The sequence below is a fragment of the Pleurodeles waltl genome, chromosome 6 (assembly GCF_031143425.1).
Source record: "Pleurodeles waltl isolate 20211129_DDA chromosome 6, aPleWal1.hap1.20221129, whole genome shotgun sequence".
NCBI classification, from domain to species: domain Eukaryota; kingdom Metazoa; phylum Chordata; class Amphibia; order Caudata; family Salamandridae; genus Pleurodeles; species Pleurodeles waltl.
Genome location: NC_090445.1, coordinates 932896033 through 933040211, shown reverse-complemented (window position 1 = coordinate 933040211; position 144179 = coordinate 932896033). Strand labels below are relative to the sequence as shown.

Sequence of the window (144179 nt, the reverse complement as noted above, 5' to 3'; positions counted from 1 at the left end):
TTACACGCGTGCACTACATATAGGTCAATACCTATATGTAGCTTCACAATGGTAACTCCGAATATGGCCATGTAACATGTCTAAGATCATGGAATTGTCCCCCCATGCCAAATCTGGTATTGGGGTGCCAATCCCATGCATCCCCGGGGCTCCAGTATGGACCCCGGGTGCTGCCAAACCAGCTCTCTGGGGTTTTCACTGCAGCTACCGCTGCTGCCAACCCACAGACAGGCTTCTGCCCTCCTGGGGTGTGGGCAGCCCAGTCCCAGGAAGGCAGAACAAAGGATTTCCTCTGAGAGAGGCTGTTACAACCTCTCCCTTTGGAAATAGGTTTTAAGGGCCTGAGAGGAGTAGCCTCTCCTGGCCTCTGGGAATGCATTGAAGAGCACAGATGGTGAAACTGGACAAAGGAAAGGGGAGTGACCACTCCCCTGTCCATCACCACCCCAGGGGTGGTGCCCAGGGCTCCTCCAGTGTGTCCCAGACCTCTGCCATCTTGAATGCAGAGGTGTGATGGCACAATGGAAGCCTTTGAGTGGCCAGTGCCAGCAGGTGACGTCAGAGACCCCACCTGATAGGTGCTTATCTGACTAGGTGGCCAATCCTCCTCTGAGGGCTATTTAGAGTCTCTCCTGTGAGCTTCTCTTCGGATAACGAATGCAAGAGCTCACCAGAGTTCCTCTGCATCTCCCTCTTTGACTTCTGCCAAGGATCGACCGCTGACTGCTCCAGGACATCTGCAAAACTGCAACAAAGTACCAAGGTAGACTACCAGCGACATTGTAGTGCCTAATCCTGGTGGCTTTCTCGACTGTTTCCTGGTGGTGCATGCTCTGGGGGCTGTCTGTCTTCACCCTGCACTGGAAGCCAAGAAGAAATCTCCTGTGGGTCAACAGAATCTTCCCCCTGCTAATGCAGGCACCAAACTTCTGCTTCACCGGTCCTCTGGGTCCCCTCTCATTGTGACGAGCATGGTCCTTGGAACAAGGAGCTGGATCCAAGTGACCCTGACAGTCCAGTGGTCCATCTGTCCAAATTTGGTGGAGGTAAGTTCTTGCCTTCCCACGCCAGACAGTAATCCTGTGTACTGCGTGAACTGCAGCTGCTAGGGCTTCTGTGTACTTTTGCAAGGAATCCTTCATGCATAGCACAGCCCAGGTCCCAGGACTCCGTCCTGCATTGCTCAACTCGCTGAGTTGACCAACGGCTTCGTGGGCCCCTCCTTTTTAGTTTTGAGATGACCGCCGTGCTCAGTTCTCTTGAACCTGTGTTCAAGTGCTTCTGAGGGTGCTGCCTTCTTCTGCAAGGGCTCTCTGTTTTGCTGAGTGCCCCCTCTATCTCCTCTACCAAGTGGCGACCTCCTGATCCTTCCTGGGCCCAGGCAGCACCCTTTTAGTTCAACCGCGACCTTTGCAGCAAGCAAGGCTTGTTTGCAGTCTTTCTGAGTGGAAACAACTCTCCATCCTCCAGAATGCCGTGAGACATCTTCTGTGCAAAGGAGAAGTTCCTGGCATCTTACTTTGTTGCAGAATCTTCAGCTTCTTCCACCTGGAGGCAGCCATTTTGCACCTTCATCTGGGGTTTAGTGGGCTCCTGCCCCCCTGGACACTTTCGTGACTCTTGGACGTGGTCCCCTTCCTTTGCAGGTCCTCAGGTCCAGGAATCCATCTTCAGTGCTTTGCAGTCAGTTGTGGTCTTTGCAGAATCTCCTATCACAACTTTAGTGTGTTTCTGGGAAGTAGGGTCACTTTACTCCTACTTTTCAGGGTCTTGGGTTGGGGTATCTTGGACACCCTTAGTGTTTCCTTACACACCCAGCGACCCTCTACACACTACACTAGTCCCTAAGTGGTTCGCATTCCACTTTCTTAGTATATGGTTTGTGTGCCTATAGGCTTACTGCATCCTATTGTAGTCTACAGTGTTTGCACTACTTTTCTAACTGTTTACTTACCTGATTTTGGTATGTGTATATATTTTGTGTATTTTCCTAAGGGAGTATATCCTCTGACATGTTTTTGGCACATTGCCACTAAAAAAAGTACCTTTATTTTCAGTAACACTGAGTATTGTGATTCTTATGATATAGGCCCTCATCACGACCCTGGTGGACAGGGGAGAAGTGGCGGTAATAACGCCAACAGGCCGGCGAGAAAAAAAAATGGAATTATGACCATGGTAGTTACCGACATGGTCATCTGCCACTTCTCCACTCCGACCACCAGGGAGGTGACGACTGCTGGGCTGGAGACTTCGTTCTCCAGCCCGGTGGCCGTCACCAGACCGCCGGCGGTATCAGGACCCTGCATACCGCCATGGATTTTGGGTGGTTTGAAACCGCCACAAAAACCATGGCGGTAGGCACTATCAGTGCCAGGGAATTCCTTCCCTGGCACTGATAGGGGTCTCCCCCACCTACAACATGCACATACACACACCCCTACATGCACACATACACTACAACAACACATACCTGCACACATACAAACAGACATGCACACAGATGGACTGCACACATTTCCCATACACACAACACACCTCCTGCATGCATACACGCACTCACACACCTCCTCTACATACTCACACACACACCCCCATGCACGAACACAACACACAACACCCCTCCACCCCCCTCCCCTAACGGACAATCAACTTACCTTGTCTGTTGATCCTCTGGGAGGGGACGGGATCCATGGGGGCTGCTCCACCGCCAGCACCCCATCACCACAACACCGCCACACCGAATCATGGGACGTGATTCAGTGGGCGGTGTTCTGATGATGGGGTGGTGGAGGTGGAGCAGCCTCCACTTCCCTGCCGACCGCCATTATGGCTGCTGTCGGCTCTCCGTCCAAAAAAGGACGGAGGGCTGCCAGCAGTCATAATGCGCTGCATGGAAAACCACCTGCACTGGCGGTCTTCAGCACGGCGGTACCTCGGCGGTCTTTAAAAGAGACCGCTGAGGTCGAAATGAGGGCCATAGTGCTATATGATATAACTGGTATAGTAGGAGCTTTGCATGTCTCCTAGTTCAGCCTAAGCTGCTCTGCTATAGCTACCTCTATCAGCCTAAACTGCTAGAACACTACTAATCTACTAATAAGGGATAACTGTACCTGGCACAAGGTGTAAGTACCATCAGGTACCCACTGTAAGTCAGGCCAGCCTCCTACAATGGCACAGGGATTTTGGACTTTTTCCGCACAGGTGTGATGACGTTAATGTGGCACAAGGAGGCACTAGTCCAATTTACTTCTGGGCCCTAATGGTCAACAATGAATAGCTGTTAACCCTGTGACATGGACATAATAGTGTAGATGGCTGGTAAGAAGTTTAGCCTTGGTTTGGTTCTTGACATTGTTGTGGAATGTCTGGTGGGCAGCATGTGTCATCTGATGATGCTGCATACATTGCAAGGTAGTACTATCTCTACCCAATGCAGTTTCTGATGTCATGTACTCCTCATGTTTTAGCTGCCAGAATGACCCAGCACAGAAGTGTGCAGGGTACCAAAAGATGTCCAGAAGATATTGGCAGGAAACGTCATAGAGGTCTTAGCTTGTCTTCCCACAAGGGGCACCTCCTAAAAAGGTCACAACGGGCAAGAGCACCTTTAGCTCCACATCAAGGGTCAGGGATGCCTCAGCTGGTCTTAACCCCTCCACGTCCACAGCACAAATGAAGACACATCCCAGCCACCAACAACTGCCATAGTCTTCTGCTTTGAGGCAGACATGAGGAGGAACATGGCAGCAATTATGGCCAGGTTGGACAAACCTGAGCAAGAGAATTCTCAGAACTACAAACTATTAAAGTTTTGCAAGAAGAAGCTCAAGAATCTCTAATCAAGTATATGCACAGCCTCCCAGTTCTTTCCCTTCCCCTGTTGTATATTGTATTTAGTTGTAGTGGGTTTTAGATGGGTAGTAATAGTTTAGGTATCATAGATTAGTTTATTTGTAGGATAGAGTTAGTATACTTCGTGGATGGGTTTTAGTTTCATTTTTTGTTTTGGGGGGGTGGGTGTGGGATTTATGTATGGCGTTCTATGTTTTTTAAATCCCAAGAAAATCAAACATATATATATATATATATATATATATATATATATATATATATATATATATATATATATATTTGTTTAGGATATAGGTTATGTTAGTATATGTGTAGTTTTAGTTCATGTTGTCCTACTCTTATTTTGTCATAGCTTTAGGGGTAATTTTGGATCCGTTAGTATAGGTTAGCTTAGTGTAGGATAGTGTTTAGTTTAGTTTTTTTTAGGTGGTGTTTTTAAGTACCAATAAATCCTGGTAGCTGTACACAATTAGGTATCCATGATGATTGAGTGTGTGGGTGTTCTCATGTGTGCACTGGCCAAGTTAGAGGAATGCCTTAGGGTATGTATTCTGTATTGATTTGCATGTATGACTATGTGTATCCCCTATGACTGAGTGGCTGTCTGATTAGCTGCAATATGACATCAGCTACTCAAAACAGTTTTCAGCGCAGTTCCTGACAATCAAATTGTGTATGTATACAAAATATTTGACAGATAACAATGCAACATCAGGTGTCATCGCTAAGGTCTGTCACAAACATTCTTGTAAAGTTTAGCATATTTAACTCCACCTAATTTGGCGTATGTATCCTGTCACACTTACAGCTGGCATCACTGTTCAATTTTGACTCTTCTGTTCCTCACATATTTTGTGTGCTAGTGCAATCATCAGTTAAACATCCAGACACTTGAGTTCTGTACCATACATACCATATGTCAACTTGCATGGATATCTGTTCCATACATGCTTTTAAGGCTCTGTAAGTTGGTTGCAGTCCACAATACTATCATTCACCTTTTTCATGTTTGAGTCCTAGTGTGTGGCTTTGTGTCTGACAGTAAGCCACACATATCATTAGTTTCTGTTCTCATTGCAATACCTTCACACAGTGCATACATTTATATGGGTTGATGGGTCACTGAAAAGGATAGCATGATAAATGTGAATATGGTGACTTATTTACTTGTTCAAGTTTTGTTTCCAATGCAGTACAATGCACTGTTCACTGACCCCATGAGAGATCCTGAGACATTTAGGTGGTCATTACAACCCTGGCGGTCGGTGTGAAAGCGGCGGTAAAACCACCAACAGGCCAGCGGGAAAAAAAATTGGAATCATGACCGTGGCGGAAACTGCTAACATAGACAGCCACTTTAACGCTCCGACCGCCAAAGCGGTACAAACAAACACCGGTGCTGGTGGCGGCGGTGTCCTATTCAGCGGTGCTGGTAACCGCCAACAGACAGGCGGAGAACAATGTACCGCCCACAGAATTACAACAGTCCAATCCGCCATCTTTTCCGGGGCGGATTCACCGCTGACAAAGACAAGGCAGAAACCAGGACGCCATGGAACCGGAACTTCAGATTCTCCCTGCCTTTGTCTTCCTGCTCCTCTACCAGGAGCACGAACGCCGGCGGCGAAGACCACGGTGAGTACTGCACCTACGACACAGGGGAGGGGGGGAGGGAAAAGAGAGTGACACTCAGACGCAACACGCAACAACCCCACTCCCACCCTCACCCACTACAACACACACACTAATACATCATGATACATTACAGTTACACCCCCCAACCCCCCTGGAAGAATGCAAGGACAAAAGGAAATGAGTCGAATGATTGTAATATATTCAAAGACATGAATCAAAAATATATACATATATAAAGATATTCACACTATAAACAAATATATACACCAAGAATACAAGTCCAAGGGATTCCACCATCATAGTCCGTGGACCACTGGGCCCAAAATGCATGGGTGAGGCCCACACAAGATACCCGAACAAGACAGATAGAACACTGCTGGAGCATCAGATAGAAATAAAACAGGCACCTCAGGGGGAAAGGAAGGGGGGGCACCTCAGCCGGATGAGTGCACGACACCAGATCCACGAGGGGGCTCCATGCCCATTGATGTATCATGGGGAGTGCAAAGCCACAGTCTCTCAAGTCTCTACAGTGGGTGGGTTGTCCACTGCTTTATCCTGGAGAGTGCAAATCCACAGTCTCTCAAGTCTCTACAGTGGGTGGTTTGCCCACTGCTGCATCCTGGGGACTGCAAAGCCACAGTCTCTCAGGTATCTACAGTGGGTGGTTTGCCCCCTGCTTTATCCTGGGGAGTGCAAAGCCACAGTCTCTCAAGTGGATAACAGTCTCCACTGGTTCTGGAGGGGGCATTGTGCCCAGAGTGCTTCATCCTGCCAAGGACAGAGGTAGTGGATGTCATTCTCCACTGGTTCTGGAGGGGGCTTTGTGCCCAGAGTGCTTCATCCTGCCAAAGACAGAGGTAGTGGATGTCATTCTCCACTGGTTCTGGAGGGGGCTTTGTGCCCAGAGTGCTTCATCCTGCTTGTGGCGGCCTCAGTAGCGTCGGAATCTTTGGCGCTCAGTGGCCTGCGGTGCTGGTGGCGGTGGTGTCCTGTTCAGCGGTGTTGGTGGCGGCGGTGTCCTGTTCAGCGGTGCTGGTGGCAGTGGTGTCCTTGGCAGCAGTGCTGGTGGTGGTGGTGTCCTGTTCAGCGGTGCTGGTGGCGCAGGTGTCCTTGGCATCGGTGCTGGTGGCGGCGGTGTCCTTGGCATCGGTGCTGGTGGCGGCGGTGTCCTTGACAGCGGTGCTGGTGGCGGCGGTGTCCTTGGCAGCGGTGCTGGTGGCGTCGGTGTTCTTGGCAACGGTGCTGGTGGCGGCGGTGTCCTTGGCAGCGGTGCTGGTGGCGGTCTTGTCCGCCGTGCAGGTTTCCCCAGACTTGCCAGTTTTAGTGTGCCCCTTCCCGACCTTAGATGGTGGCGCATCTGGATCCACACTCCCACCTGTACCCCTGGGAGCGGCTTTATTTGAAGATTTTTTTCTTCTCTCCCGCCGGGCACTGGCCAACTTTTTGTGTTTTTGAGGTGGGGGACTGTCCGTGCTCTGGCTCCTTGGCACACTGGCTGCCTTGCTGCCTGGTGCACTCCAGAAGCCATTCACTACGGGCACCACTGCTCCCGCTGATGTTTTGGCTGAGGCGCTGGGTTGGGACCTGGAGAGGCGGGCCCTGGGAGATTGAAGGGGTAGGGGAGGTGAGGGGAAGAGATCAAGGTTGGACAGGAAAAGTTTTTGGGACACACTGGGACGGGTAGATGGAGGGGGTTTGGGAGTGGAGGAAGAGGTAGTTGTTGTAGGAGGTGTACGTTTGGTGACTTTGGGTGAAGGTGCATTTGCTGGAGGCTGTCGTGAGATGGATGGCCGTTGGGTGGGTGTGTGGCTGCGTTTGTGTACCATGGGAGGTGGGCTCACAGACACACTGGGAGAGGACACAGGGGATGTGTGAATGGTAGTGGGGGTGGTGACTGCACTTGAGCGGGTGTGGTGGTGGGTGTGCCGGTGATGGAGGTAGTGGCTGATGATGTAGTGCATGCAGGTGTGAGTGGAGATGAGACTGGGAGGGAGGAGGGAGACGAGGAGGAGGGGGACACAGTGGAGGCAGTGGCTGTTGGTATGTATGCATGTGTATGATGCTTGCGTGAGTGCCTGTAGGATGTGTGGTGCTTATGTTTGCCTGAGCTTCCCTTGTGTTTTGAATTGTGTGCATGCTGGTCTGAGGGTGTGCTTGGATAGAGTGAGATACAGGGGTTTCGGTCTGGGTGGAAGAAGTTGGAGGGGGGAAGCTAGAGACAGGGACAATGGCTGCCATCAGTGCAGAGGCCAGAGTCTGAAAAGCTCGCTGATGGGCTGCCTGACCAGAATAAATGCCCTCCAGGTATGCATTGGTTTGTTTCAACTGCCTCTCTACACCCTGGATGGCATTCAAAATGGTAGACTGCCCAACAGTGTGGGACCTGAGGAGGTCAATGGCCTCCTCACTGAGGGCATCAGGGGTGACAGAGACAGGGGCTGAGGTGCCTGGGGTGAAGGAGATGCCCACCCTCCTGGGTGAGCGGCCACGGGGCAAACGCTGAGGGGCTGATGGGAGGGTGGTGCTGGTAGGGGTGTGGCGGCTGTACCTGTAGATGCGGGGGGCACAGAGTGGCCCGCCACCACAAGGGAGCTCCCATCAGAGGAGGAGTCCGTATCGCTGGTCTCAGCTCCTGTCCCCGCCGTGGAGATTCCCTCGCCCTCCGTCCCACTGGTGGTTTCTGACTCTGTTGTCTCGCCCTCCAGGGCCATGTGGGATGCAGCTCCCTCCTGCTCCGGTGCCACTGCTCCTCCGCCTGATGATGCTAATGCACACAGGCACAGGGAGACCACAAAAATGGGGGGTGACAGAAGAAAGACATGTTGAGTGCATGCAATACCGCTACTGTTGGCAGACACTACAGACACAGAAGCCCCTGCACTACGCCCTGCACTTGGAGTTCCCTAATCAATCCCAGGGACATGGTTTACAAGGCTATGCCCGATTGCTGCACACATGGATGTTACAGGAGCCTGACTAGGTGTAGTTGGCTCTGTACACAGGTGGGGTGGGGTGCCACAGGACCTGCCTTAAGAAGGGACCCTGCCAACTAAACTTGCCCTGGCCTAGGGGAACCCACAGCCCACCTCCCCCACCCAGACACCTCCACTGCACGCTGAATCAGCTGAATGAGAGTGTACTCACCCCCTTGTGGCTGCTGTGATTCCCTCAAGTGCCCATCCAACTCCAGGTACGCCACCGCCAGGATCCGGAACATCAGGGGGGTCATGGTGGGACGGGCACCCCTCCCACGTTGGGAGGCCATCCCCAGCTGGCCCTCCGCCGTCTTCTTCCTCCAGCGGCGAATGTCCTCCCATCTTTTCCGGCAGTGGCTGCTCGTTTGTGGTAGACCCCCAGGGTCCGTACTTCCATGGCGATGGCACGCCAAATATCCTTCTTCTGGTGGGCACTGACCTACACGAATAGTACAGGGGAAAAGGAGAAGATATAAGCGCCCGCACTGTCACAGTCATTGGCCTACATCCCTACCCTTGCCATGTTGCACATGCACTTACTGTTGTTTCAAGCACGCCTCATTCTCCCCCCCATTTTTCATCCACACCACTCCAAACAGCCATTGGCCATACAGCATGCTCAGAGTGTACTCACCTTTTTGCCTGGAGGACCGTAGAGTACTGTGTACTGGGGGAGGACCCCATCCACTAGTTTCTCCAGCTCCTCCGTGCTGAAGGCAGGGACCCTTTCCCCAGACACACAAGCCATTGTCTCTTCCAGACTGAGGTCACAGCAGCACTTGCAGTGTAGGTCCTCTCCTGTCGAAGATCAGGTATCAAGTGATTGAACAGAGAGAAAATGGCGATCACGTCCGCGGCAGTGCCTACCGTCACCGCCGGCGTACATCGTCATTGGCTCCTGGGACTCATAGGGTCCAATGTTAACCAATGCAGGTTTGCGCCGGGGTCTTCGTCCGCCTACCGTGACGGTGTACAACGCCAGCGCAATTACCTCATATCCCCTTGTCCCACCTTACAGGTCAGGCAGCCGCCATTTCGGGGGGCCACATGGCATTAATTTTAAATGCGTCACACATATATAGGCCTTGATTATACACTAAGACAGCCATATGTCGATTTTGAAAAAGTTTCATATAAAGTTGTGTTTACGTACCTGTTGGTTGACTCTCTGCTCGCTGTTCTCCTCCATAGAGCACGTCCGCTGGGGCAGGTGAGGAGATGGCGGCATTCTCCGGTGTACAGACCGCTGGTGGACCTGTCGACAATGGAGGAGCGACATGTGATCATCACCTACAGACTTGATCGTGCCACAATCCAGGAACTGTGTGCCCAGTTGGAGCCAGACCTGATGTCAGCTATCCGCCATCCCACAGGAATCCCCCTCTAGTGCAGGTGCTGTCAGTACTGCATTTCGTGGCAAGTGGGTCTTTTCAAACAACAGTGCCCATAGCATCAGGGATGTCCCAGCCTATGTTTTCCAACGTGTTGGCCAGAGTGTTGTCTGCCCTGCTGAAACACATGTGGAGCCACATCATTTTCCCTCAGGTGGAGGATTTGCCTACAGTGAAAGGTGACTTCTATGCCCTGTGACATATCCCCAACATCATAGGTGCCATTGATGGGACTCATGTGGCCTTGGTCCCCCCACGCAGGAGTGAACAGGTGTACAGAAACCGGAAGAGTTACCATTCGATGAATGTGCAGATGGTGTGTTTGGCCGACCAGTACATCTCCCATGTGAATGCCAAATTTCCTTGCTCAGTGCATGACGCTTACATTCTGAGGAATAGCAGCATCCCTTATGTGATGGGGCAAATTCAGAGGCACCGTGTGTGGCTATTAGGTGAGGACATAGACCCTATACAGTGTGACTAGGTGTCTGGGTCTGGGGATGTCCCTAAGAGTTAGTGTGTGTCTAACAATTGTCCCTCGATATTTGCAGGTGACTCTGGTTACCCCAACCTGTCATGGCTACTGACCCCAGTGAGGAGTCCCAGTACAAGGACAGAGGAACAATACAATGAGGCACATGGTCGAACTAGGAGGATTATAGAGAGGACCTTCGGCCTCCTGAAGGCCAGGTTCAGGTGCCTTCATATGACAGGTGGTTCCCTATTCTACTCACAAAAGAAGGTGTGCCAGATCATCGTGGCCTGCTGTATGCTTCACAACTTGGCTTTGCGATGACAGGTGCCTTTTCTGCAGGAGGATGGTCCTGATGGAGGTGCTGTGGCAGCTGTGGAGCCTGTGGACAGTGAAGACGAGGAAGCAGAAGAAGAGGACATAGACAACAGGAACACAGTGAACCAACATTACTTCCAGTGAGACACAGGTAAGAAGACAACACTGCCTGCTACATCTGTTTGATCCTTCTACCTCTCATCTGTCTGTCATTTTCGCACAGTGTATGGACCCTGAGTTGTCACTTTCCCTTTCGATTTCACAGATATGGGTCCCACTGTGTGACCTCTGCTTTGTTTCCTCATGGACTAGGGCTGTGTGAAATAGTTATGTTGACAATAGAATGGACATTGCTATTTCCCTCAGTTATTGCAAATACACATTTGGAAAAGCACAGACTGACTCCAGATTGTTTTGTGATTTAAGGGTGTTTATTTAAGAGCTAAATAGTGGAGGGGGTTGTAAAATGGTCAGGGGTGATGGTGGAGGAATGTCCATGGCAGAGTCCAGTCTATTAGTCTCACAGGTGCATTATCCAAAGGGGCATAGGAAGTGGAGCTGGGGCAGTTTAAGGATGGACAGGGTGACAAAGTGGGACAGAAGGATGACAATCAGAGTGGTCTCAATTCTTGGCGGGGGTCTTGGCATTGTTCTCTGTCTTTGTCCTGGATCTCAGGGACCGCTTGCGGGATGGTTCTCCATCTGCAGGGGGTGGGGTGCTGGTGTCGTGGTCCTGTGGCGGTGCCTCCTGTCCACTAGCGCCAGCGGAGGTGGTGGACAGTTCATTGTCCACGCTAATGTCCGGGGCCCCTTGTTGTACCACAGTGTCCCTCCTGGTGTTGACGAGTTCCTTCAGCACCCCTACAATGGTGCCCAGGGTGGAATTGATGGATTTGAGTTCCTCCCTGAACCCCAAATACTGTTCCTCCTTGAGCCGCTGGGTCTCCTGAAACTTGGCCAGTACCGTTGCCATCGTCTCCTGGGAATGGTGGTAGGCTCCCATGATGTTGGAGAGGGCCTCGTGGAGAGTGGGTTCCCTGGGCCTGTCCTCCCCCTGTTGCACAGCAGCCCTCCCAGTTCCCCTGTTTCCCTGGGCCTCTGTCCCCTGAACCGTGTGCCCACTGCCCCCAGGTCCCTGCTGTTGTTGGGTTGGTGGGTTAGCCTGGGTTCCCTGTAGTGGTGGACACACTGCTGATTGACGTGTTCTGGGGACAGAGGTATGGGCCTGCTGGGTGGGTGATGTGCTGGTGTTTCCAGAGGGAGGAGGCTCAGTGGTGGCCTGTGCCAGTGTGAGGGGAACCTACTGTCCTGAGGTCCCAGATGGGCCGGGCTGGTCATCTAGATCCAGTTGGACAGAGCTGCTGTCATCACTGTGGGCCTCTTCTGTGGGTGGAGTGAACATGTCTGGACCCTCCTGTCTGGTGACGTTGGGTAGGGGTCCTGCAGGGGTGTAAAGGCATAATTATTGCATCAGTGTGTGCCATGGTGTGCAATAGGTGGGTGACCATGTAGCCCAGTGCTTGCATTCCTGTGTAGGACCGTGTGTGATAATGGTTTAGCGGGGTGTATGAGTATGTGCAGTGGCCATGCTTTGCTGATTGGTGTCCATGCTTTGGTGTTACATGCAGGGCTTGGGTTTGGGATGTGTGGTTTGTGATATTGGGACATACGTGACGAGTTGGAGTTATGGGGATGAGGGCGAGGGTGGGGGTATGTGATAGCATGCAGGTGGGTGGGGGATGAAGTAATGAAAGATTGGACTTACCAGAGTCCATTCCTCCAGCTACTCCTGCGAGGCCCTAAGGATGCAGTATAGCTAAGACCTGCTCCTCCCATGTTGTTAGTTCTGGGGGAGGAGGTGGGGATCCGCCGCCAGTCCTCTGTACCGCGAGGTGGTGTCTTGAGACCACGGAACGCACCTTCCCCCGTAGGTCGTTCCACCTCTTCCTGATGTCATCCCTAGTTCTTGGGTGCTGTCCCAATGTGTTGACCCTGTTCCCGATTCTGCGCCATAGCTCCATCTTCCTAGCTATGGTGGTGTGCTGCACCTGTGATCCGAATAGCTGTGGCTCTACCCGGATGATTTCCTCCACCATGACCCTGAGCTCCTCCTCAGAGAACCTGGGGTGTCTTTGCGGGGCCATGGGGTGGTGTGGGTGATGTGTGGGGTGGTGTGTGTTGTGATATGTGGGGTGATATTTAGAGGTGTGTTGGGTGAGGTGCGTGGATGTTGTGTGAGTGATGGTGTAGGGTGCCTGTGGATGCTATTGTTCTTTCAGGTGGTGTCTCTCTCTGGCCTTCTGTCACAATTGTGGTTGTAAGGGTTTGTGGGTGATGTGGGTGTGTGTTTTATATTGTATTGGGTGTGTGGGAGTGGTGTGTGTATGTCTATCAGGTGTGTGTATTTGGAATTGTCCAATGTGGTTGTGTTTTGTAAATATGAGTATATTTTGAGCGCGGCGGTGTGTACCGCCAATGGAATACTGCGGTTAAAAGACTGCCGCGTGGATTCGTGGGTTGTGATAGTGTGGGCGTATTCCTGTTGGCGTGACGGTGGAGGTTTGTTATCGCCAGTTTATCACTGACCTTTGATGTGGCGGACTTGTGTGGGTGTCTGGATTTTGGCGGATTCCGAGCTGTGGGTCATTATGACCATGGCGGAATGCCGCGGCCGCAGCGGTGTGTTGGCGATCTTTTGCACAGCGGTAAGCGGCTTTTACCGCCAATGTTGTAATGACCCCCTTAATATTCATTCGGAGTCCAAGGGTGAGGGACGTGTCATGAGGCGTGTAGGAGAAGTGTGCATTAGGAGGTGTCCAAATTGACAATAGGTAGGAATTGAGACCATGACCGTCCATACAACATCAGTCAACAGTGGTAGAGTGAAGAGGGCACATTGTCAGCTTTTACAACACTGGCATGATCTTAAGCACAGTACTAAAGAGATACTGTCCATGGGGCACAGACTATAGCTACAGGGTGGTTTTACGTGTGAATGTTGTTGCTTCCACATCTTCCTCCTCTAATGTGTCTTGTGCCTCCTGTGCCATGCTGGCGCTGTTGTTGAAGTTGAGGGGGGCACAGACACATCACCGGGTAGAGTTATAGAGTTGTAGAATCAAAGGTCCCATCAGATGCCATTTGTGGGAACACATAAGGCAAAGCTGCTGCAAGGAGGAACTGCTGATTTCGCAATACTGCTGCAACGATCACGGTGGTAGGCAGCCATGTATTCCCTGAGGGAGGACACTTCCCTCTGCATGGACTCCAGGGCATTTTGTTTAGCCCCCAACCTGTTGTCAATCATGCTGCTGGCACTTTGGGAGGGCATTGTTCCAGCCTCTGCCTCAGAACAGCAGCAATGTTGACCACTGACTGCTGGAATCCACGTAGCGGAAAGTGGGTGCCTCTGATGGCAGCAGAGTTGTCCTTATTCGGACTGAGGCACCTCTGCACTGCCTCTAGGCTGCCTGCCAAGGTCTACATCCCTACCCGCACCTGTTGTGCCAGCTCCTGCTGGACTCCTACCGATGTCCTCTGAAAGGTAATATCTGGGTCCTCAGAGTCCAGGACTGTGGCGGTACTGGTCGGTGGTGCGTGTTGGTTGTTGGGTGGTTCATGTAGAGACCCTGCCACACTGTGTGTCCTCCCTCTGACTGGAGATGGTGTCTGGAATGAACCCAGGACATCCTGGAGAGTGTCAGTATTGATGGTTGTCAGCTGGTCATCCATATCATCAGTGAACTCCAGGACAGGCAGGTCCGCAGGAGGTAGGCCATCATCCTCTGCAATGGGATAGAGAAAGGTCAGTTTTTTACTATAGTGGCTGTAGACATGTATCAATATTTATTTGCTGCTGTTGGCTCAGTAACATGGTACTGACCCCTACATCAGGGCACACATTTGTGGCTCCCTAATGGCTCACGTTGACACCTGAGCATCATTTCTGTGGAGTGACCATTGGCACAGCCTACCAGGACCAGTTTCCCAGTCAGTTACACCCACCTTACTAGACTTGACTGTGTTACATATGCATACCATTGGTGGTGGAAGGGTGTGTGCTGTCCACATGCATCCTCCCAGCCACTTTGAGTGGTGTGTTCAGCATTCTGCAGCACCCATTGTGAGATTCAACCACCTTGTGTGTATGTGTGTGGTAATGTGTTTCTCCCTTCCAGCAGGGCAACACTCATTCATGCATCATAGGTATCCTTATTGCATGGCTGCAGGGAAGTTTGCTTTGCTGGACTGAGACTTTTGTTGCTAGGAGCTGGCCCTTCCTGTTCCCACACAGCTCAATGCTGTACATGTGACTCAATGTGGCTAGGGGGTGCATGTGTAAAGCCTGGTCACTTCCATCACTCTGACAACACATGTGGGGTGTGATGCGGACCTTATACATTTAGATGTAAGCTGATGTGTGTATGCATCATAGTGGTACAGCACATCAGGGGTGGCATTGTAGTTGTGGTCCTGAGGACTGAGCTTGTTGTAATCCTATTGTTGACTACTTTAATTGTGTTTTGCATTCATACTCACACTTTGTATGTGGCAGACAGCATTCCTGTTAGTAGATTTAGCAGAATGTGTTCCTTCCTTCAGATGTGCATTAGTGCCACCAAGAGGGACACCCGCACCTGCACATAGTGTTGCAAAGTTGTTCTCGTCCGTCATATCTTTTGACATTACTAAGGTATGCAGAAGGATGCATTGACTCTCAGTGACAAGTACCCATCCCTGCACAATTGAACTGATGCTGCAGAGGTGGGCAAGCTGAGCTGTTGCACTGCGTGTTGGTACGAATATGGGTGGATATGTGGCAGTTTGACCATACACAGACATCATAGTGCTCTACCCGAGCTTAGTAGTTTTAGGACTTCTACTCCAGTGGTGGATAGTGACAGGTCATATTTAGCATGCCAAGGTTATGCACCTTTTTTTTGTGTTGTAATTTTTCATTATTGAGAAGAGCAATTAAGATACATTGTAGCACAGCATCAATAAGCAAATAAGTAAGCCATAAAAACAAAGGCTAACAGACAACAGCATAGTATGGTCCAAAAAGCACAAGAATAAGTATATTAGTATAATCAAACGGTGTGAAGGAAAGAGAGAGAAAAGAATACTAGAAGAAAATAATAGGGATGGGGCGACCAGCGACAATAAACAGAATGACCAATGCCAAGGGTAGGGGGGAAGGGAAACGAGGGGGGAGGGTAGGCGGGAATACAGGCCTTGCAGAAGTCTGCTGCCAAAAGAGGGGGTCAGCCAATATATTTGGGCAAACTCTGTGTGTCATCTCCTCTTTCAGTGAGGATTGATATGGGCAAAGATTGAGTGCAACTGCCGCAGACGAGATCCGTCCTGCAGCAGAGGCTATCGGACAGGGCATGTGCGGAGGCAGGGGAAGCAGCGCCATGGCAGTCGGGCAATTCTAAAAGCAAGAGTTATTAAGATATGTATGGGGGAAAGATAAGATGTCTAGGCCTTGCACGGTTAATCGAGAAACAAATGGAAAAGAGAAAAGAGTAGGGGAAGGGGGGACAGAGAGGGAAGACAGGGGCGACAGAGAGAAACAGGAAGGGGGGCAAACAGGAGGGGGACACATGTTGAAAAAAGAGAAAAGGGTGAGAAGATAAAATTAAGAATAAATATAGGTTGGAGGGGAGGAGTGGGAAGGGGGGGTGAGAAAGGAGAGCGGGACACAGACAGACGAGTGCAGTGGTCCCAGGGCAAGGGCAGCAAAGAGGGAGAGAATGTAGAAAAGGAAAAGGATAGGGTGGCATGGGTAGGGGTGAAGGGAGAGGGAAGGGAGAATGGAATTTGCATGGGGTTAACTGGGGGACGGTAATGGCGACGATGGTGCAGTCGAGACGTCAGTAAGGAAGGAGGCCCACACCTGAGCAAAAATGGCGGCTTGGTCCTGGAGGTTATAGATGACTCTCTCATGTGCAGCTATGCTAGTCATCACCACAATCCATTCCTCGGGTGCGGAGGGAGTTGCAGATCTCCAGTGCCATAGGATGCATATTTTTGCAGTTGCCAGGGCTGTATGCAGAGAGGTTATAGATGACTCTCTCATGTGCAGCTATGCTAGTCATCACCACAATCCATTCCTCGGGTGCGGAGGGAGTTGCAGATCTCCAGTGCCATAGGATGCATATTTTTGCAGTTGCCAGGGCTGTATGCAGAAGCCTTTTTTGCGGTCGCGATAAGGCCGGGAGGGAGACCGTATCGTGCAGCATGAGCAGTGAAGGGGGTAAGGGAGTTGGAAGCAACATGGATTCCATCAGGACATGTTCAACCACTCTCCATAGAGGTTGTACCGACAGAGAGCTACTAAATACATGGAAAAAGTCACAGCATGGATCTGCGCAGCGCCAGCATGACGCATGCGGAAGAAGCCCAGTCCTGTGTAGTTTCACCGGGGTCCAGTACCAATCGTGGAGTATCTTGAAGAGGCAGAACTTTAAGTGAGCTTCGCGCGTACCTCTGTCTAACGCTTCCACTGTGTCTACCTAGTCCTCCTCATCAAAGGTCTGCTGGACGCGGGTTTGCCATTGCATAAGCAGGTTATCCAGGACAGGTCGTGAAAATAGATGACTTATAAGGACTTCGTAGAGGCCAGCCATTACACCCTTGAGCTTCCCCCATGTCACAAGGTAAGCTATTATAGGTGAGGGCTGTAGTCCCCGTCGGACAATGTCAGGGCTTTGAAGCATGCAATGCTGGAGTGGCAAGTATTTCCACTCCTGTGCAGGATGGAGGCGGAATTCCTCCCGCAGGCAGGCGAAAAGTTTGAGCCTGCCGGTATCCAGCACCTGGTCTAGACGGTTAATACCGGCATCCCTCCATTGCGGCCAGTTAAAAGCCGTTCCCCCTTTGCGTATGTTATCAATGTACCACAAGGGAGCCTGGGCATGGAGAAAGGGGTGGACCCCCAGAAGACAGTGTGCCCTCTGCCAAGCCACACCTGTCGCCTTCAGAATCAGATTCGGGTCACTAGAGGGCGGAGGTAGTGTGGTAAAGCCCGTTAAGGCCTCCCTTGTGGGAAAGCAATTCTCTCTCCACGAATATCCATGGCGGCAAAACTGCGGGGTGAGACAGGGCGTCAGCCAATGATGACAGGGGGAGGACTAGGGCATAATGTTCCACCGAGGGGAGTCCCATTCCGTTGTGTGACCTGTGTGATATTAATTTGGCCGATGCTAGATGGGGGCGCATAGACCCCCACACAAAGGACCTAATAGCGGCGTCCACCAATCTGAACATGGAGAGGGGTATCTGGAGGAGGAGAAAGCCCAGTACGTATGTGAAGTGCGGTACCGTGACCATCCGCACCGCCTGCAGCCTGCCCTACACGGGGAATGGTCAAGGTCGGTAAGGGTGAACAGGACATCGTCAGCGTACAGGTAAAGTTTAGAGGTGGTACCGCCCGGCAGAGGAAGGCCCGCTATCCGGGGGACACTCGGATGGCATCCTCCAGAGGCTCCAACGCCGGGAGGAACAGAAGAGGGGAAAGAGGGCACCCCTGCCGTGTTCCTCTACAGATAGGAAAAGGATCCGAAAGAAAGCCCCCGCCGTTGACCCACGCCGTAGGATGATCATATAGCAGACGGACTTTGGAAATAAATCAGTCACCCAATCTGAACTTCGCCAATGTTGCAAAGAGGTATGGCATTCTATGCGGTCAAATGCTTTTTCGGCATCAAGGGACAGTGCTAGGGCAGCCTCCGGGATGGCCCGAGCCCCCCAAAGGGCATTATGTAGGGTACGGAAATGATTCCTTGAGCTGCGGTTCAGCACAAAACCGACCTGCATCTGGTGTATGAGAGACGGTATGACCTTCCACTGGCAATTTGCCAGGACACTGGCCAATATCTTAATATCGCCATTCAGAAGGGATATGGGTCAGTAACTGCCGCAAAGCAGGTTCTGGTATGACAGCGATTATGGCGGCGTTGGAGATCGCACTCAGATAGTTTGTCTGACACGCTTCATCTAGCGCCCCGTGTAGGACATCTAGGGCCATATTTATACTTTTCGACGCACAACTGCGCCAACGCAGTTGTGCGTCAAAAAATCTAACGTGGGCTAACGCCATTCTGAAGCGCCATGCGGGCGCCGTATTTATTCAATGACGTTAGCCGGCGTTAGCCGGCGGCGCTGCCTGGTGTGCGTAAAAAAAAATGACGTACACCAGGCAGCGCCGGCGTAGGGGAATATGGAGCTTGGGCGCCCAAAAATGGGGCAAGTCAGGCTGAGGCAAAAATATCGCCTCAACCCGATTTGCGCCATTTTTTTCGACTCCCAACCCCCATTGAAATGACTCCTGTCTTAGCAAAGACAGGAGTCATGCCCCCTTGCCCAATGGCCATGCCGAGGGGACTTCTGTCCCTTGGGCATGGTCATTGGGCATAGTGGCATGTAGGGGGGCACAAATCAGGCCCCCCTATGCCACAAAAAATAAAAAAAATTACTTACCTGAACTTACCTTATGTTCCCTGGGATGGGTCTCTCCATCCTTAGGCGTCCTCCTGGGGTGGGCAAGGGTGACAGGGGGGGTCCCTGGGGCCATGGGAGGGCACCTCTGGGCTCCTTCCGAGCCCACAGGTCCCTTAACGCCTGCCCTGACCAGGCGCTAAAAAATGACGCATAAGCGGCTGGACGTCATTTTTTTTGACCCGCCCACTCCCGGGCGTGATTTTTGCCCGGGAGTGTAAATACGGCGCACATGCCTCGGAGTCACTTTTTTAGACAGGAACGCCAACCTTGCATATCATTAACGCAAAGTAGATGTCCACGCTAAAAAATGACGCAAACTCCATGGACTTTGGCGCTAGACGCGTCTAATGCCAAAGTATAAATATGGAGATAGTTTTGTGTCGGAATTGCGTAAAAAAAAACGACGCAATTCCGTCGCAAACAGAGTATAAATATGCCCCCTAGTGTTTCTTCCCCCACCCACTTGTAAAATTCCACTGGGAATCTGTCTTCTTCGGGCAACTTGTGATATGGGAGACTGGAAACAACCTGCAGGATTTTCTGATGGGTGATGTCCCCCCCCCAGCCGTTCTCGGCCCTCATCGGAAAACGAGGTCCAGGTAACATTATTGAGAAAAGCCTCTATCTGGGCAGGAGAGGACTGCGATTTCGGAGCGTAAAGGCAGCGGTAAAAGGTTGCAAATTCATCCACTATCTCTTGCATGTGTGTGAGAGTCTCCCCCGTTTGGGCTTTGATGGCCGGTATAGCTAGGGTCGGCGCTCTCTAGCGAAGCTATGCTGCCAGCAAGCGGCCAGCCTTCTCCCCTTGTTCATAATGCAGACCTTGCAGGCGTTGCTGCGCATATTGAGCCTGAGAAGTAAAGAGTTTGTTCAAAGCCATACGGGCTCTCTCCAGCTCCCTACGAGTGGAGAGGGAGGGGTGGGCTGTGTATTGTCGCGTCAAGCGTTCAATGTCAATTTCTAAGGTTGCTTGCCGCGCCGCCCTGTCCTTATTCACCAGCGCAGCATCATGCATCATGTGGCCCCGTATTGTTGCCATAGCTGTCCCGGACGTAGGTGGATGCGTGTGCTTGCAGTTGCACCTTCCCTTGAGGAGTTCTGTAGCGGTGGACAGCAAATCACCATGGCTTGCAGCCCGGGGATACCAGGCCCAACTGTATAGCTAAAAGAATCGGGGAGTGGTCCGACAAGCCCCCACCCAATATACGAGCGTCCTGTGTGTGCACCACAAGGCTAAGTGAGATGATAAAATAGTCCAGTCGGGATTGGGTACTATGGACCGGAGATAAGAAGGTATATTCCCTGTCAGCTGGGTGTGTCAGTCTTCAGAAGTCCACCAAGCCGTTGTCCTGCATTACGTCAGACTGCAAGGCTCTGTTTCCGTTATTGGTGGTGTCCAGAGGTCCAGTCCTGTCCAATATGGCATCTCGAGCGAGATTCCAGTCTCCACCAATAATGTACCAGGAAGCTCCAATCTCCGTCAAGAGAAGGTTGATGCAGAGAAAAAATTGCCTCTTGGAGCCTATTGGGGCATGGACGGAGCCCACACATAGCAAAGAGTCTCCTAGTTTCAATTTGGCAAAAACATATCGTCCCTCTAGGTCGGCCCATGATTTGGTGACTGTAAAAGGTAGGCTTTTCCGCAGCAGTATTGCAACACCGCATTTTCGCAAAGCGCTACTCCGTTCGTCCTGCGGGGAGGGTCTACAGCTGGACAGCACTGTCCCCACCCAATCCTTTCACAGCTTGTCAGATTCGAGCCTGGTCAAGTGTGTCTCCTGGAGGAGAGCCACATCCACCGACTTGGTGTTGATGTACAAGAGTATTTTCTTCCGTTTAATGAAATGGGTGAGGCCATTAACGTTCAAAGAGACAAGCCGCAGCAGGGTGGGTGAGACAGGCAAGCGTCCAGCCATGAGGAAAGGCTAGAGGGAGCGGCAGGGGCGGAAGATGTGGAGGAGTGGGGTAATGAGACGGGGAAGAGGAGGGGGGTACGGAACACTATGTAATAGAAGACCGAGAGGGTTGTGAGTGGGGACGGGGGCGTGGAGGGAGATAGCGGTAGAAAGGGACAAAATGTAAAGAGACACCAGGGGGAGGAGAAAAATAGGAGGGTGAGAGACAGAGGGCAAAAACATAGAATATAAAGAATAAAAGGAGGGTGGGAGGAAAGGGAAGGGGGCAGGAGGAAGAAAGGATGTGTGAGAGAGGAGTGAGGAAAAGGGCGAGGCTAGGACAGGCAAAAAGCAGGGACACACAGACAAAACTAATCCTGATCCCGGAGGAGAAGATAGCGAAGAGTAGAAGAGAAGAGAAAAGAAAAATAAAAAAATAAGGAAGGGGAGCGGGAGAGACGGAAGAGAAAGGTGGAGGAAACCAAGAGCCCCAGAGATCCTAAACCTTAATCTGCGGGTCTATACCTGGACCAAGTGAGTCCCAGCGCAAGGCAAGGCCGGCGGGGCCACGGCTGTGGGAGGGGGTGCAGCGCGGGACCGCCACTGCCCATTGACACTAACTTTCCAGCGCCCCGGAGCCGGATTCCTCCAGAATGGTATCCCCCAGCAGGGACTGGAATAATGCAGTGCAGCACTATAGGAAAGCGAGCCTGCCGAGGGACGCCGCAGCGGGAGCAGCAAGCGTCGCCAGGGAGGAAGGGGGGGGGAGAGAAAAGGGCAGAGAAGGCCGTTATTGTGTCAGTGTTGCTGCATGCACATCAGGGGCTGGGAGAGAGAGGGAAAGGAAGAGGAGAGGAGTGCAAGCAGAGAAAAGAAAGGGGGGGCAGAGGGAAACAAAGCTTGACCATATAGATAGCAGCACAAGAACCCCAAAAGGAGAATACGACAGTAATGAACGATCGTTCAATTATCATTATATTAGTAACTGTTAGATTAACTGTGGGGCTGCCAGGTCCAGAAAGTATGCAATGTCCCACATGCCATCTGTATGGGAATAACAAAAGAATAACAAAACACCCAACGTTATGCAGTAATATAAATCGGTACTCAGCCAGCCAGTGGATCAGTGAGAGCTCAGCTGTCCTCAGGCTGGAGGAAGCCATGATCGCCAGGCTCTCGACTTCCTGAAGCCCAATAGGAAATAGCGAGTTCAAGTGGGTTCCGCTGGGGGCTTCAAGGGGGAACGAGATTTGTCTCTGTCCGTCACCTGCGTGTGGAGCACCACTGTGTGCAGCACCTGCCCTCTGCCATTGTGACTGTTTATGAGTCTCTCCAGTTCCCGTCCCCTGGGGTGGGAGACAGGAGGGTGGCGGTCAGACCCTGACCCTCCTGGGGAAAGGTCTTGAGGTAAAGTATTCTGGCCAGTGATCATTGGGTCCCGAGGTGGGGTCGGGGTGGAAGTGTCCATGAGCGACAGGCCATCCAGGAAAGAGCGCAGGTCCTCCGGGTCATAGAAATCTTTAGACATACCATTTTTCATTATCCACATTCGCACTGGGTCGAACAGGCCATACTTCATCGCTATCTGACGTAACCTGGGTCGGAGGGCCAGAAATGCCCTTCAACGCTCATTGGTTTCCTTAGAGAAGTCTGCCGACATTCAGATCATGTCCCCGTCCAACTGACAAGGACCCTGTGTGCGTGCTCTCTGTATAAGTTGGTGGCTTGCACATGACGAAGGAGTCAGGCTATGATCGGTCGGGGACGGGTGGCCATGTCGAATCTCCTAGGACCCAGCCTGTGTGCTCTTTGGAACTCCAAGGGTGGATCGAAGGTGAAGCCAGTCAGCTTGGGCCGCGTTTCCCACAGCAATGCCTGAATGTCGTCACCCTCAATATTTTCAGGAAATCCAGGAAATCGGACGTTGTCCCTCCGGCTCCTGTCCTCTAAATCTGTCATCTTGCTGCAAAGAAACAGGACTTCTTGGTCTCTATCCTGGAAAGAAGTGGCTTGGGCCTCTACTGTTGTCACCCGTTGTTCCAACCCCAGTAAGTGGGTTTGAAAGCCTGCAATATCCATACAGATGGATTTAGTTTCCGCAGTCAATGAGGCCATTTCACCATCCATCCCCTCCAACCTGCGACCCACCGCCAAAATTTCCTGGAGGATACGATCCATGGTGGATTCCTGGGCTGAGTCTGCCATAACGTGGTGTCTGGCAGGTGGCAGACCACTGAGGTAGGGTCTAGCCCCTTTGTCTCAAGTAAGGTCGCAGAGAAGAGCAACTGTCTCGCCGACTTGACCGAGTTCTTATTAGACCACCGGCTACCTGGCATCTCTGGCCCTGTCGCAGAGCCTAGCAGTGGTGGTGTGAGAGACCAGGGGTCCCAGGAGCCCTCTCCTGTGGTTGGAGTTGGTCGAACTCCGCATGGCAGGATGGAAGGGGGAGAGACGGAAGGGTCTTGGCCCCCACAGCAGCATGTCTGATGGTTAGCGCAGTCCAAGCGAAGTGGCGGTAAAGCCCGTGCTCCAATAAAGGAAGAAGCACAGCGTGGGTCCTCCTTTGATGCCCAGCGCCAGCACCACTCCAACTGCTCTAAGGGCGGTGCCAGGCCTGGTACAGAAGGCAGACCACGAAGGGCCAAGGGTCCAGGCCCCCACCACAAGCCGCATACAAACGGCAGTAAAGAAAGCTGACCAGGGTGGTGGTGGGGGGGGCTGCCAATGCATAGACACTTAGGAGCGCCCGCTCCGTACCGGCTCCATCCGGCCGCACTCAGGAGCACCAGGCTCTCAAAACAAGGGAGGCCACGGCTCCGGGCTCCGTTCCAGGACGCACTCCACGCAGCACCAGTTCAACCGGGGTCGCGAGCCTGCGACCCCTCCAGGAACTGTTGTCGCTCCTTGGTGCCCTTCAGTTGCCCCCATGACACCGAAAAGAGGCTCAGTGCCCCCACAGCATCCCAGTCCCCAGCCTGAGCCCCGGCGCCTCACAGAGCACACGCTTCAGGTGGCCATCATATCCTGTGGCCAGACCACGCCCCCAAGGTTATGCACCTTACATGCCTTCTCCACTGCATGCAGGAGGCATTCCATGTGTGCATATGTGATCTTCCCATGCTACACTCGATTGACCCCCCAGCTTCTGATGCCTTAGAAACAATCTGCACATCTGCCTTTGATTAATTGTAGTCCTAGACCTCAAGGGTGGTGTGGTAGTGACAAGTGGTTGTGTGAAAAGTTTGTAGTTCTACAGATTGTTGTAGATTATTTTGTGTTGCATTATGCATGACACGTAGGGCCTCATTACGACCCTGGCGGGCGGCGGAGGCCGCCCGCCAGGATGCCGCCCTCCATAATACCGCTACGCGGTCAGAAGACCGCGGAGGGTATTATGAGTTTTTCCCTGGGCTGGCGGGCGGTCTCCAAAAGACCACCCGCCAGCCCAGGGAAAAACTCCCTTCCCACGAGGATGCCGGCTCGTAATCGAGCCGGCGGAGTGGGAAGGTGCGACGGGTGCAACTGCACCCGTCGCGTATTTCACTGTCTGCAAGGCAGACAGTGAAATACATTTTGGGGCCCTCTTACGGGGGCCCCTGCAGTGCCCATGCCGTTGGCATGGGCACTGCAGGGGCCCCCAGGGGCCCCGCGACTCCCCCTCCCGCATCCGGTTCCCGGCGGGAGAACCGCCAGGAACTGGATGGCGGGAGGGGGAGTCGGAATCCCCAAGCCGGCGCAGCAAGCTGCGCCGGCTTGGAGGATTCCTTGGGGGCATCGGGAAACCGGCGGGAGACCGCCGGTTTCCCTTCTCTGACCGCGGCTAAGCCGCCGCGGTCACATTGCCCCACGGGGCACCGCCGGCCTGTCGGCGGTGCTCCCGCGTGCCGCGGCCCTGGCGGTTACAAACCGCCAGGGTCGTAATGAGGGCCATAGTGTGGACGTTCTATGTATGTGGAGCATTTTTCCCCAAAAATCCTCATTGTCCCTGCCACGGACACCGTGGCAGCATAATATTTTCATCCGTGGTCACCATGGTGGACATTCCCACAGTAATCAAAGGAATATTGTCACTATAGTTGTGCTTTACTGCATTGTAACCATGAATGCTGGCCCTAGTACACCAAAGCACATGGAGGTCCATTGCTGAGAATGCTTATGTCACATTGACATGTGCTGGTAGGCCTCATACATGGGGTTGTCATTTTGCACAGTTTAACCTATATGGATTGTCAGTCCCCTCAGTCCTTCCCTCCCTGCGTGATTTTCCATGCATACATCATATATGGCACACAGGGCGGCTACTCCATTATGGCAGAAGAGGGTCTCCCCCGCCTGTAGTGGCAGCTGCAAAACCTTTTCAAGAAAATGATTTAAAAAAAACTATGGGGGTCATTACAACATTGGTGGTAAAAGGATCTTACCGCCGTGCAGAAGACCGCCAATACACCCCCGCGGCCGTAGAATACCGCCACAGCTATTATGACACACATCTCTGAATCTGCCGAAATTCAGACACCCACACAAGTCCGCCACACCAAAGGTCAGTGTTAAACTGGCGAAAACAATTCCTCCACCGTCACGCCAACAGAAACACGCCCATGCTATCACGACACACGAATCCACGCTGCGGTCTTTCAACCGCGGTATTCCATTGGCGGTACACACCGCCGCGCTCAAAATACACACACATCTCCAAAACACAGCCACATTGGACAATTCAAAATACACACACCTGATACACATACAAACACCACTCCCACACAATCAATACGATATAAAACATACACCCACATCACACACAAACCCCTACAACCTGAAATCTTGAGGAAGCCGAGAGACAGAGAGCACAGCAATTGGGAACCCCACCACACAGAGGCACACAACACCATCACCCATACAACATTCCAGGCACAAAACACCACACACCACTACACATCACCACACACAACAACACATACACCACCCCACACATCACCCACACCACCCCATGTCACGCCAAAGACACCCCAGGTTTTCCGAGGAGGAGCTCAGGGTCATGGTGGAGGAAATCCTCCGGGTAGAGCCACAGCTATTTGGCTCACAGGTGCAGCACACCGCCATAGCCAGGAAGATGGAGCTATGGTGCAGAATCGTGGACAGGGTCAACGCTGTGGGACAGCATCCAAGAAATCGGGAGGACATCAGGAAGAGGTGGAACGACTTACGGGGGAAGGTGCGTTCAGTGGTCTCCAGGCACAACATCGTTGTATAGCGGACTGCCGGCGGACCCCCACCTCCTCCCCCACAACTAACAACATGGGAGGAGCAAGTCTTGACCATTATGCATCCAGAGGGCCTCGGAGGAGTCGGTGGAGGAATGGACACTGGTAAGTCAAATCTTAACTATCATACCCCCCACCCTCCTTGCATTCTATCACACACCCCCACCCTCACCCCCTCCCCTATCACTACAACTCCTCACTAATGTACAAACACAAACCACACATCCCAACACCAAGCCCTGCATGACACAACTAAGCATGGTCACCATTCACTAAAGCATGCTCACTGCACATACCCATAACAACCCCCTAACCATCATCACACAAACCCCCACACAGGAATGCTTGCACTGGGGTACACGCACACCCACCCATTGCACACCATGACACACACACATGCAATAATCATGCTCTTATACCCCCGCAGGACCACTACGGAAAGTCACCACACAGGAGGGTCCAGACATCTCCACTCCACCCACAGAAGAGGCCCACAGTGATGACAGCAGCTCTGGCCAACTGGATCCAGATGACCAGCCCGGACTATCGTGGGCCTTGGGACAGTCGGTTTCCCTCGCACAGGCACAGCCCAACACTGACCTTCTACCCTCTGGTAACACCAGCACAGCACCCACCCAGCGGGCCCATACCTCCGTACCCAGGACACGTCAATCAGCGGTGTGTCCACCACTACAGGGAACCCAGGATAACCCACCACCCCAACAACAACAGGGACCTGGGGGCAGTGGTAGTGGGCGCATGGTCCAGGGGACGGAGGCACAGGAACACAGGGGAACTGGGAGGGCTGCTGTGCGACAGGGGGCGGACAGGCCAAGGGAACCCACTCTCCACGAGGCCCTCTCCTCCATCATGGGAGCATACCACCACTCCCAGGAGACGATGGCGACGGTCCTGGCCAAGTTTCAGGAGACCCAGCGCCTGCAGGATGAGCAGTATTTGGGGTTCAGGGAGGAGCTCAGAACCATCAGCTCCGCCCTGGGCACCATCGTAGGGGTGCTGAAGGACATACAAAAGACCATGAGGGACACCGTGGCACTCCAAGGGGCCCCTGACACTAGCCTGGATGATGAACTGGCCACCACCTCTGCCGGCGCTAGTGGACAGGACTCCCCGCCACAGGACCACCACACCAGCACCCCACCCTCTGCAGACGGAGTACCACCCCGCAAGCGGTCCCTGGGATCCAGGAGCAGGACAGAGCAAGATGGCAATACCCCCGCCAGGAAATGAGACCACCCTGATTGTCCTCCCACTGTCTCACTTTGTTACCCTGTCCAGATTGGAACTGCCCCAGCTCCACTTCCTATGCCCATATGGACAAAGCACCTGTGAGACGAATAGACTGGACTCTGCCATGGACATTCCTCCACCATCCCCCATCACCATTTTACAACCCCCCTCCATTTTTGAGCACTTAAATAAACACCCTTAAAGCACAAAACAATCTGGAGTCAGTCTGTGATTTGGTAAATTTGTATTGTCAATGACAGTGTCAAAATGCGTATTCAATTGTAATGCCAACATACCTATGTCACACATCAGTCCATGAAGGATGCAAGCAGATGACACACGTTGGGAACCACACCTGTGAAACTGTAATGGAAAGGTACAACTCAGTTACCGAATACTGCTACTAAATGACAGACAGGATAGAGGTAGAAGTGTGAAAGTGAATGTAATAGTAAACAAAAATATTCTCACCTGTGTGTCACTGGAAATATTGCTGTATGACTGACTCCCTGTTGTCTATGTCTTCTTCCTCAACTTCCTCCTCATCACTGTCCACAGGCTCCACAGGCTCCACAGCTGCCACAACACCGCCATCTGGACCATCCTCCTGCAGAAAAGGCACCTGGCGTCGCAAAGCAAGATTGTGAAGCATTGAGCAGGCGATGATGATCTGGCACACCTTCTTTGGTGAGTAGAATAGGGAACCACCTGTCATATGGAGGGACCTGAACCTGGCCTTCAGGAGGCCGAAGGTGCGTTCGATCACCCTCCTAGTCCACCCATGGGCCTCATTGTAGCGTTCCTCTGCCTGGTCCTGGGGTTCCTCACTGGGGTCAATAACCATGACAGGTTGGGGTAACCAGAGTCCCCTAATAGCCACACCCGGTGCCTCTGGAGTTGACCCATCACATACGGGATACTGCTATTCCGCAGGATGTAGGTGTCATGCACTGAGCCAGGGAACATAGCATTTACCTGGGAGATGTACTGGTCTGCCAAACATACCATCTGTACATTCATGGAATGATAACTCTTTCGGTTCCTGTTCACCTGTTCACTCCTGCGGGGGGGACCAGAGCTACATGGGTCCCATCAATAGCACCTATGATGTTGGGGATATGTCCAAGGGCATAGAAGTCACCTTTCACTGTAGCCAAATCCTTCACCTGTGGGGAAACGATGTAGCTCCTTACGTGTTTCAGCAAGGCAGACAACACTCTGGACAACACGTTGGAAAACATTGGCTGGGACATCCCTGATGCCATGGCCACTGTTGTCTGAAAAGACCCACTTGCAAGGAAATGGAGCACTGATACCACCTGCATGTCAGGGGGGATTCCTGTGGGATGGCGGATTGGTGAGATCAGGTCTGGCTCCAACTGGGTACACAGTTCCTGGATTGTGGCACGGTCAAACCTGTAGGTGATGATCAAATGTCGCTCCTCCATTGTTAACAGGTCCACCAGCGGTCGGTACACTGGAGGATTCCGCCATCTCCTCAAATGTCCCAGCTGACGGTGCCTAGGAAGGACAACAGCGACCACAGAGTCAACAAATTCCCAGGTATGTACCCACAGCTACACAGAACACGACACAAAATACAAAACTCTTCCTGTATGTGTGTTGAGTGTAGGCCTAGGTATGTGTGACACAGTTGGTAATTAGGCCATGTGGGCCCCTGAAATGGTGGCTGCCTGACCTCTAAAGTGGGACAATGGGATGTGAGGTATTTGCGCTGGCGTTGCACACCGTCGCGGTAGGCGGTCGTAGACCGCGGCGCAATGCTGCATTGGTTAACATTGGACCCTATGGGTCCCAGGAGCCAATGATGAAGTGCTCCGCCGGTGATGAGACTCACCGCCGCGGATATCACCGCCACGGACGTGACCGCCATTTTCTATCTGTTCAATCACTCGATACCTGATCTTCGACAGGAGAGGACCTACACTGCAATTGCTGCTGTGACCTCGGTCTGGAAGAGACAATGGCTTCTGCGTCTGGGGAAAGGGCACCTGCCTTCACTGCTCAGGAGTTGGAGAAGCTTGTGGACAGGGTCCTTCCCCACTACATGCTACTCTACGGTCCTCCAGACCAACAGGTAAGTACACAGGGAGCAAGGTGTATGGGCTATGCCTGGGTGGAGAGGGCTGGATGTCAGTAGGAAGGGGGCAGAGTTCAGGGAACATGAAGGACTGTGAATGCATGTGCCACATGTCAAGGTTAGGGATGGGGGCCACCCACTTCGACGTTGCTGTTGTTAATGACTTCTCTTCTTCCCCTGTACATGTCATGTAGGTCAGCGCCCACCAGAAGAAGGACATTTGGCGTGCCATCGCTAAGGACGTCCGGACCCTGGGGGTCCACCAGAGACGGGCCACCCACTGCCGGAAAAGATGGGAGGACATTCGCCGCTGGAGCAAGAAGACAGCGGAGGCTCAGCTGGGGATGGCCTCCCAACGTGGGAGGGGTGCCCGTCGAACCATGACCCCCCTGATGTCCCGGATCCTGGCAGTGGCCTACCCTGAGTTGGATGGGCGCTTGAGGGCATCACAGCAGACACAAGGGGGTGAGTACACTCTCATTCAGCTGACTTTGCATGCAGTGGAGGGGTCTGGGTGGGGGAGGAGGGCTGTGGGTTTCCCTAGGCCAGGGCAAGTTCCGTAGGCTAGGCCCCTCCGTAATGCAGGCCATGTGCCACTCCAACCCACCTCTGAAGAGTGGCAAGTACAGGTAAACATGCCCCTCTGTCATCTATGTGTGCAGATGACCACCATAGCCATGTAGGGCAGATCCCAGGAATTGCACCTGTAGAGGCCAAGAGCACGGCATAGTGCAGGGGGCTGCTGTGTCTGTATTGTCCGCCAACGGTAGCGGTAAGCCATGCACTCAACCTGTCTTTCTTCTGTCACCCCCCCCCCTTTTTGTGCTCTCCCTGTTCTTTTGTGCATCAGCATCATCAGGCGGAGGTACAGTGGCACCGGAGCACGAGGGAGCTGCATCCCACATGGCCATGGAGGGCCACACCACAGAATCTGAATACACCAGTGGGACGGAGGGCGAGGGGAGCTTCACGTCGGTCACTGGATCACCAAACAGCGACACAGACTCGTCCGCCGATGGGAGCTCCCTTGTGGTGGCGGCACCATCTGTGCCCCCCACTTCTACAGGTTCAGCCGCCACCTCCCCTACCAGCACCGCCCTCCCAGCAGCCCCTCAGCCTTCGCCCCGTGCCCACTCACCCAGGAGGGTGGGCATCAACTACGCCCCAGGCACCTCAGCCCCTGCCCCTGTCACCCCTGCTGCCCTCAGTGAGGAGGCCATTGATCTCCTCAGGTCACTCACTGTTTGGCAGTCTACCATTGGGAATGCCATCCAGGGTGTAGAAAGGGAGTTGCAACACAGTAATGCATTCCTGGAGGGCATTCATACTGGTCAGGCTGCCCTTCATCGAACCCTGCAATCTCTGGCCTCAGAACTGATGGCAGCCATTGTCCTGTGTCTAGCCACACCCCTCCAACTTCCTCCACCCAGACCCAGTCCCCTGTACCCCAGCCTATCCCAAGCACACCATCAGACAAGCATGCATACACCTCAACACACAAAAGTAGCTCAGGCAAACATAAGCACCACACAACCCACAGGCATTCAAACAAGCATCACCCACATACAGACTGCCATCCACTGCCTCCACTGTGTCCCCCACCTCGTCGTCTCCCTCCTCCCTCCCAGTGTCGTCTACACTCTCACCTGCATGCACTACATCTACAGGCACTAGGACTCGCACCAGAACACCCAGCACCACACCCCGCTCACCTGCACTCACCACCCCCACTACCATTTACACGTCCCCTGTATCCACTCCCAGTGTGTCTGTGACGCCCCCTCCCAAAGTACACAAACGCGGGCACCCACACACCCAACATCTATACACCTCACGACAGCCACCAATACCTGCACCTGCACCCAAATCACCTAAAGTTACACCTCCTACAACCACCTCCTCTTCCTCCACTCCCAGCCCCCCTCCAGCTACCCATCCCAGTCTTCGTCAGCAACTCTTCCTCAGCAACGTTGACCTCTTTGCCACCACCACCACCCCTCCAAGTCATAGGTCCCGTAGTAGCACCTCAGCCAAAAAAAGTCCAGTACCAGTGGTGCGTGTTAAAGGTGTGTGGAGTGCACCGGCCATCCTGGCAGCCAGTGTGACACGGAGCCAAAGCACTTCCAGTCCACCCCCTGTAAAGCACCTTAAGTTGGAAAGTGGCCGACAGGACAGGCTGAAAACTCCTGGAGGCAAAACTGCTCACAAGGGTCCCAGGGGGAGTGCCGAGTCAGCTGTGACTCCTCCAAAGGTGGTGAAGGGCCAGAAGTCTTCACAGTCTGGGAAGAGCAGCACGGCGGAGAAGGGCGCCATCCTCCCCGGCGGCCGGGACGCCACCGCTAGCACTATCGTCACAGGTCAGGAGACCACCGCCAGAGTCATTGCCCAGGAGGGCAGCACAATCGTCACAGGTCAGGAGACCACCGCCAGAGTCATTGCCCAGGAGGACAGCACAATCGTCACTGGTCAGGAGAGCACCGCCAGAGTCATTGCCCAGGAGCGCAGCACAATCGTCACTGGTCAGGAGACCACCGCCAGAGTCATTGCCCAGGTAGGCAGCACAATTGTCACTGGTCAGGAGACCACCGCCAGAGTCATTGCCCAGGAGGGCAGCACAATCGTCACTGGTCAGGAGAGCAGCGCCAGAGTCATTGCCCAGGAGGGCAGCACAATCGTCACTGGTCCGGAGAGCACCGCCAGCGTCAGTGCCCTTGAGGGCCCCGGCAGCCATAGCCCCGCTGGGCAATGAGGGACCGTCATGCCACACACCATTGCACAGGTCAGACAGCAAAGTCAAGCACCACTGAACAGGGCACAGACCGCCATGGCAAAGCACCGCTGAACAGGTCATAGACAGCAAAGGCAAGCACTGCTGAGCAGGGCAAAGACCGCAATGGTGAAGACCGCTGAACAGGGCACAGACCGCCATGGAAAAGCACCACTGAACAAGTCAGAGACAGCAAAGGCAAGCACCGCTGAACAGGGCAAAGACCGCCATGGTGAAGACCGCTGAACATGGCACAGACCGCCATGGCAAAGCACCGCTGAACAGGTCAGAGACAGCAAAGGCAAGCACCACTGAACAGGGCAAAGACCGCCATGGTGAAGACCGCTGAACAGGGCACAGACCGCCATGGCAATGCACCGCTGAACAGGTCAGAGACAGAAAAGGCAAGCACTGCTGAACAGGGCACAGACCACCATGGCAAAGCACCGCTGAACAGGTCAGAGACAGCAAAGGCAAGCACCGCTGAACAGGGCAAAGACCGCCATGGTGAAGACCGCTGAACAGGGCAAAGCACCGCTGAACAGGTCAGAGATAGCAAAGGCAAGCACCGCTGAATAGGGCAAAGCCCGCCATGGTGAAGACCGCTGAACAGGGCACAGACCGCCATGGCAAAGCACCGCTGAACAGGTCAGAGACAGCAAAGGCAAGCACCGCTAAACAGGGCAAAGATCGCCATGGTGAAGATCGCTGAACAGGGCACAGACTGCCATGGCAAAGCACCGCTGAACAGGTCAGAGACAGCAAAGGCAAGCACCGCTGAACAGGGCACAGACCGCCATGGCAAAGCACCGCTGAACAGGTCAGAGACAGCAAAGGCAAGCACCGCTGAACAGGGCAAAGACCGCCATGGTGAAGACCGCTGAACAGGGCAAAGCACCGCTGAACAGGTCGGAGACAGCAAAGGCAAGCACCGCTGAACAGGGAAAAGTCTGCCAAATCAAGCATCGTTAGCCCATGTGACAGTGACGGAACAGGAACCGTCACGGGGAGCCTGATGCAGTCTGGGCACCATTCCCCCTCCAGAACCAGTGGAGACTGTTATGCACTTGTGAGACTGTGGCTTTGCACTCCCCAGGATGGTACAGTGGGCAACCCACCCACTGCAAAGACTTGTGAGACTGTGGCTTTGCACTCCCCAGGATGGTACAGTAGGCAACCCACCCACTGTAGACACTTCTGAGACTGTGGCTTTGCACTCCCCATGATGGTACAGTGGGCAACCCACCCACTGAAAAGACTTGTGAGACTGTGGCTTTGCACTCCCCAGGATGGTACAGTGGGCAACCCACCCACTGAAAAGACTTGAGAGACTGTGGCTTTGCACTACCCAGGATACATCAATGGGCATGGAGCCCCGTCGTGGATCTGGCGTGGTGCTGTAATCCGGCTGAGGTGTCCCCCCTTCCCTTCCCCCTGAGGTGCCTGCTGTATTTCTATCTGATGCCCCTGCAGTGTTCTCTCCATTTGTGGACAGGTATCTAGTGTGGGCCTCGCCCATGCATTTTGGGCCCAGTGGTACACGGACATTGATATGTGCATACCTGCACTACTAATCGTGATGTATATTTTGTTTAATGTGTATATCTGTATATATTTGGTTACTGTATTTTGATACATTACAATGTTTGCACTGATTTCCTTTTGTCTTTGCATTCTTCCGGGGGGGAGGGGTGGGTTGTTACTGTGCTGTTTGGACATGCATTGGTGTGTGTGTTGTAGTGGGTGAGGGTCGGGTAGGGGGTGGGGGTGTTGCGTGTGTGTCCCCCTGACTTTTGCCTCCCCCCTCCCCTATGTCATAGGTGCAGTACTCACCGTTGTCTTCGGCGCCCACGTAGATGGTGATCGTAGAGGAGCAGAAAGACAAGCGCAGGGAGTATTTGTAGTTCGGGCTCCATGGTGGGCTCCTTCCTCGTGGAGTGTGTTAAGGTGAGCGTTTTCCCATTGCAAAAGCTGTTTCCGCCGTGTTTTTATCCACGGTGAATCCGCCCCGGAAAAGATGGCGGATTGGCGGGTTGTGATACTGTGGGCGGTACATTGTCTTCCGCCTGTCTGTTGGCGGCGACCGCCGCGCTGCTTGTCTGTACCGCTGTGGCAGTTGGAGTGCTAAAGTGGCTGTCTATGTTGGCGGTGTCCGCCACGGTCATAATTCCCTTTTTTTTCCGCTGGCCTGTTTGCGGTATTACCGCAGCTTTAACACCGTCCGCCAGGGTTGTAATGACCACCTATGTTTTTTATTGTTTTCTTTAAAAGGAGTGGGACATTGGGGGTGATGAGCACTTGAGGGGAGTGAACAAAGCACTCCCCTTGGAGTGCATTTGTGTTTGGCCAGCCGTCTCGGGCCAGCCCAGCAACACACTTGCTGGGCAGGAGAGAGCCTACACAGACTTGCAGTCTGACTAGGAGTGTCCTGGCTGTGCGCTCCAGCCAATCCTGACACTGCTTTGAGCAGCATCAGGATTGGCTGCAGGGCAGGCTGGGATCCTGTGCCTTCCGCTACGAGTGACAGAGGAGCAGCGGGGCAGAGGAGGTGTTTTTTTTTTTATTTACTTGTTATTTATTGCCCCCACCTTCTGTGGCCTGCCTCGCCCCTTCTGGTTGCCATGAGCCACGACTGTTGGCACAGGCAGGTTGTGATGGAAGGATTGACAAAGTGGATCTATGCGTGTATTGGGTGACTTTGTTAAAGTAGCACAAGGTGAAGGGGCAGCTTGACCGCACATTTGCATACATTTTTATGATGCTAATGTTGCATTAGGGGGTTGTATGCCTTGGGCCCCTAGTTTGACAACGAGACCGCTTGCAGCTGTTGTTATTTATGAAGGTGCCCCTTGTCCATGACACCAACCTTTCCCACTACACAGGCAACCTTGCTAAATGGGGGCATGGAAGCTAGTTGTACATCGGCACAGATGATGATAACGGACATGCCCAATATGTTATATATGTTCACGTTTGTGCCCTTTCCCAGTGGTGTATGGAGGTATGTGAGTTGTTGTTGGGCTACCCTGTGCAACAAGCATAGTGCATTTTGGCCGTGAGTGTTAGACATGAGCAGGTGGATTAGTGGCAACAGTGTAGAGACTGCTGTGCAGTTTGCGTAATGGTCAGTGCATATGGGGGAAGGGTGTGTGTGCATTTGAAGTGTTTGGCCATTATGTACCCCCATGCAACCCATTTGCATGCATTCAGTGTGTCCTTTGTGCATCCCAGTTGTGGCATTTGTTAATACTGGAAATGTCCCCCACTGCAATTTACTGTGCATTTGTGGTATGTCCTGAAAGTCTGTGTTGTCCTGTCCTGGGATTCCAGTGGCCAGCTCCTCCAGGATAACCACTGCAACCATCTTCTCCAAGTCATCTGGGTCCTCCTCTGGTGCAGGACTTCCACCTCAAGTCTGCAGTGCTGCCTTTCGGATCCTGGCAAATTTGTCTTCAGTTCCACGCTTGCAATCGTGCCAGCTCTTTTTCAAATTGGTGATAGTCCTCTTCACCTCTGCCACACTGCTGACCATATCTGCTACTGCCTGCCATATGGTCTCCTTTCAGCCTATTGGCAATTTGGAGGTGACAAAGAGCTGGTGTTGGTGCTATGTCTCCTCTCTGACCAAGATGTTGTTCTCCTCCTCACTGAAGAGACACTTACTCTTCCTTTTCGCTTTCTCCTATGCTGTCCATCCTGGCTTGTACTGGGCTGATTGCGGTGTCCCTGGGGTCTATCCTGAGCTGCATTGTCCATTTTGAGTCCTCCAGGGGTGTTCAGCAGCCTCACTGTTTTTTCAACCCTAATGCTGAAAAATGGTGCTAATACGGGTAGCATAAAAAATGTGCAGCCAATCATGTGAACGCCACTTTTGTAGCATTAGCATCATTTTTCCTTACCTCATGTCACAAAGGTTAGGGCCATTTGTTTTTACACTAACCATTCCTTGGCGCAATTGTACATCATTTTTAAAACATGGCGCACAGATGATGCTAAGGAATGGCATGAGCTGGCGGTAAAATGTTTGACGCACAATAGCGCTAGAGAAGTTGTGTGTCATTTTTGTTAAATATGTGCCTTAGCGTATTAGCTTTCATCCAGTTAGTGACCCCAGCAAGACAACTTTTATAATGATCTTGGAGGGAGTTAGAATCACCCTTCAACTTAGTATTAGCTGTGTATTATCGTTGCTTGTATAAAACTGAGGCCAAAAGAAGAGATCAAATCATCCAGAGAGGCCACATGCAAATTAAAAGTGTGAGGATGACAGCAGCACCCTTGAGAAACTCCACAGCCCAGGTCTTTAAAAAAAATAATAAAAGGGTATCAGTTGAACAGCCTGTGTCCTAGAACTCAAGAAAGATCTGAAAAAGGCAAGAACTTGGCCCTGAAGACTATCCTCAAAGAGCCCTTTTAAGATGATTTTATGAGAGCTGCTGACAAATCGAGGAGCATGATGGTCACAGAGCCTTCAAAGCCTAAACTCATTCGAACGATATTAATGGCTGCAGTAAACATGGTCTCAGCTCTCAAGGTAGTCTTCAATACCTTGGTGAGACATGGATCTAAAGGAGATTGGGGATTGGGGATTAGTGGAGTGTATCTTAGTTAAAATAGTCTCCTGTGATTCAAAGTTAAAATCTGACTGGAGAGTATTGGCTGTCCCCAACAGAGGAATCGTGGGGGAAGAAGGCAGCAAAGAAGACAAGAGATGTATGATCTTGTTGTGGTCTCCAGGAAGGTCAGAGCTTGTGTACCTGCTGAAATTGTTTTTATTGTTCCAGTTGCAGAACGTCTCTGAACCTTTTAACCCTTTAAGTGAAATATGCCTTCTTATTATACCAGGTATTCCGATATTGATGTTTGCTTCAACATTGAACCAGAAATGTGATGGCTCTTCACCATTGCTGCTTAGATCATTTGAATGGTATGTTTTAGCTTCTCACAAGAGGGGGGCAATGTCCTATACAAGGCCAGTGACAACTATTCAGATATTACTGGGCTTTTAAATGCTAGAATGTGAAAAAGACGTAGAATATGAGTAGATGATACAAGAAAAAGGCTAAAAGGGCTGCGGGCAAGATTTAGACACTTATGAAATCCTTTTCAGAGCTCTCGTTAGTAGATCCTCTAGTCTTTACTCAATTGATGAGTTTTGTTGTGCTGTAAAAATGGTACTAAAAGAAGGGATAACAGTTGTGAATACATGTTTCTGCTTCTGTCTTCGCACACCTGCCTTTTTCTGCAGGATTGTCATAACTTGCTTCCTTTTAAATCATTTTAAAAAGCAAAGTAAGGCAGTTATTGATGTTTTCCTATTTCTGCAAGCTCAAGGAAAGGGATTGCCAAGGTTTCGATCCAGCTGTATCTCAATAATTGCAAGGTTATTTTGCAAAAATACTGTTGGGTCATTTAGAGGAAATGCTAGGCTTCCTACCCTACCCAAATAATCAAAAACAGTAGAAACTAAACCCTGCAAAGAAATCTGAGAGAAATTCAAAAACATTAAATGGATTACAATGTCTAGCCAATTCAGAAGAAAATGAGTGACTAAAGGAAAGGACTACAGAATGAGATGCTATGGAAATGTGAGGTGCCGTTTTGCATCCCCAATACACACTGACCATGCACCAATATTGAGCTCCCCGACCCATAAATCCTAGAAAACTAACACATGCAAGGCAGAAAGGATTACAGTACTCATAGCTGCAGCCTCTGTGTCAGTAGTGTCAATGACATTTGGCAGTCTTTTTTATGGTATTGTTGATATTGGATTGATCAAAAAATGATACATTTTTATATGTGAACAAAGTCTCATCACCACTGTTTGATTCCCCGTTATGAACTCTCTGTCAACCCCAGCATGTAGGTACATGATCAGGCAGGCTCCAAAACCCAGGCCTGAAGGTTAATGACTGACAGGCCACAAGTGGGGTAACACTTAGCAAGCCACCAATGACACAAACTGGAAACCTTAGATCAGATCCCACAGATAGGCTGCAACACTACAATGGTTCCTAGAGATTGGCCCCATAGAGCACACATGGCCAGAGGGATGCATGCATTCCCAAAACACCATGAAGTTAGATGCCACATGTAATTAGATACACTCAATCAGGACACAACTCACATAGCACACACAGTGACCAAACAGGGCAGACATCTGGACAAGTAGTCGCTGGCCTACATTGTGCCCATGCCAGATCGAGGCCCACCTGCATTCCCTATCTGGGATTGTATCTATGAATCCATGACAACTGTTCACATATTTATGGTTTTGTTACACCTAGAGTAATGTATAAAACTCGCTTCAATCTAATATACAAAGTGAGACAGTCCTCCGACCCCGGTCCTGTGACTGCTCTCCCGGCCATAATTAATCCATGCGTTTGCCACAGTGAGCATCTCTGTGAAGAAGGCAGTACAGCAGAACCACAATGGACACCTCTGCACAGAGAAAGGAGAAGGGAGAAAGGAAAAGGAAACTAAAGTTTAGTGAGCAATAGCTGGAGGTGCTCACAGAGGAGGTTGTGAGGAGCCATGGCCGTTTGTTTGGGAAAAGCTCACTCCAGGTGCCTGAGAGTGAAGAGCGCAGACTCTGGGCAGATATTCAGACCAAAATCTGCGCTGTTGGAGTAGCGCAGCACTCCGTGGAGGAAATAAAGAAGAGGTGGTACGACCTGCGGTCCCGTGTCAAGGAGAGGGTGGCAAGACGACTGCAGGAGGCCAGGAGCACATGAGGTGGCCCACCCTCAGAGACATCCTCCACCCCGATGGAAGACCTAATGGAGTCGACACTCCTACCAGAAGCTGTCAGTGGGGCCACTGACATCGACACATCCGGCACACCTAGTACCAGTAAAGGTAAGTGCAATATTGAAATGTAACCCCATTTGTGTATGTACAAAAGCCCCGTAGGAATTAGCAAGTAGGGCAAAGCATTGTGATAAGAAGTCCATTCCACATCTTCGAAGCAGCACAACAATGACTTATGGGAGTGGTAGTCCACAAGCCAGAGCAGAAAGTAGCACATAGAATGTAAGAACACAACACCCACACCATTGTGATGAGAAGTAACTGTACATTTATTACCATTGTGTGACCTTTGGTGACACATACATTACTGACATGCTGCATATTGTTGTTGCAGGTGGCCCAGGCCCAGCAGCTACTGCAAGTGCCGTTGCGGGGGATACAGAAACCCACCCTGCATCTGACTCAAACACCAGCACAGAATATAGCGCCCATCCAACGCAGGCCTAGGGCAGTACCACTACCCGAATTTAGCCAGGACTCCGATGACCTGCAGGCTGACTCACACACACCTTCCCAAAGTGGCAGATGCACTGGTATGCAGGAGACCCAGCCACAGTGTAGCACAACACCCCGCAGGATGCCAACGTATGCAGGCGCACAGGCTTTTGAAGCAGGTGAGGGACCATCAGTGTTCGGTGGCCTGGAATCTGGGGCCAGATGCAGGAAACGATTAGCGAGTCGCAAACGGCAAAAATTGCCGTTTGCGACTCGCTAATCGCATTTCCCGATGCAGAAATGCATATTGCGAGTCGGGACCGACTCGCAATATGCATTTCAGAATCGCAAATAGGAAGGGGTGTTCCCTTCCTATTTGCGATTCGGAGTGGCATGCAATACCATTTGCGACCGCATATGCGGTCGCAAATGCGTATCGCAGTTACCATCCACTTCAAGTGGATGGTAACCCACTCGCAAATTGGAAGGGGTCCCCATGGGACCCCTTCCCCTTTGCGAATGGACCCAAAACCATTTTTTCAGGGCAGGTAGTGGTCCAAGGGACCACTACCTGCCCTGAAAAAATACCGAAACTAAAGGTTTCTTTTTTTTTTTAAGTGCAGCTCGTTTTCCTTTAAGGAAAACGGGCTACACTTTAAAAAAAAACTGCTTTATTGATAAAGCAGTCACGAACATGGAGGTCTGCTGATGACAGCAGGCCTCCATGTTTGCGAGTGCCTAAACTCGCTATGGGGCCGCAATTTGCGACCCACCTCATTAATATTAATGAGGTGAGTCATTGCGACCCCATAGCGACTCGCAGACGGTGTCTGAGACACCGTTCTGCATACCAATTTGCGAGTTGCAAATTGCGAGTCACAGGGACTCGCAATTTGCAAGTCGCAAATTGCCATTTTCCTACATCTGGCCCCTGGTATGTTAAAGCAGCAGCGCCTGCAAAACAAAAAAATCTTTGCTTTACAAAGGCAGATGCAGGCACACAATACAAACATGGGGGGGCTGCATCGCCAGCTGGAGTGTCTCAATGCGAACCTCAATAAGCTGCATGAGGGACAGACCCAAGCATCGGAGAACACCAGGGAGCTGACTAGTGCAGTGAGGCAACTGTGTCATGAGCTGCGCCACGACAGAGTTAACCACCGCAGGCAGGAGAGACGTTTTGTGGGGATGTTTGGCGGTTTTTGTCGCTCTGTCAATCGGCTGGCAAATTCAACAGCCCTCATATCGCGGCGTGCTGTGGCCGCACAGGTGGAGTCAGCGCACAACAGTAGGGATGTGGCACAAGGACTGGTGCAGATCACAAATGTGATAGACAATCTGATGGGTAACCGCTCTGCCTCACCAAGTGAACTGGGACTGGGGGACACTGAGGACACATCTAGCATCAGCAGCTTAGCTGTGCCCACAACTGCCCACAACTGATGCTAGACGTCGCAGTGCCAGGCACAGCACTGTCTCTGAGGCAGAAAACAGAGGTGCCAGTGAGGCAACAGCACACTCAAGTGGCTTGCGTGGCCGGAGGAAATTAGAGTATTGGCCACAGGGGACTGTTAATGTTTGTGCCATACAGGAAACTATGAAGGAATAGTGAAAATCTGTTATCTGCTTTTGTTTATTGTTTCATTTACGTATTGTTGCTACCAGTGAAACTGATATTACCTGACATTAAGGTAATAAATTTACATACTACCAGTACAATTGTCAGTGGATTTGTGTTGTTCATACTTGCATCTGAAATGGTTGTGCGTGATGTCAGCACGCCTTTGCCTGCCCTCTGCTGCACTGGTCCTGTCTGCTGGCTGTAGGGGTGGTGTGGGATCATCATCCTCATCAGATTCAGAATCACATATTTCCACAGGTATGCCCCTGGTGGTAGCTACATTGTGCAAGATTGCACAAGTAGCCACTATTCTACATGTTGTCTTTGGGCTGTACTGTAGTGCCTCCCCACTTTTGTGGAGGCACCGGAAGCGACTCTTCAGCAGCCCAAAGGTGCGCTCCACCACATTGCGGGTTGCCCTGTGTGCTGCATTGTATCTCCGCTCAGCAGGTGTTGTAGGATTGAGGTAGGGCATCATCATGTAGGTGCGCACTGCGTAGGCACTGTCTCCTGGAAGGAACAGAGGGTATACTGAGTAACTGAGCCATCTGACATCAGCACCCCATCAATGCACCAGTGTACAGAGGGTTAATACCTAGTAGATATCCTTCACCAAACTCCCCAGCTAGCAGTCTTGTGTGAATCCCGCTGTGGCGAAAGATGTACGAGTCATGTGTGCTCCCTGGGTACCTGGCCATGAGATCAGTAATGATATAGGAGGCATTGCAAATCACCTGTATGTTCATGGAATGTTGGTATTTACGGTTGTGGTACACATACTCTGTGGCTGATGGTGGATATATTGCAACATGTGTCCCATCTATGGAACCTAGGACGTGGGGGAACTGTGCTATCTGGTAGAACTCAATTTTTGTCGGCTGTATTTCCTGTGGGGTGTGGGGGAATAGGATGTACTGGTGTATTCTGCTCAGCATAGCTTTGATAAATGCATTGAAAAATCTGGAGAGGGTACTCTGTGATACTCCTCCAGCTGCTGCTATGACCCCATGATAGCTCCCTGAGGCAAGTAGGTGCAGGGAGGATAAGACCTGCACATGGGTGGGTATGCTATTTGTCCTATGTGTTGTGCGCTGCAGTATGGGTTGTAGCTCAGCTATCAGGTCAAGTATCATGGCTGAGTTCAACCTGTACTTCTCAAATATTTCCTCCTCAGTCTGGTCAAAAAGTGTGATGCGCACTCTGAAAATGCGCTCCTGTCTCCTCCTCCCTCTCCTCAAACCTGCCAAGATCCTCATTCTCCTCGCCATGACGTAGAGTGCAGCCATTGTGGAAAAGGGTCTGAGGCATTCTGGGCCTCTTTATATAGGTTGCACCTGGTTACCACCTGTTTTCACTTAGTGGTATTTTGCATGTGCAAAATGCCATTCTGCGAAAAATTGCAATTTGAGATTTTTTCGTGCATTGAATTGCGACTTGGTTTTGCGAGTCGCATTTTGCGTCTTGCAATTTCCTACTTGTAATACCGAATTGCTAATTGCGATTCAGTATTTCATGTCGCAAATTGCGAGACGCAAAATGCGACTCACAAAACCAAGTCACACCGCGAAAAATCGCTATTTTTGCGAATTCGTATTTTTGGTCTGCGAATGCCTTTCATGCATCGCAGACCACGTTTTTGCATTTGCAAATGGCCAAATTTTGGGAATTCGCAGCGTTTGCGAATGCAAAAACGTTTGATACATCTGGCCCTAGGTTACATGGATTGTTAGATTTGACTTGGCAGTGCAACTGTCACCTGACTTTTTAACCAAAACCAATATTATTCTACAGTCATTTACTTCCACACAAATACATATCTATGCCCCTGCTCTTTTTCTTTTCTTTTAATGCTTCACATAAACAAACCCCATTCCTTAAAAGCCAAATCTATTGGCATTGCTAATGCGTGTTAGACTTTGAGGTTCCAGAGGTTCCAGGGTATTTTAGATAATTACCAAACCTACGCTCCATTAACCGGGCCTCACACCTTTATGCTCCAATTACCTCTGTAACTTTTTTAACTTGACTGATCAAACCTCCTTACTATTTTAGCACTAATGCAAAACACAATTAAACTGGTCATGAAATTAAATGTCATCTCTGCATCCATATTGCACTACAAGTGGTTGCAGGCTGCACAGTGTTAAACACATGCTAACCCCGGATCGGTGGATTTATAATTCTATTATTTCTCAATATTTTACAATTCATGTTTTCTTGTGCGTCTACTCCATTTGTCACCATCATTAAACGTTACAGAAAACAATGGCATGTGAAATTAATGCCTAAGACTAAATACATGAAAATATAGGACCGTGTGGCCATTATATCATGTCTGCAAGTGCCTGTAATACTAAATGCCTTTACCAATAACATAATTTTAACATTGAATAATAGTGCATTTATTAAGCCTAATTAAGTTACTGAGATATATCTGCATGCACTTGGATACAACTAACAATTTTAAAAGAAATCTATTGTCTAGTTTTGTTTTTTATTCATTTTATAAAGCTCATGTAGCTCAGGAATTTACCACACAAACCTTGTAGTATATTTTCTGAAGAGCAAATGTGGCATTTGTTTTAGAACTCCAAGAAATACACACAGCAGGTGTTTGAAGTTGTTTTTCAAATGTTACACTCTATCTGATCATGTTGCAAATTGCCCAGCTCCTAAAGTTCACATCAATAATGTTTTCATTAGCTGTGAATATTTAAATTACAAATGATTCGCTCTTTTAGCTCTTAAAATGCCAAAGCTTTCAAGCAGCAGGGATGTTTTGAGGAATATACTGATATTGAATGCTCAACTAAACAGGTCTCCAGGACCGCGCTTTTGTCTAGGTCACTGATTATGTATTAAACAGATGGAACATCTCCGTACCACATGGCATTTAACAGTACTTATAAATGTAATCTGTGTTTTTGCCATCCGCTCAATTTTTTGGGGAAAATGATCACCTTTTACGTGGTGTACTCCCAGATTATTTTCCTTATATGCTTTTGTTGGCTGCAGATCTATGTGTACCTTACCGCTGCTAACCAATGGTAAAGTGTCTTTGCTTTGCCTTTTAACATGATGAAATTGACATACCCTAATTGGCGTATTCAATTTACCTAAAGGTCCCCAGTATGTGGTACAAAATGTACTCCGGGCCTGTAGGTTAAATGTCACCATTGGCCTGCAGCACCCATTGTGCTGCAACACAAAGGTGCAGAGGCAGTGCAGACGTGACTGCAGGCCTAACAATTGTATCATGATAATTGCCATTTTGAACTGTCAAACTAACACTTTTTGGCCTACACCTTCCTTTTAAATATTAATAAATCATCTCTAAGTGGGCCTTACTGCCCATAATGCAGGATGTATAGTATATACAGTAGGGTATGTAAAAAGGTACTGTTAAACATGCCATTACAAGCCCCAGACTTCATTTTTTGACTTTTTGAAAGATATATAACAAGTCAAATTTGCTGGTGAAGTCAGATTTCGAATAGCTATTTAGGAAAGGGTACATTTAGCTCCCCAAAGCCTGTGGGATGCCCAATTCCATGACCCCTACAGTCAACCAGGAGATTATTATGAGGTGTGAACATGCTCTCAGAGCAGGGACAAAAGGCCTTGGGTGTGAGGGGATGTGTTTTTCTCTTGACAGAATTGCCTCTTGGCTGTACCCAGGAACTTGATTATCTTTGAAGAACCCTACCCTGCTACTGACAGATGTAGCTAACACCTGGGTGTGCCCCCACCTATTACCTCCTAGCCAATCAGGCACCAATCCCAAAGGAGGGGAGATGCCCACAGAACTGGCATAGATGGGGTCATTCCGACCTCGGCGGTAAAAGTCGCTTACCGCCGGCCAGAAGGCCGCCATAACACCGCCGCGCCCGCGGGAAACCGCCACGGTCATTCTGACCCGCAACTGGCAAACCGCCAAAAACCCGACATCCACAAAAGTCCGCCACACCAAAGGTCAGCGGGAAACTGGCGATGACCAAACCTCCACCGTCACGCCAACAGAAATACGCCCATGCCATTCCGACCCGCAAATCCCCACAGCGGTCTTTCAACCGCGATATTCCATTGGCGGTACACACCGCCGCGGTCAAAATACACACACCTTTACAAAACACTACCACATTGGATAATTCAAAATACACACACCTGAGACACATACACACACCACTCCCACACACCCAATTAACTATAAAACACACACCCACATCACCCACAAACCCCTACAACCACAATTGCGAGTGAAGGACAGAGAGAGAGAGCACAGCATAGAGTACACCATCACACAGAGGCAAATCACAACATCACCCACACAATTTCCACGCACAAAACACCATACACCACCACACTCTACAACACAGACACCGCCCCTCACCTCATCCACACCACCCCATGGCACGCCAAAGACACCCCAGGTTCTCTGACGCAGAACTCAGGGTCATGGTGGAGGAAATAGTTTGTGTAGAGCCCCAGCTCTTCGGTGCACAGGTGCAGCACACCACACCACCATTGCCAGGAAGATGGAGCTATGGAGCAGAATAGTGGAAAGGGTCAACGCTGTGGGACAGCATCCACACAATCGGGACGACATCAGGAAGCGGTGGAATGACCTACGGGGGAAGGTGCGTTCCATGGTATCAAGGCACAACATCGTGGTACAGCGGACTGGCGGCGGACCCCCACCTACTCCCCCAGAATTCACAGCGTGGGAGGAGGAAGTCTTGCATATCCTGCATCCTGAGGGCCTCGCAGGAGTAGGCGGAGGAATGGACTCTGGTAAGTCAAATCTCCACTACTTCATTCCCCCCACCCCACCTGCATGCCAAATCATACCCCCACCCTCACCCCCACCCCCATCACACCAACTCCTTGCAAATGGCTCACCATTACATCCCCCCATCCCAAAACCTAGCCCTGCGTGCGTCCCCAAAGCATGGACACCCATCCCCAAAGCATGCCCACTGCACACACCCATCACCCCCAAAAGCCACCATCACAAAAGCCCCTACAAGGGAATGCCAGCACTGGGGGACACGGCCACCCACCCATTACACGAAATGTCACACACAGAAGCAATAACCATACTCTTATACCCCTGCAGGACCCGAACGCCACCACACCGCCACGGAGGGTCCAGAGATGTCCATCCCACCCCCAGAAGAGGCCCCCAGTGATGACAGCAGCTCTGTCTCCCTGGACCCTGATGACCAGCCCGGCCCATTGGGGACCTCGGGACAGTCGGTTCCCCACAGACAGCCACAGGCTACACCAGACCTAACCCCCTCTGGGAACACCAGCACAGCTCCCACCCAGCGGGCCCATGCCTCTGTCTCCATGACACGTCAATCAGCGGTGTGTCCACCACTACAGGGCACCCAGGTTGACCCACCACCCCAACAACAACAGGGACCTGGGGGCAGTGGTAGTGGGCACACCGTCCAGGGGACAGAGGCCCAGGGAAACAGGGCAACTGGGAGGGATGCTGTGCGACAGGGGGGGACAGGCCCAGGGAACCGACTCTCCAAGAGGCCCTCTCCTCCATCATGGGAGCATACCACCACTCCCAGGAGACGATGGCTACGGTACTGGCCAGGTTCCAGGAGATCCAGGTCATGCAGGAGCAACAGTACATGGGGTTCAGAGAGGAACTGAGGAACATTAGTTCCGCAATGGGGACCATCGTCGTGGCCCTAACCCAGATAGTCACCACATTGCGGGACCATGTGGCACCACAAAGGGCCCCCGTCACTAGCCTGGACCAGGAACAGCCTACCACCTCTGCCAGCGCTAGTGGACAGGAGGCCCCCACACAACGACGGGCCACCAGAACCCCACCTCCTGCAGAAGAAGAACCACCCCGCAAGCGGAACCTGAGATCTCACAAGAAGACAGAGTAGGATTGCAAGACCCCCGCCAGCAAACGATACCCCGTGATGTAATCCCACTGTCCCACATTGTCATCCTGCCAACCTTGAACTGCCCCTGCTCCATCCTTCCACAGGCATATGGACAATGCACCTGTGCGACTGAGAACTGGACTCTGCCATGGACATTACTCCACCATCACCCATCTCCGTTTTACAATCATGTTCCTTAAATTTAGCACTTGAATTAAATCACTTCTTGCACCCAAAAAATCTGGAGTCTGCTTGTATTTTGAACAAATGTATTAGACATAACAGTGCCAAAATGTTCAGTTACATTGTGATGACAACATACCACTGTCACACAGCTGTAGTCCATGGGCAACCAAAGCAGAGGTCACGAAGTGGGGCCCACAGCTCTGAAAACGGAAGGGAAAGTCACAACTCAGTTAACAGCAACTGGGGGGGAACTCAGACAGTAGAGAGGCAGGAGACTTTAAGTAAATGTAAAATGGCGTGGTTGATTCGTACCTGTGTGCTACTGAAAATACTGTTGTATCACTGTGTCCCTGTTGTCTGTGTCGTCCCCGTCGTCTTCCTCCTCTTCACTCTCCACAGGCTCCACAGCTGCTACAACACCACCATCTGGACCATCCTCCTGCAGGAAAGGCACCTGGCGTCGCAAAGCCAGGTTGTGAAGCATACAGCAGGCCACGATGATATGGCACACCTTTTTTGGTGAGTACATTAGGGATCCACCTGTCATATGCAGACACCTAAACCTGGCCTTCAGGAGGCCAAAGGTTCTTTCTATAACCCTCCTAGTTCGCCCATGGGCCTCATTGTAGCGTTCCTCTGCCCTTGTCCTGGGATTCCTCACTGGGGTAAGTAGCCACGATAGGTTGGGGTAACCAGAGTCACCTATTAGCCACACACGGTGTCTCTGTAGCTGTTCCATCACATAAGGGATGCTGCTATTTCGCATGATGTACGCGTCATGCACAGACCCAGGGAACTTGGCATTTACATGGGAGATGTACTGGTCAGCCAAACAGACCACCTGGACATTCATCGAATGATAACTTTTTCTGTTCCTGTACACCTGCTCACTTCCACTGGGGGGAACCAAAGCCACATGGGTCCCTTCAATGGCACCAATGATGTTGGGGATATGTCCAAGGGCATAGAAATCACCCTTCACTGTAGCCAAATTGCCCACCTCAGGGAAAACAATGTAGCTCCGCATGTATTTCATCAGGGCAGACAACACTCTGGACAAAACCTTAGAAAACATAGGCTGAGACATCCCTGATGATATGGCCACTGTTGTTTGGAATGAGCCACTTGCCAAAAAATGGAGTACTGACAGAACCTGCACCAGAGGGGGAATCCCTGTGGGTTGGCGAATGGGGGACATCAGGTCTGGCTCCAGCTGGGCACACAGTTCCTGTATAGTGGCTCGGTGAAGTCTGTATGTCAGTATGACATGTCGTTCTTCCATTGTCGACAGGTCCACCAGCGGTCTGTACACGGGAGGATTCCTCCATCTCCTCGCAAGTCCCAGCGGACGGTGCCTAGGAAGGACAACATGGAGCACAGAGTCAAGCAACCCACAGGTACGTAACCACAGTTTGCACAAAACACGATTCGCTATGCATTGAATGGCTTGTATGAGTGGCAATGCAAGGCCTAGGCCTGTGTGACGCAGTAGAAATTAAGCCATATGGGCCCTTGAAATGGCGGCTGCTTGACCTGTGAAGTGTGACAATGGGATGTGAGGTCAATGCGCTGGCGTGGCACACCGTGGCGGTAGGCGGTTGAAGACCGCGGCGCAAAGCAGCATTGGTTAACATTGAACCCTATGGGTCTCAGGAGCCAATGATGATGTGCGCCGGCGGTCGCAGTACGCACCGCCGCGGTATGCACCGCCGCGGGCGTGACCGCCATTTTCTAACTGCTTAATGACTCGAGACCTGATCATCCACAGGAGAGGACCTATACTGCAAGTGCTGCTGTGACCTCGGTCTGGGAGATACAATGGCTGCTGCGACTGGGGAAAGGGCCCCTGCCTTCACATCTGAGGAATTGGAGAAACTTGTGGATGGGGTCCTCCCCCAGTATGCGCGACTCTACGGTCCTCCAGACCAACAGGTAAGTACACAGGGAGCACGTAGTATGGGCTATGCCTGTGTTGAGTGGGGTGGGTGTAAGATGGTGTAGAGGGGTGCGAATGGGGAGTGCAACGCATGACAGATGAGAGCATGTGCCACATGGCAAGGTTGGGGAGGGGGGGCCACTCACATCGACCATGCAGGAAAGTGATGATATTTCTTGTTCCATCCTGTCCATGTCACATAGGTCAGCGCCCATCAGAAGATCGACATTTGGCGTGCCATCGCCAAGGACGTCCGGGCCCTGGGGGTCCACAACAGACGGGGCACCCACTGCCGCAAGAGGTGGGAGGACATCCGCCGCGGGAGCAGAAAGACCGCCGAGGCTCTGCTGGGGATGGCCTCCCAACCTAGGAGGGGTGCCACACGGCAATTGACCCCCCTGATGTCCCGGATCCTGGCGGTGGCCTACCCCGATTTGGATGGGCGCGTGAGGACATCACAGCAGACACAAGGGGGTGAGTATCAGCACATTCTGCTATATTAGCGCCCAGTGGAGGTGTCTGGGTGGGGGAGGAGGGCTGTGGCTATCTCTAGGCCAGGGCGGTTTCTGTAGGCTAGGCCCCTCCGTTAGGCATGGCCCTGTGCCCCCGCCCCCCACCTCTGTAGGGTGCTAAGTACAGATATCCATGGTTGGGCCTCACCTATGTGTGCATTTGTCGTCCATTGACTTGTATGCCAAGTCACAATAATTGAGTAGTGTACCCCGAGTGCGCGGCGTAGTGCAGGGGGCTTCTGTGTCTGTCCTCTCCGCCAACTGTGCCGCCAATGCATGCACTCAACATGTCTTTCTTTCTTCTCCCCCCCTTTTTTTGGTTTTCCTGTTCATGTGTGCATTAGCATCATCAGGCGGAGGAGAAGTGGCATTGGCGCACGAGGGAGCTGCATCTCACATGGCCCCGGAGGGCCATGCAACCGACTCAGAGTACACCAGTGAGACGGAGGGCGAGGGGGGCTCCACAACGGGGACCCGTGGAGACGTCAGCGACACCGACACGTCCTCGGAAGGGAGCTCCCTTGTGGTGGCGGCACCACCCGTGCCCACCGCAACAACAGGTACAGCCGCCACCCAGCGCACCAGCCCCCGCCCTCCCAGCAGCCCCTCAGCGTTCGCCCCGTGGCCGCTCGGCCAGGAAGCCGGGCATCTCCTTCGCCCCTGGCACCTCAGGTCCTGCCCCAGTTACCCCTGCAGCCCTCAGTGCGGAGATCATTGACCTCCTCCAGACGCTCATTGTTGGGCAGTCTACCCTTTTGAATGCCATCCAGGGGGTAGAAAGGGAGGTGCATCGGAGCAATGTATACCTGGAGGGCATTCATTTGGGTCAGGCTGCCCATCAGCGATCGTTCAACGCTCTGGCCTCAGCACTGACGGCAGCAATTGTCCTTGTGTCTAGCCTCCCCCCTCCAACTTCCTCAACCCAGTCCCACTCCCCTGTTCCTCTGCCTATCCCAGACACACCTACTGACCAGCCGGCACACACCTCAACACCCAAGGGCAGCTCATCCAGACATAAGCACCACAGATCACACAAGCATTCACCCAAGCAACATCCACATGCAGACATGCCAACAGCCACTGCCTCCTCTATGTCCCCCTCCTCCTCGTCTCCCTCCTCCCTCCTTGTGACGTCTCCACTCACACCTGCATGCACACCACCATCAGCCAGTACGTCCATCACCACCACACCCACAAGAACAGTCCGCACACATGCAGTCACCACCCCCACTGCCATTTACACGTCCCCTGTGTCCTCTCTCACTGTGTCTGTCACCCCCTCTTCCAAACCACACAAACGCAGGCAGTCACCCACCCAGCAGCCATCCACCTCACGACAGCCTCCAGCACAAGCACCTGCACCCAAAGACAGCACACTTGACTCTCCTACAACCACATCCTCTCCCTCCACTCCCATACCCACTGCACCTACCCTTCCCATTGCTCCTAAAAAGTTGTTCCTCTCCAAAATTAACCTCTTTGCATCACCTGACCCACCCCCTCCATCTCGTAAGAGTCCAAACAGCACCTCAGCCACCACAAGCCCTGCACCTACTAGGACCATCGTTCAGGGCTATTGGAGTCCACCAGCTCCTAGGCCAGGAACATCGGCCACCAGCAAGGGGACAGCCAGCCCACTCCCTGGGAAAAAAACAAAAAAAGGGAAGGGCCGGCGCGACAGGCCTGAGACGGCTGCCCCCAAGGACACCACCCTTGCACCGTCACCTGGCCCATCCACAAAGGGAGGCAATGGCCCCAGAGATTCCGCCAAGGTGGGCAAGGGCAGCAGGGCGGACAAGTCCAGCAGCAGGCGAGCTGCCCAGGAGGGCCCCACCAGCCCCATTTGGGGTGTGACGGAGGACACCCAGGGGCCAAGGAGTCCTGCACAGGAGGGCCCGCAAGCGATAGGTCGGATGGCGACTGAGCGGGAATGATTGCCCAGATCTGGTTCCCTAGGAACACAAGACAAGTACCGCTGAACAGGAGGGCCCCGCCGTGAGAAGCACCGCTGAACAGGGCCCCGCCGTGAGAAGCACCGCTGAACAGGGCCCCGCCGTGAGAAGCACCGCTGAACAGGGCCCTGCCGTGAGAAGCGCCGCTGAACAGGGCCCCGCCGTGAGAAGCACCGCTGAACAGGGCCCCGCCGTCTCTGCACCGCTACGCTGGACCCTTCCTCTCAAGCACCGCTCCGCTGGGCCCTTCATCTCAAGCACCGCTCCGCTGGGCCCTTCCTCTCAAGCACCGCTCTGCTGGGCCCCGCCGTCTCTGCAGCGCTCCGCTGGGCCCTTCCTCTCAAGCACCGCTCCGCTGGGCCCTTCATCTCAAGCGCCGCTCCGCTGGGCCCTTCCTCTCAAGCACCGCTCCCCTGGGCCCTTCCTCTCAAGCACCGCTCCGCTGGGCCCTTCATCTCAAGCACCGCTCCACTGGGCCCTTCATCTCAAGCACCGCTCCGCTGGGCCCTTCCTCTCAAGCACCGCTCCGCTGGGCCCGCCGTCTCTGCACCGCTCCGCTGGGCCCTTCATCTCAGGCACCGCTCCGCTGGGCCCTTCCTCTCAAGCACCGCTCCGCTGGGACCCGCCGTCTCTGCACCGCTCCGCTGGGCCCTTCCTCTCAAGCACCGTTCCGCTGGGCCCTTCATCTCAAGCACCGCTCCGCTGGGCCCTTCCTCTCAAGCACCGCTCCGCTGGGCCCTTCATCTTAAGCACCGCTCCGCTGGGCCCTTCCTCTCAAGCACCGCTCCGCTGGGCTCCGCCGTCTCTGCACGGCTCCGCTGGGCCCTTCCTCTCAAGCACCGCTCCACTGGGCCCTTCATCTCAAGCACCACTCCGCTGGGCCCTTCATCTCAAGCACCGCTCCGCTGGGCCCTTCCTCTCAAGCACCGCTCCGCTGGGCCCCGCCGTCTCTGCACCGCTCCGCTGGGCCCTTCCTCTCAAGCACCGCTCCGCTGGGCCCTTCATCTCAAGCACCGCTCCGCTGGGCCCTTCATCTCAAGCACCGCTCCGCTGGGCCCTTCATCTCAAGCACCGCTCCGCTGGGCCCTTACCCTCAAGCACAGCTCCGCTGGGCTCCGCCGTCTCTGCACGGCTCCGCTGGGCCCTTCCTCTCAAGCACCGCTCCACTGGGCCCTTCATCTCAAGCACCACTCCGCTGGGCCCTTCATCTCAAGCACCGCTCCGCTGGGCCCTTCCTCTCAAGCACCGCTCCGCTGGGCCCCGCCGTCTCTGCACCGCTCCGCTGGGCCCTTCCTCTCAAGCACCGCTCCGCTGGGCCCTTCATCTCAAGCACCGCTCCGCTGGGCCCTTCCTCTCAAGCACCGCTCCGCTGGGCCCGCCGTCTCTGCACCGCTCTGCTGGGACCTTCATCTCAAGCACCGCTCCGCTGGGCCCTTCCTCTCAAGCACCGCTCCGCTGGGACCTTCATCTCAAGCACCGCTCCGCTGGGCCCTTCCTCTCAGGCACTGCTCCGCTGGGCCCTTCATCTCAAGCACCGCTCCGCTGGGCCCTTCCTCTCAAGCACCGCTGGCCCATTGGCAGGGCCGGATCTGTGTCAGGCAGGGCTTCACGAAGCACTCTGGGCACCATGCCTCCTTCATAACCAGTGGAGTCTGTAATCCACCAGATGGACTGTGGCTTTACACTCCCCAGGATGGTACAGTGGGCAACCCACCCACTGTAGAGACTTGTGAGACTGTGGCTTTGCACTCCCCAGGATGGTACAGTGGGCAAGCCACCCACTGTAGAGACTTGAGAGACTGTGGCTTTGCACTCCCCAGGATGGTACAGTGGGCAACCCACCCACTGTAGAGTCTTGAGAGACTGTGGCTTTGCACTCCCAAGGATGGTACAGTGGGCATGGAGGCCCCTCGTGGATCTGGCATCGTGGACTCATGTGGCTGAGGTGCCCCCCCTTCCCTTCCCCCTGAGGTGCCTGTGGTTTTATTATCTGATGCCCCAGCAGTGTTCTCTCCAATGGAATCGGGTCTCGTGTGTGGGCTTTGCCCATGTGTTAATGCACATTGGCCCACGAACAATGGCATGTAGCCAATATGTGCCGGACTTTTGGACTATGTGTACATTGTTCATGATGTGATTTATTTATTTTAAATATCTCATATTTCACTTCAGTTCAAATATGCTTTAATATACTTCTATTTTAATGATCATTTTCTTGTGTCTTTGAATTATTCCGGGGGGTTTGGGGGGTGTAAATCTGAGTTGTTGCTCTGCTTTGGTGTGTGGGGATTTGGGGGGGGTGGGTGTGTCGCGTATGTGTGTGCCCGTTACATTTTCTCCTCCCCCCTCCCCTCTGTCGTAGGTGCAGTACTCACCGTTGTCTCCTGCGGCGGCGTTCGTGCTCCTGGTAGAGGAGCAGGTAGACAATCGCTGGTAGGATGTTTAATTCGGGTTCCATGCTGTCCAGATTGCTCGTGGAGTGTATAAAGGTGAGCGTTTTCTCGTTCGTGGTCTGTTTCTGCCGTGTTTTTATAGGCGGGGCTCCCAACCCGGAAAAGGTGGCGGATTGGTGGGTCGTGATAGGGTGGGCGGTACATTGTCTGCCGCCTGTCTGTTGGCGGTGACCGCCGCGCTGTTTGTTTGCCCCGCCGTGGCGGTCGGAGTGTTAAAGTGGCGGGCTGTGTTGGCGGTTCCCGCCAGGGTCTGAATTCCATATTTTTTACCGCCTGCCTGTTGGCGGGTTGGCCGCCGCTTTAACACCAACCGCCAGGGTCAGAATGACCCCCAGAGTGTCTACAGAGGAGGGGCTGCTCATTTCCATGGCCACACCCCTGGGGCTGGCACAAGAGTTTTGTACAGGGCAAGAAAGCTTCTGGCATCTTGGTTTTAGGAAGGAAGGGACACATTGGGATTGTTTGCAGTATGGCAACAGGGTCTGCCTCAAAAGTAGGTAGGGTTCCCCCTTGAAAATTGTAATTTTTTGGTTAGAGCGTGGCTAGCAGTATATCTCACCTGCAGTATGGTGCCACGTGAAAAATGTGGCATCCATAGTACCCTGCTTGGAACACTGTCTGGACCTGTTAAAGAACAGGAAAGGACTGGACTGGCAGTTTATACCCAATAAGAGCCTAGAAGAATGGCCTCTTATATCTAGGACCCAGAAGTGAACTCTGAGGGTCATAGTTCTGATCTCCTCTTCCAACTAAAGGAATATAACAAGCTACAAGACAACTTTTGGCAACTGCCCAGCTGACCAGCTCCAACTGTTCTGGACCCTGTTGCTGGCTTCTCCTGGAGCGAGTCTCAACATCCTGGACCATTGGCTGGTGTCATAGTGTACTCCTACTAACTTTTCCTGAACTCTGGTTGCCCTTCTTAAATTTTTGACATCTTGGTCTCATTTTATTTATTGGAATATTCTCAATTCATTTAAATTGTTTGATATTTTTCCTGTGTTGTGTTTTGACTTTATAAGCTTTGCTGTATTGCATAAATACTTTACACACTACCTCTAGCTAAGACTGTCTGCTCTGTGCCATAGCTACCAGGGAGATGAGCTCAAATTTATTTAGTGACTTTAGTGGTTCACCTTTAAAAGGACTGTGAGTATTACTTGAGGTAAATACTCATCCCTCTAAACTAATAACCCAACTTTTGCATTAGTGAAAGAGTAGAATGATCAATGCATTTTGGACTTTTTTCCATGGGTATTAGACTTGGCATTCTGGGCATGGTTTTCCCTAACTTTTTGCCTTCAAACACCCTGTCTTTGCTGACTTGGTTTTTGCTGGCCTTAGGATTTTATAACCTTTACCACTGCTAACCAGTGCTAAAGTGCTTATGCCCTTTCCTAAAATGTATTAACATTGGCTTATCCCCAGTTGGCATTTTTAATTTAATTTTAAGTCCCAACTGGAGTGCACTACTGGTACCCAGGTCCTGTACAATTAATGGTACTAGTGGACCTGCCACACTGATTGTGCCACCCAATTTAGTAGTTGTTTAGACCTGTGTCAAGTTTGCCACTGCAGAGTCTGTATGTCTAGTTTTAAACTCCCATGTCAAACTGGCAAAATAAACCTTTTGCCATGCCCAAACCTTCATTTTTAACACATATGTCTCCCCTAAGGTAGGCCCTAGACAGCACTAAGTGCAGGGTGCAGTGTATTAAAAAAGTTGAACATGAACATTTACTTTTCACATGTCCGGGTAGTGAGAAACTCTTTAATTTGTTTTTCACTACTGCAAGGCCTATCTCTCCCATAGGATAATATTGGGATTACCTTACTATGGTCCTCATTACAACCCTGGCGGTCGGTGTTAAAGCGGTGGTAAGACCGCCTAAAGGCTGGCGGTAAAAAAAAATGGAATCACGACCATGGCAGAAACCGCCAACATAGACAGCCACTTTAACACTCCGACCACCACGGCGGTACAAACAAACACAGCGGCCGTCACCGCCAACAGACAGGCGGAAGACGACCACGGTGAGTACTGCACCTACAACACAGGGGAGGGGGAGGGAAAAGAGAGTGACACATACACGCAACACGCAACACCCCCACCACCACCCACACCCTCAACAACATACACACAAATACATGCTGCAACATTACATTTACACCCCCCACCCTCATGGAAGAACGCAAGGACAAAAGGAAATAAGTCGAACGATTGTAATCAATAAAAATCCATTTGTCAAAACTTTATATACAGTATAAACAATTATGTACACCATCCAATCAAGTCCGGGTAGTGCACCATTCATAGTCCGTGGACCACTGGGCCTAACATGCATGAGCGAGTCCCAGACTAGATACCAGACTTGAAACGGAGAGAACACTGCTGGGGCATCAGATCGAAATGAAACAGGCACCTCAGGGGGAAGAGAAGGGGGGCACCTCAGCCGGATGAGTGCATGCCTTTCTTCACTGGTTCTGGAGGGGGCTTTGTGCCAGAGTGCTTCATCCTGCCAAGGACTGAGGTAGTGGATGCCTTTCTCCACTGGTTCTGGAGGGGGCTTTGTGCCCAGAGTGCTTCATCCTGCCAAGGACTCAGGTAGTGGATGTGACACTCCACTGACGGTGGTGCAACATGCAAGCTTCCCATGCTCCTGGAACTGACCACCAGCCTCATACGACTGACCACTGGGGATGGCAGCAATGTTTGAGGTGGTACCACTGGCTCAGGATGTTGAGGGGCCGCTGGCGGTGCTGGCAGCGGTGTCAGTAGCGGCAGTTCTGGTGGCAGGCTCACTGACTGCGGTGCTGGCGGACGGTGTCAGTAGCGGCGGGTCTGGTGGCGGGCTCACTGACGGCGGTGCTGGTGTAGAGCTCAGTGTCTGGGGTGCTGGCGGCGGTGTCAGTAGCGGCGGTGCTAGTGGCTGGCTCACTGACTGCGGTGCTGGAGGCAGTGTCAGTAGCAGCAGTGCTGGTGGCGGATTCACTGACGGCAGTGCTGGTGAAGGCCTCAGTGTCTGGGGTGCTGGCGGCGGTGTCAGTAGCGGCAGTGCTAGTGGCTAGCTCACTGACTGCGGTGCTAGCGGCAGTGTCAGTAGGGGCAGTGCTGGTGGCGAGCTCACTGACGGCGGTGCTGGTGAAGGCCTCAGTGTCTGGAGTGCTGGCGGAGGTGTCTGTGGCGGCAGTGCAGGTGGCTGTGCCGGTTGCGGTCTTGTCCGCCGTGCAGGTTGGCATTGACGTGGACCTGCCTTTCATTTTCAGGCCCTTCCCCACCTTGGATGGTGGCGCAGCTGTCTTGCCACTTTCAATTTTTGTCTTGACTGAGCCCCTGGTAGCAGGTGTTTTGGCCTTCTCCCTCTGGGATGTGGGCAACTTTTTCTGTTTTGGAGGTGGCGGAATGTCCTTGCCCTCGCTCCTTTGGACACTGGCAGCCCTGTTGCTTGGCGCACTCCAAAATCCCGTTATTGCTGGCACCACTGTGCCCGGTGATGTGGTGGCTGAGGTGCTGGGTTGGGACCTGGAAAGGCTGGCCCTAGGGGACGGACGGGGGGGGAGGTGTAGGGAAGAGGTCAACATTTGATAGGAAAAGTTTTTTAGACACACTGGGACGGGTAGATAGAGGGGGTATGGGAGTGGAGGAAGAGGTAGTGGTTGTAGGAGGTGTTTGTTTGGTGACTTTGGGTGAAGGTGCATGGGCTGTAGGCTGTTGTGAGATGGATGGCTGTTGGGGGGTGTGTGACTGCGTTTGTGTACTTTGGGAGGAGGGCTCACAGACAGACTGGGAGAGGACACAGGGGATGTGTGAATGGTAGTGGTGGAGGTGAATGCACGTGAGTGGTGGTGATGATGGGTGTGCTGGTGATGGAGGTAGTGGCTGAGGATGTAGTGCATGCAGGTGTGAGTGGAGACGAGACTGGGAGGGAGGAGGGAGACGAGGAGGAGGGGGACACAGTGGAGGCAGTGGATGTTAGTATGTGTGCATGGGTATGATGCTTGTGTGAGTGCCTGTGGGATGTGTGGTGCTTATGTTTGCCTGAGCCACCCTTCTGTGTTGAAGTGTGTGCATGCTGGTCTGATGGTGTGCTTGGGATAGGCTGAGGTATAGGGGATTGGGTCTGGGTGGAGGAAGTTGGAGGGGGGAGGCTGGGCACAGGGACAATGGCTGCCGTCAGTGCTGAAGCCAGAGCCTGAAATGCTCTCTGTTGGGCTGCCTGGCCAGAATGAATGCCCTCCAGGTATGCATTTGTTTGCTGCAACTGCCTCTCTACACCCTGGATGGCATTCAGAATGGTAGACTGCCCAACAGTGAGGGATCTCAGGAGGTCAATGGCCTCCTCACTGAGGGCAGCAGGGCTGACTGGGGCAGGGCCTGAGGTACCTGGGGCAAAGGAGATGCCCACCCTCCTGGGTGAGAGGCCACGGGACACACGTTGAGGGGCTGCTGGAGGGCAGTGCTGGTAGGGGGGTTGGCGGCTGTACCTGTTGATGCGGTGGGCACAGTGGGGCCCACCACGGCAAGGGAGCTCCCATCAGAGGAGGAGTCGGTGTTGCTGGTCTCCGCTCCTGTCCCCGCCGTGGAGCTCCCCTCGCCCTCCGTCCCACTGGTGACTTCAGACTCCGTTGTCTCGCCCTCCAGGGCCATCTAGGATGCCGCTCCCTCCTGACCAGTGGCACAGCTCCTCCACCTGATGATGCTAATGCACACAAGAACAGGGAGACCTGTTTCCTGAGGGGGGAGGCTCTGTGGAGGCATGTGCCAGTGTGTGGGGAACCGACTGTCCCGAGGTCCCAGATGGGCTGGGCTGGTCATCTTGATCCAGTTGGACAGGGCTGCTGTCATCACTGTGGGCCTCTTCTGTGGGGGGGTGGACATGTCTGGAACCTCCTGTCCGGTGACGTTGGGTAGGGTTCCTGCAGGGGTGTAAAGGCATGATTATTGCATCTGTGTGTGCCATTGTGTGCAATAGGTGGGTGACCCTGTACCCCAGTGCTTACATTCTTGTGCAGGACCTTGTGTGATAATTGTTTTGGGTTCTGTGTGGGTATCTGTAGTGGACATTGTTTGGTGATGTGTGTCCATGCTTTGTTTTTGCATGCAGGGCTTGGTGTTGGGATGGGTGGTTTGTGATAGTGGGACATATGTGAGGTGTTGGAGTGATAGGGGTGAGGGTGGGGGTATGTGATAGCATGCAGGTAGGGTGGGGGATATGATTGTAAAGAGTTGACTTACCCAAGTCCATTCCACCTGCTACTCCTGCGAGGCCCTCAGGATGCAGTATATCCAAGACCTGCTCCTCCCATGTTGTTAGTTGTGGGGGAGTAGGTGGGGGTATGCCGCCAGTCCTCTGAACTGCAATCTGGTGTCTTGAGACCACGGAACGCACCTTCCCCCGTAGGTCGTTCCACCTCTTCCTGATGTCATCCTGTGTTCTTGGCTGCTGTCCCACTGCGTTGACCCTGTCTACGATTCTGCGCCATAGCTCCATCTTCCTAGCTATGGAGGTGTGCTGCACCTGTGATCCGAATAGCTGTGGCTGTACTCGGATGATTTGCTCCACCATGACCCTGAGCTCCACCTCAGAGAACCTGGGGTGTCTTTGCAGTGCCATGGGGTGATGTGGGTGATGTGTGAGATGGTGTGTGTTGTGATGTGTGAGGGGATGTGTTTGTGTGAGGTGTGTGGATGTTGTGTGAGTGAAGGTGTTGTGTGCCTGTGGATGCTAGTTTGTTGATGGTGGTGTCTCTCTCTGGTCTTCTTTAGCAATTCTGGTCGTAAGGGTTTGTGGGTGATGTGGGTGTGTGTTTTATATTGGATTGGGTGTGTGGGAGTGGTGTGTGTATGTGTATCAGGTGTGTGTATTTGGAATTGTCCAATGTGGTTGTGTTTTGTAAAGGTGTGTGTATTTTGAGCACAGCAGTGTGTACCGCCAATGGAATACCGCGGTTGAAAGACCGCCGCGTGGATTCGTGGGTTGTGATAGTGTGGGCATATTCCTGTTGGCGTAACGGTGTCAGTTTTGTTATCGCCAGTTTATCACTGACCTTTGGTGTGGTGGACTTGTGCGGGTGTCTGGATTTTGGCAGATTCCGAGCTGTGGGTCATAATAGCTGTAGCGGAATTCCACCGCCGCAGCGGTGTGTTGGCGGTCTTCTGCACGGCGTTAAGCGGGATTTACCACCAATGTTGTAATGAGGGCCTATATCTTATAAGTAGAATTCACAATCTGAAAGAGATATACTTTTTGACTTTGATGTCTCTGAAATCACAATTTAACATTAAAACTTATGGTAAAGTCAGATTTTAAATTGCAATGCTGAAAATGCAGTTTTTTACTTCAGCTGTTTGGTGCCTTTTTCCTGTCTGTCCTGTCTGTAATTACATATCTGGGGTGGGGTAATGGCTGGGCTTTGTGTATTCCTCCTGGACAGTCACTTACAATGGGAGTTTAGATGTGACTTGATTGCTTTGATGGGCCATCTTTGGCAGGATGGGAAGGAGGGGCTGTGCACAGCCACACATATACCAGAATAAGCTTTGTCCTGTCCACACAAAGGCTGAATAACCAACTATTTTCACTCTGGAGCCACAGAAGGAAGAGCAGGGACTCTGTGTACTTCAAAAACATGTCTTTAAAGTCTCTTCCACTTCAAAGGCCCACTGGCTACAAGTACTGGACCTCTTACACAACCACTTCAGTACACTTCCCGACCTATGGATTCTCTGCCAGGAAGAAGGACGGCTGTGCTGTTGAAGGCCTGCCACTCTGCTGGACTGCTGTTTGCTGGACTCATGCTCTGCTGTGCTTACCTGCTCTGCTACACTCTTGCCTGAGAGTGAGAAGGACCCGATCTGAATCTCTCCAACTCAGACTCCAGAGTATCTCAAAGGAGTAGTCGGTTGGCCTCCTGAATTGAAATCTCAGGGGCATAGCAGACATCCAACCAACATGCTCCTGCACCTGTCCTACCAAGTGGTGCACCCCAGTCTTGAGCTCTTGGAAGTGGACCTAATGTGTTTGCTCCAGCGGAACCAACACATCCTCTGCTACCTGGGTAGAACTGATACATCAAGCTGTTGCGTGGGCAAAATTAATGCATCACTCCTCCACCTTCTAAACCAACACTGTGGCGCTTTCTTCAGTGCAAGGTCCCCACATCTCCATGACAGCGAATCTCTGCACTAATGCATCACCATCACTCCGTGGGAAACTTTGATACATCTCCTCAACTGCATGGGGAAAATCGGCGGAACTCCTCAACGGTGTGGTTCTGAACCAACTTAACACTCTGCAACCAGGATTTAAAGTACATTAGTTCTGAGGGCCCAACATGGTCATTGTAGCCTACCTTCACTCCATCGCTTCTGGCCTGAACTTTCGACTTTGTTCTGGTCCAGTGCAACCAGATAGTCCCAATTGGGGCATTTGGCTTCTAAGCGCTATTTTACAGTTTATTCTTTAAAATTCAGAAATCAATTTCTACTTATTGAATGTTTGCCATTTTGGTATTGTTAAATTTATTACCTGGTGTGGAATCCTTTTTGAATGGTGTTGTCACTGTTTTACTATTTGAAGTATTGCACAGATACTTTATGCATTTCCTTCAAGTTAACCCTGCCTGCTCTGTGCCAAGCTACCAGAGGGTGAGCACAGGTTAAATTGGGTGTTGTGTGTGCCTTACCCTGACAAGAAGTGTGGCTGCTGCTAGACCAGGCTCATTCCCCAGTCAACCAACAACCCAGTTTCTAACTTTGGGCATCAGTTGGAGTTATCTAGGTGTTGTAGATTGCATTTGGACAACCTGACACTGACCTTTCTACGCCTGGTTTCAAGACTCATAAGCAAACAGCAGAAATAACAATTATTAGCAAAGTCAATAGCTTAAGCTACTTTGTAAGTGAATGTGGTTCTTCATTGATTGATGAGATTGCATATATGTTTGTGTGAATGGGTGAATAGGCAAACACTTGGGTGGATAAATGAGCAAATGATTAAGTTCATGCATAACTACTTAGTGAGTAATGGGTAAGTAACGGGTAAGCGAGTTGCTAGGCAGATGAAAGATTGAATAAGTAAGTGACTGACTGATGGGCGATTGGATACATTTGAGAGTGCTTGAATAGATTAATGGTGAATGAATGTATAGCACGTATGAGGACGTTCAACAGGTGTGATGTTGCTGTACTTCGTAGAGTTGTCATTGTTACTTATTTTGAACATCATTTCACTGTGATCTTTGCTTTGTTTACTGAGTGAAAGTTACAGTTACTCAAAGTGTTCTCAATGTCTATCCCAGTGACAGCTATTAGCATCCGTGCTGTTGTGCAGAATTTTCCAGTGCTAGCGAGAGCTGAAGACTCTATTGATGCCATAATTGCAATGTTGGATCCTGTGCTGATGTATAGAGAATCTTAGTCATTCAGGAGTTGGCAGGAAAGAGTATGGTGGAGGACCAGGAACTACAATCTCATGGAACCCTGATTGAGCCTTCACACAGGTAGCCAATGGATAGCTCACAATTTAGCATGATTTCTCAGGCTTCTCTTAGGCCTATTCTGATGGTCGCCTTATGTTCCTGAACAGCACAAATGGCATCTCAGTAATCTTAGTTCCCTTACTCAGGCAGTTCACAACTAAAAACTATATATATTCTAAAGTAAATAGTACTAAGGTGAACTGCTGGAGTCTATGGTTTGGAAGCATTGATGTAACAAACTTGTTTTCTATTTTTTCTGATTTTTTTGTGGACTCTAAGAGAGGCACTGCCAGTGAGTAAATGATGAGTATACTGTGGGGTGAAGGTGTAGAATAGCTTTTGTAAGGTACAAATCCTATCCTAGAAAAAAGAATGAAGAGGTACTGAGCAGGCCAAAGAGACACTCCAAGAAATAATAACACACGTAAAAAATATCAGTGGAAGCTGGTGGTGCATAAGGTTGATTAATGAATTTTGACATATGAGTGAGCTGAACATTTCCTGGAGGGTTGGGGTTCTCACCCTAAGAATTGTTTTCAAAATCGATCTTAAATGGTGGAATCTAGTCCACATATAGGGTACATGTGACCCTGGAGTTTGCTCTTAGTTCACAGTTAACATTGTCATTAGAATTGGGGCAGGAATGTTTCTTAGTTCAGGTTTAAAAACATTTGCTTTTAATCAATACATCTCAATGGAGAAATCCAATCTGACATACTAAGGTGAAAAACTTCTGCATGTTAAAGAAATGCACTTTATGAATATTGAAGACACCTTATTATCCACAATGCTTGTTTCCAGTCCAGGGAGGACCTGGCTTGGAAGTTCAGGCTGGACTGTTTCCACTGAAAGCAGGGTCAAGACTGATTTGCGTATGACTGGGTTCAAACTGGGTGGTATTGCACTCCGTCCATCATTTTATTTTGTGATATTCACATCTTATTATTTTGTAATAGAAGTGTTTCACCTTGAAATACCTGATCCACTGAAAAGTATTTATTAAAAGTGACACATTAAATCTGAACTGAGAAACGTTCTGTCCTCCACGTGCCCTGATGAAGATGGTACTGAACCAAGGCATTTGAAGTGGAAACCATTGCAATTTTTTGAACTCATTGATTGCAAGTTTTCAAATAAATGTGGTAGGCTTTGTGCACCTATTATAAGCAACCTGGATGCACATCAACCCTTCTACAATTGAAAGAACTTGGAGCACACAAGAAGCAAAATTCCCATCCATCCAAAGGCATTCTTCAAGAAGGGTACTACCTACTGCTAACGTGCATTCAAGCTCCGCCCCTTCAGGCAGGATCCAGTACTAAAACATCACTCAACCACACCACCTCACTGTTTACACACGAGGACAACGATAATACATTTTAAATAGAAAGATATTTATCATAAATAACGTCCAGAGGACAGCTGCTTTCATATTAAGGACCTGCACTGGTTCATAAATCACTTTATACATCTGTAAAGAGCAACCAGGCTTCACAAGCGTTTATGTGTTGTAATAGGCCTCATGCCGAATATTGGGCTATTAGTTGCTTCATAAAGTGATTGGCTTCCCATAAGCTAATGGGCCACTCTTTGTTGCTGTAAAATTGCTGCTGAATGTGTGACAAAATCACAAATAGCCTCTCAACAGTGAAGAGACACTGGGGGTCATTCTGACCCTGGCGGTAATTACCGCCATGGCGGAGGTCGGCGGTAGCACCGCCAACAGGCTGGCGGTGCTCCGCCGGGCATTCTGACCGCGGCGGTACAGCCGCGGCCAGAAGCAGAAAGCCGGCGGTGTACCGCCGACTTTCCGCTGCCCATGGGAATCCGCCATGGCGGCGCAGCTTGCTGCGCCGCCATGGGGATTCTGACAGCCCATACCGCCATCCTGTTCCTGGCGGTTCACCCGCCAGGAACAGGATGGCGGTATGGGGTGTTGTGGGGCCCCTGGGGGCCCCTGCAGTGCCCATGCCAATGGCATGGGCACTGCAGGGGCCCCTGTAAGAGGGCCCCACAAAGAATTTCAGTGTCTGCTTTGCAGACACTGAAATTCGCGACGGGTGCAACTGCACCCGTCGCACCTTCCCACTCCGCCGGCTCCATTCTGAGCCGGCTTCCTCGTGGGAAGGGTGTTTCCCGCTGGGCTGGCGGGCGGACTTTCGGCGGTCGCCCGCCAGCCCAGTGGGAAAGCCAGAATGACCGCTGCGGTCTTTTGACCGCGGAGCGGTCTTTCGTCGGGAACCGCTTGGCGGGCGGCGACCGCCGTCCGCCGCGGTCAGAATCACCCCCACTATTTGTTTGCTAGTATGGACAGAATGAAAAAAATTAAGTGTGGAAGGGTGCATCTAGGTGTCCCACTCCCACTGCCGAACCTCACAAGACAATGGGGGGCCCGGTGGGAACATTGTAATACAGTCTGGGGGATGCCACTGTCATTGTGGTGGCGGCCTCCCTACTGCTTTGGCGGTCACATGGTGGGACCACCAACGTCGTAATCAGGCCCTAAATCTAAGAGATAAGGGATGATAGTACTTCTTGTCTTGAACATATTGCCTGCTGCTTCCAAAGTCCACACCAGACTGAATACAGGAGAAATAAAAAACACAAGGAGCATATATAAATTGCAAGAAGGGTACTGAGCACTGATTTTGTTTCAAAATCCAGCAGATACAGAGTGATTAACCATAATTGATTTGTGTTCAGCAGTTTTCTCTGCTCTTCAGAAGAATAGTCAATGCCTTTTTGCAGACAGATTCCGAAGTAGGATTCTCATTTGGTGAAGCATTCCACAGGGGTGCACAAAGAATCCCTCAATCTTTTCTCAAATAGTTAGGACATTTTTTGAATATTTACAGTTGCATGATAACTCAATACTGGGATATCCCATTGGTGATTTCTTACTTGCAACAAAACAAAAGAAAGTCGTAAATTGGACACAATTACATTGTTAAATTATTTGGCCGGAAATGGACAGAAAGCATCCCCCTGTAGAATGCAATACTGTCAAAAATAAGTTTTCATTTGGGATACTAAATTGAGAATGGAATAAGGAAAGTGACTAAAAAATATATCTCTACAATTCTGAGAATGGAGAACCGAAGATGTTTCTAGGAATGGATAGCTACTCTCATCAGTGGATATCCAACTTTTCTCTGATTTCAGAGCTTCTACAGAGTCTGAGGTACAATGATGTTACTCATCTAGTTTCTTGGGATGATAAATGCATGCAACAGTTCCTAAAGCTGAGACAGTCATTATCTACAGTACCTTATACTAGGAATGCCGGACTACGAGAAAGAGTTTTATCTATTCTCTCATGAAAACGAAGGGTGAGCACCTTCTGTTTTCCCACAACAACAAGGTGATACAAAGAGGCTAAGTAAATAATTTTCTGCAACACTTGGTCTAGCAGCAGCAGCAGCTCTGCCTGGTTGGATGACAAATAATGCTGTCACAATTGTTCAGAGTGAGGCAATAGTGATGGGATACACACTGAGGGCCTGATTCACAAAGGTAAAGTTAGACTAAAGGGGTCATTCCGACCCTGGCGGTCCAACAGGCTGGCGGTGCTTCCAGGGCTATTCTGACCGCGGCGGTAAAGCAGCGGTCAGAAAAGGGGAACCGGCGGATTCCCGCCGGTTTTCCCCTGGCCCAGGGAATCCTCCATGGCGGCGCTGCCTGCAGCGCTGCCATGGGGATTCCGACCCCCTTCCCGCCACCCTGTTTCTGGCGGTTCTTACCGCCAGGAACAGGATGGCGGGAACGGGTGTCGTGGGGCCCCTGGCATGGGCAGTGCAGGGGCCCCCTAACAGGGCCCCACAAAGATTTTCACTGTCTGCTTAGCAAACAGTGAAAATCGCGACGGGTGCCACTGCACCCGTCGCACCCCTGCAACTCCGCCGGCTCCATTCGGAGCCGGCTTCCTCGTTGCAGGGGCTTTCCCGCTGGGCTGGCGGACGGCCTTTTGGCGGTCGCCCGCCGGCCCAGCGGGAAAGTTGGAATGGCCGCCGCAGTCTTTTGACCGCGGGGCGGTCATTCGGCGGTGACCGCATGGCGGGCGGCGACCGCCGCCCGCCGCGGTCAGAATGACCGCCTAAATCTCTAACTTTAGACCAAAAGTCTAACTTTACTTCTTTTCAGTATTCGCAAAGGGTCGTATGAGTAGTATCTTTACGACTATGGAGGTTCCCCACTCAGGGAGGGGGTTCCGCACTCAGGGTGGAGGTTCTGCACCCAGGGTGGAATCTTGGCAATCAGGGTGGAGGAAGTGTAATTTCATACACCTGCAGACAATTAATGCCACCTGCATCCCATGCACTACAAACCAAATAAAAGCAGCACACATCCAAGGGTTTGGTTTTGCTACACCCACACTTCACCTGCATGTTCTGCACTTTGCCCTGATACATGTTGGGAGGAAGAAAAACTACAGTAAGGAGGAGACCAATATGATAGTAACTTTTGTAATGAGGAACTACAAAAAACAGCATGGTCTACTTCCATACCTCAGTAGTAAAACACAAAAGGCAGCCCTATGGCAGCAGTTGGCTATTGCACTCAGTGCATTTGGGGGAGGATGTTTGGTCCATGGCAGACATCAAAAAGAAGTGGCAGGATGAGAGGTGGCAGATGAAAGAGTAGTTCACTAGGACAGAGGTGTCAGAGCTCTTTCTGGTACACAAACTAGAACCTTTATCCATATCACCCCACCCCACTTGAGAAGGAGGTCCTCTCCACCATGTACCCCCACCTGCTGCATGGGCTGCATGTGAATGATGACCTTAATGTGGTGCCAGATAATATGTGTTAATTTAAACAATGAATTAAAATGATAACGGTATATGATAAACTGCAAATGTGACTATGGAAGTCAGTTCAGGTTTGTGCAAATATTCATTGTAAGTTAGGCTCTTGTGTCTCATTTTATCTATCAGACTACAAGTCCCAGAATCCTTTGTGACGGAAATGTAAATTTCCAATTTCTTATTCACAAACAGTGGCCCATCACTGCTGTTGATTTCATCTTACACTTTCATATGGCACTGTGAAATGTTCCTGAATTAGTTGACATCAGATATGTCTTGTAATTATACTTGAGTAAATATGTGAAAAGGTATACATACTCATCATTTGTTGTTATTGTCTGTTGACTTCTTTTTATTTCCACATATAGCCAGAGTATATTTACCCAGTGGAGCAGAGGTTCCTGCACTTGCAGGGAGACAACATCATGGGACAGATCAATTCATACCATCAGTACAAACTGGTATGTTAATATTGTCAGAAGAGCGACCCAGTTACTAAATTGTGATCAGACAACCCATAGATAGATTACATAGAATCCATCAATAGTCTCACACATTTGAACTGAAGAAGGATATGCTGTTCATTACATGTGTCAAATAGAATGTAAACTAAATAAACTCATGGAATTTTAAGACCTGTGACGTTGGCCACAAAAACACATACTACAGCTATCTCTGCTCCACATAAAGGTGTGACAGTCAGGCTCCACACACTGGGACGATGGTATACCTAGGCAAGTACACTTAAACATTACTTTATTGAAGGCTCATAGTCTTAGAGTTTGGATGATATGTCAGCTGAAAGTAGTGTGTGTCTAATATCCGTGTTGCCACTTATCTCCATATGGTCATATATGGCTCATAAAAGGATATTACTTCATAACATGTTGGCTAATGAAAGGATGACTCTACACTTGATTTTAAAACAATATGGTATGTACCAAATTGCTTATATTGTCTCATCTAAAGAAGAGTAGCCACAACTGTGTTGAAAGTGTATACCTACGACATATACATGTAAAATGATTCACACCATCCTTTGTAATGATATATGGATATGTGTGGTACATTATAGCTGCTGTCAGTACTTCATCAGTTAAACAAAGTATTTCATCCAGGGATTTGGAACACATTCTGTCTGGAGCAGTTAGACCCACTACCATCCGTCCATCAGGAACGTGGGCCATATAGGTGTTGTGAACTATTGATTCCCAAATAGTGCACAATAACTAAATTCTTGTGAAAAAATAGCAGAAGTTGCCACTTTTTTGAAGCTTTTGATGTTGGTGTGTTATATGTTCCCAACATAATCAGTTATGCTTGTAGTAGATTTGTATGCTCACATATAATTCATGATGTACATTAAATATGGGGTCATGTCCTTCTGAAGCTGCTGGATTGAGGACCATGTCTTCCACCACACAATCAAGGAGCCAGGTTCAGCAGCTGACATCATGGGGGAATATGAATACCACACAGAGCTGTGACTGGTGCTGGTGAGCTTGATTTTGCATTGCACATCTGCATTGAAAACCTCAATGCAACAGTGTGAGCTGTCCCATATAGGGTTAGACATACAAACCAGGTCACATGTGGAGCATCAGCCCTTGTGTTGTAGTACATGATAAAAAAATGTGCAACCTCTTTTAGATGTTGAGTTCAATGAGTCGCTTGATGAAGCTGAACCGTCTACAACGGGGAGGCGGCAGGTAATCCAAGGAGAGAACCCGATCCCACTCCAAGCAGCAATGTCAGCAGCCAGCACTGCTCAAGAAGAGAAGGATGAGGAGGAAGAAGATAGGGATGAAGAAATGAACAGGTACTGCTCGTGGAGGAGGACCTGGATTTCCAGTGGTGCATTGTTGGCCCACTAGCAAATACTGAAGCCTACATCAATCTGACCAGCATTGTGCCTCCCACTTCACCTCTGAGGATTGGCCATTCCTAGCAGTTATCCAACCAGCTATAGCATCCCCCTACCCCAACATTACAGTCACCTCCTCACAGCCCTCACGTCCAAGGTACAAGTCTCCTATACACTCCTCCCATTATAGTGCATCCCAGGCCTTCTCTGAGGCATCAGAGGGACCTATCACCCCTGGTGAGGAGCAGATATCCCCCTAGCCACCAATCTCCTCGCCACAGCCCTCCATGTGCCACCCCTCCCTGCGATGGTAGACCCAATGTTCATATCAGAGGCTGTCCCATGTGGATGGAGTTGGCAGATGGTTTTGGTGGCCAGTGGGAGAATACATTTTTCAAACAACAGGTTGATGTTAGGCAGGACATTTGTGCCATAGGGGTTACTCTGTCTGACATTTCAAACTTACTACAGGAAATCTTTCGGTTGACTGACAGATAGACCTGTGTCTTGAACAGGATTGATACATTTAGCCAAGACATGTCAAGGGGGCAAAATGGTATCATATTAATCTATAGGGAAGAGAGTGCAAGTTACCATGCCTTGGCCATGAAAATGATGAAGGGCATGTTGAAACTGGTTCAAAGTCTTCCTTCATGGTCAAAACATGTAGGGTGACCCAACCCACCTATCTGTACAACACCCCATCCAGCCACCTGTACTACAACATGCACAGGTGCCCTCACACCTGCACAGCCGTCCCATGCTCATGCCCCCTTCACAGTCAAGTCTTCCCTTTACAGGCATGCATGCACATACCCCCTACCAAGTCACATCCCCCACCCATACAGGTACCCTCACCCCCTATGCAGGCACACCCACCACATGTACAGACATATGCACCACACTCAGTCATACATCAGCACCAACACTGTAAACCTTCATACTCACAGAGATTCTCACCACTACAACTGTGAAGTCGTAAGAGAGATCCCCCAAGATCACTGCAAAATATAAATACTCTCAATATTTGTAAATAAAAAGTTATTTTTCACAATTCAGCACTGAGTCAAATAATAGTTGATGATGGTCAATTGGTTACTGTTGTAAGCCATTGATGTGACAATAAATGTGTGTGTGAGTAAGACATGTAAATTGACAGGACCACCTCTGTAACAAGGTATCATGTTAAATGCATGGGTAAACCATACTGTGAATCCAGCATTCATAATGAAAAATGTAAGACAGAGATGGTGTTCAAGAAAAATATAGTTATTGTAGAAAAAAAATTATATTAAAATAACTTAACAATAGAAAGGGAGAAAGGAAATCAAATAACATCTTCTGACAGAATGGACAAGGGAACTTGGAGGGAGTTTGGCAAAATAGATAAAACCTGTTAGGAAGTGTCAGGGTTACCAGTCTATTTACAAGGGGTAAAAGAAATGTCCACGGTCCAAACATTGTCCAGTCACTAGCCAACTCACTGTCATTCTTCACCACAATTTTCATATCCTCTGCTCGTGTTGACTCTCTTTACCTGGCTGATGCAGGAACAGACACCCCACAGGAGTGAAACATGAGAGGTAGCAGGGGAAAGAGAGAGGGAAGAAATACTTGGGAATACAACAATAGTGGGCTGGGTGGGATGTTGGGCCAATTCAGACCATATGGATTCACCCAAGGAAGTGATGGAGTAAGTAAGGTTGTAAAAATGTCCGCACTATGCCTCTCGGAACATGTGTATCTCATGCTTCAGCTCCTGGAAGCCCTGAGAGATCCCAGTCCTCACATCTTCACATGGCATCATCACTTCCTGGAATGCAGCCACAGGAGTAACAACACACGGAGTGGTTTAGGTTGAACATGAGGGGTATTGAGTGTCAGGGGTAGATGCCTCCCTCAGGTCAACTGGGCAGGCACTTGGAGGGGGAGTAATGGCAGGGGGTACAACTGGAGGCCCAGATTGACAAGAGTTAGGGAGCAGTCTGTGGCAGGCCCAGATAGTGTTGGGGCCTTCTCCAGGGACACCATTTCCATATCAATTTATGTTGGCCAAGGAGGGACCTACATTCTTCTCCCCCATGGCTGGTGGTGTCCCTTTCAACATCCCCCCCCTTCAGTGTCCTCAGCCTCCACTTGATCTGATAATGCTGATGGTGTTGGCTTGGTCTGGGTGGACACACTACCTCTGCCTGCTTCTTGGTTTCCCTCTCACTGGTGGTATCCGGAGGACATGCCTGCGGGCTAGTCATGGATCTCTTTTTTTTGTGTTATAATTTTTTATTAATGGTAAGAACACGGATTGATACAGCGTTAATGGACAAAGGATGATAATTCCTGTACATTGTAGTTCGGAAGCCGTCCAAACCTCGTCTCATATGGAACAGGGTAGACCAGATACATTCAACAGCATTTATAAACAGTTATTAAAAGACGATGATGGTTGGAAGGATAAATATTAATAATGATGGGGGGACAGGTACAATAGGGGTGGGGGCAGGTAGGGGGCACAGGTCGTGGGGCATTATGCTACTAAAGATGACATCTGGCACTATGTTTAGGGGATCAGTGTATTTGTAGTGTCCGCAATGCACTCGCGGGCAGTATGGAGACAGGAGACTTCTTTCGGTATTGCGGCTGCGTCTCACAGAGACCCGCGATTAAAGGTATGGGTTGCAGAAGGAGAAAGCGAGACGGGGGTGGGTTGTCAACTGCAAAGGATGTCTGGCAAGGCTGCGCATGATTGTACCGCTTAGGCGCCGCTCCAGAGAGGGAGGGGGGTGCGGGAACCTGAGGAGGGTCTGGACAAGGGGAGGGTGGGTAGGTCAGGGAGCAGGTTTGCGAGTGAGATGATAGGGTGGGGATACATGCAGGAAGAACCGTTCCCAGACCAGAAACTATCTCATGAGGTAAACTGAAGGGTAATGAAGTAGTGCTGTAGCTCTGCGTCGCCCCTGGAGAGATACTCACTAAGGTCTTTGCGGTGTCAAGGGAGACAGCCTTTCTTGCCTGGAGAGGGGGGATAGAAGCGGAGAAAGGAGATAAAAAAAGGTGGGGGATAAGTGAGATAGAGAGAGAAGAGGGGGACTGGTGTCAGAGAGACAGAAGAGAACAAAGTAGGGGGGAGATGGGGGAGAGGGGGAAAAGGAAAGAGGGGGGAGGGGCTAAGTGGCTGGTGACAGGGTCCCCAGAGTGACAGGCCTAAATCAGCCCTAAGTAACTCCACCTTCTGGGTGAAGGGGGGGAGGGGAGGGAGAGGTGGAAGATGCTGATGTGGGCCCAAAGACAGAAAGAGAGAGGGAGAGAGAGAGGAAGAGGAAGAGAGGTATCTGGAACGTGGGAGGGGGTGTATGATGAAAGAAGCTAACTGCAGGCCGGATGTGGTGGGGCTTCCGCAAGGAAGGGGGCCCATATCCAAGCAAATAGATCAGCCTGGTCCTGGAGGTTATAAATGATTCTCTCGGCGACCGCCGTCCGCCGCGGTCAGAATCACCCCCACTATTTGTTTGCTAGTATGGACAGAATGAAAAAAATTAAGTGTGGAAGGGTGCATCTAGGTGTCCCACTCTCACTGCCGAACCTCACAAGACAATGTTCCCTCTGGGGAGCCCGGTGGGAACATTGTAATACAGTCTGGGGGATGCCACTGTCATTGTGGTGGCGGCCTCCCTACTGCTTTGGCGGTCACATGGTGGGACCACCAACGTCGTAATCAGGCCCTAAATCTAAGAGATAAGGGATGATAGTACTTCTTGTCTTGAACATATTGCCTGCTGCTTCCAAAGTCCACACCAGACTGAATACAGGAGAAATAAAAAACACAAGGAGCATATATAAATTGCAAGAAGGGTACTGAGCACTGATTTTGTTTCAAAATCCAGCAGATACAGAGTGATTAACCATAATTGATTTGTGTTCAGCAGTTTTCTCTGCTCTTCAGAAGAATAGTCAATGCCTTTTTGCAGACAGATTCCAAAGTAGGATTCTCATTTGGTGAAGCATTCCACAGGGGTGCACAAAGAATCCCTCAATCTTTTCTCAAATAGTTAGGACATTTTTTGAATATTTACAGTTGCATGATAACTCAATACTGGGATATCCCATTGGTGATTTCTTACTTGCAACAAAACAAAAGAAAGTCGTAAATTGGACACAATTACATTGTTAAATTATTTGGCCAGAAATGGACAGAAAGCATCCCCCTGTAGAATGCAATACTGTCAAAAATAAGTTTTCATTTGGGATACTAAATTGAGAATGGAATAAGGAAAGTGACTAAAAAATATATCTCTACAATTCTGAGAATGGAGAACCGAAGATGTTTCTAGGAATGGATAGCTACTCTCATCAGTGGATATCCAACTTTTCTCTGATTTCAGAGCTTCTACAGAGTCTGAGGTACAATGATGTTACTCATCTAGTTTCTTGGGATGATAAATGCATGCAACAGTTCCTAAAGCTGAGACAGTCATTATCTACAGTACCTTATACTAGGAATGCCGGACTACGAGAAAGAGTTTTATCTATTCTCTCATGAAAACGAAGGGTGAGCACCTTCTGTTTTCCCACAACAACAAGGTGATACAAAGAGGCTAAGTAAATAATTTTCTGCAACACTTGGTCTAGCAGCAGCAGCAGCTCTGCCTGGTTGGATGACAAATAATGCTGTCACAATTGTTCAGAGTGAGGCAATAGTGATGGGATACACACTGAGGGCCTGATTCACAAAGGTAAAGTTAGACTAAAGGGGTCATTCCGACCCTGGCGGTCCAACAGGCTGGCGGTGCTTCCAGGGCTATTCTGACCGCGGCGGTAAAGCAGCGGTCAGAAAAGGGGAACCGTTTTCCCCTGGCCAAGGGAATCCTCCATGGCGGCGCTGCCTGCAGCGCCGCCATGGGGATTCCGACCCCCTTCACGCCACCCTGTTTCTGGCGGTTCTTACCGCCAGGAACAGGATGGCGGGAACGGGTGTCGTGGGGCCCCTGGGGGCCCCTGCACTGCCCATGCCACTGGCATGGGCAGTGCAGGGGCCCCCTAACAGGGCCCCACAAAGATTTTCACTGTCTGCTTAGCAAACAGTGAAAATCGCGACGGGTGCCACTGCACCCGTCGCACCCCTGCAACTCCGCCGGCTCCATTCGGAGCCGGCTTCCTCGTTGCAGGGGCTTTCCCGCTGGGCTGGCGGGCGGCCTTTTGGCGGTCGCCCGCCGGCCCAGCGGGAAAGTTGGAATGGCCGCCGCAGTCTTTTGACCGCGGGGCGGTCATTCGGCGGTGACCGCATGGCGGGCGGCGACCGCCGCCCGCCGCGGTCAGAATGACCGCCTAAATCTCTAACTTTAGACCAAAAGTCTAACTTTACTTCTTTTCAGTATTCGCAAAGGGTCGTATGAGTAGTATCTTTACGACTATGGAGGTTCCCCACTCAGGGAGGGGGTTCCGCACTCAGGGTGGAGGTTCTGCACCCAGGGTGGAATCTTGGCAATCAGGGTGGAGGAAGTGTAATTTCATACACCTGCAGACAATTGATGCCACCTGCATCCCATGCACTACAAACCAAATAAAAGCAGCACACATCCAAGGGTTTGGTTTTGCTACACCCACACTTCACCTGCATGTTCTGCACTTTGCCCTGATACATGTTGGGAGGAAGAAAAACTACAGTAAGGAGGAGACCAATATGATAGTAACTTTTGTAATGAGGAACTACAAAAAACAGCATGGTCTACTTCCATACCTCAGTAGTAAAACACAAAAGGCAGCCCTATGGCAGCAGTTGGCTATTGCACTCAGTGCATTTGGGGGAGGATGTTTGGTCCATGGCAGACATCAAAAAGAAGTGGCAGGATGAGAGGTGGCAGATGAAAGAGTAGTTCACTAGGACAGAGGTGTCAGAGCTCTTTCTGGTACACAAACTGGAACCTTTATCCATATCACCCCACCCCACTTGAGAAGGAGGTCCTTTCCACCATGTACCCCCACCTGCTGCATGGGCTGCATGTGAATGATGACCTTAATGTGGTGCCAGATAATATGTGTTAATTTAAACAATGAATTAAAATGATAACTGTATATGATAAACTGCAAATGTGACTATGGAAGTCAGTTCAGGTTTGTGCAAATATTCATTGTAAGTTAGGCTCTTGTGTCTCATTTTATCTATCAGACTACAAGTCCCAGAATCCTTTGTGACGGAAATGTAAATTTCCAATTTCTTATTCACAAACAGTGGCCCATCACTGCTGTTGATTTCATCTTACACTTTCATATGGCACTGTGAAATGTTCCTGAATTAGTTGACATCAGATATGTCTTGTAATTATACTTGAGTAAATATGTGAAAAGGTATACATACTCATCATTTGTTGTTATTGTCTGTTGACTTCTTTTTATTTCCACATATAGCCAGAGTATATTTACCCAGTGGAGCAGAGGTTCCTGCACTTGCAGGGAGACAACATCATGGGACAGATCAATTCATACCATCAGTACAAACTGGTATGTTAATATTGTCAGAAGAGCGACCCAGTTACTAAATTGTGATCAGACAACCCATAGATAGATTACATAGAATCCATCAATAGTCTCACACATTTGAACTGAAGAAGGATATGCTGTTCATTACATGTGTCAAATAGAATGTAAACTAAATAAACTCATGGAATTTTAAGACCTGTGACGTTGGCCACAAAAACACATACTACAGCTATCTCTGCTCCACATAAAGGTGTGACAGTCAGGCTCCACACACTGGGACGATGGTATACCTAGGCAAGTACACTTAAACATTACTTTATTGAAGGCTCATAGTCTTAGAGTTTGGATGATATGTCAGCTGAAAGTAGTGTGTGTCTAATATCCGTGTTGCCACTTATCTCCATATGGTCATATATGGCTCATAAAAGGATATTACTTCATAACATGTTGGCTAATGAAAGGATGACTCTACACTTGATTTTAAAACAATATGGTATGTACCAAATTGCTTATATTGTCTCATCTAAAGAAGAGTAGCCACGACTGTGTTGAAAGTGTATACCTACGACATATACATGTAAAATGATTCACACCATCCTTTGTAATGATATATGGATATGTGTGGTACATTATAGCTGCTGTCAGTACTTCATCAGTTAAACAAAGTATTTCATCCAGGGATTTGGAACACATTCTGTCTGGAGCAGTTAGACCCACTACCATCCGTCCATCAGGAACGTGGGCCATATAGGTGTTGTGAACTATTGATTCCCAAATAGTGCACAATAAGAAATGAACAGGTACTGCTCGTGGAGGAGGACCTGGATTTCCAGTGGTGCATTGTTGGCCACTAGCAAATACTGAAGCCTACATCAATCTGACCAGCATTGTGCCTCCCATTTCACCTCTGAGGATTGGCCATTCCTAGCAGTTATCCAACCAGCTATAGCATCCCCCTACCCCAACATTACAGTCACCTCCTCACAGCCCTCACGTTCAAGGTACAAGTCTCCTATACACTCCTCCCATTATAGTGCATCCCAGGCCTTCTCTGAGGCATCAGAGGGACCTATCACCCCTGGTGAGGAGCAGATATCCCCCTAGCCACCAATCTCCTTGCCACAGCCCTCCATGTGCCACCCCTCCCTGCGATGGTAGACCCAATGTTCATATCAGAGGCTGTCCCATGTGGATGGAGTTGGCAGATGGTTTTGGTGGCCAGTGGGAGAATACATTTTTCAAACAACAGGTTGATGTTAGGCAGGACATTTGTGCCATAGGGGTTACTCTGTCTGACATTTCAAACTTACTACAGGAAATCTTTCGGTTGACTGACAGATAGACCTGTGTCTTGAACAGGATTGATACATTTAGCCAAGACATGTCAAGGGGGCAAAATGGTATCATATTAATCTATAGGGAAGAGAGTGCAAGTTACCATGCCTTGGCCATGAAAATGATGAAGGGCATGTTGAAACTGGTTCAAAGTCTTCCTTCATGGTCAAAACATGTAGGGTGACCCAACCCACCTATCTGTACAACACCCCATCCAGCCACCTGTACTACAACATGCACAGGTGCCCTCACACCTGCACAGCCGTCCCATGCACATGCCCCCTTCACAGTCAAGTCTTCCCTTTACAGGCATGCATGCACATACCCCCTACCAAGTCACATCCCCCACCCATACAGGTACCCTCACCCCCTATGCAGGCACACCCACCACATGTACAGACATATGCACCACACTCAGTCATACATCAGCACCAACACTGTAAACCTTCATACTCACAGAGATTCTCACCACTACAACTGTGAAGTCGCAAGAGAGATCCCCCAAGATCACTGCAAAATATAAATACTCTCAATATTTGTAAATAAAAAGTTATTTTTCACAATTCAGCACTGAGTCAAATAATAGTTGATGATGGTCAATTGGTTACTGTTGTAAGCCATTGATGTGACAATAAATGTGTGTGTGAGTAAGACATGTAAATTGACAGGACCACCTCTGTAACAAGGTATCATGTTAAATGCATGGGTAAACCATACTGTGAATCCAGCATTCATAATGAAAAATGTAAGACAGAGATGGTGTTCAAGAAAAATATAGTTATTGTAGAAAAAAAATTATATTAAAAGAACTTAACAATAGAAAGGGAGAAAGGAAATCAAATAACATCTTCTGACAGAATGGACAAGGGAACTTGGAGGGAGTTTGGCAAAATAGATAAAACCTGTTAGGAAGTGTCAGGGTTACCAGTCTATTTACAAGGGGTAAAAGAAATGTCCACGGTCCAAACATTGTCCAGTCACTAGCCAACTCACTGTCCTTCTTCACCACAATTTTCATATCCTCTGCTCGTGTTGACTCTCTTTACCTGGCTGATGCAGGAACAGACACCCCACAGGAGTGTGAAACATGAGAGGTAGCAGGGGAAAGAGAGAGGGAAGACATACTTGGGAATACAACAATAGTGGGCTGGGTGGGATGTTGGGCCAAGGCAGACCATATGGATTCACCCAAGGATGTGATGGAGTAAGTAAGGTTGTAAAAATGTCCGCACTATGCCTCTCGGAACATGTGTATCTCATGCTTCAGCTCCTGGAAGCCCTGAGAGATCCCAGTCCTCACATCTTCACATGGCATCATCACTTCCTGGAATGCAGCCACAGGAGTAACAACACACGGAGTGGTTTAGGTTGAACATGAGGGGTATTGAGTGTCAGGGGTAGATGCCTCCCTCAGCTCAACTGGGCAGGCACTTGGAGGGGGAGTAATGGCAGGGGGTACAACTGGAGGCCCAGATTGACAAGAGTTAGGGAGCAGTCTGTGGCAGGCCCAGATAGTGTTGGGGCCTTCTCCAGGGACACCATTTCCATATCAAGTTATGTTGGCCAAGGAGGGACCTACATTCTTCTCCCCCATGGCTGGTGGTGTCCCTTTCAACATCCCCCCCCTTCAGTGTCCTCAGCCTCCACTTGATCTGATAATGCTGATGGTGTTGGCTTGGTCTGGGTGGACACACTACCTCTGCCTGCTTCTTGGTTTCCCTCTCACTGGTGGTATCCGGAGGACATGCCTGCGGGCTAGTCATGGATCTCTTTTTTTTGTGTTATAATTTTTTATTAATGGTAAGAACACGGATTGATACAGCGTTAATGGACAAAGGATGATAATTCCTGTACATTGTAGTTCGGAAGCCGTCCAAACCTCGTCTCATATGGAACAGGGTAGACCAGATACATTCAACAGCATTTATAAACAGTTATTAAAAGACGATGATGGTTGGAAGGATAAATATTAATAATGATGGGGGGACAGGTACAATAGGGGTGGGGGCAGGTAGGGGGCACAGGTCGTGGGGCATTATGCTACTAAAGATGACATCTGGCACTATGTTTAGGGGATCAGTGTATTTGTAGTGTCCGCAATGCACTCGCGGGCAGTATGGAGACAGGAGTCTTCTTTCGGTATTGCGGCTGCGTCTCACAGAGACCCGCGATTAAAGGTATGGGTTGCAGAAGGAGAAAGCGAGACGGGGTGGGTTGTCAACTGCAAAGGATGTCTGGCAAGGCTGCGCATGATTGTACCGCTTAGGCGCTGCTCCAGAGAGGGAGGGGGGTGCGGGAACCTGAGGAGGGTCTGGACAAGGGGAGGGTGGGTAGGTCAGGGAGCAGGTTTGCGAGTGAGATGATAGGGTGGGGACACATGCAGGAAGAACCGTTCCCAGACCAGAAACTATCTCATGAGGTAAACTGAAGGGTAATGAAGTAGTGCTGTAGCTCTGCGTCGCCCCTGGAGAGATACTCACTAAGGTCTTTGCGGTGTCAAGGGAGACAGCCTTTCTTGCCTGGAGAGGGGGGATAGAAGCGGAGAAAGGAGATAAAAAAAAGGTGGGGGATAAGTGAGATAGAGAGAGAAGAGGGGGACTGGTGTCAGAGAGACAGAAGAGAACAAAGTAGGGGGGAGATGGGGGAGAGGGGGAAAAGGAAAGAGGGGGGAGGGGCTAAGTGGATGGTGACAGGGTCCCCAGAGTGACAGGCCTAAATCAGCCCTAAGTAACTCCACCTTCTGGGTGAAGGGGGGGAGGGGAGGGAGAGGTGGAAGATGCTGATGTGGGCCCAAAGACAGAAAGAGAGAGGGAGAGAAAGAGGAAGAGAGGTATCTGGAACGTGGGAGGGGGTGTATGATGAAAGAAGCTAGCGGCAGGCCGGATGTGGTGGGGCTTCCGCAAGGAAGGGGGCCCATATCCAAGCAAATAGATCAGCCTGGTCCTGGAGGTTATAAATGATTCTCTCGGCGACCGCCGTCCGCCGCGGTCAGAATCACCCCCACTATTTGTTTGCTAGTATGGACAGAATGAAAAAAATTAAGTGTGGAAGGGTGCATCTAGGTGTCCCACTCTCACTGCCGAACCTCACAAGACAATGTTCCCTCTGGGGAGCCCAGTGGGAACATTGTAATACAGTCTGGGGGATGCCACTGTCATTGTGGTGGCGGCCTCCCTACTGCTTTGGCGGTCACATGGTGGGACCACCAACGTCGTAATCAGGCCCTAAATCTAAGAGATAAGGGATGATAGTACTTCTTGTCTTGAACATATTGCCTGCTGCTTCCAAAGTCCACACCAGACTGAATACAGGAGAAATAAAAAACACAAGGAGCATATATAAATTGCAAGAAGGGTACTGAGCACTGATTTTGTTTCAAAATCCAGCAGATACAGAGTGATTAACCATAATTGATTTGTGTTCAGCAGTTTTCTCTGCTCTTCAGAAGAATAGTCAATGCCTTTTTGCAGACAGATTCCAAAGTAGGATTCTCATTTGGTGAAGCATTCCACAGGGGTGCACAAAGAATCCCTCAATCTTTTCTCAAATAGTTAGGACATTTTTTGAATATTTACAGTTGCATGATAACTCAATACTGGGATATCCCATTGGTGATTTCTTACTTGCAACAAAACAAAAGAAAGTCGTAAATTGGACACAATTACATTGTTAAATTATTTGGCCGGAAATGGACAGAAAGCATCCCCCTGTAGAATGCAATACTGTCAAAAATAAGTTTTCATTTGGGATACTAAATTGAGAATGGAATAAGGAAAGTGACTAAAAAATATATCTCTACAATTCTGAGAATGGAGAACCGAAGATGTTTCTAGGAATGGATAGCTACTCTCATCAGTGGATATCCAACTTTTCTCTGATTTCAGAGCTTCTACAGAGTCTGAGGTACAATGATGTTACTCATCTAGTTTCTTGGGATGATAAATGCATGCAACAGTTCCTAAAGCTGAGACAGTCATTATCTACAGTACCTTATACTAGGAATGCCGGACTACGAGAAAGAGTTTTATCTATTCTCTCATGAAAACGAAGGGTGAGCACCTTCTGTTTTCCCACAACAACAAGGTGATACAAAGAGGCTAAGTAAATAATTTTCTGCAACACTTGGTCTAGCAGCAGCAGCAGCTCTGCCTGGTTGGATGACAAATAATGCTGTCACAATTGTTCAGAGTGAGGCAATAGTGATGGGATACACACTGAGGGCCTGATTCACAAAGGTAAAGTTAGACTAAAGGGGTCATTCCGACCCTGGCGGTCCAACAGGCTGGCGGTGCTTCCAGGGCTATTCTGACCGCGGCGGTAAAGCAGCGGTCAGAAAAGGGGAACCGTTTTCCCCTGGCCCAGGGAATCCTCCATGGCGGCGCTGCCTGCAGCGCCGCCATGGGGATTCCGACCCCCTTCCCGCCACCCTGTTTCTGGCGGTTCTTACCGCCAGGAACAGGATGGCGGGAACGGGTGTCGTGGGGCCCCTGGGGGCCCCTGCACTGCCCATGCCACTGGCATGGGCAGTGCAGGGGCCCCCTAACAGGGCCCCACAAAGATTTTCACTGTCTGCTTAGCAAACAGTGAAAATCGCGACGGGTGCCACTGCACCCGTCGCACCCCTGCAACTCCGCCGGCTCCATTCGGAGCCGGCTTCCTCGTTGCAGGGGCTTTCCCGCTGGGCTGGCGGGCGGCCTTTTGGCGGTCGCCCGCCGGCCCAGCGGGAAAGTTGGAATGGCCGCCGCAGTCTTTTGACCGCGGGGCGGTCATTCGGCGGTGACCGCATGGCGGGCGGCGACCGCTGCCCGCCGCGGTCAGAATGACCGCCTAAATCTCTAACTTTAGACCAAAAGTCTAACTTTACTTCTTTTCAGTATTCGCAAAGGGTCGTATGAGTAGTATCTTTACGACTATGGAGGTTCCCCACTCAGGGAGGGGGTTCCGCACTCAGGGTGGAGGTTCTGCACCCAGGGTGGAATCTTGGCAATCAGGGTGGAGGAAGTGTAATTTCATACACCTGCAGACAATTGATGCCACCTGCATCCCATGCACTACAAACCAAATAAAAGCAGCACACATCCAAGGGTTTGGTTTTGCTACACCCACACTTCACCTGCATGTTCTGCACTTTGCCCTGATACATGTTGGGAGGAAGAAAAACTACAGTAAGGAGGAGACCAATATGATAGTAACTTTTGTAATGAGGAACTACAAAAAACAGCATGGTCTACTTCCATACCTCAGTAGTAAAACACAAAAGGCAGCCCTATGGCAGCAGTTGGCTATTGCACTCAGTGCATTTGGGGGAGGATGTTTGGTCCATGGCAGACATCAAAAAGAAGTGGCAGGATGAGAGGTGGCAGATGAAAGAGTAGTTCACTAGGACAGAGGTGTCAGAGCTCTTTCTGGTACACAAACTGGAACCTTTATCCATATCACCCCACCCCACTTGAGAAGGAGGTCCTCTCCACCATGTACCCCCACCTGCTGCATGGGCTGCATGTGAATGATGACCTTAATGTGGTGCCAGATAATATGTGTTAATTTAAACAATGAATTAAAATGATAACTGTATATGATAAACTGCAAATGTGACTATGGAAGTCAGTTCAGGTTTGTGCAAATATTCATTGTAAATTAGGCTCTTGTGTCTCATTTTATCTATCAGACTACAAGTCCCAGAATCCTTTGTGACGGAAATGTAAATTTCCAATTTCTTATTCACAAACAGTGGCCCATCACTGCTGTTGATTTCATCTTACACTTTCATATGGCACTGTGAAATGTTCCTGAATTAGTTGACATCAGATATGTCTTGTAATTATACTTGAGTAAATATGTGAAAAGGTATACATACTCATCATTTGTTGTTATTGTCTGTTGACTTCTTTTTATTTCCACATATAGCCAGAGTATATTTACCCAGTGGAGCAGAGGTTCCTGCACTTGCAGGGAGACAACATCATGGGACAGATCAATTCATACCATCAGTACAAACTGGTATGTTAATATTGTCAGAAGAGCGACCCAGTTACTAAATTGTGATCAGACAACCCATAGATAGATTACATAGAATCCATCAATAGTCTCACACATTTGAACTGAAGAAGGATATGCTGTTCATTACATGTGTCAAATAGAATGTAAACTAAATAAACTCATGGAATTTTAAGACCTGTGACGTTGGCCACAAAAACACATACTACAGCTATCTCTGCTCCACATAAAGGTGTGACAGTCAGGCTCCACACACTGGGACGATGGTATACCTAGGCAAGTACACTTAAACATTACTTTATTGAAGGCTCATAGTCTTAGAGTTTGGATGATATGTCAGCTGAAAGTAGTGTGTGTCTAATATCCGTGTTGCCACTTATCTCCATATGGTCATATATGGCTCATAAAAGGATATTACTTCATAACATGTTGGCTAATGAAAGGATGACTCTACACTTGATTTTAAAACAATATGGTATGTACCAAATTGCTTATATTGTCTCATCTAAAGAAGAGTAGCCACGACTGTGTTGAAAGTGTATACCTACGACATATACATGTAAAATGATTCACACCATCCTTTGTAATGATATATGGATATGTGTGGTACATTATAGCTGCTGTCAGTACTTCATCAGTTAAACAAAGTATTTCATCCAGGGATTTGGAACACATTCTGTCTGGAGCAGTTAGACCCACTACCATCCGTCCATCAGGAACGTGGGCCATATAGGTGTTGTGAACTATTGATTCCCAAATAGTGCACAATAACTAAATTCTTGTGAAAAAATAGCAGAAGTTGCCACTTTTTTGAAGCTTTTGATGTTGGTGTGTTATATGTTCCCAACATAATCAGTTATGCTTGTAGTAGATTTGTATGCTCACATATAATTCATGATGTACATTAAATATGGGGTCATGTCCTTCTGAAGCTGCTGGAGTGAGGACCATGTCTTCCACCACACAATCAAGGAGCCAGGTTCAGCAGCTGACATCATGGGGGAATATGAATACCACACAGAGCTGTGACTGGTGCTGGTGAGCTTGATTTTGCATTGCACATCTGCATTGAAAACCTCAATGCAACAGTGTGAGCTGTCCCATATAGGGTTAGACATACAAACCAGGTCACATGTGGAGCATCAGCCCTTGTGTTGTAGTACATGATAAAAAAATGTGCAACCTCTTTTAGATGTTGAGTTCAATGAGTCGCTTGATGAAGCTGAACCGTCTACAACGGGGAGGCGGCAGGTAATCCAAGGAGAGAACCCGATCCCACTCCAAGCAGCAATGTCAGCAGCCAGCACTGCTCAAGAAGAGAAGGATGAGGAGGAAGAAGATAGGGATGAAGAAATGAACAGGTACTGCTCGTGGAGGAGGACCTGGATTTCCAGTGGTGCATTGTTGGCCCACTAGCAAATACTGAAGCCTACATCAATCTGACCAGCATTGTGCCTCCCACTTCACCTCTGAGGATTGGCCATTCCTAGCAGTTATCCAACCAGCTATAGCATCCCCCTACCCCAACATTACAGTCACCTCCTCACAGCCCTCACGTCCAAGGTACAAGTCTCCTATACACTCCTCCCATTATAGTGCATCCCAGGCCTTCTCTGAGGCATCAGAGGGACCTATCACCCCTGGTGAGGAGCAGATATCCCCCTAGCCACCAATCTCCTCGCCACAGCCCTCCATGTGCCACCCCTCCCTGCGATGGTAGACCCAATGTTCATATCAGAGGCTGTCCCATGTGGATGGAGTTGGCAGATGGTTTTGGTGGCCAGTGGGAGAATACATTTTTCAAACAACAGGTTGATGTTAGGCAGGACATTTGTGCCATAGGGGTTACTCTGTCTGACATTTCAAACTTTCTACAGGAAATCTTTCGGTTGACTGACAGATAGACCTGTGTCTTGAACAGGATTGATACATTTAGCCAAGACATGTCAAGGGGGCAAAATGGTATCATATTAATCTATAGGGAAGAGAGTGCAAGTTACCATGCCTTGGCCATGAAAATGATGAAGGGCATGTTGAAACTGGTTCAAAGTCTTCCTTCATGGTCAAAACATGTAGGGTGACCCAACCCACCTATCTGTACAACACCCCATCCAGCCACCTGTACTACAACATGCACAGGTGCCCTCACACCTGCACAGCCGTCCCATGCACATGCCCCCTTCACAGTCAAGTCTTCCCTTTACAGGCATGCATGCACATACCCCCTACCAAGTCACATCCCCCACCCATACAGGTACCCTCACCCCCTATGCAGGCACACCCACCACATGTACAGACATATGCACCACACTCAGTCATACATCAGCACCAACACTGTAAACCTTCATACTCACAGAGATTCTCACCACTACAACTGTGAAGTCGCAAGAGAGATCCCCCAAGATCACTGCAAAATATAAATACTCTCAATATTTGTAAATAAAAAGTTATTTTTCACAATTCAGTACTGAGTCAAATAATAGTTGATGATGGTCAATTGGTTACTGTTGTAAGCCATTGATGTGACAATAAATGTGTGTGTGAGTAAGACATGTAAATTGACAGGACCACCTCTGTAACAAGGTATCATGTTAAATGCATGGGTAAACCATACTGTGAATCCAGCATTCATAATGAAAAATGTAAGACAGAGATGGTGTTCAAGAAAAATATAGTTATTGTAGAAAAAAAATTATATTAAAAGAACTTAACAATAGAAAGGGAGAAAGGAAATCAAATAACATCTTCTGACAGAATGGACAAGGGAACTTGGAGGGAGTTTGGCAAAATAGATAAAACCTGTTAGGAAGTGTCAGGGTTACCAGTCTATTTACAAGGGGTAAAAGAAATGTCCACGGTCCAAACATTGTCCAGTCACTAGCCAACTCACTGTCATTCTTCACCACAATTTTCATATCCTCTGCTCATGTTGACTCTCTTTACCTGGCTGATGCAGGAACAGACACCCCACAGGAGTGTGAAACATGAGAGGTAGCAGGGGAAAGAGAGAGGGAAGACATACTTGGGAATACAACAATAGTGGGCTGGGTGGGATGTTGGGCCAAGGCAGACCATATGGATTCACCCAAGGAAGTGATGGAGTAAGTAAGGTTGTAAAAATGTCTGCACTATGCCTCTCGGAACATGTGTATCTCATGCTTCAGCTCCTGGAAGCCCTGAGAGATCCCAGTCCTCACATCTTCACATGGCATCATCACTTCCTGGAATGCAGCCACAGGAGTAACAACACACGGAGTGGTTTAGGTTGAACATGAGGGGTATTGAGTGTCAGGGGTAGATGCCTCCCTCTGCTCAACTGGGCAGGCACTTGGAGGGGGAGTAATGGCAGGGGGTACAACTGGAGGCCCAGATTGACAAGAGTTAGGGAGCAGTCTGTGGCAGGCCCAGATAGTGTTGGGGCCTTCTCCAGGGACACCATTTCCATATCAAGTTATGTTGGCCAAGGAGGGACCTACATTCTTCTCCCCCATGGCTGGTGGTGTCCCTTTCAACATCCCCCCCCTTCAGTGTCCTCAGCCTCCACTTGATCTGATAATGCTGATGGTGTTGGCTTGGTCTGGGTGGACACACTACCTCTGCCTGCTTCTTGGTTTCCCTCTCACTGGTGGTATCCGGAGGACATGCCTGCGGGCTAGTCATGGATCTCTTTTTTTTGTGTTATAATTTTTTATTAATGGTAAGAACACGGATTGATACAGCGTTAATGGACAAAGGATGATAATTCCTGTACATTGTAGTTCGGAAGCCGTCCAAACCTCGTCTCATATGGAACAGGGTAGACCAGATACATTCAACAGCATTTATAAACAGTTATTAAAAGACGATGATGGTTGGAAGGATAAATATTAATAATGATGGGGGGACAGGTACAATAGGGGTGGGGGCAGGTAGGGGGCACAGGTCGTGGGGCATTATGCTACTAAAGATGACATCTGGCACTATGTTTAGGGGATCAGTATATTTGTAGTGTCCGCAATGCACTCGCGGGCAGTATGGAGACAGGAGTCTTCTTTCGGTATTGCGGCTGCGTCTCACAGAGACCCGCGATTAAAGGTATGGGTTGCAGAAGGAGAAAGCGAGACGGGGTGGGTTGTCAACTGCAAAGGATGTCTGGCAAGGCTGCGCATGATTGTACCGCTTAGGCGCCGCTCCAGAGAGGGAGGGGGGTGCGGGAACCTGAGGAGGGTCTGGACAAGGGGAGGGTGGGTAGGTCAGGGAGCAGGTTTGCGAGTGAGATGATAGGGTGGGGACACATGCAGGAAGAACCGTTCCCAGACCAGAAACTATCTCATGAGGTAAACTGAAGGGTAATGAAGTAGTGCTGTAGCTCTGCGTCGCCCCTGGAGAGATACTCACTAAGGTCTTTGCGGTGTCAAGGGAGACAGCCTTTCTTGCCTGGAGAGGGGGGATAGAAGCGGAGAAAGGAGATAAAAAAAAGGTGGGGGATAAGTGAGATAGAGAGAGAAGAGGGGGACTGGTGTCAGAGAGACAGAAGAGAACAAAGTAGGGGGGAGATGGGGGAGAGGGGGAAAAGGAAAGAGGGGGAGGGGCTAAGTGGCTGGTGACAGGGTCCCCAGAGTGACAGGCCTAAATCAGCCCTAAGTAACTCCACCTTCTGGGTGAAGGGGGGGAGGGGAGGGAGAGGTGGAAGATGCTGATGTGGGCCCAAAGACAGAAAGAGAGAGGGAGAGAGAGGAAGAGGAAGAGAGGTATCTGGAACGTGGGAGGGGGTGTATGATGAAAGAAGCTAGCGGCAGGCCGGATGTGGTGGGGCTTCCGCAAGGAAGGGGGCCCATATCTAAGCAAATAGATCAGCCTGGTCCTGGAGGTTATAAATGATTCTCTCGGCGACCGCCGTCCGCCGCGGTCAGAATCAACCCCACTATTTGTTTTCTAGTATGGACAGAATGAAAAAAATTAAGTGTGGAAGGGTGCATCTAGGTGTCCCACTCCCACTGCCGAACCTCACAAGACAATGTTCCCTCTGGGGAGCCCGGTGGGAACATTGTAATACAGTCTGGGGGATGCCACTGTCATTGTGGTGGCGGCCTCCCTACTGCTTTGGCGGTCACATGGTGGGACCACCAACGTCGTAATCAGGCCCTAAATCTAAGAGATAAGGGATGATAGTACTTCTTGTATTGAACATATTGCCTGCTGCTTCCAAAGTCCACACCAGACTGAATACAGGAGAAATAAAAAACACAAGGAGCATATATAAATTGCAAGAAGGGTACTGAGCACTGATTTTGTTTCAAAATCCAGCAGATACAGAGTGATTAACCATAATTGATTTGTGTTCAGCAGTTTTCTCTGCTCTTCAGAAGAATAGTCAATGCCTTTTTGCAGACAGATTCCAAAGTAGGATTCTCATTTGGTGAAGCATTCCACAGGGGTGCACAAAGAATCCCTCAATCTTTTCTCAAATAGTTAGGACATTTTTTGAATATTTACAGTTGCATGATAACTCAATACTGGGATATCCCATTGGTGATTTCTTACTTGCAACAAAACAAAAGAAAGTCGTAAATTGGACACAATTACATTGTTAAATTATTTGGCCGGAAATGGACAGAAAGTATCCCCCTGTAGAATGCAATACTGTCAAAAATAAGTTTTCATTTGGGATACTAAATTGAGAATGGAATAAGGAAAGTGACTAAAAAATATATCTCTACAATTCTGAGAATGGAGAACCGAAGATGTTTCTATGAATGGATAGCTACTCTCATCAGTGGATATCCAACTTTTCTCTGATTTCAGAGCTTCTACAGAGTCTGAGGTACAATGATGTTACTCATCTAGTTTCTTGGGATGATAAATGCATGCAACAGTTCCTAAAGCTGAGACAGTCATTATCTACAGTACCTTATACTAGGAATGCCGGACTACGAGAAAGAGTTTTATCTATTCTCTCATGAAAACGAAGGGTGAGCACCTTCTGTTTTCCCACAACAACAAGGTGATACAAAGAGGCTAAGTAAATAATTTTCTGCAACACTTGGTCTAGCAGCAGCAGCAGCTCTGCCTGGTTGGATGACAAATAATGCTGTCACAATTTTTCAGAGTGAGGCAATAGTGATGGGATACACACTGAGGGCCTGATTCACAAAGGTAAAGTTAGACTAAAGGGGTCATTCCGACCCTGGCGGTCCAACAGGCTGGCGGTGCTTCCAGGGCTATTCTGACCGCGGCGGTAAAGCAGCGGTCAGAAAAGGGGAACCGGCGGTTTCCCGCCGGTTTTCCCCTGGCCCAGGGAATCCTCCATGGCGGCGCTGCCTGCAGCGCCGCCATGGGGATTCCAACCCCCTTCCCGCCACCCTGTTTCTGGCGGTTCTTACCGCCAGGAACAGGATGGCGGGAACGGGTGTCGTGGGGCCCCTGGGGGCCCCTGCACTGCCCATGCCACTGGCATGGGCAGTGCAGGGGCCCCCTAACAGGGCCCCACAAAGATTTTCACTGTCTGCTTAGCAAACAGTGAAAATCGCGACGGGTGCCACTGCACCCGTCGCACCCCTGCAACTCCGCCGGCTCCATTCGGAGCTGGCTTCCTCGTTGCAGGGGCTTTCCCGCTGGGCTGGCGGGCGGCCTTTTGGCGGTCGCCCGCCGGCCCAGCGGGAAAGTTGGAATGGCCGCCGCAGTCTTTTGACCGCGGGGCGGTCATTCGGCGGTGACCGCATGGCGGGCGGCAACCGCCGCCCGCCGCGGTCAGAATGACCGCCTAAATCTCTAACTTTAGACCAAAAGTCTAACTTTACTTCTTTTCAGTATTCGCAAAGGGTCGTATGAGTAGTATCTTTACGACTATGGAGGTTCCCCACTCAGGGAGGGGGTTCCGCACTCAGGGTGGAGGTTCTGCACCCAGGGTGGAATCTTGGCAATCAGGGTGGAGGAAGTGTAATTTCATACACCTGCAGACAATTGATGCCACCTGCATCCCATGCACTACAAACCAAATAAAAGCAGCACACATCCAAGGGTTTGGTTTTGCTACACCCACACTTCACCTGCATGTTCTGCACTTTGCCCTGATACATGTTGGGAGGAAGAAAAACTACAGTAAGGAGGAGACCAATATGATAGTAACTTTTGTAATGAGGAACTACAAAAAACAGCATGGTCTACTTCCATACCTCAGTAGTAAAACACAAAAGGCAGCCCTATGGCAGCAGTTGGCTATTGCACTCAGTGCATTTGGGGGAGGATGTTTGGTCCATGGCAGACATCAAAAAGAAGTGGCAGGATGAGAGGTGGCAGATGAAAGAGTAGTTCACTAGGACAGAGGTGTCAGAGCTCTTTCTGGTACACAAACTGGAACCTTTATCCATATCACCCCACCCCACTTGAGAAGGAGGTCCTTTCCACCATGTACCCCCACCTGCTGCATGGGCTGCATGTGAATGATGACCTTAATGTGGTGCCAGATAATATGTGTTAATTTAAACAATGAATTAAAATGATAACTGTATATGATAAACTGCAAATGTGACTATGGAAGTCAGTTCAGGTTTGTGCAAATATTCATTGTAAGTTAGGCTCTTGTGTCTCATTTTATCTATCAGACTACAAGTCCCAGAATCCTTTGTGACGGAAATGTAAATTTCCAATTTCTTATTCACAAACAGTGGCCCATCACTGCTGTTGATTTCATCTTACACTTTCATATGGCACTGTGAAATGTTCCTGAATTAGTTGACATCAGATATGTCTTGTAATTATACTTGAGTAAATATGTGAAAAGGTATACATACTCATCATTTGTTGTTATTGTCTGTTGACTTCTTTTTATTTCCACATATAGCCAGAGTATATTTACCCAGTGGAGCAGAGGTTCCTGCACTTGCAGGGAGACAACATCATGGGACAGATCAATTCATACCATCAGTACAAACTGGTATGTTAATATTGTCAGAAGAGCGACCCAGTTACTAAATTGTGATCAGACAACCCATAGATAGATTACATAGAATCCATCAATAGTCTCACACATTTGAACTGAAGAAGGATATGCTGTTCATTACATGTGTCAAATAGAATGTAAACTAAATAAACTCATGGAATTTTAAGACCTGTGACGTTGGCCACAAAAACACATACTACAGCTATCTCCGCTCCACATAAAGGTGTGACAGTCAGGCTCCACACACTGGGACGATGGTATACCTAGGCAAGTACACTTAAACATTACTTTATTGAAGGCTCATAGTCTTAGAGTTTGGATGATATGTCAGCTGAAAGTAGTGTGTGTCTAATATCCGTGTTGCCACTTATCTCCATATGGTCATATATGGCTCATAAAAGGATATTTCTTCATAACATGTTGGCTAATGAAAGGATGACTCTACACTTGATTTTAAAACAATATGGTATGTACCAAATTGCTTATATTGTCTCATCTAAAGAAGAGTAGCCACAACTGTGTTGAAAGTGTATACCTACGACATATACATGTAAAATGATTCACACCATCCTTTGTAATGATATATGGATATGTGTGGTACATTATAGCTGCTGTCAGTACTTCATCAGTTAAACAAAGTATTTCATCCAGGGATTTGGAACACATTCTGTCTGGAGCAGTTAGACCCACTACCATCCGTCCATCAGGAACGTGGGCCATATAGGTGTTGTGAACTATTGATTCCCAAATAGTGCACAATAACTAAATTCTTGTGAAAAAATAGCAGAAGTTGCCACTTTTTTGAAGCTTTTGATGTTGGTGTGTTATATGTTCCCAACATAATCAGTTATGCTTGTAGTAGATTTGTATGCTCACATATAATTCATGATGTACATTAAATATGGGGTTATGTCCTTCTGAAGCTGCTGGATTGAGGACCATGTCTTCCACCACACAATCAAGGAGCCAGGTTCAGCAGCTGACATCATGGGGGAATATGAATACCACACAGAGCTGTGACTGGTGCTGGTGAGCTTGATTTTGCATTGCACATCTGCATTGAAAACCTCAATGCAACAGTGTGAGCTGTCCCATATAGGGTTAGACATACAAACCAGGTCACATGTGGAGCATCAGCCCTTGTGTTGTAGTACATGATAAAAAAATGTGCAACCTCTTTTAGATGTTGAGTTCAATGAGTCGCTTGATGAAGCTGAACCGTCTACAACGGGGAGGCGGCAGGTAATCCAAGGAGAGAACCCGATCCCACTCCAAGCAGCAATGTCAGCAGCCAGCACTGCTCAAGAAGAGAAGGATGAGGAGGAAGAAGATAGGGATGAAGAAATGAACAGGTACTGCTCGTGGAGGAGGACCTGGATTTCCAGTGGTGCATTGTTGGCCCACTAGCAAATACTGAAGCCTACATCAATCTGACCAGCATTGTGCCTCCCACTTCACCTCTGAGGATTGGCCATTCCTAGCAGTTATCCAACCAGCTATAGCATCCCCCTACCCCAACATTACAGTCACCTCCTCACAGCCCTCACGTCCAAGGTACAAGTCTCCTATACACTCCTCCCATTATAGTGCATCCCAGGCCTTCTCTGAGGCATCAGAGGGACCTATCACCCCTGGTGAGGAGCAGATATCCCTCTAGCCACCAATCTCCTTGCCACAGCCCTCCATGTGCCACCCCTCCCTGCGATGGTAGACCCAATGTTCATATCAGAGGCTGTCCCATGTGGATGGAGTTGGCAGATGGTTTTGGTGGCCAGTGGGAGAATACATTTTTCAAACAACAGGTTGATGTTAGGCAGGACATTTGTGCCATAGGGGTTACTCTGTCCGACATTTCAAACTTACTACAGGAAATCTTTCGGTTGACTGACAGATAGACCTGTGTCGTGAACAGGATTGATACATTTAGCCAAGACATGTCAAGGGGGCAAAATGGTATCATATTAATCTATAGGGAAGAGAGTGCAAGTTACCATGCCTTGCCCATGAAAATGATGAAGGGCATGTTGAAACTGGTTCAAAGTCTTCCTTCATGGTCAAAACATGTAGGGTGACCCAACCCACCTATCTGTACAACACCCCATCCAGCCACCTGTACTACAACATGCACAGGTGCCCTCACACCTGCACAGCCGTCCCATGCACATGCCCCCTTCACAGTCAAGTCTTCCCTTTACAGGCATGCATGCACATACCCCCTACCAAGTCACATCCCCCACCCATACAGGTACCCTCACCCCCTATGCAGGCACACCCACCACATGTACAGACATATGCACCACACTCAGTCATACATCAGCACCAACACTGTAAACCTTCATACTCACAGAGATTCTCACCACTACAACTGTGAAGTCGCAAGAGAGATCCCCCAAGATCACTGCAAAATATAAATACTCTCAATATTTGTAAATAAAAAGTTATTTTTCACAATTCAGTACTGAGTCAAATAATAGTTGATGATGGTCAATTGGTTACTGTTGTAAGCCATTGATGTGACAATAAATGTGTGTGTGAGTAAAACATGTAAATTGACAGGACCACCTCTGTAACAAGGTATCATGTTAAATGCATGGGTAAACCATACTGTGAATCCAGCATTCATAATGAAAAATGTAAGACAGAGATGGTGTTCAAGAAAAATATAGTTATTGTAGAAAAAAAATTATATTAAAAGAACTTAACAATAGAAAGGGAGAAAGGAAATCAAATAACATCTTCTGACAGAATGGACAAGGGAACTTGGAGGGAGTTTGGCAAAATAGATAAAACCTGTTAGAAAGTGTCAGGGTTACCAGTCTATTTACAAGGGGTAAAAGAAATGTCCACGGTCCAAACATTGTCCAGTCACTAGCCAACTCACTGTCATTCTTCACCACAATTTTCATATCCTCTGCTCGTGTTGACTCTCTTTACCTGGCTGATGCAGGAACAGACACCCCACAGGAGTGTGAAACATGAGAGGTAGCCGGGGAAAAAGAGAGGGAAGACATACTTGGGAATACAACAATAGTGGGCTGGGTGGGATGTTGGGCCAAGGCAGACCATATGGATTCACCCAAGGAAGTGATGGAGTAAGTAAGGTTGTAAAAATGTCCGCACTATGCGTCTCGGAACATGTGTATCTCATGCTTCAGCTCCTGGAAGCCCTGAGAGATCCCAGTCCTCACATCTTCACATGGCATCATCACTTCCTGGAATGCAGCCACAGGAGTAACAACACACGGAGTGGTTTAGGTTGAACATGAGGGGTATTGAGTGTCAGGGGTAGATGCCTCCCTCAGCTCAACTGGGCAGGCACTTGGAGGGGGAGTAATGGCAGGGGGTACAACTGGAGGCCCAGATTGACAAGAGTTAGGGAGCAGTCTGTGGCAGGCCCAGATAGTGTTGGGGCCTTCTCCAGGGACACCATTTCCATATCAAGTTATGTTGGCCAAGGAGGGACCTACATTCTTCTCCCCCATGGCTGGTGGTGTCCCTTTCAACATCCCCCCCCTTCAGTGTCCTCAGCCTCCACTTGATCTGATAATGCTGATGGTGTTGGCTTGGTCTGGGTGGACACACTACCTCTGCCTGCTTCTTGGTTTCCCTCTCACTGGTGGTATCCGGAGGACATGCCTGCGGGCTAGTCATGGATCTCTTTTTTTTGTGTTATAATTTTTTATTAATGGTAAGAACACGGATTGATACAGCGTTAATGGACAAAGGATGATAATTCCTGTACATTGTAGTTCGGAAGCCGTCCAAACCTCGTCTCATATGGAACAGGGTAGACCAGATACATTCAACAGCATTTATAAACAGTTATTAAAAGACGATGATGGTTGGAAGGATAAATATTAATAATGATGGGGGGACAGGTACAATAGGGGTGGGGGCAGGTAGGGGGCACAGGTCGTGGGGCATTATGCTACTAAAGATGACATCTGGCACTATGCTTAGGGGATCAGTGTATTTGTAGTGTCCGCAATGCACTCGCGGGCAGTATGGAGACAGGAGTCTTCTTTCGGTATTGCGGCTGCGTCTCACAGAGACCCGTGATTAAAGGTATGGGTTGCAGAAGGAGAAATCGAGACGGGGGTGGGTTGTCAACTGCAAAGGATGTCTGGCAAGGCTGCGCATGATTGTACCGCTTAGGCGCCGCTCCAGAGAGGGAGGGGGGTGCGGAAACCTGAGGAGGTTCTGGACAAGGGGAGGGTGGGTAGGTCCGGGAGCAGGTTTGCGAGTGAGATGATAGGGTGGGGACACATGCAGGAAGAACCGTTCCCAGACCAGAAACTATCTCATGAGGTAAACTGAAGGGTAATGAAGTAGTACTGTAGCTCTGCGTCGCCCCTGGAGAGATACTCACTAAGGTCTTTGCGGTGTTAAGGGAGACAGCCTTTCTTGCCTGGAGAGGGGGGATAGAAGCGGAGAAAGGAGATAAAAAAAAGGTGGGGATAAGTGAGATAGAGAGAGAAGAGGGGGACTGGTGTCAGAGAGACAGAAGAGAACAAAGTAGGGGGGAGATGGGGGAGAGGGGGAAAAGGAAAGAGGGGGGAGGGGCTAAGTGGCTGGTGACAGGGTCCCCAGAGTGACAGGCCTAAATCAGCCCTAAGTAACTCCACCTTCTGGGTGAAGGGGGGGAGGGGAGGGAGAGGTGGAAGATGCTGATGTGGGCCCAAAGACAGAAAGAGAGAGGGAGAGAGAGAGGAAGAAGAAGAGAGGTATCTGGAACGTGGGAGGGGGTGTATGATGAAAGAAGCTAGCGGCAGGCCGGATGTGGTGGGGCTTCCGCAAGGAAGGGGGCCCATATCTAAGCAAATAGATCAGCCTGGTCCTGGAGGTTATAAATGATTCTCTCGTGTGCAGCTATACGAGTCATTGCTACTACCCATTCCTCCGGGGTTGGGGGGTAACCGATCTCCAATGTTGGAGGATAAATCTTTTTGCGGTTGCTAGTGCTTTATGTAGCAGTCTTCATTGTGGTTGTGACAAGGCCGGTAGAGAGTCCATGTCGTGCAGTACGATAAGAGAGGAGGATAGGAGGGTTGGGAGCGACATGGAGCCCACCAGAGTGCGTTCCACAGCATTCCATAAAGGCCGGAACGACGGACAACCGTTGAGGATATGAAGCAAATCGCAGTGTTTTTCCGTGCAGCGCCAGCATTCCGCATGCGAATGAAGGCCGATCCTGTGCAACTTCACCGGGGTCCAGAACCAATCGTGGAGTATCTTGAAGAGACAGAATTTTAAGCGGGCTTCGTGCATGCCTCTGTCCAGCTCGTCCACGATGTCTATCCAATCCTCCAAGTCAAAGGTCCGCTGTAGGCGGTTTGCCATTGTAGGTGTAGTTTGTCCAGGACAGGTTGGGAATATTGTTGACTTGTGATGACCTCATATAGGCCAGCCATTACTCCTCTGTGTTTCCTCCACGTCTTCAGGTAGGTCACCACGGGGGAGGGTTGTAGTCCCCATCGGGTAATGTCAGTGTGCTGTTGCATACAGTGTAGGAGTTGCACGTATCTCCATTCCTGTGGTGGATGGAGGTGGAATTCCTCCTGCAGCCTGGCGAAGGGTTTGAGCTTGCCGTCCTCTAGAACCTGGGCTAAATGATCAATGCCGGCTTCCTTCCACTGTGGCCAGTTAAGAGCCGCTTCACCTGTCCGCAGACTGTCGTTGAGCCATAAGGGGGCCTGGGAGTGGAGGAAGGGGTGTACCCTGAGCAGGCAGTGGGCCCTCTGCCATGCCGCACGTGTCGCCTTCAAAATCGGGTTCAGATCACTAGGGGATGGGGGATTTGTGCAATAGAGCCCATCAAGGCCTCCACCATGGGAAAGCAGCACTTTCTCCACAAATATCAAGTGCAGTGATTCTGTGGGACCGGACAGAGCGGCAGCCAGTGGCGACAGGTGTAGGGCCAGAGCGTAATGCTCCACCGACGGGAGCCCCATTCCCCCGTGGGATTGGCGTGCTATCAGTTTGGCTGACGCCAGTCGTGGGCGTTCAGAGCCCTACACTAAGCCCTAATTGCTGCATCAAGAGAGGCATTTGAAGGAGTAGGAGGCTCAAAACATAGGTGAAGCGCGGTACAATGACCATCCTTCCCACCTGTGTCTTGCCCCACATGGAGAGGCCTAGATGGGTAAATTTTTCGAAGTCAAGTCTCATGCGCACAATTAGGGGGTCCAGGTTGTCTAACAGCATACGCTCTAGGCCTTGATGAAATAATACTCCTAGATATTTGAGGCGTTTCGTAGTCCATCAAAATTGGAAGCCCAGTAGTGCGGATTTCGTCGTCATTCGTGAGAGGGGAAGGGCCTCGCTTTTCTCCTTATTCATCCGGTACCCGGAGAGGGGTGCAAAGTCGTCAATGATCTCCATCAGGGCGGGCAAAGAGTGCTCCAGGTCAGTTAAGGTTAGAAGGACGTCGTCAGCATATAGTTAGAGTTTAGAGGTGCCGCTTGGTAGAGGGAGACCCGCTATCGAGGGAGAGGTGTGTATGGCAGCTGCCAGCGGCTACAGCACCAACAGGAATAAGAGGGGTGATAGGGGACATCCCTGCCGGGTCCCTCCGCAAACTGGAAAGGCATCCAAGAGGAATCCCCCACAGTTGTCCCGTGCCGTAGGGTGCTCATAGAGCAGGCGGACTTTGGAGACAAACTGGTCCCCCAAGGCGAATTTAGCCATCGTTGCAAATAGGAATGGCCATTCTATGCGTACAAACACACCTTCTCGGTGTCCAAGGACAGTGCTAGCGTGGCCTCTGATGCATTCCTAGCCTCCCAAAGGGCATGGCAAAGGTTACGAAGGTGAGTTCTGGAGGTTCGGCCCGGCACAAATCCCACCTGGGTGCGATGTATTAAAGATGGTATTACTTTACGCAGGTGATTCTCTAGGATGCTGGCCAGTATCTTAACATTGAGGTTCAGGAGGGACATGGGTCTGTAGCTACTGCAAAGCAGGGGGTCCCATCCTGGTTTACGTATGACTGCTATTATGGCGTTGTTGGAGATCACGCCCTAAGAGCCCGTCTGACATGCCTCTGTCAGCGCTTTGTGCAGGATATCTAGCGTCTCCTCCCCCGCCCATTTAGAGAATTCCGTAGGGAATCCGTCATCTGTGGTAGGGGAGGTCAGAGATGACCTGCAAGAGTTCCTGCCGGGTGATGTCCCCGTCCAGTAAGTTACAGCCCTCATCAGAGAGCGAGGGTAAGGCAATGTTGCTGAGAAAGGCCTCGATCTGGGCAGGAGAGGAATGCGATTCCGGAGTGTAGAAGTGTCGGTAAAAGGTCGCAAATTCATTGACTATCTCCTGTGGGTGCGTGAGTGTCTCTCCCGTACAAGCTTTGATGGCCGGTATAGCTAGGGTCGCCGCTCTTTGGCGGAGTTGTGCTGCTAAGAGGTGGCCAGCCTTCTCCCCCTGTTCGTAGTGTCGTCCCTGCAAGTGCTGCAGCGCATATTCAGCCTGAGAAGTGTATAGGTCGTTCAAGGCCATGCAGGCACGTTTCAATCGTCTACAGGTGGAGAGGGAGGGTTGGTCCATATATTGTCGTGTTAGGCACCTGATGTCGGTTTCCAGGGTCGCTTGTCGTGTCTTCCTGTCCTTGTTTGCCAGGGCAGCGTCATGCATCATGTGTCTGCATATGGTCGCCTTGGCCGCCGCCCACGTGACCCTCTTGGATTCCACTGAGCCGAGGCTGTCCCGGACATAGGTGGATGCATGCGCTCGCAATTGTGTGGGGATCGGTAACGTTGGACAGCAAATCGCCATGGCTTGCGGCCCGGGGACAACAGGCCCAGCTGGACGGCCAAATGGATCGGGAGTGGTCCGAAAAACTTCCATCTAGTATGCAAGCTTCCTGTGTGTGCGCCACTATGCTGTGTGAGATAAGACAGTAGTCCAAGCGGGATTGGTGCCGTGAACTGGTGACAAAAAAGTATATTCCTTATCAGCCGGGTGTGTCAGTCTCCAGGGGTCTACCAGACCGTTGTCCTGCATTATATCCGACTGTAGGGCCTTGTTGCTGTTATTAACTATGTCCAGAGGCCCCGTCCTGTCCAGTATCGCGTCTCTAGTTAGGTTCCAGTCTCCCCCAATTACGTATTGAGTGGCCTCAATTTCCATCAGAAGGCGGTTGATGCGCAGGAAGAACTGGCATTTTGAACTGATTGGGGCATAGATGGAGCACACACACAGAAGAGCCTCCTAGTGTCAGCTTGGCGAACACGTATCACCCCTCCGGGTCAATCCAGGACTTGGTGATGGTGAGAAGTTGACTCTTTTATTGTAAGATCGCAACACCACATTTTCGTGGAACGCTACCCCCTGTGTTCTGCGAGGAGGGGTTGCAACTAAATAACGCTGTCCCTACCCAATCCCGACACAGTTTGTTAGATTCAACCCTGTCAAGGTGTGTCTCTTGGAGAAGGGCCTCATCAGTCCGTTTAGAGTTGAGATATGAGAGTTTTTTCTTCTGTTTAATGAAAAGGGTTGGGCCATTGACATTCCAAGATATGACCTGTAGCAGCGTGGGTAGTGATGATGGAGGACTAGCCATGAGGGGGGTCCAGAAGTGGCGGCAAGGGTGAGTAAGGTTTGGGAACAGAGCAAATTTGCAGGGGAGGATAGATATCCATATAGGAGAAAGACGTAAAGGTTGTGGGCAGGGTGGATGGATAGAGATGCAGGGGATGAAGCGCCCAAGGGGTCCCGGCTGCTGAAGAGAGGGGATGATGTGGGGGAGTGGGTGGGGTATGTGGGAGAGAGGGGGGTCAAGGGTAGGAAGAGAAGAGAAAGATAGAAGGACACCAGGGGGAAGGGAGCAAGGGAGTGGGAGGGGGAGGGTGAGAGAAAGACAGGGAAGAAAGGAAGGAGAGAAAAGAGAGAGAAGAAGGAGAAAAAAAGAGTCAGGAGAAAAGTGGTTGGAGGAAACCCAAGGGGTACAAGATTAGCAATACAGACCTCAACTCGTGGAGAAAAGAAGAAGGAATGGGGGGAGGAGGGTAGGAGGGAGCAGAGCAAAAAGCCCCATAAGTCTTAAACTGTGATCTGCGGGTCTAAGCCTGAACCCAAGGAGCCCTGGTGCTCAGCCAGCAGGCCCCCAGCCGGGAGGGGAGGCATAGGGCCGTCTAGACCCATCAATACAAATGCGGAATGGCTGTAGAACCGTAATAGCTCAGTGAGTCGGCACATAATGGGAGTCAGTGTAGCGCAGCAATACGGGAGGACTGGCATGATGGAGAGTGCCACAGCGAACGCTGCAGGCTGCCTGTGAGCGGGGTGGGGTTCTGAATAGGGGGGGAGCAGGGGCCATTGTAGTGTCAATACTGCTGCACGCGTGCGGGAGGGGAGGAGTGTAAATGGTGGGAGGAGCGGAGAAAGGTGCGGAGTGGGGTCACGTGAACCATGTGTAGCACCTGTCCCCTGTCATCGTAGTTCTTCATGAGTCTCCAGATTCCTCCCCCTGGGGTGAAGGTCTACAGGGACCCAGTCTGACCCTCCGGGGCAGGGCTCTGGGAAGAAGTGTTCTGGGTTGCTGCAGGTAGATCCCGAGGTGGGGTCGGAGTGGTGGTGTCCATGGGCTGGAGGCCGTCCAGGAAAGAGCGCAGGTCCCCAGGTACATAGAAGTCTTTAGACACACCATTTTTTGTGATCCACATTCTCGCCGGTTCGAACAGGCCATATTTCACCTCCATCTGACGCAGCCTGGGTCGGAGGGCCAGAAATGCCCTCCTACGCTCATTGGTCTCTTTGGAGAAGTTTGCTGTCATCCAAATCTCCTGTCCGTCCATCTAACAGGGCCTGTGGGTTCGTGCTCTCTGTAGAAGTTGGAGGGTCTGCGTGTGTTGCAGGAGGTAGGCTATGATCAGACGGGGCTGGTGGCTGTATCGGGTCACTTGGGGCCTAGTCTGTGCACTCTTTGAAACTCCAGGGGGGGTTGAAAGTAATGCCAGTGGGCTTGGGTAGGGTCTCCCGCAAGAAGGAGTGGATATCAGAGCCCTCAATGGTTTCAGGGAATCCTAGAAATCAGACGATGTCTCTCCGGCTCCTGTCTTCTAAGTCTATCATCTTTCTGCGGAGATATAGGAGTTCCTGGTCTCATTCCTGGGATGAAGCAACCTGGGTTTCCGTCGCCACGCACTGTTCTAGCCCCGTCACTCTGGAATGAAAGCCTGCAATATCTAGGTGTATGGATTTTGTTTTTGTCATCAGTGAGGCCGTTGCGTTGTCCATCTCCTCCAATCTACGACCCACCGCTGAGATCTCTTGGAGAATACGGTCCATGGTTGACTCCTGTGCTTGGTCTGCCATGGTGTGGGGCCGAGTGGTCTGTTGCAACTCCAGGGGGGGGTGGCAACTTTCAGTGTAGTAGGGCTTCGGAAAAAAGCAGTTGTCTCACTGGCTTGCCTGAGTTCTTACTCGACGACCTGCCGCCTGGCATCGCTGGCCCCACGTCACGACTGTGGTGCGATGGTGTGGAGGGTCAGGAGTCTCTCACCTAATGCTGGTGTAGGTTAGAGCCACTGTGCGGTGATGAACAGATGATATGAAGGAGGTGGGAGGAGGGTTCTCGTCCCTCCTGGCAGTGTATCTGGTGGCTAGCGGAGGCCAGATGAAGCTTGTGGCAAAGCTCGTGTCCAGAGAGAAGGGGAGGTTTTGGCTCGAAGGTAGGTAGGTGCCCACCTATTGGGGGGAGGTCCTGTGATGGGAGCTGCCTTCTCCTCTTGCAGAGATTTTGACACCCTGCGCTAGTGGGAGCATAAATCCCACAATATATAATGGACCAGCTCCTGACAGGTGCTGTGGCCTGTATTCTGCCTTCCCCTGCCCGCTATGCTCCGTGGGGGGGGGCAACACGCAATGTCCAGTCGCAATGGCGCAGAGAGTTTCTGGTAAGTCTGGTGGGCTGCGTGTCCCTTGAGGTATCTGCGCAGTGAGAAGGAGGGCGAGGGACTTGGGAGCTGGAGTCAAATGTCATCATTGTTTCATCGCTGCTGTTGTGCTATCCTTTACCTGTTTTTGCCAGTAGAGATTGTCAGATGCTCACTCTAGGGCAGGGCTCCTCGCCGTCTAGGAGGTAGGCATCTGGCCCTCACCCCCCTCGCAATGTCCGATGCTCCCGCGTCCTGGGGTTCTCCTGGCTAGGCCTTGTGCAAGGGGGTTTTTTCGAAGAGAAAGGGGGGTGGGTTGGGAGATAGAGAGCTGCTGAGAGCATGGCCACTGGTGTAGGGGGCGGCCTTGTAGCAGGGCCCCTCCTTGACGTGCTCCTCTTCCTGGGTCACCAGAGCACTCTTGGTCACCCCTTTTTGCCGGGCAGGAGCGCCCCCTGTGGCCTGGGCACAGATCTTGTCCGGGCATGCCCTCCTCTACCAATGTGAGAATTTCAAGCTGCCACCTTCCTCTGTCTCCCCAGTTGTATCGCTCCGGCGTAGGCCCAGGAGCCCCCACTCCTGGAAGAGGGCCCCCCCGGGAGAGGGGGAGCCTGAATGAGGGGATGAGGGAGGCGGTGTCGTAGGCCACATCCGAGCAGGCCTCGTTGAATAGGGCCTGCAGACATGTTCCATGTTTAGGGGTCGCCCCTCCCCATGGCGGTGCCCCCCGGTCAGCCTTCGGCGGTGAAGCGAAAAGGTACCTTGCCCCTGCCGTGCCCCCACTCCTGGCATGAGGCCCGGCGCATCGCAGAGCCCTTCTTCTAAACGGCCATCAACCATGCCCCAGCCATGGATCTCATACTGTCCCTGGCACTCTACAGAGGTCCCCTGGCAAGCGTGGTCCACTGAAAATGAAGACAAACAATAATGTGGTTGGTGTACAATTTTTGATGAACAGCAGGACCTCATAACTCAATTGCTTACTGTGTAATTCTTTGATCTCACTAACCAATATTATGTTAGTTGGACACAAACGTAGGTGTACTGTCACTGTATTGTCCCGAAATTACTTGCACATTAACATCTCTCTCAACTGTGGTCCGAATTGTAAGAAAACATGGCTTTTTCAAATGTCCCTTCCACTTTTTGCCCCCAGTTGGACTACTAGAGGCTGGTTTTCTGACTCTGATTGTGCCCTTGACTCTGATAACCAAGCCCAAGGCCAGTGTTCAGTTCAAAAAGTATATGATAATTAGGCATAATTACTTTAGCCTCTGACAGCCTACCTCTAAGACCCGCACATATGGTAGAGCATGTAGGTTTAAAGAAAGAATATGAATGTTATATACAACTCTAATCTCATCTCAATCTCTCATCAAACATCATATTTTTAAGTTTCTCGCAAGCACACGACACACACCTGTATCAGTGCTTAGCATCCCCCCACCCACCTCCAACTGAAAGTCATTAGCCCAACATCCAATCCCAGCCTGGTTGCATACATAAACTCAGAGCACTAAGGCCCTCATTACAACCTTAGCGGGTGCCTTCGCTGGGGGGCCGCCAATGCGGCCGCACTCCCGCCGCGGTAATCACGGCCGCAACACAGGAGCCGGCGGTGTTGCGGCTGTGCGATGGGTGCATTCGCAGACAGTAAAAAGCTGCACGGGCCGTGGCAGGGGGCCCCTGCACTGCCCATGCCGGTGGCATGGGCAGTGCAGGGGCCTCCAGGGCCCCCGCGACTCCCCGTACCGCCAGCCTTTTCCTGGCAGTTCAAACCACCAGGAAAAGGCTAGCAGTAGGGGGACTCGTAATCCCCTGGGCAGCGCTGCGGATTAAAACCGCCGGGACGACAACGGCGGGAAACCGCCGGTCCCGGCGGTGCGAAGTCGTAATGCCCTGTGAAGCACCTCCAGCCTGTTGGCGGTGCTTCCTCCGAAACAGCCCTGGCGGTCTTGGACCGCCAGGGTTGTAATGACCCCCTAACTCTTTCAGATCTTACAACATGTTGATGAATGTGTTAGTCGGTTTACCTTTTGTGATGTGTCAAAATGATATGAGGAGTAGGAAGAGAAAGAAGAAAAAAGAGAGGATCTTCAGGCAAAGGATTAATCTCCCTGGGATGTCCAGCCAGAATATTAGGTAAATATACTGTTTTCCCCCTGAAGTCATCTTGGACATTGTTTGTGAGTGGGAACAGGATCTTGACTCTGAAACATGTCTCTCCCACACCATCCCAGCCTTTGTCAAAAAGCGACGGAAATGCTGTGCTAAAAAAGTATAAATATGGGCCTATAGCTCTACATACATATGCCACATACACTGGCTGGAATTCAAAGGATTCTTGAAGAACCAGAACCTTATGGGCCTGGCGGCGCAGGGTACGCCTAAAATCTCCTTGGATTCACCTGCCTCAACTAACAGAGACACGGGACACTCTGTCAGGCGTAAAAGATCAGATTTTATTAGCTGCAGCTAGTACAGTTGTCCAAGAAGTACACAAGGTATGTTCTCAGGAGACTGCCACTTTACTTTGTGGCGCACAATCTTATATACCGTATAAAAACCATTTATTAACTACATACACTCCCAGAACACATAGAAAGGAGCCAGTAAGAATAATGTAAAGATAGAACAGAGCCAATAGAAATGTCGGAAAACAAGACAGCACCAATAGAAGGAATTGGAAAACAAAGTATCAAGTGACTTAAGGTTGCCTCCCCTCCAGCTGTGTTTGTCACCCCTCCCTTGAACTAATTCATTAACCGATCCACGACGAAGTTGCATGTGGTGCGATAAGTTTGTGTGCGTTTGGAGGACAGTTGTGAAATGAGAGAATACTAGCAAAGGACAGCGAAGGCCAGACGATAAGATAAGATCGACGGAGAATAGTGTGAGCCTACAGATAGTTGAAACAAGGATTAGAAAACCAGACAGGGATTAGTGTACTCGGTCAGACCTTAATACCAGCCTTGTAAAGATAGAGGCAGAAGGCTGTTTTGAACACCATGTTGCAGAATAACCAGAAAAGGCAGAATGGACTTTGTTCGCTGTGCTGCCTGAGTGAAGGCAACATAAAATGGCGGCGGGCCACAAAATGGCGGGTCGATACGATCGTATTAAAAATCGAATTTCCTCATTCTAGGGATTTCTACCTCTATTCACTCATGGGGTAAGTGCAATTTAATGCACTCATTTGGCACTTCAGCCACCTCACCACAATGCACACATTGTCCCCAACAGACACCGCTGGCACGTGTGTGTGATGCAAGTGGCTGCTTTACAGCTGTGCATGCAGTGTCCCAGGCAGTACACATGACAGCTACATTTTCTGCATTTTACCTCTTGCCCGAAGCTGGCAGCAGGAGATTTTGGCAACATGTGGCTTCTGGGTAAGTACTCAAGCACCAGAGAAGTCTGATATTTATACTTGTTGTTTTAATACACAAATCATTATAAATTATGAATCCTTTTGACACATAAATGAGCACCAACAGATACTGCATGTGCCATTTCATACATTATGAACTCTAAAGATGCAAGAGGGTCATGTATAAATATTTCCTCAATTTCCTTCTCTGATGATGCTGCATATGCACTCATGCCTCATCTTCTCATCATACAGAGCTGTTTCAGACAAATATTATTAAAAATGTAACAAATTAAATACTGTGTATTGCAATTAGAATCTAATGTTGGTGTTTGTGAAACAGTAGTTGCGGCATGACATAGTGAGGCCAGGATTGTTCACCTTTTTTGGGTCATAACCTATTGTATCATGTTGGCTAGCAAGATGCCATAGTAATACATTACACATTCTTTCTATCTCCATCTTGCATATGTGATGTACTCAGACATAACTGAATGCACAATAGTAACCATCTGTGTGGAGTTGTGTTTAGGATTTGTAACATGAATCATATGAATGTATAGGTTTTGAAAATATTGTATATTAGTGTGTGCTGTTATTCATGTGGCAGTGTAGCCATACACCTGTCATACCATGGTGCAAGTTTATCGGTGTAATGCCATTATATGGTCATTCTTTGCCATCCTCACCTTAAAGCAACATCCTCTGCCTTTCTGCTGCTCTGTTAATCATTTCTGCCCCCAACATGGCTGAGGCACTTGAAGAGAAGGCAGCCCCTTTCAGTGAGACTGCATTGAATGTCTTAACATTTAATAAGTACCCTCAGGTATATGGGGGCCCTGATGACAGCGCACACCCAAATCTGGTGGTGCACTGCAGTGCAGTGGGTGTATACCAGTGGCAGGGCACATTGAGCGGAAAGCGCTGGGGAGACCTGTGAAGATGGGCCCGTATTAATGCCCAGGACATCATCTGTCCTCCCAACCCCACTCACAGAGGCCATGCATTAGTCCACTGTACATGAGGGTCCTGAAGACAGCCTTGATGACCCTCCATGCTCAACTGGAGGAGTTTGAGCAGCAGAGACCTGATAAGTGCATGAACTGCACTATGTGTCTTGAAGTATGATATGAGTGGTGAGAGAGATGTACCATCATGCGTGTCACCTTTCACCTTATCAGAGTAATGGCTGCAGTACTTATCATGTACCTGCATAATTGGAGCAAATTAAATGCTGTCTTCTAAGGGCATTCTGGGACTTGTGTTCTAAACAAATCAGGGGAAATTTCCCTTATCTTAGCATTTCTTTGAAAGAGTACACTTACATAATCATGACTAGTGAACTAAGGGCCTTATGGCTATTGTAGGCTATCAGAATGAATGTCTGGGAGACTGTGCACTGTCAGTATGTGCAGTGTTTGGGGGTTGTAGGTTGTATCATTCATGCTTTTTTTTCCATGATGACTATTATTGTGAAATAAATTAAAAGCTGACATTGCTCAAATATATGCAAACATATTCAAGGTGTACAACAAACACACAATCCGAAGAGTTCCACATATGTAATTTCAAACATTTAGGTAGCTGTTTTAAGAAGCCCATTTACAGTATGAATGAAACTGTCCTGTCATGCAAAATGTGGCCATTACCATGTTGAGTGTCTGATGTTGCCAAGGAAAATGCAAAATATCGGAATCATGACTTGTCAAGGCCATGTTTGCATGTGCATGTTTCACTATGCTACATAACAGATGACAGTTGTTAATATGTGTGTCCACTTTTAGATGTAGACATATCCATCCAGACAGTGTACTATATTCACTTGTAAAATTCCATTAGAAGGTAAATTACCTACTGCTAGCAATAACACCACAATCCGAAATATGGTCCTGTCTAAGTTCCAATAAGTGAATTCTTGATCAACCGTTGGTGCCTTGGCTGATGAGCAGTCAGGATTAACTCAGGAGACAAGTGTGTAAAGCATTTGTCATTACCAAAACACTAAATTTGTATGACACAACACACAATAAAAATTCAAAACAAATTTATAAAAATAGAGAATACTTTTATCTTTAAAATTACACCTAAACAAAATAATCCAGTGGAAGGAACCGGAGATGTGAATTTTTTAAAATGAAATGTAAAAATATGCTTTCTAGCACCAAAAAGTGAAAAGTGCCAGATCCGGCTATCTAGCCGCACTGGACTGGGACCTATTCAATGTTTTAGGCTAAGTATGATGGAGCATGGGTTGGAACTAATGAGTGGTTGGGGCCAGTCAAGTTTTTACCTTTGCACGTAGTCACTTTTTTGGTACTTTTTCCCTAAAAGTCGATTGAGTCTCCTCATTAGGCCAGGTTCCAATTCAACAATGGTGGCTTGATTCACTGCAAGGCCTTGGTGATTCCTGGAGGCCTTTGCTCTCGCCACTGACAGCGAAGAGCCCTGGAGCTTTCAGCAGGGCAAACCTGAATGTCAGGCGGAGCTGCAGTTCGATGTCATTGGCTTGACTTTCGTTGTAGGGGTCGATCAACATATGGAGCTTTGTGACAAAAGTTGTCAACAGAATGTCTGTATTTTCTTCAAGAAGATCTCCTTTGGGTCTTTGAGGGTCCACTACACCAGACAAGGGTCGGGTCCAGAAGCTCTGATTTGCCTCTTATGGGACTAGAATTCCCACAATGCACCTGGTCAAATCCACAAATTTCCAGGTGGAGCTGGTCAGCTGGGCTTGTCTTGATGCAGGTGGATTCTTGAAGTTCTTTTGTACCAGTTGTTTTCGAGGAGTCCACTTCCTGGGAAAGGTGGCATATTTCTGTCCCAGAATGCACTTCTCAGCAAAATTCAAAATGAAGAAAATCTCTTCTGGCAGATGTGGCTAATTGTTCTAATTTAATTAGAGAGGCTCCCATCTGGATAGGGGTGCCGGAAGTGGGGCTGCAACCTGTTTGACTAAGTATATTTTTACCCATGGTTCTAATTATGTATTGTATGTGCATATGTGTGTGTATTCATGTGTGTGTGTGTGTGTATGTATATATATATATATATATATATATATATATATATGTATGTATGTATGTGTATATGTTGTTTCTGTGCTTGGCATGTTCGTGGGTCATTGCATGGCTCCTAGGTGGTTTGTTATACTAGATATCTATGAATTCCTGCTCTCATCTTATCACACTTATCTACCCATCATCATATGTCATGTCTCTATCAAACTATCCTCCATTCTCACTCTGACTCATCCCAAATCCTTTCTACTACTTTCATCTCCTAAATAACTCTGCCTACGCTCTTCCCTCCGCTTCCACATCTAACTCACCAAACCTCACTCTACTACCGTGACCTCCCACACAACCCTACTAATTTCTCCCGCATTTATCTCACCCTGCTACTATGCTCTCCCTAACCCTTCTACATACTCTTCCCTCCTCCATCCACCTTTACTCATCCCAAGCCTTTGGGTTGAGTAAATTAAGGATATACTCCCAATTAACACTTTTGGATTTCTTTCCTCCTCCACCCCTCCATTAATCCAGTCAATCTAACTAACAAACTCTCATATCCGCGGCTCAAATTAACTCATAATAATACTAAAACTGTACTCATTATTTCCCGATACTAATCCATCACTAATTCTTGTTGCGTTTCAGAGTAGCGCTTCGACGCCTCGTCAGGAGTAGTAAGCGCTATATAAATATGATTACAATTACAATACAATACAACATGGTGCAAAGGGTGAGATAGCATAAACAAATGAAGTTGGGGGTGGTGGTATGGGAGAATGGTAGTTTGCACCAAAAAATTACGTTAGTCTAGTTAGATTAAAAAAAGATGACTCTAACCAGCCTAGCGTCATTTCTTGACACAAAACCATCCATACCGCATGACTCCTGTCTTATAAAAGACAGGAGTTATACCCACCACCTAATTGGCCAGCACAAGGGACAAGGGTCCCCTGGGCATGGCCATTGCACCCTGTGCCATGTAGGGGTACCCATTTCAGGGCCCCCAATGGCACTTTAAAAGTTTTCTGAAATACTTACCTATACTTACCTGGAATGGGGTCCCCCATCCTGTGGTGTCCCTCTGGTGTGGGTGGGGATGTTCCTGGGGCTTGGGGATGGCACCTGTGGGCTCTTTGCATGGTGTTGGGCCCTGGAAATGGGTCCACAGGTCCCCTAACGCCTGCCAGACACAGGCATTAAATAATGGTGCTAAGCAGGCTTAGCGCCATCATTTAGGCCCGCCTCCATCCTATGCACCATTTTCACACAGGAGGATAAATAAGGCACTATGGCCTTTGAGTCAGTTTTTGCATCTCAACTCCAATATTTTGGTGCTAGACTAGTCTAGCGTCAAAATTTGCGCTGGATTCACGTAAAAAAATGACGCTAATTCAGCCAAACAGAGTATAAATCTGGGCCTTATTGTCTTAGTTCCATGTTAATTTAAAACATTGTTAACTCATGCACACAGCACCTGATATGGAGTCTTATACCCTAATATGAGCTAATAGTCTTGGCTGTAGAAAGCATTCCTTTAAGAAGGCGCACTGCACTTAACCCAGGCACGCTTTTGCCACTTCCTAAAGATGAAAATGTTGATGAGAAAACTAATGACTTTTATTATGATTCCATTGACTTTACAGTTATATACCAAGACAAAACATTTAACAATTATCACTCAAGTGGGTAGATTTTATTTTGTGAGTGGCACATTTTTTAGTGACCAGCATGGGAACATGCAAGCAACATATGCAGTTTGTACATTGACATACATTGTGGAGGTATTCAATTTAATTTTGCAGTGGTCCATGATTTTGGACATTTTGGTTCCATCTGGGGTTCATGACATTCCCTGGAACCCTAATTGGAAATGCCTCACAAATGTTTGACTTGTTGACTCTTCTAAAATTGCCAAAAAGGATTGCTGTTGTAAAGTGTGCTGCACGTAAGAGTTGCAGTGCCATGGTTGTATTTCTATTATTTCTAATTAGTTTATCCTTATGATTTCTTCATAGGCAGACCTTGTGTTAGTCCCCTTGGAGGATAATACAATGATTATTTTGTTTATGCTAATGCCTGATTGACTAACTAATTACTATTTTATTTCCGTGATGCTCATATGTTTGAATAAACCCATGAGGTTTTAACCTGGAATCTTGGTTCACACATGTTTGTTTATTAGCTTTGGAATAAGTCTCACAAAGCCTCTCTAAGTCTTACAAAGACTCTGCCAGTCCCTGTCTTGTTGGTCAACCATCTTAATTAGTGAATTAGAGCATTAATATGCCCAATTCCAGGCTTCTAATGAATACTAAAAAAAACTAAAAATTTGACTTTAATGAACAGAATAGTTTGTCATCTGTAGTCAGACATGTTGTGAGGCAAAACAGGATATGCCCAAGGTACAACTGTATTTGTGAACATAGCTGAAAATATTTAACAACGGAAACATGTCAACTTTCAACAACATACAATCTTGATGAAAAATCATGTTCCCAAACTTTCAAATAATTGTGTAAAGACATTTAGGGTCGATTTTTAGCTTACTGTCAATTGTCATCTAAAAAGCTGTTTCTTGGGTCTCTAGTTTGCAGAGATATGCGCCCTGTCCAAGTAGGGACAACAGTCCTAGTCAGAGTAAGTAGGAAACATACCCTAACCTATGCTCACACTCTTGTAGTTTGGCACAGAGCAGTCAGGCTTAACCTTAGAGGTATTTGTGCAAACTGTAATTACAGTAACACAGTGTAAAACACCACAAAAAGACTCCACACCAGCTTAGAAATATAGAAAATATTTATCTGAACAAAACAAGACCAAATTGACAAAATCACAATCAGTAGAAGTCGAGATATGAATTTTTAAAGATTAAGGGGGTCATTCTAACCCTGGCGGTCGGCGACCGCCAGGGCTAAAATGACTGAAGCACCGCCAACAGGCTGGCGGTGCTTCCTTGGCCATTCTGACCGCGGCGGTAAAGCCGCGGTCAGAAAAGGGCAACCAGCGGTTTCCCGCCGGTTTACCCCTGGCCCAGGGAATCCTCCATGGCGGCGCTGCTTGCAGCGCCGCCATGGGGATTCCGACCCCCTTACCGCCATCCTGTTCCTGGCGGTTTTCACCGCCAGGAACAGGATGGCGGTAACGGGTGTCGTGGGGCCCCTGGGGGCCCCTGCAGTGCCCATGCCACTGGCATGGGCACTGCAGGGGCCCCCTAACAGGGCCCCACTAAGATTTTCAGTGTCTGCAAAGCAGACACTGAAAATCGCGACGGGTGCCACTGCACCCGTCGCACCCCTTCGACTCCGCCGGCTCCATTCGTAGAAGGGGGTTTCCCGCTGGGCCGGCGGACGGCCTTCTGGCGGTCGCCCGCCAGCTCAGCGGGAAACCCAGAATGGCCGCCGCAGTCTTTTGACCGCGGTGCGGTCATTAGGCAGTTCCCCCGCCCGCCAATGTAGGAATGACCCCCTAAATGTGAAAACAGTGCTTAGTAGTCACTAGCATTCAAATGGTTAATTGAAGTTGCAAGTGACCGGTGCAATTTCAAAATCCAGGCAGACCATGATGGAGGGTAGGCCGGCTACAGAACCTTTGCAAAGCCCATTGAAACAGTACCTTTGATGGAGCAAAGCGTTTACACTGAGGGCTTCATTGCTCAGTGATTTCCAAACAGCCAGGTCACTGCAACGTCATCGGGCTCCGTTAAAGTGAATGTAATGCATCATTGTATAGCCATGCAGAGCATTGTTGTTTGGCTGTGCAAGCTATGACTCCACTGCCATTGAGCAGCTGCTGTGTCGGCATTGGGGAGCACTGTAGTGAAATTTATCAGGCACTTGAGGTGATGCACTAGTTTTTGAAGAAATCAGCTGCAGAACCATCTTCTGAGGCCCAGGACTGGAGGGGTTAACTCAGGCAATGGTAGGACTCATAGATAGCAGAGTCCAGCAGCATCAAGAGAGTTGCACTCAGTCTTTCATGTCCCTGAGACTGAAACTGAAAATACAGGGTGCAAGCCAATAAGCCCTTGGAGAGTATTGGGTTCAAGGATGTAGAGAGCGGGTCCATAACTTCACAGTGCAGGAAAGAAGAAGCAGACTGTTAGACTTGGCATCCTTGGTGTGGTCTCCCCTAAATTTTTGCCTCTGTTTCCCAGGTTGTTAATGTGTGCTGGGCTCTGTTTTGCCGTTTTTGTTACTCAGGGCACTTTATCACTGCTATCCAGTGCTAAAGTGCAAGAGCTCCTGTATAAAATGTGTATGTTGGCTTTCCATGATTGCCATATTTGACTTACTGGTAAGTCCCTAGTACAGTGCACTAGGGGTGCCAGGGCCTGTAAGTCAAATGCTATTAGTGGGCCTGCAGCACTGGTTGTGCCACCCACCTTAGTAGCCCTGTAAACATGACTCAGACCTGCCACTGCAGTGTCTGTGTGTGCAGATTTTAACTGCCAATTCGACTTGGCAAGTGTACCCACTTGCCAGCCCTAAACCTTCCTTTTTCTTACATGTAAGACACCCCTAAGGTAGGCCCTAGGTAGCCCCATGGGCAAGGTGCAGTGTATGTTTTAGGTAGGACATATATTAATGTGTTTTATATGTCCTGACAGTGAAATACTGCCAAATTCGTTTTTCTCTGTTGCAAGGCCTATCTCTCTCAGAGGTTAACATGGGAGCAACCTTTAAATATGAATAACGCATAAATTCCCTTTGGGAGCAGATAGACATGTGGAGTTTGGGGTCTCTGAGTTCACAATTTATAGATACATCTTTTAGTAAAGTTGGTTTTAAGATTGTGTGTTTGAAAATGCCACTTTTAGAAAGTGGTCATTTTCTTGCTTAAACCATTCTGTGACTCTGCCTGTTTGTGGATTCCCTGTCTGGGTCAGTTTGACAGTTGGGCTGTTTGCACCTCTCTCTAGACAGTGACACAAAGGGAGCTGGGGTGTAGCCTGCATATCCTGATGAGCCATCTGTGCTAGGAGGGAGTGGAGAAGTGGTCACTTACAACTGAAAGGGCTGTGCCTGCCCTCACACAATGCAGTCTTCAACCCCCTGGTGTGTGTCTGGGACCTGCTTGGGCAAGGCAGGATTTCACTAACAAGAGAGACTTTCCACTTCAAAGGCCAAAATGGGTATTAGAAGAGCACCCAAAACCACAGACTTTAGAGGACTTCTGGACATCAAGAGGAACCTCTGCCTGAAGAAGAGCTGAGGAGAAGTGCTGCCCTGCCTGTGCTTTGTGGAGCTATCCTGCAGTTGCTGCTTCAGCCTGTGCAAGAGGACAAAGACTGGACTTTGTTGTGCATTCCTGCTTGTGAAGAACTCTCCAAGGGCTTGTCCTGAGCTTGCCTCCTGTTGTTGAAGTCTCAGAGCCATCAAAGACTTCTCATACCAGCACCTGGACTCTCTGTTGAGACTCTTGCCCTGCCAAATGGTGCCCTGCCAAGTTCCTGGGGCCTTGGAAGGTGAAGCTGGCAGACCAAGACTGAAAATCCATGCACAGACGCTGTGTGGGGAAAAGATCAACGCACCTTCCGAGACGCGGATGAAAAATGATGCGCCACCAGATTCGCGGCAGAAATCGATGCTCTACCAGCATCGCGCCTGGAAGATCGACGCACTTAGCTGGAAAAACAAGACACGCTGACCTAACCGGAGAAGGAGAAATAACACACTGTCTTGCTTGCGGGTGAGAAATCGACGATTCAATAACCTTTTATGATGCACGCTCGCCCGGGTGTGTGATTTTGATGCAACCCAGGTGCTTTTCAAAGCTAACAGTGTTTTTACTATTAACTAAAGGATTTAAGACTCTTTTTGCTTAATAATTCCTAACTTGACCAGTGTATGTTGGATTTTTGTCATTTTGGTCTTGTTTTGTTTAGATAAATATTATCTATTTTTCTAAACCTGTGTTGTGTCATTTTGTAATGTTTTCACACAGTTACTGTGTGTGTTGATACAAATACTTTACACCTAGACTCTGAAGTTAAGCCTACCTGCTTGTGCCGAGCTACCAAGAGAGTAAGCGGGGGTGATTCTCCTTTACCCGGACTAGAGTGAGGGTCCTTGCTTGGACAAGGGGTAACCTGACTGCCAACCAAAGGGCCCATTTCTAAACACATACCGACACAGCAAAGCAAGTAGCAAAGTGACAGTCCCTCCTACAGCACATCACAGTACATAGCAAGCAGTAGGCCAACACAGTAATGCAGTTGCAGAGGGGTACAGTAGCCCTTGGTCCTGGTAGAATGTCCTTGGTTCCAGTAAAGTTCTGATTTGGTGGGGTTTCGGGTCCAGTACTGATACCCAAATGTGCCTTTGAAGTGGGAGAGAATTCAAAGAGGGCTTTGAAGCTCACAAGGATCCTGCCCTTCCCTCCCTGGCTCCAGATACTCTAAAGGGGTTATGTGGCCCTTTGTGTGAGAAGAAGGCACAGCCCGATTCAGATGTAAGTGTCAGCTCCTCCCTCCTATCTAGCCCAGGAAGACCCATCAGCCTGGTGATGGGCCATCAGGATGCAAATGTCACACCTAAGCTCCCTTTGTGTGTGACCGTCTAGAAGAAATGCATAAAGCCAAGCTATCATCCCCCCCAGTGTGCCAAGTGCCATTTTCAGACTTACAATTCAAAATCCGACTTCTTGCTTTGCTTTGATTTTAAATTGTGAGTCCAAAGACTCCACACTACTTATTTCTCTATTTTTCCAAGTGGAAGTTACACTTAAAGGGTGCTTCAAGGTAACCCCAATGTTAACCTACAGGAGAGATAGGTCTTGCAGTAGTGAAAAATGACTGTAGCAGTTTTTCACTGCCAGGACATGTTAAACACAAAAGTTAATTTCCATCTTTTTAAATATGGCATCCTGCCCCTGGGGCTAACTAGGGCTTACCTCAAGGGTGACTTATATGAAAAAAAAGAAAAGATTGGGCCTGGCAAGTGGGTACACTTAGCAGGTTGAAATGGTATTTTAAAACTGCACACACCATCTCTGCAGTAGCAGGCCTGGGACATGTTTGAAAGGCTACTCTAGTGGGTGGCACTATCAGTGTTGCAGGACAACTAGTAGCATTTAATTTACAGGCTCTAGGCACATATGGTTCACCTGCTAAATTAAAAATGCAAATTGTTGACACACTAATGTTACCATGTTATAAGTAGAGAGAACATGCACTTTAACAATGGTTAGCAGTGGTAATGTGCCCAGAGTCCTAAAGTCAACAAAATGGAGGTTAGAAAACAAAGAGGAGGAAGGAAAAAAGGTTGGGGTGATCCTGCAGAAAGGGCCATTTTTCAACAATCGCATACATGCATGAAAAAGCATTACTGACTCAAAGGATTTGTAACAAATTAATGTCCACAGTAGCTGCAATTATCTGGGACAGGATGATTTCATATTTAAAAAATGGTGCACTGAAGGCCTCCATCACTTTTATCAAGTTTCTACATATGGTTCTGTGATGTATGGTTCTGTGAACAGGTTTGGTCACAAACAGTTGAACGATTGCACAAATAAACTGAAACATTAACACTTTACACATATGTGCATATGGTGCAGGTAAACCACAAAGGTCCCTTTGTAGAGAAAATATACTTTATTTCAGGATGACTCAACTGTTTCTATCCCTATGATGTAGCGACGACTGGGAGAACTTTCCTGAACTGGTTGCCATTCACAGTGGTGTCTTACATTTTCTCTCCGATTTACACTGTAAGGTAAAACTGTCCTTGTAGCAGCAACATTTCACATAGCTGAAGACTTCAGCCTATATTCCATGTCTCATAACTAATGAGCAACTCAGATGAAAAATAAATCTTAGTTTTTGCATTGAATGGAGAATAACAGCATATTTGGAGTTGTGGGTGCATTATGGTGTGTGTACAAATAATGATTTGGAACGTATCTGAAGTTATGAATGAAAATAATCATTAACTATACCCTCAGTATGCAAAATAAAAGAAAATGTTAAAATGTCCTGATGAGTCATCAAATGGTTTACTATCTTGTCATTTATTCGGTTTTGATAGCATTCTTGGCATTATTTGATCAAAGCTGATGACAAGCTTTGTGTCACACTGCTTGTCTATTATTCAGTATCCGCTGCACTTCTTAGGTCTGTCGTTAATGTTTCCTTTTCATTGGCCTTCTCGGTGCAATATTGCAGTCCGATTCATGTACCTCATGCATTGCTATGGCTTGGTGATAAAATTGTCTCTGACGCGGATGCACATGTATACTCTGAAGATTTGGGATTCATGGGTACGGTTCACAAAGGTAAACTTAGACCTAAAGTCCAAGTAAGAAGAAAAGTCTGACTTTAGACCTAAAGTCTAACTTTACTCGCAGTAAAGTTAGACTTTTGGTCTAAGCCTAAGTTTACCTTTATGAATTAGGCCCCATATGTTTTACAGAGGAAAATACGTTCTCCTTCTGTTCAAAATATTTTATTGAATTTTTCCAAACTGCAATACCAAAAAGACAGAAATAAATAACAGTAAAATATGTTGCCCATCTAAAGTAACACCTTACATTTTGAGTGAAATTCAGTAAATAATAATATCCATTCATATAATAATAACATAAAATAAATAATACATTACAAAACATAAATAGGGCTCCTTAAGTAATCACAGTTAATACAATTATAATTGGTTGGGTGAATCAACAGCTGTAATATATTCATCAAAAGTTTTACTGATTAAGGATTTGATAAAGAGATTTAGGGCCTGATTTAGAGTTTGGTGGAGAGGGTCACTCTGTCATAACCATGCCGGATATCCCCTCCACCGTATTTCAATTTCATTATAGTCTATGGTACTTGTAATACTGCAGACAGTATATACATCACATTTGTGACAGAGTAACCCCCCGCCAAACTCTAAATCAGGACTTAAAGCCAGATGACGTCATTGGTGGTCCATAGATTGCCATGGCAGTGGCAGTGCTGGTCTGAATGCTGTCGGGATGGCGGTTGGACCACCGTATTGAGATGCATGCAATGCAGTCCCGTCGGCACCACCAGACAGTGCAGACCACCGTGAGGCTAGACAGAGGACAGACTGCTAGTGTTTCTGCCTGACACATTATGATGTTGCTTCCTGCTGACATCAGTGTGGCAGTCAAAACCACCACGTCTCAGCTGGGGCAAACAGAGCGATATAAGGCCCCTTCTGTGCAGCATCCATGTATTGCACTCACATGTATCACCCACATTGCAAGAGAATGTCAAGAATATGGAATGCACACTATTTTGTGAGAAAAATATCCAAAACTCACAATATAAACAATAACTGCAGAATAGGGATGGCAGCATCAGGGGGACCCCAAGAAGGATGCTGTCCTGGGACACATTTCACTTTGTACATGCCCCTAAAACACTATTTGCATTGGAACTGGACCTTCAGGTATCTCAGGGACAACCAATAATATAACCAAGTGCTATGCCTATGTGCTAAATGTGTAAGTGCAAGTCAAGAAAGCAAATATAACAGCAACACCATGGGTCACACATGTAGATGAAGTAGCTGGAAGGTACACACATGGTCAGTCAACTGTATAGGGAGGTAGCACAATTTAACACACTCCATGTGTGTACAGACAAAACTCTAGCTTGTACACATGATATGAATGTCCAATCTACATCAGGGGGACTAATTTAACCAATAGATGTTGATATTGGCCAAGCCAAGATGAAATACTTACCATATCAAACAACACACAATGCAATGACACCCAAATGGATTACCACCCACATATCCATCCATTGAACAACTCCCCTTCTCCTGGTTGATACCAGCACTGCTCCCATAGTTAGGCACAACTGTAGGCATACATCACAACTTACTCAGGAACAGCAAAAAGGTAGAACGTAATGGCAGGACAAATGTGTACCCAAAAAACAGTGTTGTTCTACTAACTCTAAATATGAGTAAAGGCAAATGGCCAGTCCACAAATAATATTTTTTGCACACTGCTGTGCACCACAACTTGACTCTCTGTTCACTGCCATAGGCACCTTCACAGGAAGGTGCATTAAGTAGACAAGCCAGACACCTCAATGATCACCCTTGGGTGGAGTGGGGTCGAATTTAGGGTCAGAGGATTTGGTTTTGGGAGGGGTGGGCTTGACTTTGGGAGGGGTGGGCTTCTTCTTGGGGGTGGGAGGAGTATGGCTGGTTTCAAGGTGATCAGGGCAGGTGTGACAGGGGAGGAATTGGACATGGAAGCGATGGGTGAGGATGTGGGCAGTGTCCTTTTGGTTTTGGAAAAGGGTATTTCACAGGGGTGAGGGAAAACATGAAACTTTCTTTGGGAAAATGGGTAGGGTCTATAGAAGGGATTAGGGGTTGGGAAGTTGAAGAGGTGTTTGTATCCACTGTGGGTGTTGGTGCTATTGTGTGTGTGTCTGAGGTATCCTTGGGTTTGGGTAGTGTCTGTTGCATGTGTGAGTGTGAACGTTTGTGCCTCTTGCAGGCTGTGAGGTGGTGGGAGTGGTGTCTGTGGTTGTTGGGGTGGTGACTGGGGGGTATTTTGTGTGTTGTGTGTGGGTCCATGAGTGTTGAGAATCTGTCTGAGGGTATGGTGTGTGGTTCTCTGGATTTTGGGGTGGAGTCAGGGCGTATAATGTGTGGGGTGTGTGGGTCTATGGGGTGGCACCTGGGAGAATGGTTGTGATGAGGTGTGTGAGTGACTATTATGTGCTTGCATGATGGTGTGTCTTGTGGTGCTTGTGCTTATCTGTGCTGCTTGTGTGTATTGAGGTGGGTGTGTGCGGCTATGTCTGTGTGCTTGGGACACGTGTGGGAAGAGGGAAATTGGATGGGGATGAGGTAGAATGTGGCAATAGGATTGCAGAATGTGGAAGACTGCAGTGAGTGAGGAGGCCAGAGACTGAAGAGATCTCTGTAGGTCAAACATGGCACTATGAATGCCTTCCAGGTACGCAACCACCTGCTGAAGCTGGCTGCCCTGCACCTGGGAGGAAATTAGAGTAGCAGTCTGACCCACAGAGATACTCCTCAGGAGCTCAAAAGCCTCTTCACTCAGGGCAGCAGGGGTAACGGGAGCAGGGGCTGAGGTGACTGGCATAAAGGAGACAAGGTCATGCACCCAGCTAATCTTCATATACCCAATACCACATCATGATAAAATGATGGCCATATAATCCAGCCATGTTGCAGCACCAACTACAGTAGCCAGAAGAAAGTGACATGGAACCATCCATATCACACTGTAAAAAGTCCCAAATGGTAACTTCACAATATGTCCATTGTCTAATTATACTAATGGAAGTTGTACTAATGTTGCTCTGAAAGATTACTCATCTTGCATGGAAAAGTACACTAGAGAAAATTTGAGCAAATGTCTAGGACGTTTGCCTACAAATATCCACACCACAATGAATCAGACAGCTTCAGGGAAATCACCTGTCTTGATTGGTACTGCTGAGAATACCCTACTCAGATTGCACAAGTAAAGGCCAATAATCCATTGAATGTTGTAGATGCTCCGGGAATCTCCAGTACCTGTAGAATGTCCTTAACATGTTGCTCAATGAGAGGGCACATCACTGTCCCTACAACCACATATGATTCCCAAATTGCTGCAAGTCCCTCCTTGATGCATGTCAACAGTTAGGTAATGAACCGTCACCATTTGACATGTGCTAAGCACTTTGCCAATGATTCTAAATCAATGGCATGGAAATACACATTGTGAGTAAAAACTGTAGTTCTACCTGTTATGTCCTTCATTGCTTCTGAAATTGTACATGCCAAATTACATGGAGGGATGGGTGAGGGTATGTGTGAACCACCAATCGATGGTGACACACTCCTGTCTTTGGCACAACATGAATTGTAGCACCATCACGTATGTTCAATTCCAAACACATGTTGGCATGCATACATATGTGAGGAAAACAGATATTATCCCATGAAGACAGACAGACCATGCATGAAAGAGCAGTGAAAATGAAATGGCAAAAGTGAAAGGTACACATGCTAACATGTAGGCACAAGGATTGATGGCAACAGTGATGCTACCAAAATCATGTCACTGGACATTTACTACTTACCAAGGGAAAGTATTGCTCTGTGGCTGCACCCAAAGGGCAATTTATGCTCTGTCACATGTATGATGGCCACCTTCACATGAGAGACAGAAGTGAGACCCCAACACTTGTGACGCACTGAAGACAAGTGGCCTGTGGGGGGCAGATGCCAATATACTCACTTGAGCAGACACATTGCTGAGTACAGTGATCTATTACCTCATGTTGTCTCTTGTTCAGGCTGACACACTGAAGACAAGTGGACTGTTGGGTACAAATTATACCCACAACAACAAGCAACACAACCTGATTGATCACTGTACTCAGCCATGTGATGGCCCTGAAGAGTATATTGGTAGTGGACTGTACTCTGTTGTGTCCTAGGTCAATGGGCCAGTAGCAAGACACATCAGCATGCACAAAATTCCATACCTACACAAACAATAACTCATCTTGTGTGTCACACATGATCCATCTCCAATCTTCAGGGGGAGATTGCAGACTCTAACTCATCAACTTGGCAATTTAACAGGCAGGAATATGCCCAGAACTCACACCTTTGCAGTTGCTTCCCCTCATAAGACCATCATGGTCAGTATAGACCACCACCAGAATGTGGGCCATCAGGGGGATCAGGCTCCGGTGTGTGCCCCACCTTGTTGGGAGGACAGCTCCAGCTGGACCTCCCTGATCTTCTGGGACCAGTGTCTCTAGTCCTTCCACCTCTGGCAACAGTGGGTGCTCTGCTGGCTATGGACCCCGGGGGTCCGCTCATTCCCAGCGCTGACTCTTCAAATCCCATTCTTCTGATTGGCATTGACGTGTGTGGATGCAATAGACAAATTAAGAGGTTACAATTTTATTTTATTGTCCAACTGGTTTTGTCACACACATTTCAGAAACACCAAGCACAAAAAATGTAATTGTCAACACACCACAAGTGTAAAGCACACATACTGATAACTACAGGGATATAAATACACACTTTTGAAGTCAGACTAACCAACTTCCATGATCATGGCCTACACTGAGTAAGCAAGCCCACTGACATTAGGTAGCCCAGGCTCAAGCAACATGTGCTGTGTAGATGTACTGTGATGTGAGCCACAATGCAACACAACACCATTGTGACCTTCTGAAGGGTAAACTCCTTGGGTCTGACTGAACAGACACATTTACACCCAGCCACATTGACTCCATGCATACAGTCCCTACAAGCAACTACTATAGTACAGATCACACCCTAAGATTTAAGTGGCAATCAAAGGGCTTCCATGGGTGGTACAGGATGCTTCTTTCCTGTGCATGTGTGGACATGTGGATTTACCAACATAATCTCATACCACTTCAGAGTGGGATTGTGAAGTATGTACCTGTAGCACAGAACACACCTTTTTACCATATGTGGCAATCCCACAGAGATCACATCCAACATATTAAGGTATTTTTGGTCTGATTGATTGTATGTAAACAAGCTAATGAGTCACATGTCATACCCTCCCCTGAATTAACCAACTGTCTGCACTGTAGGTTTGTCACATGTGTAATGCACCTGTACTGTACAAATATGACTTATGAAAAGGTGAAAGAGCTGTGAGAGTAGAGGGACCTGTCAAAAGTCAACGACACACATTGTCAATGAGGGTCATCGGAAACATGTCCTAGGTCAGCGGGTTATCTCAGTACCCATTCCTAATGTAGTCAATGTACAAAGGCCTTCAGGCCAATTTTTGCAACTGAAGACTCATTTTAGCCACGTTCCAGGGTCTTCAGGTCTACAGGGAGTCGGCAAGGTGCCACAGTTACATAGCCACAATAACTCTACCCCAGCCTGGTCAATGTCCCACACTGAGAGAAACATTTGACAGGCCTTGGTCTCTGGAGGCTGAGCATACAGAACCTACATACCACTCACATTTCCATCATTTCCATGCATGACAGTACATCCTGTGCCCATCCTCCATGTGGGTTTAGGGTTGTCTGGCACTCTGAAGGGCACAATGAGTTTTACATGGTTCTCATGCAGGAGTTTGGCAAGGCCAGATGTGGGCTGAGTGATCTGTGGAACTATACACATTACTAACAAGAAACTCACGACTCAAACAGTATAGATACACAGTTCATGCTGCAGTACACAAACACGTTGTTTTACATTTACAAACATTATATCCAAAGATATGTCATTGTACGGTTGTAAAGTCTCCTTGCCTAGATATATGAATGCAAAAGAAAGAGGATCTAGGGCTTATCACACATCACACAACAAAATGGTAATGTGAAATACATAGGGTAATTGTCTCCACTACCAGCACCATGTACATCCTAGGTATGGAGCCCAAAAACAGGCATCCAAAAAATCTCACTGGTACTCAGAGGCACATTATGGAGCTCATTACAACCTTGGTGGTAAAGCCCACTGACCGCCATGCTGACGGCCCGCGCGGAAATCCGCTACAGGTATTATGACCTATACTTAGAAATCCTCCACAGTACAGACACCCACACAAGTCCGCCACACCAAAGGTCAGTGATAAACTGGTGATAGCAAAACCCACACCATTATGCCAACAGGCATTACGCCCACACTATCACGACCCACGAATCAATGCAGCAGTCATGCAACTGCGGTAATCCATTGGCGGTACACACCGCTGCGCTCAAAATACACACACACTTACAAAACACAACCACATTGGACAAATCAAAATACACACACCTGATACACATACACACACCACACCCACACACCCACACACTCACACCACTATAAAACACACACCCACATTACCCACAACCCCTTACAATGACATTTTTGGAAGGAGCAGAGAGACAGAAAAGCAAAGACAACACCAGCATCCAGAGGCACACAACACCATCCCCCATACACCATCCACGCACATCAAAGAACACACCCCAACACATCACACCACACATCACATCAACCATCACCTCACACATCACCCACACCACATCATGGCACCTCAAAACACCCCAGGTTTTCTGAGGAGGAGCTCAGAGTCATGGTGGAGGAAATCATCCGGGTAGAGCCACAGCCATTCGGATCACAGGTGCAGCAGACGTCCATTGCTAGGAAGATGGAGCTATGGCAGAGAATTGTCGACAGGGTCAACACAGTGGGTCAGAATTCAAGAACACTGGATGAAATCAGGAAGAGGTGGAACAACCTACAGGGGAAGGTACGTTCCGTGGTATCCAGACACCAGGTAGCCGTACAGAGGACTGGCGGTTGACCCCCACCTCCTCCCCCACAACACATCATGGGAAGAGCAAGTCTTGGCACTCATGCATCCTGAGGGCCTGGCAGGAGTAGCAGGAGGACTGGACTCTGGTAAGTCAAATCTTCATTACTAACATCCCCCCTACCTGCATGCCATCACAAACTTCTACCCCTAACCTCACACCCATCACCTCAGTACCTCACAGATACCCCACTATCACAAACCACACATCCCAATACCAAGCCCTGCATGTGACAACAATGCATGGACACCCATCACAGACCTGCATGGACAGTGATCACCAAAGCATGTCCAGTAAAGAGACTCAGCCAGGGCACACAATCACCACTCACATAAGGGCCAAGGCGATAATGCAAGCACAGGAGTAGAGGGAAACTCACCCATTGCACAAGATGGCACACACAGATACAATAATTATGCATTTACACCCCAACAGGACCCCTACCCAACATCAGCGGACAGGTGGTGCCAGCCATATCCAGTCCCCCCACAGAAGAGGCCCACAGTGACGACAGCAGCTCTGCACGCCTGGATCAAGATGACCAGCCCGGCCCATCAGGGACCTCTGGACAGTTGGTTCCACTGCCACAGTCCCAAACCACCACTGAACCTCCCCCCTCAGGAAACACCACCACAGCACCCACCCAGCGGGCCCATGCCACTGTCTCCAGGACACGTCAATCAGCAGTGTGTCCACCACTATAGGGACCCCACGCAAACCCACTAACCCAGGACGATCAGGGACCTGGGGTCAGTGCCAGTGGGCACACGGTTCAGGGGACAGAGGCACAGGACAACAGGGAAGCTGGGAGGACTGCTGTGTGACGGGGACGACAGGCCCATGGAACCCACTCTCCACGAGGCACTCTCCAACATCATGGGAGCATACCACCATTCCCAGGAGACCATGGGCACAGTACTGGCCAAGTTTCAGGAGACCCAGCGGCTGCAGGAGGAACAGTACCTGGGGATCAGGGAGGACTTGAAGTCACCATTGCAGGGGTGCTGGCAGACATGGCCAACACCATGAGGGAGACAGTGGCATACCACCAGCCCACTGACACCAGTCCGAATGATGAACAGCCCTCCACGTCCGCTGGCGCTAGTGGACAGGAGGTCCCGCCACAGGACCAACAGGCCACCAGCACTGCACCACTTGCAGAAGGAGAACCCCCACGCAAATGGTCCCTGCGATCCAGGCACAAGACAGAGAAAATTGCCAAGACCCCTGCCAGGAAATAAGACTCTCCTGATTGTCAGCCTTCTGTCCCACTATGTCACCCTGACCACCTTAAACTGCCATTGCTCCACTTCCTATGCTCCACTGGACAATGCACCTGTGATCCAAAGAGACTGGACCATGGATATTCCTCCACCATCACTCAAGCCCATTGCACGTCCCCCTCCACTTATTAGCACTTAAATAAACACCCTTGAATCACAAAACAATCTGGAGTCAGTCTGTACTTTCACAAATGTGTTATTACAACCTCTTTGACAAATAACATAGTAAATGTTCATTTGCACATATCAAAGTATGACAGTTGTTGGGCAGCAGTGAACATAGCAGAAGGCAGAATGTGGTATCCAGATCTGTGAAAAGGAAAGCCAAAGTGAACTGTCAGGTCCATGCACAGAGGTAATAAGGCAGACGTATACAATGTCCCACAAATAGTCTGGTATGAGATGAGCAGTGCCAGTCTCTTACCTGTGTGTCACTGGAAGTACTGCATGATGATGTTGTTTCGGTTGTCAATATCTTCTTCTTCTGCCTCCTCTTCCTCACTGTCCACAGGCTCCACAGCTGCCACAAGACCAACATCAGGACCATCCTCCTGCAGAAAAGGCACCTGGCGTCGCAAAGCCAGGTTGTGCAACATACAGCATGCCACGATGATCTGGCACACCTTCTTCGGTGAGTAGTATAGGGAGCCACCTGTTAGATGGAGGCACTGGACTTTGGCCTTCAGGAGGCTGAAAGTCCGCTCTATAATCCTCCTAGTTCGCCGAAGTGCCTCATTGTAGCATTCCTCTGCCCTTGTCCTGGCATTCCTCACTGGGGTCAGTAGCCATGACAGTTTGTGGTAACCAGAGTCACCTGCAAATGTCGAGGGATATCTGTTAGACATACACCAACCCTTAGGGACTATCCCATACCCAGAAACCTATTCATACTGTGTGGTGACCTTGGGCTCACCTATTAGCCACACACTGTGCCTCTGGAGTTGCCCCATCACATAAGGGATGCTGCTATTCCTCAAAATGTAAGCGTCATGCACAGAGCCAGGATACTTGGCATTCACATGAGAGATGTACTGGTCTGCCAAACGCACCATCTGCACATTCATTGAATGGTAGCTTTTACGATTTCTGTACAACTGTTCATTCCTGCCGGGGGGACAAATGCCACATGTGTACCATCAATGGCACCAATGATGTTGGGGATATGTCCCAGGGCATAGAAGTCAGCTATCACTGTGGGCAAATCCTCCACCTGGGTGAAAGCGATGTAGCTGTGCATGTGTTTAAGCAGGGCAGATAACACTCTGGACAACACATTAGAGAACATTGGCTGTGACATCCCTGATGCCATGGCCACAGTTGTTTGAAAGGAACCACTGGCCTGGAAATGGAGCACTGACAGGACCTGCACTAGAGGGGGGATACCTGTGGGATGGTGGATAGCTGACATCAGGTCTGGCTCCAATTGGGCACACAGTTCTTGGATTGTGGCACAATCAAGTCTGTAGGTGACAATGATGTGTCTGTCTTCCATTGTCGACAGGTCCACCAGGGGTCTGTACACCGGAGGATGACACCATCTCATCATCTGCCCCAGCGGATGCGCCCTTTGGAGGAGAATGGTGAGCAGAGAGTTATGTACCACATAGGTTTGACAAGGGTGTTTTGCACTAATGTGATTTAATCGGTGTGTGGTGCTGTCTGTCCGTATTCCCGCCCAAATGTGCTTTGACGCAGTTTGGTGCCCTGCCATGTGCCCACCTGAAATGGCTGGCTGCCTGACCTGTAAGGAGGGACAAGGGGAAATGAGGTAACTGTGCTGGCATTGTGCAGCGTAGCGGTAGGCGGTCGAAGACCGCCACGCAATTCAGCATTGGTTATCATTGGGCGCTATGGGTTCCAGAAGCCAATGACAATGTACGCTGGCGGTGACGGTATGCATCATCGCGGACGTGACCGCCATTTTCTTGCTGTTCACTCACTTGATAACTGACCTTCAACAGGAGAGGACATACACTGCAAGTGCTGCTGTGACCTCAGTCTGGAAGCGACAATGGCTCGAGTGTCTGAGGAAAGGGCGCCTGCCTTCACTTCAGAGAGTTGGAGTGACTAGTGGATGGGGTTCTCCCCCCGTACACACTACTCTAAGGTCCTCCAGACAAGCAGGTGAGTAAACTGTGAGCATGATGCCTTGGAAATGAATGTATGGAGTGGTCAGGATGGAAGATACATGTTGTGGGGGGGCTGAGGCCTGCATGTGAGGATGGTCAGTGTATGTGTTTCAGGGCATGGGTGGGAACTGGTGGCCAATGAGTATGAAGAACCGGATGGGGGAGTAAATTCCATTCTTACTTTACCGTTCCTCTAGGTCAACACCCACCAGAAGAAGCGTATTTGGCGTGCCATCGCCAAGGAAGTGCGGACCCTGGGGGTCTATCATAGATGGAGCACCCACTGCCGCAAGCGATGGGAGGACCTGCGCCGCTGGAGCAAGAAGATGGTGGAGGCCCAGCTGGGGATGGCCTCCCAATGTGGAAGGGGTGCCCATCGCACCATGACCCCCCCCTGATGTTCCGGATCCTGGCGGTGACATATCCGAAGTTGGATGGGCGCTTGAGGGCATCACAGCAGCCACAAGGGGGTGAGTACACTCTCATTCAGCTGACTCTGCACGCTTTACGAGGTGTCTGGGTGGGGGATGTGGGCTGTGGGTTCCCCTAGGCCAGGGCGAACTTGGGTGGGTAGGTCCATTGTTAGGCAGGTTCTGTGGCACTCCAACCTCAATAGTGGTAGTGGCTCTCTACAACTAGTCAGCCTCCTGTGGGTTCCAGGTGTGCAGCAAATGGGGTTAGGCATAGTCCCCCAATGGCAGGTGATTTTCCTAAGAACTGTTAGTGTATGGGCTAGTGCATAGGGCTGCTCCCTGTGTGTTGTGTCCACCAGCGGTAGTGGTGTTGCTGGCATTGACCATGTGTCTCCTCTGTCTTTCCCCCCCTTTTTGTTTTGTCACCTGTCCTTGTTTGCATTAGCATCATCTGGCTTAGGAGCAGCGGCACCGGAGCAGGAGGGATCTGCAACCCACATGGCCCAGGAGGGTGAATGTACGGAGTCTGAAGGCACCAGTTGGACAGAGGGCGAGGGTAGCTCCACAACGGGGACAGGAGGAGACACTAGCAACAGCGACTCCTCCTACGATGGGAGCTCCCTTGCGGTGGAGGGCACCTCTGTGCCCATCGCAACAACAGGTACAGCCGCCAACCCCCCTACCAGCAGTCCCCCAGTGTGTTTACCATGCCCGCTCACCAAGGAGGGTGGGCATCTCCTTCGCCCCAGGCACCTCAGGCCCTGCCCCAGTCAGCCCTGCTGCCCTCAGTGAGGAGTCTATTGACCTCGTGAGATCCCTCACTGTTGGGCAGTCAGCCATTTTGAATGCCATCCAGGGTGTCGAGAGGCATTTGCAGCAAACAAATGCATACCTGGAGGGCATTCATTCTGGCGTGGCGGCCCAACAGAGAGCATTTCAGGCTCTGGCCTCAGCACTGATGACAGCCATTGTCCCTGTGTCCAGCCTCCCCCTCCAACCTCCACTACCCCTACCCAATCCCCTCAACCTCAGCCTATACCAAGCACACCATCAGACCAGCATGCACACACATCAACACACAAAAGTGGCTCAGGCAAACATAAGCACCACACATCCCACAGGCACTCACACAAGCACCATACCCATGCACACACACCAACATCCATTGCCTCCACTGTGTCCTCCTCTTCCACATCCTCCACCTCCCTCCCAGTCTCCACTCACACCTGCATGCACTACATCCTCAGCCACTACCTCCATTACCAGCACGCCCATCAACACACACCGCCCACGTGCAATCACCACCCCCACTACCATTCACACATCCCCTGTGTCCTCTCCCAGTGTATCTGTAAGCCCTGCTGCCAAAGTACACAAAAGTCAGCACATACCCACTCAACAACCATCGAACTCACAACAGCCTCCAACCCATGCACCTTCACCCAAACTCAGCAGACGTACACCTCCGACAACCACTACCTCTTCCTCCACTCCCAAACCCCCTCCATCTTCCTCTCCCAGTGTGTCTAAGAAACTTTTCCTGGCTTCCATTGACCTCTTCCCTACACCTCCCCCCCTTCCTTCCCCTAGGGCCAGGTTGTCTAGAGCCCTGACCAGCACCTCAGCCACCAAATCCTTGTCCAGTATGGTCCCTGCAAGCCTGGGAACATCGAAGGGGGCACCCTTCAGGGCTGCCAGGGTGCCACCTAGTGAAGCAAGGGCCACCCTATTCCGCCACCTGTCAAGGTAAAGAAGGGGCCAGCATGCAGAAGAGAAAAGCCCCACCACCCACCCAGCAAGGCCTCATCCAGAACCAAAGAGGACAGTGCCAAGGTCCCAGCAGCGACTTCCAAGGTGGGGAAGGGACACAAGAGCAAAGGGAAGTCACCTCAGGGTACGGAGCCTCCGGGTGAGGGACTGGTGTCCCCCTTTTGCAAGACAGCGCAGCAACCAGTAACTCGGTGAGCACCGCCGCAGCAACCGCCACCTGCACCACCATCTGCACCGCCACATTCACGGCAGCTGCCTCAACTACAGTCACCAGCATCATCCCCAGTGGGCAGCCTTCCGAGGCTGCAGGAGACAGCCTGGTGTCTCCCTCCACAAGTGCAGCCACCTGCACACTGGCTGCATCTCCACCGCAGACACCGCTGCAGCCACCGCCACCTGCCCCGCGACGTGCCCAGCCAGTGCCACTACAGCGGACATCAGCAGCATCCCCAGTGGGCAGCCGTCCGAGGTTGCAGGAGACGGCCTGGTGTCTCCCTCCACAAGTGCAGAAAACTGCACCACCGGCAGCATTTCTGCCGCAGACACCGCCGCAGCCACTGCCACCTGCCCCACGACGTGCCCAGCCAGTGTCACTACAGCGGAAATCAGCAGCATCCCCTGTGGGCAGCGGTCTGAGGCTGCAGGAGACGTCCTGGACCCTTGTACACACTACACGAGGCACCACCACCAGCACTGGCACTACCAGCAGTTTGCAGCCTCAGTCGTCACAAGGAGGAGTGTGGCTCTGCCTCCATGGAGTATCATCCTACCTTTTACAGGTAAATCTCGTGGCTCAGACACCCATGTGAGGGAATGGGAACTGCCACACCAAAGGTGCCGCATCACTGGGCACCAAGCCCCCTCCAGAACCAGTGGAGAACAACATCCACTCACCTAGTTCTTGGTAGGATAAAGCACTCTGGGCACCAAGCCCCCTCCAGAACCAGTTGGGAACAGCATACACTCACCCAGTCCTAGGCAGGATGAAGCACTCTAGGTACAAAGGCCCCTCCAGAACCAGTGGAGAACAGCATCCACTCGTGAGACTGTAGCTTTGCACTCCCCAGGACCAAGCAGTGGCAACCCACCCACTTGAGAGACTTTAGAGACTGTGGCTTTGCACTCCCCAGGACCATGCAGTGGGCAACCCACCCACTTGAGAGACTGTGGTTTTCACTCCCCAGGACCAAGCAGTGGGCAGTGAACCCACTAGAGTGACTTGCAAGACTGTGGCTTTGCATTCCCCAGGACCAAGCAGTGGGCTGTGAACCCACTTTAGTGACTTGAAAGACTGTGGCTTTGCACTCCCCAGGACTAAGCAGTGGGCAGTGAATCCACTTGAGTGACTTGAGAGACTGGTGGCTTTGCACTCCCCAGGACCAGGCAGTGGGCAGGGAGCCCCCTCGAGGTGCAGTGGCATCGTCCCATCATCCGGCTGAGGTGCCCCCCCTCCCCTTCCCCCTGAGGTGCCTGTTTTTTTTCAACCTGATGCCCCTGCAGTGTTCTCTCTGTTTTGAGGCAGGTGTCGTGTGGGCTTCGCCCATGCTTTTTGGGACCACTGGTCCACAGACATTTAATGTGACAGTGTACGGACTTGTGTACTTGCTGTAAATATTTGTGTATACTGATGATTTAAAGTTATCTTGGGCTATCTGATTGTTCAATTCTTACACTTGTTAAAATCATTTCATTTGGTCCTTGTGTTCTTCCAGGGGGTGACGGGGTGTATCTGTGATGTTATTGGATTTGTGTGTGTGTGTGTATGTTGTTGTGGGTGCGGGGTGGGGGTGTTGCATGCCGTGTGTGTGTGTGTCACTCTCCTTTTTCTCCCCCCTCCCCTGTGTACTAGGTGTGGCACTCACCATCGCCGCCGCCTTTGATGTGCCTGGTAGATGAGGAGGTAAACCAACATGGGCAGGACCTGTAACTCAGGCTCCATGGCGTCCTGGTTCCTCGTTGGGTGTCGAGAGGTGAGTGGTTTCCCTTCTGTGTACTGTTTCCGCTGTGCTTTTGATGGCGTTGGTACCACCCTGGAAAAGCTGGCGGATTGGTGCCTTGTAATAGTGTGGGCGGTACATTGTCTTCCGCCTGTCTGTTGGCGGTTACCACCACAGTGTTTGTTTCTACTGCTGTGGCAGTCTGAGTGTTAAAGTGGCTGTCTGTGTTGGCGGTTTCCGCCATGGTTGTGATACCATTTTTTTAACCGCTGGCCTGTTGGCGGTATTACCGCCACTTTGTCACCGACCGCCAGAGTTGTAATGAGGGCCTATAGCCTATGAGGAAGGGAAGGATGGTGTTGAACTGAGTCATAGAACTGACCTAAAGGGGAAGGACCTCCTTGACAAGCCTCTTCAGCTCGGTCATTGCCATTGCTCCGCAATTGTCACAGTCACCAGTGTTAGCCTATGACTGTATCTGCTGCAGTTAAAACCGCCCACCACGTGATCAACTTCTGCCATCAGCCGCGGACAGTTCCTAATATCAAGTAAAACATCAATATGTATGTCTGATAATCTCAAAGAATGTAAAGCAGCCTTGTTGTGTAGGTTCTCCAACACAATCACCAATTTAGTGTGTTGCTGGTCACAGATTGTTCACTGTCCTCTATCGGTGACTGTATTTTTAGTGGTTGGAATGCACTGTTAAATTTGGAGGGGCACATGAGGAGCAGATAATTGGGTAATGCCCACATCCATGTTGTAGACACATGTGTAGACAACCACGGGGTCACATTTGGCCTCCAAGTAGTAGACAGCTTTGATGTGTAATAGGTGTAATGTTTTTCCAGTAAGTAATGCTTTGACGCATGATTTTGGTCCTATTCCTCATGCACGTGTGGACATAGTGACTAATGCTCCAACTCATTTAATTTCACAAACAGGTACCTTGGGACCGTTGGAGCCAGATTTAATGCCTGAAAACACAAATCCAACATGCATACCACCCATGGTGAAACTCATGGCAGTATTACACCTCTTGGCCACAGGGTCCTTCCAAAATACAGTTGCCACATCTGGTGGTATGTCCTAACCTATGTTCAGTTGTGTGTTAAGAGACGTGCTATCAGCAATGATGAAGCGCATTTATATCTATATCATGTTCCACAGACATGAGGATTTAGCCATTGTGAAGGCTGACTTCTATGGTTTTGGTCATCCACCCACATGTGGTGGGATCCACTGATGGCACATATATTGCCTTGGTGCCACCGCAGGCTAGTGAACAAGTCTATCGCAACAGGATGCACTTCCATTCTATCTATATGAAAGTTGTCTGCTTGTCAGATCTCTATATCTTTGCCCGGTTCCCTGTTTCACTCCATCATTTCTTTGTAATGAGGAACAGCTCTATACCCCTACTGATGTCACTGCTGCAACCAGAGAGAGCCTGGCTGGTTGGTATGTCAAATCTGTCTTGATTGTGTTTGGGCAAGGTCAGGTGCTACAATCATGAAGTGAGTGACCAATTCTGGCACTTATGCCTCATTCCAAAACACGAGACTCAGCATATTCAAACCTTTCTTGATTGTTGACACCACAGAGGAATCCAACAATGCCAGGGGAAGTCTGCTTTTATGAGGCCCATGGAAGAACACATTGGGCAGTGGAGCATACTTTTTGCCTCCTGAAGGCCATATTTCGATGTCTGGACAAGACAGGGGGACCCCTCTTTTACTCACCCGGTAAGGTGTGTCAGATCACCTTGGCATGCTTCATGCTCCATAACTTCACCCTGTAGAAGAATATCCCTTATATCCCAGAGGAGGGGGGGGGATGAAATGCTACTGGGTGAGAATCCTGAAATGCCAACTGAAGATGATAGTGGTGAAGAGGAAGGAGCTGACTTGTAACAAGATCTCATCAACAATTTCTTCTCATGAGTGTAAGTATGTCATGAGATGTCATGGCTTTCACTATTAAATTAACTATATTTGTGATACTATGTGGAGTATGATTTTGTAAATAGATAGGGAGCTGATGCTCATGCAAAATTTGCCAAACTGTGTTTTGATAACAAAGCTTTTGACACATTCACATTTTTATACTGTTGCTTTGTTTGTGTTCGATTTTTCTAACGGAGTTTGTTCACCAAATGTTTGCTATGTGATTTGTGTCATATGTATGGTTTCATACCTCTACTCCTTGATTTGTTTTTTTTGTTCAGGTACCTTTACCATGAGATCTGCATTTGGACATTTCAGAGTTGTGGCATTGGCAGGTATTCCGTGCTGTAGGGACATACAAAGTGGACATAGATTGTTCCTGGGAATGTATTTAACAGACTTTAGGTGAGGAAGAACTGTGTCAAGACAGCTCGTACAGTGATGGGATGGAAGTGCAGAAGACTCAGTTGGACTTGTTTGTTGTTGTGTGGTGGGCATGATGTGTGTCATGTGGTCAGTAAAATGTTATTGAGAGACCAAATTCATGTCAGTTCCCCTTCACATTGGCTAACAGTCTTTTTGTCTCAACTGTTAGTAGCTGCTAATGTGTTTCATCATTATAGGCCAAATTGTCTATGGCACATCACTGACATTTGTTTGTGTCATACCACCAGATGCAGTAGCACTGGATTGTAATGACGCTGTGATCAGGAACTGTTGTACTGCCATTTGTCTGGGTGTTGCATTCTATGAGGTGGGCTTTCTTTTGAGAGCTATGGGATATAGCTCCAGCTGATGACATCAACCATATCTATTGTTGCCTATTTAATAAAACAATGCCTGATATGTCCATTCCTACAAGGTTCTGGGGGTCTGAACCAGTATACTTGGAGGCCTATATAGTCTGATTTGGTCATGTCTGAATTTCTGTTTCTTGACAGCCTATGTGCTGAACAATATAATACAATCCCTTCTCAAACAAGACTCTTGTATGCATGTGTTGGTGTATAATGGTTGTAATCCTGAGCTGGACACTGTGTACATCCAACATATCTCTGCTTGCACTAGTAGCTTGTATTGTCATTGTATTGTTCATATGATCTTACACATCTTCAGAGCTAAATGTGAAATTTAAGGGAGCAGAAGTTTGTGAGAGGTGAATTTATTACAATGGTAATTTAGAAAATTAATTTGGGACAGAAAAAAAACAAAAATGTAAAGTGAAGGGGTCAGTCATGGTGAATGAAATAATTGGAGTAGATGTCACATCATTGGAAGTTCAAAATCCACAGTACTCCTGGATGTGGAATGTGGTTCAGGATCGGTCCACAGATTGTACGTGTGACACACAGAGGAGGACAATAAGGAAATGCGTTTTGTTGCTGGCAATGGTGGGTGCTGTGTCATTCGCACAGCTGGATTCTTGCATGGATGTCCCCACTTGCGAGGGAGGATCAGCTTCTTCAAAGGTAGGGGTGTCTGAGGGTTGTTGTGCCTCTGGCAGGACCTTCCTTCCTGTGGCTGCTGCACCCAGGCTTGAGGTAGTTGGCTCACTGGAAGGGGTGAATTGTGGTGGAAAAGCTTTGTTCAGGGTTGTGGGGATGTCCCTCAGCACCCCGTTAGGGTTCCAATGTTGGAATTGCAGTCATCAAATATTGGGATCATGTCTCTCTCCAGCTGCTTCATTTCGCAGAGTTCAGTTAAAACCTGGCCTATCATGCCTTGGGACTCTTAATAGACCCACACGATGTGGCTGATGATATCCTGAATGACAACAGCCCTAGTGGCCTCATTCTGCCAGCCCACAGCATCCCTCCCATGCACCCTCTCACAAGCCTGTGCCCTTGGTATAGGGTGCCCTCTCCAACTGGCTCCTGGACCCTCAGTGTCAGCAGTATTGGGCTGCACCTCTGGATTCAGGACTGGGAGGCACAAGATGGTTGAAATTGTGCTAGGTACACAGGTTGGGGGGCACATTGTTGCCTGTGATGTTGAAGCAACAGGGCTGGGAGGTGTCGTGGGCACAGTGAGACTGACTGTTACCATTTGACCAGGTTTCCCAGATGTGCCAGGACCATCCTCCACATCCACAAGCTCAGGAGTGTCATCATTACTGAGGGGTTCATCCAGAGGTGAAGGAGGTGTTTGGTCGGTAGACAAGGTCTGCCCAGGGGCTGTGCCAGCTCAACCTGTTCAGAAAGAGAGTACATTGTTATTGGTTGAAGTGTGACATCTACCTACAAAGGTTTTATTTTTTTTACAGCAAGTAGAGACATTGGACATTCTTAAGTAGTAGGTTAGCCTATTGTGCCATGTTACCATGGTATTGTAGTATTTGACGTAAACGTGTGAAACTTTTGGATGAGGGAATACAAAAACATCTTACCAACAGTGAAGCCAACACAGTGGAGAGGCAACATGTGCATTTTACCATTCAGAGGCCTAGTTGACTCAGATACAGGCAAACACACAAATTTGTTGTATATGTATCTGTAGTCACCATGTGTGCAGTCCTGCCAATCTGCTGTTGCAGCTTAAGGCTTTAGGAATACTTGGTGTACACACTTGGTAAGGTGTCATTCCTGTCTTCAGTAATTTCATCTTGGGACACCTGGTCAAGATGAAAGTAGGTAGGCACATCTCTGAGTTGAGCATGATCTGTATATTGCTCACGCCCAGGTGAGTAAACTTAATTTGAGGGGAACAAAGAGGTGTATTGGGCAAGTGAACATTGGGCTGGTGGTTGGAGTCACAGAAACTGGCCTCCGGAGAGTTGCAGTCAGGTCACTCCCTCTACTTCCCAACATTTGACAAATGTATACTCCCAGGTAAGTGAAGAGCATTTGAGAGATTAGAAACAGGTTTTTTTGGGCAAGTGAACACTGTGCTGGTGGTTACAGTCACAGGAACAGGGCCTCCTTGGAGTTGCAGTCAGGTCACTCCCTCTTCTTCACACAGTAGACAAATGGTATACTCCCAAGTGAGTGAATATCATTTGGGAGATGGCAAACAGGTGGATATGTGCAATTGAACACTGGGTTGGTCACTGGGGTCACAGAAATAGGACCTCCTGGGAGTTTGAGTCACATTTCCCCCCCACTTCCCATCATTTGACACATGGTATACTCCCAGGTGAATGAAGAGCATTTTAGAGATAACAAACAGATTTATTTGGGCAAGTGAACACTGGGCTGGTGGTTGGGGTCACAGAAACACGACCTCCTGTGAGTTGAACTCAGGTCACTTTCTCTACTTCCCAACAGTTGATGAATGTTGAGTATTACATATTTGTAGACAGACTGCATTTAGGTTGGAGCATACATTTGCATGCTAAGACATATCATGAGTCCTGGGATGGTTTTCTGATATTGAAACACAGGCACCATTCCAATTTATGGAATGTGTTGTGCCTTGGTAGCTGTGATGTTAGGTCCAACAATACACATTGACAGTCTTGCGTCTCAGCTGTGTTGTATTTGTATTCATTCAATGGGCACTTGTCTGTTGCTTTGCTGAATGCGTACCACGATGATCAACCGCCATTGGCTAAACACCGCAAGAGGACCGCCACATCGACTGTGTGTTTGTAATTGGCTCAGTGGTTGGCCACGGCGCTTATCATGCTGGAGTTCAGACTGCCAAAATGGCATACCTCTGTGCTGCTGGCGGTCAGCATTTTGGCTTGATGGTCGCGGTTCTGCCAGTATACATTGTAATATGGTGGTCTGGGGACTGCTGCAGTGGCGCTCTTTTTGGGTCTGATTTCCAAACTTGTAATCTGACCCTTAGTGTTATTTTCAAGGAAGGTTCCAACTCATTCATCCTGTACAATATCCGTTGGACATTTAAAAGATTATCCGATTTCTAATTCATAGTAAGAGATGAGGTCAAAATAATTGGAGATTTACCTATGATGGCTTCATAAGGATAAGGAACAATGCATTTTTAAAACACTGAAATTCACCACTTACATTTACACCAGGTAACTGTAACTTGTTATCTAGTGGGGAGGGTGTTAGCACAAGTTATAGTTACATGAGATTAATATGACTGGTGAATTTCAGTGGTATAGTTCATTTAAAACTATGTTTCAACTGAGATTTTCACCTAACTATAACATACTTTAAACCTTTGATGTTTTCAGTGAATTCCTAAAGTTTGTTTTCATTTGAAGTAAAAAATAATTACAATTCCTAACTATAACATCACTTTAGCCTTTGTTTATTCACTAAATTTCAATTTTCTTACCATAAAGTAAAGTAAGATGTCCATTGCAGTGTGTGGCCTGTGGCCAGACCCGGCACCCAGACCCCCCCCTTTCTTCTCCCTGGAGGGCATCCTATCCCCCACAGCAAACTTGTGGATTTGGTGGCCGATGGTGTGATGTAATTTTATCAAAGGTGCTATTTAAGTAAGGCAGACCTGCTGACTTTGTCAAGGGATCAGTACACCAAAATTGTCAATACTTGCTGCAATGAGGACATCACTTTCACAGCTTCATTTAAATTCATAACACTGTGCTGCTCTTGGCAAACCACACATGGACACAGATATAGGACGCGTTTACTTGGGGGAATTAATATGATAATTGACCCTGTGAGTGCTGGATTCTCCTTTTGGAGCAGTTTTCTGTTTTATTTGCACATGGGTACACCCTCACAGGCAGAGCACCAGTTTTGAAAGAGTTTGGCAGCTTTTGGTGGAGCTTGTGCTAGTTTTGTAAATATGCTGCCATAACTTTGGCATATGTTCTACTGACAATGGTTGGAGGTTATTTAACCTGAGGAAACGTTGTGATTTCGCCTAATTCCTGTAGTTACATTGGTTTTCATATAACATCAATGAGCGGCAAGCGACAGCAATTGTCTATCTTATATGAGGACATATGTGAATCTGCAAGGAAGCACAGACTAACAAGTGCATTTTGAATGTAGAGAAAGGGCATAGTTTAAAATACCAGCATGTGATTGTATATTTTGGCAATTTGGAAATGCAGACATTTAAATATTATTATTGCCATTTGGAGTACATTCACATTGGTACATGCTGATATGGCTGCTGATCAAAGAGAATTTTACCTGGATGGCAAGTCCTATCTCTGTGTCCATATGTGGTTCGCCAACAGCAGCGCAGCTTTATGAATTTAAATGAAACTGTGAAAGTGATGTCCTCATTACAGCAAGTATTGGAAAAGGCACACACACCGAAACACATTTACTTGGAGAAATAAATATGATAGTTGACCCCATGAGTGCTAGATTCTCCTTTTGGAGCAGTTTTCTGTTTTATTTGTAAATGAGTACACCCTCAAAAGCCAAGCACCCACCTTGAAAGAGTTTGGGAGCTTTTGGTGGAACTTGAGCAGTTTTGTAATTAATGCTGCCACAACTGCTGCTTTAAAACTCTGCACATGTTCTACTGACAATGGTCGGATGTTTTTTAACCTGAGGAACAGTGGTGAGTTTGCCTAATTCCTGTAGTTACAAGTCATGGATTTTAATAGAACATCAAGGAGCTGCAGACGAGGAGCACTTGTATATCTTATATGAGGACGTATGTGATTCTGTAAGGAAGCACAAATTAACAAGTGTGCTTTGAATGTGGAGAAAGGACATAATTCAAAATATTTTGGCAATTTGGAAATGAGGACATTTAAATATTATTATTGCCATTTGGAATTTTGAATTACGAGGTTGGAGGTCCTCGGACTGCCAACCCTATGATGGCGAATGGACCACCGAAATACTGGCGGTCTGCCCGCCATATTATGATCCTGGTGGTCAGACCACCTGGAGACTGCTGCCTGCACCAGGATCATGGATCTCAGAACACTGAGAGTAGATAGGAGGGGCAGTGGCAGGTCCACAGAACATGGTGGGCAAAAAGGAGGAAGCAGGGACATGAACACAGACATTGAGGGCAGGGGGAAGGAGGTTAGAGGCAGCATGTTAAGCACAGAGGTAAGCAGGAGGGCAATTAAGGAGCATAGAATTGGGCAATGGAGGGCAGGGAGACTGGGCAGGGATATCAAGCTAAATGGAGGGCAGTGGCAGACCATCTGACCATGCAGGGAAGGAGGGAGGGGGGCTGGTGCATAGACTCAGACAACAGTGTAGGGAGGAGGTGGATAGGTCAGCAAACCAACTCTTCAGGGCAGACGGGAAGGACAGTGGTAGAACAATGGCTACACAGGACTGAAATGAGGGAGCAGGGTTATAGACTTGGACAATGGATGGTGAGGAGGGGGGCAGGAGCAGCAATCTTGGGGGGGTAACACAGGCCCTGCATCCAACCCACCCCTCACTGTGCATTGCGATGGGCATCTTACTTACTGTTAAAATATCCTGGAAATTCCTGAAAAAAACAAAGGGTACAGGGGCATTATAGTTAGGAAATAAAATAAATTATAAAAACTTTAGAAATTCACAAAACACAAAGGTTATAGGGATGTTATAGTTAGGTTCAGGTTTGAGACTAACTATAATGTTCCCCCGCCAAGCACAGCTAATTACCCCAGATATTACATCACTCATGACATCTCCTATGACATCACTGATAATGTCACTGTAACACTTGCAGTAAAATTATTGATGAGTAAGCTCTGCATGGCAAGGGTGCGAGTTATAGTTACCTTAAGGCATGAGTTATAGTTACTTGAAATAACAGCAAAATGTCCATGGTTCTGTACATACTAAATCTGAATCTAACTATAACATCCCTATATGCAAATTATAATCCATTTAGCAATGGTATGGTCATCAATATCCTAAATCATGCTGTTAATAGCAGCACAAACTATGCTTTCTCAATTCATAACATACCTTTCGTGTGGGCCAAGAAGCACAGCTAAGGTCCACAATTTTACGACTGCGGCGGTTTGGACAATGCCAAACCGCTGAATCGCTGCCTGTGCCACAGCTTTACTGTGGCCCACCGGGCTGGAGGTTTCCACCTACAGCCTGGCAGAAGTTGGATAACTGCCAAGGGTTTTCCAACTCGGGATACCATCAGTGTTTTCCTGGTGGTCTCATCAACCACAAAATGCTGGTGGTAAGGTATCCCGACGCCGTGATACCCCCAAACACCAGCACCTAGGGAAACCTACCAAACCTGCACATTTTTTAAAACTAGACACCTAGGGAAATCTAAGATGGGGTGATTTGTGGGGCTCTCACCAGGTTCTGTTACCCAGAATCCTTTGCAAACCTCAAAATTTGGCCAAAAACACACTTTTTCCTCACATTTCGGTGACAGAAAGGTTCTGGAAATTGAGAGGAGCCACAAGTTTCCTTCCACCCAGCATTCCCCCAAGTCTCCCGATAAAAATGGTGCCTCACTTGTGTGGGTAGGCTAAGCCCTTATGATAGGAAATGCCCCAAAACACAACATGGACACATCACATTTTCCAAAAGAAAACAGGCCTATTTTTTGTGAAGTGCCAAGCTATGTATTTAGGCCTCTAGCTCAGCCGGCACCTAGTGAATCCTACCAAACCTGCGCATTTTTGAAAACTAGACACCAAGGGGAATCCAAGATAGGTTAACTTGCGGGGATCTCACCAGGTTCTATTACCCGGAGAAACTGCAAAACTCAGAATTTGGCTAAAAAAACACTTTTTCCTCACATTTTGGTGACAGAAAGTTCTGGAATCTGAGAGGAGCCACAAATGTCTTTCCACCTAGCATTCCCCTAAGTCTCTCAATAAAATTGGTACCTCACTTGTGTGGGTAGCCCTAGTGCCCGCGAAAGAAAATGCCCCAAAACACTATGTGGACACATCAAAATTATCAAATACTCAACTACCTGTTGTTGCGAGGGGGCTGGGTTTTGGGTCCTGGGCTCAGCAGCCATATAGGAAAACAAACCAACCCTAAACATTCCTGAAAACTAGAGACCCAAGGGAGTCCAGGGAGGTGTGACTTGTGTGGATCCCCCAATGTTTTCTCACCAAGAATCCTCAGCAAACCTCAAATTTAGCTAAAAAAACAAATTTTTCCCACATTTCTGGGTGGGATCACCGCACCAGGACAGATTTCCTACCACCCAACATTCCCCTCAGCCTCCCGGTAAAAATGATACCTCGCTTGTGTAGGTGGGCCAAGTGGCTGTGACAGGGAAGAGCCAAAAACATGTTGAAATTGAGGGGGAACCAAAGCGGTACAAAGGGGCAGTTTGAAAAAAAACTTTTTTTATGCTGACAAGTGGGTAAAATGTTTATCGGTATAGATGAGACAATGCTGGGTGGTAGGAATTTTGTGGATTCCTGCAGATTCCAGAAGGTTCCATCACAAATATGTGGAAAAAATGTGTGATGTCCAGCAAAGTTGGAGGATTGCAGGGCATTGTGGGTAAGAAAATGGTGTGGGAGTGCATGAGAAGCACACCACCCTCGACTCACCCAGATGTTTAGTTTTCAGATGTGTCTAGGTCTTGCGGATTTCTCTACATGGCAGCGTCCCAAAGTAAAAAATGTACAGCCCTCACCATTCCAACTGGGACGTTTTTGAAAGTTAGCCAAGCTCTCATGGCCCATATGTAAAACCAAAACCCCAAATAATCAAATGTCCTCTTGCTTGCGGTGGAATAAGATGTTTTAGTGTGCTTGGGGAGAGCTGGAAGACTGCTACCCCCTTCAGTTGGGATGGGGGCATAACCATGCTCATACTGGTTGGTAGCCACCATCACACTATTTTTTTTTTTTTTTTTAATTCTCTGGCATCTAGTAAACTTTCAGCCCCCCCAGGGTGTGGATCGGGGGTCATTGCCCCATCTGCCCACTGGTGGGCAGAACAACTTTGGCCCCATTTATCCTCTTATTTTGAAAACAAAATCTTCCCTGGTCTCTGGTGGGCTTTCTGCCCTCCTTGGGGGCAGATGGCCTTCCAAAAATTGGCCGATCTTCCCCTAAGGGGGCAGATATGGCCAACAGTAATGTGCCCCAATGGGGAACGACCCTTGCCCAAACACACACATACACACACACCAATCCCTGGGGCCTAAGTGGTTTGTGCCCCCTGGGGGACAGATCGGCCTAATAGAAATATGCCGACCTGCCCCCAACGGGAGCAGAAATGGCCTAAAATAAAGTTGCCCCCCCCAGGGGAGTGACCCTTGCCTAAGGGGTTGCTCCCCTTGCGTGAAATTGATTTTTTTTTAAAAAAAATCCCTTCTGTCTAGTCCTAATAAAATTAGGCCGAACTTCCCCCAGGGGGTGGGGGGGCAGAAATGGCCTAAAATAAATTTGTACTCGAGGGGAATGACCCTTGCCTAAGGGGTCGCACCGCTTGCGTGAAATTGAAACAAAAAATAAAAATCCCTGGTGTCTAGTGGTTTCTGCCCCCTTTGCGGGAAGATTGGCTTAATAAAAATAGGCTGATCTGCCCCCAGTGGGGCAGAAATGGCCTATATACAATTTGCCCCCTGGGGAGCGACACTTGCCTAAGGGGTCACTTTACATACATAAAAATCATTAATCATTAATCATTAAACTTATAAAGCGCACTATGTACCCGTTAGGGTTTCAAGGCGCTGGGGGGAGGGGGGAGGACAGCTGCTATCGGTCGAAGAGCCATGTCTTGAGGAGTCTCCTGAAGGTGCGGAGGTCCTGGGTCTGGCGCAGGGAGGTCGGGAGAGAATTCCAGGTCTTGGCGGCGAGGTAGGAGAAGGATCTGCCTCCGGAGGTCTTGCGTTGAATTCGGGGGACGATGGCGAGGGAGAGGTTGGCAGAGCGGAGTTGGCGGGAGGGTACGTAGAAGTTGAGTCTGTTGTTCAGGTAGGCGGGACCGGCGTCGTGTAGTGCTTTGTGCGCATGGGTGAGAAGCTTAAAGGTGATCCTCTTGTCCACGGGGAGCCAGTGGAGGTCCTTCAGGTGGTGGGAGGTGTGGCATCGGCGGGGGATGTCGAGGATCAGGCGGGTGGATGCGTTCTGGATGCGTTGGAGTCATTGGATGGCTTTTGCTGGGATGCCTGTGTAGAGTGCGTTGCCGTAGTCAAGTCAGACGAGGGCCTGGGTCACCGTTTTTCTGGTTTCCGTTGGGATCCACTTGTAGATTCTACGGAGAATGCGGAGGGTGTTGAATCAGGAGGAGGAGACTGCGTTGACCTGTTTGGACATGGTGAGGGCAGAGTCGAGGATGAAGCCGAGGTTGCGTGCGTGGTTGGCTGGAGTAGGTGGGGGTCCCAGTGCGGTGGGCCACCAGGAGTCGCCCTAGGCCAAGGGGGAGCGTCCGAGGATGAGGACTTCCATCTTATCTGAGTTTAGCTTCAGGCGTCTGTTTCTCATCCACTCGGCGATGGATTTTAGTCCCCCGTGGAGGTTGGCTTTGGCGGTGTGTGGATCTTTAGTAAGGGAGAGGATGAGCTGGGTGTCGTCGGCGTAGGAGAGGATGCTGAGGTTGTTCTGACGGGCCAGTTGTGCGAGGGGTGCCATGTAGACGTTGAATAGCGTTGGGCTTAGCGAGGAGCCTTGGGGGACTCCGCAGATGAGGTTGGTGGCTTTGGAGCGGAAGGGTGAGAGTCGGACTCTCTGGGTTCTGCCGGAGAGAAAAGAGGAGATCCTGTTGAGGGCTTTGTCTTGTATTCCGGCTTTGTGGAGACGAGTTAGAAGGGTGCGGTGGCAGACCGTATCGAAGGCGGCGGATAGGTCTAGAAGGATGAGGGCTGAAGTTTCGCCGTCGTCCATTTGCTGTCTGATGTCGTCTGTGGCGGCGAGGAGTGCAGTCTCGGTGCTGTGATTGCATCTGAATCCGGATTGGGAGGGGTCTAGGATGGAGTTGTCTTCGAGGTAGTGGGTGAGCTGGGCGTTGATGATCTTCTCGTTGACCTTCGCTGGGAAGGGGAGGAGGGAGATCAGGTGGAAGTTTTTGAGGTCGTTGAGGTCAGCCTTTGGTTTCTTGAGGAGGGCTTGGATTTCGGCGTGCTTCCAGCTGTCCGGGACGGTGGCGGTGTCGAAGGAAAGGTTGATGATGTTACGAAGTTGGGAGGCGATGGTGGAGTCGGCTT

The 144179-nt window shown here is 49.3% G+C and overlaps 1 protein-coding gene across 1 annotated transcript; it reads left to right on the top strand.

Annotated features, from left to right (window-relative positions):
• The first annotated feature begins 39205 nt into the window (after nucleotides 1-39205).
• LOC138301718 (submandibular gland secretory Glx-rich protein CA-like) lies at nucleotides 39206-94993 on the top strand. Its single transcript, XM_069242232.1, has 7 exons — nucleotides 39206-39296; nucleotides 69192-69360; nucleotides 71756-71847; nucleotides 84404-84572; nucleotides 86970-87061; nucleotides 92316-92484; nucleotides 94882-94993. The coding sequence occupies exons 1-7, from the start codon at nucleotides 39206-39208 to the stop codon at nucleotides 94991-94993; spliced, it is 894 nt and encodes a 297-aa protein (XP_069098333.1).
• The last annotated feature ends 49186 nt before the right edge of the window (nucleotides 94994-144179 follow it).

Bases quoted from the DNA above. Each gene is read 5' to 3' on its own strand.
- LOC138301718 (XM_069242232.1), top strand. From the start codon at position 39,206: ATGGAAGACCTAATGGAGTCGACACTCCTACCAGAAGCTGTCAGTGGG. The intron at 39,297-69,191 runs GTAAGTGCAATA...AACCTCTTTTAG, and splicing joins CACACCTAGTACCAGTAAAG to ATGTTGAGTTCAATGAGTCG. The intron at 84,573-86,969 runs GTACTGCTCGTG...TGTACATTGTAG, and splicing joins AGGGATGAAGAAATGAACAG to TTCGGAAGCCGTCCAAACCT.